Consider the following 108,965-nt stretch of genomic DNA (forward strand, 5'->3'; position numbering starts at 1 on the left):
TATCCACCTCACAATTTTCCTACAAAGAGCTTGAAATACAGAGCTTAAATTGGCCATTTTTCAGATCGGAATATCATATATTTTAAACTCGTGCTTTGCGCTTGCTTTATTGATTTTGATGATAAGAAAGGTATTTAAAATACCCAAATTCTAGGTCGAAACCTGAAACACGCGTTTATTCAGATACGCAGCTTGTTCTCTATTTAAATCATTATTCAGTTTCAGATCACAATATCAAAAATTTTCTGCTCGCGCTTTGCGCTCGCACTATTGTTATAGGAAACTTTCCAATTACTCATCCTTTTCATGATTTACAAAAGATGAATAGAGTTCCGGATTTTTTCCGCTCGCGCTTCGCATCAATTGTTAAGTTATATATTCCGAGGGCATGGTCTGGCCGATGCGGTACCCGCGAGCCGAAAGAAACAACCGTGTCTCGAATATAAATGCAGTCCATATATATTTTATGAACCGAATTAAACTTTAGATCTAGGGCCTAGTCTAGACCTAGATCTTAAACAAGTTAGAATTAAACCAAGCCCTAAGCGTAAGCCCTAGGCTAACGTTAGGCCCTAGCTAGTCTTCTAAGACTTAAATCTTATAGCCGTGCCCCTGACGTTAGGTCTCGAAGTCGAATATCAAAGCATTCCATACCAATTAGAGACTAGGGCCTACTGAGTACTGCCACTAGTCTAGGTCTATAGGCCTAGGTCTAGGTCAACGAGGCTACCACAAGTTACGTCAAGTCTTAACTTTTAAATATCTATTAGAGTCTAGATCTAACGTTAGATGTTACATCTAAGATTAATCGGAACATTGTCATTAGGCCTACGGTAGTTAGATCTAACTTACTCCTGAGCTAACGTTAGATTCATTCTGATTGTGAAGGAATAAAAGTATGGGAGCATGACAATGAGTCCTGCCTCACAATATACTACAGAGGCAATCACACATGCAGGGCAATCAAGAAGGCAATAACAAGAAAGTCCCTTCAAGAGAAGCTTAGGCCAGACCTGGGGTTCCACCATCCAGGATTATTCTCAACAATATGGCTGATTTTATTGCAACAAAAGGCAGTGTCGACTGGAAGCAGGTACAGAGTGTTGCAAACCAGTTTGTAGACAGCAATAACCGTCGTTTCTGGGTGTTGGACTCCGAATAAAGAGATTTCAGACAAGTTCGTAGGTTCAGAGTAGCATGTTATGATTCATGGAAACGTTATAATGACGTGTCGGTATCGATACTTGTGATCGGGATATAGGTATATATCTTCAAGTCCCAAACATCTCCCTTCCTTTTAAAAAATAGAAAAAGGATAGTGAAAACTTTCATTAAAAGATAATTGATTTTGTTTTTTCAACTACCTTCTTTTTTTCTCCCTTCCCGTTTTGTGTGAATCGTTTTGCTGAGCTTCTGCATCCCAGTCACATTACATTCAGTGATACCATTCAAATCAATTAAAAAATAAAAAACATGTGAAAAAAAATATGAGTCTTTTGTCCATTTATCAGCATTTTGGCACAGAGTTCAATGTCCAGTGTGTGAAGTCAAATGAAGAAATGAGTCCCACGTCTTGAAAAATCATATTAAAAACTCATTCCAAGGCTGCATCTGAACTTGAGATCCTTCGTACGCGAAAAAAAAAAACTATCAAAACTATCAAAAAACGCGAAGAAAAAAAAAACTGTTCTGTAACTATATACACTTGCTTCTTTATACAAGTCCAGTCTCTCAGTTATCATCCTTACGGTGTAGGTTATTTGCTAACGAACTGATTATATTTCGCTGGCATCTGGATTCCTGTTCTGGTGCGCGTAGATTTGGTAGGCCAGTTCGATTGGTTCGTTCCGCGACCAGCGCTTGTTGATTGAGTCTGAGAGTTGTTCACGGGTACCTCCTTAGCACGCGATTCGACTGGTTTTGCTGTCACTTCAGCGTAGGATGGTTGTTGACCCACTGGCTGGAATATAGTAGCATCTTCTGGGCTATCACGTGTTGTTGTTGGGCTCTCTGTCTCAGCCATCTGTGTGTCTGGAATGAGAGGTTCAGCGGTTGATCTCAAGAACCTCCGGTTCCTCCTTAACATTCGGCCAGCTTCTGTTTGAACCAAGAATGACCGTGGACCAACTTTCTCCATGCAGATTCCTTTGCCCCACTCCAAACCACGATTCTTAGGCTGGATGCGGACCGGTTGTCCAATCTCTAGCTCAGGGAGTGGTGCTGCTGTTTGGTCATAGTATTTCTTGGCCCTCTGTTTCTTGTGACTGATGTGTTGTGATACACCCCCTATTACTTGTGGTTTAAGGAGTGCTTCTGGTGTTGGTAGTAGAGTGTTGGTTCGTCGAGCCATCATCTTTTGTGCCGGGCTGGCACCACTATCAGCAGGAGTATTCCTCCAGTCCAATAAAGCCAACTGGATGTCTTCTCCTTGTTTTGCTGCTTTCTTTAGGAGAGTTTTGGCAATTTTCACTGCTGATTCTGCTTTTCCATTGCTTTGAGCATGCAATGGCGAAGAGGTTATATGCTCAACCTCCCAGTCGGTAACAAACTGAGCATACTCCTTGGCAACAAACTGGGGTCCATTGTCTGTTATCACCTTGTCTGGACGTCCATATCGTGCGAAATGGCCTTTTGTGCATGCCACAATGACTGCTGCTCTGGTGTCACCTGTTATCTTGTCGATCTCCCAGTAATCACTGTAGTGGTCAACAGTTATCAGATAGTCCTCGTTGTGAAGAGTGAAAAGGTCCTGTGACACGATACTCCAAGGCCTGCTCGGAATATCATACGACAACATAGGCTCCTTTTGTTGTTTTGGCTGAAACGCATTGCAGGTGCTACATTGTGTCACCTTTTCTTTCACCTCTGCCTGCATACCTGGCCAAAAGAGAACATCCCGAGCGCGTCTAACACAGGCGTCGACTCCCAGGTGACTGCTATGCACTCGATTCAGCATTAGGGCTCTCATGGCTGATGGAACAATAACTTTCATGCCCTTGTATAGAACTCCATTCTGTACCGTTATTTCGTCTCGGTAATTGTAGTACTCACGTACTACTACAGGAACATCATCTTTGGTCTCCGGCCATCCGTTCATTACTACCGACGTCAGTGTCTGCAGTGCTGGATCTCGGAGCGTCTCCTTTTGCAGCTGAATAGACGTTGCATCACTGATTCTGACGTATTCAGTCTGATTGATTTGTTCTATCTCCTGATAGATTTTATCTCTGCCTTCAGTGGTTGGTAAGAACGCTCTGCTCAGCCAATCAGCGATATACATTTCTTTGCCTGGACAGTATATCACATCCAGATGGTAGTTCTGGAGTCTTAGCATCATCCTCTGGAGCCGCTTTGGGGCACTATGTATAGCCTTCTTGAAGATTGGTACGAGGGGTTTGTGATCGGTATGCACTGTTACATCTCTTCCCCGTATGAATTGGTCAAACTTCTCGCAGCTGTATACTATAGCCAAGCACTCCTTTTCAATTTGGGCATAGTTTTGTTCACTCCTTGTCAAGGATCTAGATGCAAATGATACTGGCTGCCCATTCTGAAGCAAGGTCGCTCCCAGTCCCTTCTCCGAAGCATCACATTGTATGGTGACCTCCTCTTTGACGTCATAGTACTTGAGCACTGGAGCTTGCGTGAGGAGTTGTTGCACCTCTTTGAGCGTTTCCTCATGTTCCGGTCTCCACTCAAAGTGCACATCCTTGTCAGTCAGACGCCTCAGAGGCTCTGCCACATGTGATAGTCGAGGCAAGAATCTTGCAAGGTAAGTAACACTACCCAATAGCCTCTGGACACCTTTCTTGTCAGTCGGAGTTGGCATCTCCACAACAGCCTGTACCTTCTTTGGATCCGGTTTAAGGCCAGTTGCTGTCAAAAGATGTCCCATGTATGGCACTTCACTCAGTCGTAATCTGAGCTTCTTCTTGTTCAAGGTTAGCCCGACCTTTCTTGCTCTTGCCAAGAACTTGCGGAGATTCTTGTCGTGGTCTGCTAAGGCTTCCTCCAGATTAGCACCACTGCCATATACTAGGAAGTCATCTGCCACAACATCAACACCAGATAAGCCTTCAATGATCTCATGTTGCCTTCTCTGAAACTCTTCCGGTGCTGTACATATGCCAAAGGGCATACGAGTCCATCTATAACGACCGAATGGCGTTGCAAATGTCGTCAGTAAACTGCTCCTTTCTGTCAGCTTCACTTGCCAAAAACCGTCCTTCGCATCTAGCACTGAGAACACCTTGGCCTTGGCAAGCTTTGGTAGGATGTCATCCATCGTGGGCATAAGATAGTGTGGTCTCTTCAGCGCTCTGTTCAGTTCTCTTGGATCCAAGCAGATTCTGAGTTTGCCTGGTTTCTTGACCAAAACCGTGTTGCTGACCCAGTCCGTGGGTGCTGAAACCTTCTTCAAAATGCCTCTCTGCTCTAGCTCATCAAGCTTCTGCTTCAGTTCTCCCTTCAGAGGCACTGCCACCTTTCTAGCTAAGTTCTTGACTGAGGGAATGGATGGATCGATCTCCATGTCGTAGTCACCTGGCAGGCAACCAAGACCCTCAAAGACATCAGCATAGTCATCAATAATACTGTCCCCCATTACGTTGACCTCATCAGTAACATTGACAGTAATCAGTCCCATGTCGATGGATGTCTTGCTGGACAATAGGGGTATGTGTTCGACATCAACTATCTTGAATGTTATATCATGCTGCTTGGTACCATAATGACAAGTGTACGTCTTCTCTCCCAGAACTGGAATTATGCTACGATTCAACAGCCTTATTCTGGATTTGCTTGGATCAATGCAAGGTTGTCCTGAATTCTCCAGCTCACACACTTGTCTGTAGGATAGCACATTGCATGTTGACCCTGTATCTATCAAACATTCCAGTTTTCCTTGTTGATGTTCGTTTATCTTTACATCCAATGGCAAGGTCAGCTTCTTTCCACCATCGTGAATATTCAATGTCCCTACCTCCTCCACTGTCAGTGCATCTTCATCATCACTGCTGTCCAGCTGATAGACAGAGGAGGGTTTCATACCTCTCTGCACTTTAGCTTTACATACGTTTTGGAAATGGTTTTGTTTGCTGCACTTTCGACAGGTTTTTCCATATGCTGGACAGCTTTCACGGCCTTTTCCATGGCTACCACCACAGAATCTGCATCCACTAACCTCGTCTTTTTGTGCAGTGAAATTCTTTCCTGATTTCTTATCCATGTTTCTTGTCTTGGAGTTGAACTGCTGCTGTCGGCTGCTCGCTTTTCCCTTCTTACGCTGGTTCTGCATGTAATTTACAGTCTCTTCTCCCTTTACAATTCTAAGTTGCTGCTGGGATAGCTCACTAACTTCCAGGGCTGCGATTGCCTTTTTCAAGGTGCACACAGTATCCTGTTCTCTGAAAAGGCGTGCCTGTGCCTGCTTGTCCTTGCACCCAAGCACCAACCTGTCCCTGATCATCTCCTCCTCCAGGTCACCAAATTTGCAAGGCTTGATCAGTTGGCGCAGCCGCACAACAAACTGGTCAACACTTTCACTTTGCTGTTGCACGGCACTATGAAAGACATACCGATCGTATAGCACATTCCTTGCTGGAGCAAAATGTTCTGCCAGTTTTTTGACAATGATCTGTGGTTTCAGTCTCTCTGCATCACTCATCGGTAAGGTTGCCAATCTATCCTTACAATCTTGGCCCATCACTGATCTGAGAGTTGCTACTTGCACGCTATCTGGCTTCTTATCTAGCTCTGTCGCTATGCGGTAGTCGTTCCATGACTCCTCAAAGGCCTTCCAATTTGACTCCAAATTGCCCTTGCAGCACATCGGCTGTGGTACCGGGATGCCTATTTGACAAGACGCCATTTTCAATAGCTGGGACTGTAGTAAGAAATGACTGAAATCGGCAAAAGTTACTCACGTTTCGAGGCTCAAAATCAGCATTGCAAAGTGATTTTCCTTCTCCAAGATAGCATTTGAAATGTCCGCACAAGTCTTAATTACGGAAAATTTTCCATGAATCCCACTTCGGACACCATGTTGGACTCCGAATAAAGAGATTTCAGACAAGTTCGTAGGTTCAGAGTAGCATGTTATGATTCATGGAAACGTTATCATGACGTGTCGGTATCGATACTTGTGATCGGGATATAGGTATATATCTTCAAGTCCCAAACACTGGGGATTTATTCAACAATTTCTGACATTTTACTACAATCCCCATTTACCGACGGCAATGTGTCAGTACGAGCCTTCATGTGTAATCTGGTCCGACAATTCGGCGGACGGGTTTTGTCCAGATTTGTTACTTCTTTTAGATTCTAAATGACATTATATTATCTTGGACGAAGGTCCACTATATTCGTTAGACTCTAATCTTTCTATTGATATCATATACAGTTTATAATATTTTGAAAATATACGTTACCGATGAGTTTTTCCCCGGGTTATTCCTTATTTTTTGACCGATCTGCCGGAGAGGAAAATATGGCAGCCGTCAACGAGTTGTGCTTTTATCAAGGCGTTCCGATTAAATTTTCGATATCTTGGCCAATCAATGCGAGCGACAAGTTCCGAACGCACGCACATCAATATGTCCAAGCGCAGCGCAAAGCAGCGGCACAAATCGCGTTAGGTAGCGACTGGTAAATACGTCTGTAATGATGATGACGTCATCCAAGATGGCAACTTACCTTGACCAACGAAAGGATCGAAGATGACGATGTTTCGATCATCATTTCAAAAGAACTAGCGGTAACTGAGGTCTAAGGTACGATATTTCTGAATTTTAAACATTTTTTCGTAAATATGGATGTGATTTTTTTTCGTAATATGACATTTTATGTACAAAAAAACGATCGGAAAATCGGGTTCCCGCTGTTCGATCTAACGTTACTGCTAAAATACGTTGTCTGTACGTCCGGGCCGCGCGTTTCCGTTTTACACCCTGGCGAAGGCATTTTCCGGAAAAGTAGCCAAAAAGCGACTAGTGAAGAGTCTACGTTTGTCTACATTATCAGCCATGTCAGCTGGGCGCGCGATGCAAACGTCCGCACAGAAAATAACAACAGAACATGTTCAAATCATAGAGCTCTATGTTCAAAGGCAGCTGTATTCAGATTCAACACGAATGTTTGCCTTGATTTGCCTTTGCCGAATTGCAGGCAATTTGCACCCGATGGACCTATTACAACGTAGTGGTATAGTTCAGTGGTAATTTGCCCCCTCGCTATCATGGAAGAAGATGATATTCTCCGTTGTATGACACTGCATTCTATGAGTTCGTCTTGTTCTTGTTCTCAGGGGCGTCGATCCATTTTTCAGATTGGGGGGCCCGCAAAATCATGAATCAATTTTCCAAAGGCGCTCGATCACACAAACACACACATATGCCTATATATATGTGTACATATATATATACACACACACACATATATATATATATATGTATATATATATATATATCTCACCAGCAGATTAATGCGAGCGCGAAGCGCGAGCTGAAAATTTTGATATTTCGATCTGAAAAAAAAATTGAGTTTAATGGATGTTTTTAATAAAGAACAAGATATATATATCCAACAAAAGATTATTGCAAATCGAAGTGGGAGTTCTTTTGAGGTTTAGAACTGAAAACGGGACCATGTTCACCTATTTAATCATGGAAAGTATGGGCTTTTGTTACAAAAATGATGCGAGCGCGAAGCGCGAGCTGAAATTTTTTGATATTCCAATCTGAAAAGTGGACATTTTGAGCACGATTTTAGACGAAGAACGAGTTGTGTATCTCAATCTCGCTTGCTGATTTCTGTGTAACATTACAATCTTATTTTATTTTTAGCACATGCGGAATTATTGGGGGGGCAAAATGATATGTTTGCCCCGGCCCCCCAATATTTTCATTGGTGGGGCGATCGCCCCATCTGCCCCCCCATAATCGACGCCTCTGCTTGTTCTAGCTTCTCCTCTGGACAGCCTTCTTCTCAGTCTTTTTTTTCCTTCTTCTTCTTCTCATTCTTCTTCTTCTTTTCTACTTTTTCTTCTGTTTTTTTCTTACCATCATCACTATTATTACGTATTATATTATTTTATTATTATTATTATGTATTATTATTTTTATAATTATCATTATCATAATTCGTAGTAGTAGTGTAGTATCGTTGTTAGAATTAGTCGTAGTAGTAGTAGTACGTAGTAGGAGTAGTAGCAGCAACAGTAGTACTCAGTAGTAGTAATACCGGTGGTAATATTTTAATTCATCGTAACTTAGAATCATCTTGAAACAATTATAGTTCGAAACAACTGGATTCTTTCTACATGCTGTAGATTCTCGTTCGTTTGGTACTATTGTTGCTATTCTTGTCTCATCATTATTCTGCTTACTAAATTAATTTTGGCTATTTGTGGCTATCGCCCGAATTCTAAGTTTCTCACCTCCCTGAGAACACAAACGGCACTGCAAGACATGTTCAGATTTAATTCATATGAAAGCTCTGTGTACATAAATATGAAGTTATATATGTGGCCGTGGGTAGCCACTGAGATATCATGCGGTTGTGTGTGGGGAAACCACTGATCTCTCCCCTGTGGGGGAAACTCGCCAGTGTCGGACTCTCAATAACCAGCGACGGGTGTAGACTCTTCACTAGTCGCTTTTTAGCTATATTTGCGGAAAATGCCTTCGCCAGGGTGTAACGGAAACGCGCGTCCGGGCCTCCAAGCTTTTCAGTCTATGTATTGGTGAGTGAGCCAACGCAGTTCAGCAGAACAACCAAAATACAGAGACTGAAGCTTTTGGTCTAACCAGTTTGTTGATTTGAAAGCGATGCACAATGTAAAGAGTGCCATGCGGGAGCAGCAGTATATTAATGGCCACAGCTTTGATGCTGTATACAAACTTAAGGAGGAGACAGACAAAAAAGACAAATTTTTGGTCTACAAACTAAACAATGCCAATATGAACAATGGGTCTCCTTCATATGTTTTTAAGTCCAGCCGTGCCATGGGAGAAATTGCTATTCAAATCGATAGAGATCAGGTCGGGCCATTGCAATACTCATGTTGATGCAAAACATGACCGCGTAAGGAAAATGAAAACGCTCACAATGTAGGTTGAACACCCTGTGTTTAGCAGGAAAGTTCTGTGTTTGGCAGTGATGGATGCTGAAAGAGAAAATCATGAAAATCTACTCTTGTTTTGGACCACATTAAACCAAATGCTGGCAGAAATAAAGGGTGAAAGAGAATACATATTCAACCCCAATGGCTTTGTAGTTGATGAAAATGCAGCTAACTGGACCAGCATTGAAGCAGTCTTTGGTCAAGAATCAATTAGACACAGAACTGTTTCCTGTGAGTTTCATTTCAAACAGAGCATTGTGAAGCACTCTCACAAGGTGACATACAAAGCCAAATTCAAGGCAATAGCCACATCCATGTTGGAAGCATGTAGTAAAAGGGACTATGAAAACTATCATGAGGAAATGCAGGCTTTTTCAGCTGAACATGATGGATGTGTCGATGACTGGTTGAAATGGTGGCACAAAAGGAGACATCACATCTTCAAAGCTTTTAAAGACCTTGATGCTCCCAATACCAATATTGCTGAAGTCGGCCATGCACAGATGGGAAATACTGCAGACTCACACTTAATTGCTTCTAATCAAAGCTTGCCATCTTGATGTTAGTCATGCCATACGCCAGGAGGCCTTCTTACAAGCAATCTGTGCAGGCACTGCCCCCCTTGGGAGATGTGCAAATATGAAAAAGAGGAAAGATTTGTCATATAAAAGACAGATGAACTTTGCAAAGAGGTGTGTACAAGATATTGATATACCAAATGAGGGAGAACCCCATGTGCAAAGGAAGGGAAAACATAGACCACCTTCTACAGCAGAAAGAAAGAGGAAGGGGGTAGGTAACCAGGCATCCAAAGCTAAGCGACCTCAGTCTTATGTACCTGGTACTCTTATTACACCATTGACTCCTGCTGAAGTACAAATGCAGGACAGGGAGAACTTTGTGGTTGTTTTCAGGTTTGGAAAGGTTTCAAGGTGTTTTGGCTGCAGCCTGCAGTGGTGACATTAAGGCAGGGCATGACCCACCCAATGATCTTGTTTTACGGCGAAGAGACTTCAGAACATTCTACAATCCAAAAACCAAAAAGCACCAACGAACATTTGAATACACTTACTATGACTTTGACATTTGGTGTGCAAGACTTAAATTTGCAGCAACATAAGTGGAAGACATAGTCGTGTATGCAGATACACACTTCCAATCATGCCACATAGACAGGTTGCATACCTTTGGCATCCCTGATAAATTGTGCACACATGACTAGGTCATATGTACATGTAAAGGGTTGACACACAACTATATGAATGCCAATGGCATTAGAGGTGAGCTATAAATGAGTGATATTACAGAATCATGTTTTACATATCTCATTTAAAGCAGAATGTTGTCCTGATCAATATGACATCACTTTTAAGAAAATCGGTTGGAAAACGGGACAGAGTGCCGGCCAAAAGTGATTTTGTGGGGCATGGCCTAAAAGTGCTGAGTCTTGAGAATGGAAAAAATCCTCATTTTCTTATTTGACGGGCTATTGAGATGATTCTGGTGTTTATTTATTTGTTTACCGGAAAACTGTGAAGTACGAGGAGGTGTAGATCGAAGGCGAATGACCACCAACTGGGCCGAGACGCGATATGATGAGTGTCCGCGAAAAGTTCGGGGGCAATGGTAGATGAGCGATGAACGGCGTGAAGCGCTCAGGTCAAAAAGTTTAAATCACCGCGAAAGTGAAGTCCAAGTATATTGCACAAACCCCCGGTAGATGAAATTAAATAAACATGTCGCGTTTCTTTATCGCGAAAATCAGCTCATAAAATAATGCGTAACTAAAGGTCCGACATAAAAGTGAAATGTATCCGAAATGAATATTCCGTGAATAAATTAATATCCAAAATAAGGCAGTAGAAATAGACCGCGTGGGTAGTACAGAAGTTGACTAACTCCTCAAAACGTGGCGAGATGCATAAAGTGTACATGACGAGTTCGCAAGGAGAAGTGAAGAAATTACTTCCATGAAATTTAACCACGAGATCGTTCCAAATGATGATTGGTGAAACCCTACCATGAGAACATAAAATTGGGTATAAAAAATTAACCTGTCTTCATATTTTTGTAAATTATTCTTTTCCAAAAAACAAATTCTGTGTGGACCTAACCCCTTTTGCAACTATACTGAAATGGACCTAACTCCTTTTGGAAAAAAAAGTGATTTTTCTTTGCCATTTTAGATCACGTTTTAATGGGAATTAATTCTTCAAGACAGATGTCTTGAAAAATCAATATTTTTTGTAGTCAAAGCAGAGCATGTCTGTTGTAGACTCAGTCCCCTAGTCACTTTCAATATGGGATAAGTGACATTGTCTGTCTGTCAGCAACAAGTTGCTTAAACCTTTGCACCAAAGGTGTAATTGCCAGACGAAGGCACTGGTTCACTGGTCAAGGTGCTTCGGTATGAGTTTAATAGTTCGAAATGCACGTTCGCATCGGTATGTAGATACAAACATGGTGAGAACAGCGCTGGTCATCTAATAAGAAAGTAGATCGAACAGACAGAAAAGACTACTAAACTTGGAAAAGACTACGAAATTTTGACTTGAAACTCGAAATTTTGACTTGATTCTCGAAACTTTTACTTAAAACTCGAAATTCTGACTTGATACTCGAAATTTTGACTTGATCGATACTCTTTTTACTTAAAACTCGAAATTCTGACTTGATACTCGAAATTCTGACTTGATACTCGAAATTTTGACTTGATACTCGAAATTTTGACTTGATACTCGAAATTTTGACTTGATACTCGAAATTCAGACTTGATACTCGAAATTCAGACTTGATACTCGAAATTTTGACTTGATACTTGAAATCTTGACTTGATACTCGAAGAAAAATAACTCTAATTACTTTCACTGTACATAATTCTTATTAAATAATGTATTAATGGTTTTATATGTTTAATATGGCATTTTGATGTTCATTAACTTGAAGTTGTGAACAAAACAAATCCCTATTTAGATAAATAGCTACGAACATTAACTTGATATCGAATTAAGGAAAAGAAAAGAAAAGAAAGAAAGAGAGAGAGAAAAAAAAACGTGTTCTGTGGAAGCCATTTTTATATACATGGAGGTATATTAGTCCGTGATTGAACCAATACCGTAGCTGGCGCTATAGCAAATTAAATCCTGAAACCACGGACGAAAAATGGCGACGCCCACAAAAGATCTTGGTCTCCTTTCGAAATGCCCAACTGCCGATATGGAAAAGGTAAGGACTGTATTTATCTAACTGATAAACTCGTGGTAATCATGGGAACTCTGTACACCTGTACAAATTATTTCCATCCGCTTAATAAATACTTTGGCCCAGGAAACCTGTGGCTGTTCAACTAACAAGGCAGATTGTCGAGTCGATCGAGGTCGAGGAGCTAGAGCCGGAGCTCGACCGCGCCGTCCCCGCGGTGCCGGCGGAGCTCAAATTATATAGCCTGATAAACCCACTTGTTCACTGCTACCACCCTGCCTGTGAGCTGTGGGGAATCTACAGGTAGGACTGTGGTATGCCAATGTTGTCCAGAGCACAAACTTTAAAAAGTCATTAAAATATCACTTTTGTGACCAAAATTACTAATTTCTCTACAGTTGCAATTTATTTTTCATTAGTGACTTGGGTCTTGGGAATAATTTTTGTATTCACCAGGCCAGGGGCCTGTTGTGTTGCATGACGAGATGAGCGATACGTAGGAACGAACGTCCTAGGACCATTCTTCCGAGATAGGAAGATTGGCGACAAATCAGCGCTTTCCGTTTCACGAAGGCAGTTTTGTCTTCCAAGTCCGCGACATCGTTTTATATCGATAGTATCGGAAAAATATTTAGTCTTCATCGTCACCTGAACCTTTTATTTTGGAATGACGACTTTTCATAAAATCATTTATTTCAATAAAAGGAGATCAAATGATGTTTTAATTATTAATGATCGTTGAATTGATGTATGGAGCTTACTTCATGAGGTAAAAAGAGAAAAAAAATGAAGATTCACAAACATAACTGAATAAAATCGAAATTGTCATTATTTGCCTTATTTATAACACGGTGTCCGTTTAGAGACACCTTTCATTGATATTTCAACGAAAGAGACCCTTGCCCGATATAAAAATTGATTTAACTAAGTAATTTCGACATTTTACTTGTTCAATATTCTGTATTTTTAAAGAATACTTATATATAGTGATAATTTTGCAAATTATGTGTTAATATGTTATTTGTAGAGGTAAAAATAGGGTTTGAATGGGGTAAACAAAATCAACAGTGTCTGATTGTATGAGACTAAAAAGGAAAATATGAGAGGCTGCGTGTGAAAAATCAAATTTATTTATTTTATTTGTTAGATATAACGCAAGAAATACAAATGTGAGTAATGTGAGTGTTTAGAGTATAAACATACCTCAGTTGCATGAAAAGTAACCGAAGACAAGAAACATGAACATTGCTGCAAACATGTTCCAGTGAGTAAAGTCGTGCTTTGCAATAATAATTAAAACATAGAAAAAGTTGTGCAATCCGCAATGGAAAAAATGCTATTAACAGAAATAATGCTAAAAATTACAACGATCATAAACGTTGGTAATATTTAAAGTTGATCACTTAATTTATGGAAGCTTATAATTATAATAATATAAGATTTAAGAATATACAAAATATGTTCAACGTTTCAATTCTTTTAACATGACATAATATATAGGAGCCGAAAGGGGCCTACCCTATGATTTGAAATGTGCCTATTCGCATGGTCTTTCCATAATATTTTATTTGATGAACTTATCTTCATTTGAAATTATTGTGATGGATTCGTAAGCTATAGGTCTAATCTGTATCTTAAATTCAATTAGCTATTTTGTTACTGCATTGTTTGTTTCACTGTATCCCATATCCAAGAATTAATTTTCATTGATTAAAATTAATCTCATAAAAAAATTATAATCATAATGGAAATGAAATAAAAATAAATTTAGCATGTTTAACATCTTAGTTTTGTATTATTCCTTTTTTTAGCTGAACGTTATAAATACTTTTTTTCCTTTTTTCCTTTTTTTCATGTTGTTTAATTGTCTACAATGAGAAAGCATGAGCGGTCAGAGAGATAGTGCAGTGCTGCCCATATAGTTCAAGTTTATTTTCTTTTTTAATGGAATAGGGGTGGGGATAGGACGGAGGGAGAATAAAAGAAAACATATTTAAAATGGGCCTACATTACCCCCGGAGAAGTTAAAATGACATCCGTTTTTGGTCGTCTTGTCGACCTGAAACTGATGACAACTAGCCCCTGCACACAAAGAATAACTTGGCGCCATCCCAGATAAAATGCATCATCAACCCCCTAAACTATGTCAGTGTGGCTTGCCGTAAACGCATTTTCTCTCAATGCCGACGGTGGCGGGCGGTGTGCAAAGAAGATCATGCCTACGTAGGACATGTCTGGAGGTGTCTTTCCAAGGACCATTCTTCGTATCGCCCAAATCGGCTTTGTGAAACAGTTGAGCGATATCTCGTTCTTACGTAGAATGGTTCTACGAAAGACCATTTCATGCAACAGGCCCCAGATCGCTCAAAAACTTGAATTTTGAGCACATTTTTGTGTACGCCCTCTATTGGTGGAAATTAATATGGCAAGAAAATTTTCATTTTTTTATCTCTATTTTTAATTAAGAAAAAATGATTTAAAGTATCAAATTTAAATAAGAGCCAAGTTGTATGAATAAAAGGTGTAATGGAAACTGTCAGTGTAAAAACATCAATCATTTGCCCCAAACAAAAAGAGAAAATTAGCCAAACATTGCCACCCTTATTTTGCCACACATGGAGATATAACTGAGAACAAGGTTATATCTAAGCCTGAGTCATATCGATTATTTTGAAAACCGGTGTTCGACAGCTCTAATTCGATCGAACATCGATGCATCGAATATTGAAGGCGGGGAAAATTTAGTCTTTTGTTTTTGCGTCGATGCGATGCGCTTTGCATATGCACTACGCACTGACGTTATGCGCTGGCATGGCGTTGGCCGGGTGAGCGTTGCACAGATGACAGAGCAAAGTTCGTTTGTATTTTCCATGATCACAAAACATACAAAAAAGGCCGGGGACCAAAGCAGAATTCTTCCCAAAATATCTTCAACAATGATATTTGCAGATGACAACATAAGTTTAAAATGAAACAATAATAAAGACATGAATCACGCAGAGTCGATCCGAATGATTTTCGGTCGACTAGCATTCGCAGTCCATTCACCAGCCCCGTCCGCAGCTCCGTACACTCACTCTCCCGAAACGACAGGCGTGCTTGACGTCAGCGCCAGCAAACAATTGCAATCAACGGAGAGCGCTGTAACTTGCCTGAGATTGTGTAGTTGGATCCAAAATGAGCTCCAAATAAATTTATGGGAATGAATACGTAATTTTCTCTGGATGGTCATTTGAATTGCTATTCAATGCTGATATAACGATTGTGAGGAAAGATTGTGGAATATGAGTTATGACGATGTTCGAGAATTAATCCTGATGACAATCCATTTTTTTAGACGCAATTGAGCATGCGATCAAAATAAATACGAATGTTTCTAATCGAGCCCTAAATTCATCTAAATTATTACGATTTAACAAGATTTTATGGTCATACTAAGAAAATTGACGATGTCAGCAAAGTATGTTATGTTCATATGGAAGAAATAATACTGGGATTATTTCTATTTTATCTCTGGACGTCTCCTCCAAGCTCCGAGAAAATAAGCACAATGCGCATGCGTGTTTGATGACGTATGACATATTTTCCCATTCATGAAATCAGAGCCCAAAGTTGGGCACAAACTAGCTTCAAATTGATGGGAAAAAATATCAAACGCAATTTTCTCTGTTTTGTCATGTAAAATGTTATTATATGGTGATATTACGAACTTGAACAGAGTTTTTGCATGTAGACAATGTTCGAGAATCAATCCTGACGTGATGATTATTTTTTTTAGACAAGTGCACTAGCTCGACTCAAGAAGTCAAGTCGATCGTCATGAGATGTCCGCCATTGAAAATTGAAACGAAATACAAACGTTTCACATCAAGCTCTAAATTCATATTAATGATTATCATATGCAAATTATTGTTAAATATTACGATTAAATAATGTTCTATGGTCATGATTTTAATATTGTCCATGAAAGCAAGATTTATTTTACGTTGATCGCGTCAATTTCCGGCCATTTTCTGGTTTGATTAAAGAACAGTACTGCGCATGCACGATCGATGGCCATGACTTCCATTCATGAATTCATCGTGCATAAATTATCTCGGCACGAGCAGACGAGTAAGACTCGAACTATGATCGAAATAAACTTCAAATTAATGGTGAATAGCATCATAATTACTCATTCGGTTTCATTTTGGGGGCAATAGAAATCAAGTAAGTAGTAGTAAAGTTGGACATTACTGATATTTTGATGATTGATTGTGTAAACCAAACGAATCGGCCGGCCGACGTATTTTTTATTTTTTTTTCGATGCACCGATTTTGCAAAATCTGCACCGGTGTTCGATGACATCGATCGAACACCGATTTTAAAATCGATTCGACTCAGGCTTAGTTATATCATAACCTTGTTCATTGAATGAGTGGATAAACCCAGGTAAGACTTACGGGGGAAACGGGTTCACATTATTTTCATTTTCAATCTCCATATTTTAATAACATTGTTCCGTGAGTGTGACTGCTGTCACGACCCCCTCTGCAGGAGTCTGGATAGACAGCTGGCAGCCATCTGCTTTGCTTTGTGTCTTTGACATATTTGTTTGAGGAGTTTTTTAAAACATTTTTAAAAAAATTTCTCCTCGTACACACTAACAGTAACACAGTCACAGACGGCTCGTTTCGTGATCGTGCAGCCGCCATGACTTACATTAGGAGGTTAAGTGCAAAGCCCTCTGACGGGCTCATCAATTTTTGTTTTTATGTCATAAAAATATATAAAAGAACTGGACCGAAATAAAGATTATTATTCCGTTTTGGACTGAAATGCACCAAAATGGGGGAAAATTAAAAGGGAAAATACAGTGACTTACTTCCGCTGTTGCGCAACTCCCACTTTCCTGGTTTATTCGAACTTGATACATAAACAATGGCATTACGTCCATGTACAGATCGAGTTAGAACTCTGTAATTGGTGAGTGGAGCCAACGGAGTTCAGTGGAACAACATTACAAGCAATAATAGACATGACAGACTGACAGAGACTAAAGCTTTTGATCTAGCTGAAGTGAAGTAAAAATATGAAAAAAAAATTTAAGTCTGAAATATCAGGAACAGTGAAGAAAATTTACCTTTGATCTCCAATCATTGTCCTACCACATCAAACCTGGCAAACTAAGCTAATAGGTCTTTAAAAATTTTAGTCAATTACTTTTTTTTTTGGAAAGCCACTATTGAATGCCACTTGTGCTTAATTTCAATATTTACACTATTATCAATTTACAACTGAATTGAAAATAAAATTACTAGAGCCATCATGGGTGGGATTCGAACCATGGAATGCCAATACATCAGTGCAGCATATTGTCAAGTCCGCCCCAGAAAAATGTTGATTTGAATAAATAGAGCAAAATCAAACAAGCATAAAACTGAAAATTTCTTGATAATCGGATGTAAAATAAGAAAGTTATGACATCTTAAAGTTTCTCTTATTTTTCACAAAACAGTAAGCACAACTCAGTGACATGCAAATGAGGGAGTCGATGATGTCCATCACTCATTATTTCTTTTGTTTTTTATTGTTTTATTTATACAATATTTCAATTTTTACAGATTTTATATTAAGGACCAACTACTGAACCATAAAAATTTGTTAAAACAGTGAAAATACCACATGCTCTGGGAGGAATAAGACTTTGTTTCGCAGAACAATGATGATGAGGAGAAAATTAGAATATTTCTTATTTAACAAAATACAAAATGACATCATCAGTCCCCTCATTTGCCTACCGACCAGGATGTACTGTCTTGTGAAATTAAGCGAAATTTCCAAATGCCATAACTTTTATTTTGAATCCGATTTAAAATGATGAAATTTTCAGTGTTGGACTTGTCTTTTAAAGGCTTAAATCACTCAACCAGAACCAGTTGACAGCAGAAATGAGTGTTCAAAATGAAAAGCTTTATACCTCCACTCTATACCTCTGCATCACCAAATCCAAGTTAGGATTCTTTGATTGCTGGGTATATTTGTTGATAGTTATTAGCCAAACAAACTTTCACAATTTATTTGTCTTCTCTGATGCATCTATGTAGTTTTGTGAAATCTAAATAGAATAGGCCCCAGCAAATATTTAAGAAATGTTCTTATTCTATTATTTATTTTTATACAGCTACTCCATCAAATAGCAGACAGCCTTGCAGGACATCATCGTCCTCGATATCAAGATTATGGCAAGATATGGAGCTTGGATGAATGGTTTCAAGTCACCCAGAGTTGTGAGATGTATCTCAAAATGACTGTCAAGAAGGATTCTACCAAGGATGATGTATGTTTATGATGCATGATCACAACCAAAAAAATCAAATATTTCTCAATTGATTTTGTCTGTGAATATCATAGAAGTGTGAAAAATCCACTCTCAATCTGATATAAATGATAAGAAATGCCTCCTTTCCAGTGAATTTAAATAGTCTGTCGATTTGTGAATGTCATTTTAGTCATTCATCACTTTCTTCTTCATTGTTTAACATTTTCCAGCTTGAGCATAATACCTATACACGAGTCACTATTGAATTCTGTAATTGCCATAGACTGTGTACAGGACTTCATGGTTCCATTAGTGTTTAGCTTTCAGTTGTATGACCTTCATATCATGTTGGTCTTTTCATCAGTATTTTTATATTTCATTTTTACTTTGGATTTCTTTATTTCACAGATGAAATCTGCTCTGAATGGTTTGTCTCAGGACGTTCAGGATCAGTTGATGGAGTGTGTGACGATACGTAGGGATGACCTCAAGAAAGCACTTATTGGGAACACAGCTACTATCTCACAATCACATCTCACAGACTTTGATTGGAAATTAAAAGTAAGTTAAAGCTCTTTTCAGTGATTCTTCCTGCTGAGAGAAGTATATATTATTGCATGAGATTTTTTCTCTCCTTATAGTGTAGATATTTTTAAGGAAAAACAAATCTATATCCCTATTTTGCTCTTAAATTTACATAATGCAAAATCATATTAAAAGCAAACATTAGTAATTTTATTATTATAGCATTGAGGTTACAAAGCAAACAATATGTTATCTGCCACCCCAAACCAAGAATAAGTCTCCCAAAATGAATTTTGAGATTTTTATTGAGCTTGATAAAGCATATCATGATATATTGTCAAACTTGATCAACAAGAATCAACACAAGCACTTGATTGGATGTAGAAGAAATTCAGTGAGAATTACCAAGAATAAGAAGAAAACTATGTTTAACATTCACAGTTCACCCGAGCTTGTGATATGCCCACTGTTCAGTCTCTGTGAAACTTCCAAAGAAAAAATAGTTCAAAAACTTCTTTATCTCATCTTTTATTTATAATTTCAAATACCGTAGTATGAAGTATATAATAAAAAAAAGAGAAGTGTGAAGAAAAAAGAAATCTTTAGTGAGATAAGCTGGTTTACTAATTAGTGTTAATTTGAAGGCCAAATTATTGTTGAAGCTATTTACAGAGAACATTCCCTGGTGACGTATTGTTGGTTTTGGGTTAACAGGCCATGTGACAGTGATGGGACAAACTATAATCATTTCCGAGGCAATTTGGATGGAAGTTGTATTCTAAAGTGAACCTAAGGAATGATAGTGCTTTCTTTCATATCACTAAGAAAATCAGATTATATTCTTTGTGTTCCACATTGGAAATGATCTAATTATACAAAGAAAAGGAAGCAGATTTCTTTTGAAAAAAATGAAATCATCATTCCTTTCCTCAAATTGGAAGTCAATTTTGAATACTTTCTTACAAATCAGTCTTGAATATTTAGATGTCCCTTTGAGATTGGTGTTTGATTTTATATTCCTGAATACAGCTTGCAATGTCCAGTGATAAGATCTCATCGGTCCAGGAACCTCTAGTTAGTCTAGACCTAAGTTTGACAGAAGATGGAACCAATAGACTGGTCTCATTAGAACTTGACAAACAAGAACTCCAGAAATTGGTATCATCTCTGGAAACTGCTAATCGGGTTAGTATTCATTTACTCTCTGAAATAAATATTATTTTTTGATAAGGATGAGGAGGAAAATATCAACATATGTGGTATAATGCTGGTTGGGATTATCATGATATACAATGTAGGTGATAATGACAATGATGAAATATTTGAAAATATGAATTGAATTGAAACACCATGTGATCACTGAAAAACAGGAATATCTTGTTTTCTTATACATTCATGTTATATACATTTCATATGTAAAACATTAAGTTTTAAATATCATTAGGAAAAGAAGATGTATCATATAAAAGAGAAATGAGAACAATTTTTATTCTGTCACTTGGTTTAAGGTATTGCTATATGAATCTATGATTATAAGAGATCATGCTTAAATAAATTTGTAAGAATTACACAAATATTTTGAAAAAAGAAAAGGTGAATCTTCTTCTTTACATTGACTCTTTTGTTGTATCATTCTTTTGATAATGATTTTTAATAGTAATGCTTTATTTTTGTTTCCTTTCTATTGTTTGTTAAAGGCTGTGCTGCAACTAAAGACGTGAGACCTTTTGATTCTTATGAAAGCAATCTGCTCATCACAGTAGCTAGACATTCCATTAGACTCATGGAGAAGTGACATTCTATGCATTTTATCAAGAGAGAGATAAAGAGAGCAAACCTGGATTTAGATGGGTCTTATATGACCAAGAGTTCCTGCTGCAAAGTATATGTAGAATTGGATTTCAGCACAGAGAATTTGAATCATGCTTGGGAAATATTTTTGAATAGATAAGGACCATGTTCCATGAAGCTTATCAATTACAACTGCTAGGATTCTGTGACATGTTTGCTCTCAGCCAATCATATGTCGATATTCCAGTATTTTGTATCTTGTTTGATAAACAGTTTTGTGAAACGGCTCATTTATACAGGATCGTCAGGAAAGGAAATCCATGAATATATGATTTAAAAACAATAACAAAGACACATATACATGTACATATCAATATGTATGTGTATATGTCTTTGTTATTGTTTTATGATATTGAAATTATATCTGTATGTATATGTTTCTTTGCTATTATTTTAATATTATCAAAGAAGTATATTTACTCTTTTGTTTGAAATGTTTGTATGGTAAAAATAGGAAGGTCTATTTAATAACAGTGATGGATAGTAATTGAAATTAGAATACAGTGTCTAATAAATAGAAAGCAAAGCAAGTATGAGAGAGGTACGTTTCCAAATATCAATTTGAAAGTACAAATGTTTCGAAGCAAAGTCAAGAGAGTACTATTGCACTCTTTAATTTTTTATCAAAAATAACCATTTGATTGGATATATGGAAGGAAACTACTCCAATTGGCTTTCAAGTGGATGACGGTAATTCCTATGTCTTTAATTATATATTCAGAATCTAAAAAATGAATATAATACAGGTTATAACAGAAAATGGTTTCATATTTTTGTTTTGGTCATAAGGTTGCAGTTCAAAGGTCACAGAGATTGTTATATATATACCTGAAAATTAGGAATTGACTTCAAAACATAGACCTACTACTTATACCCCTTTCATAAACCCAATTATGCGGCTAATAGCAGCATAATTTGGTCGTAAAAAATCGGAGGAGGACCAGAGTTATCCGCATTATTTTGATGCTGCAATTATCCGCATTATAGCGGCATCGGGACCAGATTTTGACTTTATGAACGCATTTCGAAAGTAATGCGGATAATTACCAAGGAGCGGTCACAAAGTCACCCTTTTCCAACGCAACTGCATCGGAGGGGGTGTGTGTGGTTGCCATGACGATTATCCTCCTTTTTCAGGACGGGCGCTCATAAAAATAATGCAGATTATTTTCGGAGTTTATGAACGCAATTTTCATTGAATTATCTGCATTACTCTTAGGCGGCTAATTGGAGGATAGGTTTATGAAAGGGGTATTAGAGAGTAGTAGGTCCATGTTCAAACTTGTCTCATGGATGCACAAGGGAGAATTGTGATATGATTTAGATTTGGGGGGTCATGATATCAAAGGTCAAGGTCACACATGTGGTCTATTTTAAAAATTTCATATGTTAGAAATGTAATATATTTCTTGTCTTGCAATGGCAGAGGCATGAATTATGACTGCATGCAGTTGAGAATCCTTGTTGTTGAGATTTGAATATATATAGTAATGAAAGTCTCCCATAAAACTCTGACCTGATGTTGATGTATAGAGAATGAATAAGCTAACATAACACTGAAAGTAAAATATTCACAATGTGACAATTGAGAAAGTGTGTTACAGAATTTGAAAGGTTGCACCATTTGTTAGCAAATAAGTGACATTCATAACACTTGTAAGATGCAGATGAGATATCAGATGATGTCACCCATTCACTATTCCTTTTGTATTTCACAATGAAATCTCAATTGCTTTGTTCACATGAAACAGGCTCATCTCTGCCTGGAACATGTAAATAATCATTTTTGTAACTTTCTGTTTGCAGAAATTTTTGCCCAAATTGATTGAAAAGTGATTGTTTGAATTTCATACAATAAAATACATAAAAATTGTGAGAATTTGCCATCATCAGATCTCTCATTTTCAAATATGATACTTTAATTTGCCTAAACTTTTTACTTCTATGAAGCTGATTCTGATGAACTTAAAAACTTACCGGGGGGGGGGGGGGGGGGCAGTTGCATTGACGAGTGGATAACATGCATGACCATGGGGTTTTCGAAAAGCACCTGAAACAAATATTTTCCATGTTCTGAAAATGCATCCCTTAACTTAAAGGTATTGTTTAATTTTGTGAGCAGCCAATTTAAAAAATTCTCAAACCAAGATGAAACATGTGTACAAGTGCATGTATTAGAACTAATAAACCCTGAAAACAACCATTATTGAAAATGAAAAGCTAAAACTACAAGGCAAACCCCGATTATGTAAATAGGCGTCTTATAGACGCCTAAATAGTACACGTAACTGTATTGGATGAAATTAAGATGCTGTTTCCGGTCACTTTATATTTCAATTTTTGAAGCACTAAATAATGATTTTCGACCGCAATTTTTTCAGGGATTCATTTTTGTAACATATCATAGACACAGGTGACAAGTGTGACCTTCTATCAGATTTTTTAAAACTCAAACCAATGTTAAACAATCACTTTAACAAGTATTGGCGTGTGAAACCCTACCCTTAACAAGTATTGGAAACAAAATGGTACCCTTGACAAGTATACCCTGAATTGACCCCCTAAGCAAATCCAACGATATCTTAATTGTTATGTCATGGACATGATCAAAGACGTCAACTTCACCTTTACTTTAATTGTACCACCCCACACACCCTGCTCAAATCGGACCCTAATAACGTAGTGTTGGGTTAAAGTACATCCTTTATAAAGTATTTTTAGTCTTTTTATACCCTTGCAAATTGGACTGTAAACACAGTTTCCTCGCAAAATATATAGGCCTACCCCTTTTTCATGATTTTAGTGTTTTTGACACCCTTATTACGTTACGTACGTAATGTGCACTATCTTGAAAAAGAGATCCTTTTTACATGTTTTTGGGGGTCACACATGGTATCCACTCGTCAATGGAAACGGCCCCTTCCCCTGGGGTGCCGTTTGACTCATTGAACTTTTGGCTGTTTATTCAAATCACCTAAATTATTATTATTTTTTTTTGGGGGGTGACAATTTATTAGCAATTATTATAACAAACATATATGTGATATATTAGGTATGTATAAATACTGATGATATATTTTAGTACACTGATAGTTAAAAGATTTGTCTTGTTTTATTTTCTTCAGTGTCTGAGATTTCAAGTGGAATATTGTGTTTGATTCTGTTGAAAATGATTTTTATTCACATGGTCAGCTAGCATATGGTTTATTCCTAGATCATCTATAATGGTTAAATTATGGTTCTATATAATGGTTATAATGATTAAAACCATTGGTCGACTATCAATTTTGATCCATTTGCTAGTAGTATCACTTGGACTAAATCTATGTCATTTAATTTCATGCCCTGATGGCCTTATTTATCCCATCATATAGACTAAGTTATATTAGACCAAATAGATATTGGATGAAATTGGTATGATCTAACTGGAAATAAGATAAAATGGTCAAAAAAGAGAAAAAAGTAGAAATTACACCCCTCCAAAAGTAGACAAATTAGTTATAGATGGACTAGGATTAGACCATGTGGGATGAGACCAAATAGAACATAGGCAAAGTGGATGTAGATCAAAAGAATGGTGTGTGTGAGAGAGAGGGGGGATCAAGGTGTTGGGAAGAGAGACAGAAAGAGAGAGAGTTATCAAAATGCAGACTTTTTGTAGAAGCATGGTAATTCTGTTATCAAATTGATCAGAAGAGACTATACAAATTAATGACATTGCAATCATACATGTGTTCCAACTAAAGTTCATTTCTTAGTGAATAATTGATATTTAATTGAGGTAGGAATATAATTTTTTTCTTCAAAAATGGCTAGTATTTTATTCTTTTAACATTATAATTGTCTCTTTTCATTAAACTTTCTTTTCATTGCTTGAACTTCTTTCCATTTCCTTTATTTACGAGAGGGGGGGGGGTGGATCAAGAGGTGGGGAAGAGAGACAGAAAGAAAGAGTTATAAAATTGCAGACTTTTTGTAGAAGCATGGGGTAATTCTGTTATCAAATTGATCAGAAGAGACTACAGTATACAAATTAATGAGATCGTAATCATACATGTGCTCCAGCTAAAGTTAATTTCTCAGTTAATATAGTAGGAATATCATTTTTTTTCTTCAAAACTAGTATTTCATTCTTTTTAACATCTCTTTTTCATTAAACTTACTTTTCATTGCTCAATCTTCTTTCCATTTCCTATATATCTTTTTCTGAATTGTCTTCTCTTTCCTCTTCCCCGATATTTCTTCTTTCTTTCTTTCTTTCTTTCATTCATTCTTTCTTTCTTTTTTTCTTTCTTTTTCCATGCGCCTTATTGGAATGTTTGGCCCCTAAATGCATATGCACCCTCTCACTTGTTAGCTATAATAACACAATATCACGCACATTTTTTTCCAAAATAGAACATTACTGTGGTGGAAAGGGGGTGGACTGTGTTCCGGGGGTCTGTTAAAAGAAATTCTTTAAAAAAAGGTGTTCTGCATCGATCATGATCTTTGGAATGATTTTTAAATGTCAATGATTCATTTCTGCCATTGCCATGCATCACGATCGCCAATGTAGTCTATTTTCATTCGGCAATGCTTTGAATGTCATGTTCGTGCATTGGATTGCTATGAACAAGAAATGCGCAATCCCCTTTTCTTTCACAAAAAATCTTCGGATAGAGAATACCGGCTTATAACGTGTCGACGTAAACGTCATTTGCTGTCTTCGCGAAGACTTGGACCGAAGCTAGGGAATTCAACGAAAAATACACCTTTCTACGACAACGTTTTGACACAAAATAATCAAGATGCACGGTGGAAATGCTACAAGGTCCAGCGTTAAAATATTTGCGAATATTTTTATATCCTTCGTGGGAGCTGGCGTGCTTGGATTACCCTATGCATTCAAAGAGGTGAGTTCGCTTTCGCCCATACTTTTAGCGTTTAATATTTATCGAAAATTGCATGACGATGACTGTCAGAGTGTCATCTCGGGCCAGGCCGGGTTACCATCAGGTACGGTGCGGGCGGGCGCCGGCTCAGGCCTAGCCTACATGATCATGTATGCCATGGCGATGCAGATTGCAGAGTTAACAAATCTTTGACAAGGAAGAGAAGATTGCCCGGGGAAGAACAAGAAAAAAAGAAGGGACTTTAAAAATCAAAGGGGGCCTACACTACAGATCAAGAACAATGTTAACATTTCAACAACAAAATAAAATTGGGCATTTGCCATTATCATGAATTGATCATTACCTCGAGCAAAGTTCGTGCAGACTCCACTTCACTACCGCTACACTACACTTGCACTTCACCTACTTGAACTTCGAGATGGTGAACCATTTCGGACATTCTGATTCACAAAGGTGGGATGGAAATCATGTTTATCGTAAAAATCAAAGAAAAAAATTATAATGAGATTTCAAGATAATCAACTTATAATTTTTATAATTCTATCTTACTCTACACCCGTATTTCACTCCATGTCCATCCTCCGGTTTCCGGTTATCCTCAAATTGTGATTTTGGGCCAATATCTTTTTCCTCACATGTATTATTCACGGCCGATTTCAAAACATCGCATGCGATCGGTCGCAGGTCAAACCGATCGCATGTAATGTTTTCAAAGCGACCGATCGCATGCGATGTTTTGAAATCCCGAACATTGAGCCCCAAAACTCGCTCTGATATTTCGAGTGGCAAAGGTGGGGAAATAATGCGTATTTATAGTAAAGATTCTACATCTAAACTAACAAGAATAAGAAGCTTAATTCCTTTCTACACCCTATTCCCACTCCATCCTCCGGTTAGCCTCAAAATTGGTGATTTAGACCAACATGGAGTTCCTCACAAGTATAAATAATTTGCTTCTGATTTCAAAACATGGCATGCATATATGCACGAGGGTCCGAGCTCAGACCGTCGCACATGCGATGTTTTGAAATCAGCAGCAAATTATTTATACTTGTGAGGAACTTCACTCCAAATCCATCCTCCTGTTAGCCTAAAAATTGGTGATTTAGAGCCGACATGGAGTAGGTATGTGACAAAAAAATAAAAATCATGGAATTACATTGTAACCTAGTCCATTGGAAAGGGCTGAAAAAAAAAACATTTAAAATGGTATATTAATCATTACTCTAGGCCAAATATTAAGAGAGTTATGACTTTTTTAATATTAAAATCTGATTTAATTATTGCCATTGTCTACCATTGTGACCATTCAAAATGTGTAAAACTGACCAAAAAATGTTTTTTACCAAATTATACAAATTAATTTTACTGTATAAAACTGAGTAAAAGTTAACATGAAGTAACTTTTACTTTGTACATCTTGTATATAAACATTGTCCTTGTTTGCTGTAATTTTATTTTGATTTGTGGTAAAATATAAATTGTTCTATCATTGTAAATATGATATGATTGAAAGAGAATAAATGAAATGTATTGTTTCCAGGTTGTTTAGACTTTTTTTAAATCTCCATATAGACACACACTCATAATTGTAAAGTAAATAAATAAACTCAGATATATGTACAAAACAATGATTTTTCCTTCCTCTTTGAATACTAAAACCTAGATTATGCAAGCCCCAAATCCAGTTTATTTTTGTTTTCTCTTTTGCAGCATGTTACAGCAGGAGAAAATTACAGAAAAATTAGAACAATCCATAAAAAGGGGAAACAAACAAGAATATTTTTCAAAAAGTATATTACAAAAAAAAACAAAAATAATAAAAGAAATAGACCTCTAATTGAAATAAAACAAAAGAAAGAAAATGAAGAAAGAAAAAAACAAAGAACAAGAAAAAACATGAAAAAAAGAAAAGATTTAGAGAAAAAAAAAGAAACAAAAGAAAATGAAAGAAAAATGAATAAAACAAATTAATATAAATAAGGGGAATGGGGGGAAAAATCAAGCCATTACAAATATTTTTAGCAGCTGTGGCAACAGTCTATTCTGAATGAAATGTTATTAAAAGCGAAGCAAATGATTTTCACTTACCTTTTGGGAATGGCGCATTTCTATTTTATATCCTTTAGTTTGTATTATTATTTTTTTCAGTCGAAATATATTCTTTAATCAGGCAAATTCAATGGGAAGAGGTAGCCTATAAATGGTTTAACCACTAAAAAAAATGAAAGGAAAAAAATAAGAAAATGGCAAAAGTTATATCTGGAAAAAAGTGTGAGAAAAGTACTTCCCTATATTTGCCAAAATGCTGGAAAAATTCACATTTTTGTTTACTTTCTCAAGAGTAGTTTAAGAAGTCATTTATAAACAAGAAAGAAATTGTCTAATAACGGTGGAAAAAAATCTATTCATCTGGATTTACTTTGATTGAAACAGAGTTTCACGTCCGATCCGGGATGCTTCTTCAGCTCTTAAGAAATTGTCTGTTTATGTTTGGCTAGAAAAGACACAGCCTCGAAAGGAACCCAAGCATCAACATACATAAAAATGCACACGTGGGACTGTGTTGTACTTACGTGTACCTATGTACTGTCATGACCATGACTATGCAAACTTTGTGTGTATTTGTGTGTAGATCAACAAGAAGGGCACATGACGAACTGGCTTGCAATTTGAACTGTAGAAAGTTGATAAGTGTGTGCAATATCGGGAGAAAAATTGAGCTACTTTGAAAATTATCGGTCGCCCGATTCGGGCCACCAAAACTTAACATTTTTCAATAATGGTTGCCCGAGGTGAATTTTTGACTTCTCAACAAGGATGGATTTCCCTAGGAAATTCATATTTACAGGGTGAAATCGGTATGTTTCTCTTGATTTTATTTACGATGTATCTACATGTATGAACCTTTATACGCCTAATGCGTATGAAGAGGTTAAAAATACGTTAGTATAAATATGAAAAATGAGAGGTTTCTTACCAGACCGATCTCGTGTAGATCCTTCGATCCATTGGTAAACACCGCAAATACAATAGGCTTGACTCCTGACCCACTTCGTTATGACGTAGCTTCGATGTGCAATGTTACAAAATACAAAATTATTATTTAACAAATAATAAAATTAGAAACTTGAATATGAATAATTATAATAATCAAGTGTCATATTTTTTATTAGGATTAGAATGTGTATGAACATGCAGTGTATAGCATTGATAATTTCGTTAAACCTAGATGAGATTGATTTTTTTCCTGTTTTATTGTGCTAGATTAGAATGGCCATTATGAAAAAAAGTAAAAGTATGAATTATGAAAAATTAGATAGGCTCGATTGGTAAATTATTACAGTAAGAAAAATAGTTTTGGAGATTCATACATTACTGTACATACATGTATATTTTGCACTTCTTAAGTTTTGCAGACTGATTGTAGGTTTTTCATTTCATCATTTTCATGCATTTTTGTATTGGAATTTCTATTTGTTTTATTTTTCATGTAGGCTGGCATCTGGGAGGGGATTCTCATCATGCTGTTTGTTGCAGTTGTCAGGTAAAGAAACAATTTCATTGGGTCAGACCAGTAATCAGTATAGAGTTTGAGCTTTAAAATGATCAGTCAAACCTGTCTATAACAGCCATTTATCTATTGCAACCACATAACCCTATTCTTTTAGAGGTACCTTTCTATAGTAACAGCCTGTCTATAAACATGATATATTGTTAAAGGCCACATTTATTTTTTCCTTTAGTTGGTTGCCATAGACAGGTGAAGAGTGCTCATTGATCTACATGTAATTATAATGATGTTAGAAAACAAGGAAAGATATTTTTAGAGTATATAGCATACATGTAAAGCACACTAGGCAATCAGTTGGAATCCAAATTTCAAAGAAATTGTGATAGTAATTGGTAAAAATCCAACCCTGTATAAACTCATTAACATGCTTTGATAAGTAAAATAAAAATTCCAATTTATAGGCCTGTATAGCCTCCATTCAGAAATATTCAAAACCTTAATGACGTCAATATCAACTGCGACTGTACTTTGACTATAAGGATTTAAATGTTTCCAGTATTATGCAGTTTCATTTAGAATAATTATACTTGGAACATTCATATTTGATGCAAAATATGTTTTGTTAAAACTTGACAGATTATTTTTATTACTGTGAAACAAATTTTTTTCACCCAAATATATTTTGGACCTATTACACAAAAAATCCAGCTGGAACTCATTGATGTTATGGAAGGTCATATGTACATGTGGGCTCATTCAATCGTATTATATGTAAGATCTTCTTCTTCTTCTTCTTCTGTGTAGTCTGCTTCCTTCAATCCTGAAGATTCTTGCAGAACTTGGTGAGGTGTGTGTCACAAGGATAAAGTGCATGTGCCAAATATATACATGGTGCAAGTAAAAACAGATATTGATCTAGCTGTTGTTGCCTTTCGTCAGTTGCAGACGAAAGGCTTCGGTTGATGGTGCTGTCACAACATTTACTGGGAGAGTGTTCCACATCTTGATGGTTCTGGGGAAGAAAGAGCATTGATGTTGTTGGGTCCTTGATTGAGGCATCAGATATCCTTGAGTGTGAACAGCTCTTGTTGATCTGGTACATTTGGTGATGTATGCATCAGAGTTGAATGGGACAAGCTCGTTGTGGATCTTGTAGAACATCACAAGGCGAGAGATTTCCCGTCGTTGTTGAAGGGATGTCCATCCTAGCTCCTGCAGCATCGATGACACACTTGATGTGTTGTGATATCGATTCAGCGTGAATCTAGCTGCTCTGCGTTGGATCATTTCAAGCTTGTAGATGTTCTTGGAGGTTGATGGATCCCAGACAGTAGATGCATATTCCACCAAAGGTCTGACGAGTGATTGGTATGCTGTAGCTTTCAACTTGGGAGAGTTTACTCGCAGGTTTCTTCGTAGGAAGGCAAGGGTGTTGTTAGCCTTTTGACAAACATTGCTGATGTGACTGTTCCACTTCAGGTCTGATGTGATAGTGACACCAAGATACTTTGTTGCTTCTACAGGAGTAAGGATAGCATCTTTGAGTTTATACTGGTGTACAATCCTGTTTCGCTTCCTGGTGACTGTGATGACTTCACACTTATTGGTGTTCAATTCCATCATCCACTTACTGGTCCACTCACATAGTCTGTTGAGGTCTTGTTGTAACTGGTCAGCATCAGCATCTGACTGAACTGTGAGGTAGATGATAGCATCATCAGCAAACAGTCGAACTCTTGACTTGAGTTGATCAGGCAGGTCATTGATGTAGTAGAGAAAGAGACAGGGGCCGAGGACAGAGCCCTGTGGCACGCCTGAAGTTACGTCGACTTGAGATGAACTACGACCATCCAGGAGCACCTGCTGTTTCCTGTTATGAAGAAAGTTAGCAATCCAGCGGTTGTTATGTCCTCTAACTCCATAGAACTCAAGTTTCCGGAGAAGGCGCTGGTGACCGACCTTGTCAAAAGCCAAGATGTCTTGATCTGTTGAATATAAGAATACCATTTGCAGGTACATGTAACAGGGATATTGTCATAGTGAAGTGTGTATTTGATGAGGTCTTTATCTTTTTTACCAAAGCATGAAGGCCATGTTGTTATTAATCGACTGCAAGTACAAGCTAGAAGAGAGGAAAGAAGTCCGGAAGCTTTTCAAAGTATCCCCCATTCCAAGACCTGATGCAGAGAAAGGAGACGGGGGAGGAGGTGGAGGAGGAGACAAGGAAGAGATGGAGAACCTCATAAATGGAAACTCAGAAAATAGTGAAAAAGAAGTGGTAATGTGTGGAGAGTCCAATGGAGAGGTTCATGTCGTCTCAGGAAGCAAGAATTCCAAGACAGAGGTAAAAAAGTCTCGCCGTTTTCAATGCGTAAGTCTTTTTGATATCCATTGCATGCTGCAGTTATCATGCACTCATCATACCCTGGTAATGGCTGCTAATTGGTTAGTACCGGTACACTCATCTTTTCCATCATTTCTTTTTTACACTTAAAGAATATAGAGAGTGTAAGGGCGAAAATATCTTGGAGACTATATTTTGCAAGTGTGAATTTCAAGGTTTGGTACTCTTCCCTTTCAACCCCCCCCCAACCCATGTAACATCCAAGTTGTGATTAGATTTTATAAATATGAATACCATTAAACCACTTTCATGCAGAGGATATAGAATAAAAATTTGTTTTAATGGCCAAATCTTGCGATATTTCATAAAAATTAATTTCTATTGGGGCCCAATCAAAATAAGATATAATTTTCAAGTTTGTTTCAAAATCACTTCACAAGCATGAAATGTGTTTAAACTTTTAGGATATAGTCAGTAGCACCCTGATATCCCAATAAATGCTCAAAGAGCCCTTTTAGATACAAACATTAGATTTCACAAATAATCTTTGAAAAAATATGCACTTTTGTACTTGATTTGTTAGATGATTTATTGATGCTTTATACCTCAGTCAAATTTGCTCTACGGAGAGTCAGAACAGCCATTCATATTTTTTTGGTACCAGCTACGTAAAGGTGGTTTGAATAAAATGAATAAAACGGCTGTTTTTTTACTCTTTGTATGGCCAATGTAGAGCAAATGTAATTGAGGTATTACTATCAAAGGTGTACATAGGCTTTGAGATTACCATTAGATACCCAGTACAGAAATCTCATCCTTTATTGTATATTTCAAGATAATCTCTGTTCGCAACATAGTTATCTTTTCACTAAAGCCTGGCTAGCACCTTTTCATTCTGGGCTTGCGTTCAGCTGTTTATTGCCCGAACCTGGGCAAGGCTACACAATGCACTGAAACAAGCTTTATATTGGAGGTCAATATGCAGACTAAATTTGCAGAAGCCTTGCATCTAGCTCAGTACTTAGTGATTTTTTCAAACACCCAAAACTGAATGCAACCAAAAGTCTTAAAAGCAAAGACAAGTGACAACAAGAAAATGCATGCAATGACGCGCAAGGATGAGCAACAACGAGCAACAGTGAGTATCTTACGTATAGGCCAACGCAGTGTTACTGTTTGATTTACCTAGATTTACCTTGCTTCAGCTCGCATCACTTCGTTTTACTCCACCCAACTCTGTACCAGCTCATGATAATTGAATATTTTGCTGTGTAGTATGCTGCGTTGGCTGTGTAATGCTTATTTCGGCTAACTCGGCAAAATTCAGAGGTGTGGGCCAGGGGGCCGTTTCATAAAGCTGTACGTAAGTTAAGAGCGACTTTAAGAACGACTGGTGATCCTTTCTTACGCGCTAAACCGTCGCCAATGAATATGCCATTTACCACAAGAAAGGATCACCAGTCGATCTTAAAGTCGGTCTTAACTTATGAACAGCTTTATGAAACACCCACCCGGCTTCACCTGTGCTTCCGCATGTAATCAAGCTGTCAAAGTTACAAAAAATGGCTTACAAGTACTTACTAGTCTTACCAGAACAGGAGGATTGATGTGCCTTCTGAATGATCATACTACTTCTTTGATTTTTAAATTCCAACTTTGGTTATTATTCTATCATTACTCACTTTAACATCAGTCTCTTTAAGAATCTTGTCATCTTTTCTCTATCAATCTCACCAATCTTAGCACTTATACTCAAGAAATTGTTGAAGTCTTTTGTTGCATCTAAGTCTCGTCATGGAACATTTTCTTAAATTGTAGCCAAACTTTTACTTGAGGACAAAGCCAAAACAAAAGGTCCTGTCATCGATAAAGGAAAAAAAAATGAAAAAGAATTTCATTACACGTAACTGCACTGCAGTCTTTAACAATTTGTTCTTTCAATCTTCTAATTCTCTATTCGGTATCAAAATAACTGTTGGAAGAGAAAGGGAGTCTGTTTACACTTTTTATCACATTGACACTGTACAATTTATTCTGTATTCGTGCACAGGTATGAATTTATAGTTTGCTTTGTATAATACTTTGTTGTTTTTCTATCTTTTTACCACAAATATTTTATACACATACAGTTTACTTACATGTACATGTAGCTTGTATTTTCACCTTATACACACACATAACTTTTCTGAATTGTAAAGGGTTGAGAAGTTGAAGCTAACATTAGATACCACCTTTAAATATACAACCGTTTAAAACAAAATTCTTTTATAAACACATACATGTAGCTACTTTATAGCCTACCTTGGGAAATACAATGTACATTACATGTACTTCGATAAATGAACTGATGAATTCTAAACACCAGGACTTAGATTCATTGACATACTGGTGAAACATCAGTAAGTACTAAATACAAACGTTGGCCGTTGTGACTATTTCAATGAAGAGTCTCTTCATTACTTGATTATATTTTGTTTTACATTGAAAGGTTATATATATTTTGCTCATTGTTCAAGTATGGTGCGACAGCTCATATCTTTTTGTGTGTGTTTTTTTAATAAAGTGTTGTATAAAAAAAAAACTTTAATGTTTAATTTTACTTGTGTTTTTTTTTCAGGAAAATGAGCATTTGAAGGAGTTAAATTATGGAGATCTTGGTAAGTGTAGATAGAATGAAGTCTTGTGTTCCCATTGTATTGTATGCATGCATGAGACCTATAGATATTGCTATTTCATAGTGAAAAATAAAGTTTCTTGCTGGTACAATTAATCACACAATACATGTGTGTCATTAAATAACTAGGAATTTGTTTTCTTCTTCTTTTTCTTCTGGTACATGTAAACGTGTAAAACAATGCTATTAAATAAGTAGGGGAAGACGGGGTAAGTTGAGCATAGGGGCAAGTTGAGCCACCAGCCCTAGGCCAATAATGAATGAGTCAGACATTGTGGTGGTGTCATGTATTGATGACCCATAGCATAACCCCTAACCCCACCACATTGTTTCCAACTTTGAAACAAAAAGTAGTTTTTTAGAGGGAAACATATGAATTTCAGCCAAAAAAGTAAAAAAGAGTGTGAAATAGATAAGTGCTTTATAAACACACACATCTTTGAATATAATAAAGACATGATAACAATATTATTAGTCCAGGTATGGATCTTCATTCTTGTCATAGTCTTTTATATGATGGATGCATAATAAATTTGTGGATACAAAATTATCGCACTAAGTTCGGACTGGGGTAAGTTGAGCCAAACAGCATGGGGCAAGTTGAGCCATGGTAATTCCTATGGTAATGTATCTTAAAAACAAACAAACCATAAAAATAGATTGAAATGCAGGCTGAAAGGAGCAAATATACATGACTGCTCTTTTCCTTTTACAGGATGTTAGTATTTATAGAGAATTAGCAAGTGAAAAGACTTTAAACAAAAAATTGACATGCTGGTTCTCCCCCATACATTTTGTACTTAGTTTTTGTGGCTCAACTTACCCCAGAAGGTGGCTCAAACTTACCCCATATATGGGGCAAGTTGAGCCATTTGACATCGGTTTTTTCAAAGGTCACGATGACTTTCAGTGTTGGGGTAGAAAGTTATATATAAGTGGAAAATATTTCAGAAGAATGAAATTTCAAGGCAAGGTACTTATTTCGACAAGATTATTAATCATATCAATTCTAACATGCAAAAAGCAAAAACTGTCACAACTTACCCCGCCTTCCCCTACATTGTGAAATGTAGAAAACATTCAGTAACCATTTGTTGCAACTTTTATATTCAAGATGTTACATGTACATGTATTATTGAGTAAACTTCAAGCTCAGTCATTTTTCTGTCATGATTTTTATTTAACATGTTTTCATATTGCTTGCATAATTCATTACAGATTTCTTCTGTCTTGTGATATTTATGAAAATTTTGTACAGTTGATATGAAAGTATGTAAAATGAATATATGTACATTTTCCATGAACTCTTTCATTTTTTTGTACAGCTTATTATGCTATTGGAAGCAAAGGAAGGTTGATTGTTGAGATGTCAATAGTCATTTCTCAAACAGGTATGTACTAAAATGATCCAATGAATGTGCATGATGTCAGTATGTTACTCGCATTTATATAAAATGTCTGTATTTGTGTTTTGTATTAAGAATTAGACCGTAATCATGAAATTAATTTATTTTGATAGAGCAATGGTTGTGAGATTCATTAATAGTTGACATAATTATGAGGTGTTCATACATGTACATGTAATGATAATGTGATGCATGCATTATCACACAGTATCTAAAATTTATTATATAAGTTTTTAAATTGTGTGACATGTGAGCATGGCCATTACTTGTGAATCTAATCACACTTATTACTGTGTGTGAACAAGGCTTATTTGTTATGGCATCCAGTGCATAGAACTAGGACATATGTGTATATCCTTCTCAAAACATATGGTACCAGTATTATTAGAGTCATTTCATTGAAATAGTAGCACACATAGCACACATATTGACTTTGAGACAGGAGTGAAGTGTATTTTAACATGATTTATTCACGTACATGTATATACAGTGCGTCCCAGAAAAACGAAACCGAGATTAGCGATCATTTATCATTACTTAATCATAAATAAAATAGACAAATGACCTACCAATTTAAAGCTTAGAATATCCTCTTTCATCTGATATTACTTAGATTATTTCTCATTCACGCATGAGTGAGCAAAGAGAATTTGAAGAAAGGATATCAAAAACTAATTTGGCGGGGGGTATCTGGGTTCCAAAAAGAAAACCACATTTTTGAAAAGTTCAATATCCCCTCATCAATTTGATACCTAAATTACAGAAAATGGTTGAGGAATAAGAAAGTTCTAGTTATTTGAAATAAGGCATGAATTTCAGTAATTTCGTAAAATGAAGAGGTTTTACAGGCTGGCTTTCAAACTCACTCGACACTCCGTTTTGTTGACAATCAGCCATGCATTAAATCTATTGTTCACCATGCGAAAGCTTCTGTGGGAAACCGGTGAAAACACATTTATCTCATGAAATTATGGAAATACAAGCCTTATTTTAAATGACCAGAGCTTTTTTATTTCTTGACCATTTTCTGTAATTGAGGTACCAAATTAAAGAGCAGATATTGAACTTTTCAAAAATGTGGTTTTCTTTTTGAAACCCAGATACCCCCCTCCAAATGAGTTTTTGGTATCCTTTCTTCAAATTGTTTTTGTTCACTCATGCGTGAATAAGAAATAACCTAAGTAATATCAGATGAAAGAGGAGATTCTAAGCTTTAAATTGGTAGGTCATTTGTCTATTCTATTTATGATTAAGTTATGATAAATAATCGCTAAATCTCTGTTTCGTTTATTCTGGGACGCACTGTACATTGTAATATTTGTGTCTTCTGGTAATGCATTTGGTCATATAAAGTGATATACAGGTACATGTACATGAAACAAGTTATTTTGGTAGTCATTCAGTCATATGTGTAATGAAAGTCTGATGCCAGTGCACAAGGTTAGGGAAATGTTTTTGAATGAAAGAATTTCCTGTTTGTTAGATTATCTACTTCACATCTTTGCCAATGTGTTTAAATTTTTCTTCTTTGTGAAATATGAGAACAGGTGGTAAAATGTGATAATTATATCTGTATTAGAGAGAGAATTATACTCTATGATCAACTCAACTTGATAAATTACATGTAAACATTATGACCTCTGTGTGTAATTTAGTAAAAGTATTGTGAAACATTGTTTGTAATATTGAAAGAGAATTATGCTCTATGATCAACTTGATAAATTACATGTAAACATTATGACCACTCTGTGTAATTAAGTAAAAGTATTGTGAAACATTGTTTGTAATATTGAAAGAGAGAATTATACTCTATGATCAACTTAACTTGATAAAGTACATGTAAATATTATATTATGACCTCTGTGTGTAATGTAGTAAAAGTATTGTGAAACATTGTAATATTGACAAAAAAATCCACCAATTTGTTCATAAATTTTTATAAACCTTATAGAAGGTCATTGAAATGTAGCCAAAGTAATAGTTTATACTCTTACATTTTTGTTTGAATATCATCTACATGTAGGTGCATGTGTAAACAAACAGTGATTCAAGAGGAACTTAGATTCAATTTTGAGAGAACTATCTAATTCATGGTCATCACAAGTATAATTGACGGATTCTGCACAATAATTTTCTAGAAAAACAAAATAAGTTGCAATGTAAAAATAGCACCTCACGTGCATTTGTTTTAAATTTAGTTCAAACCATTTGTTTTGATTATTCAATGTTAATGGCATAACATGACTTGATCTGTCCTTATTAGGGATTTAAGAGTTTCACTCTCCCCCCCCCTTTTTTGGGGGGGGATAAAGATACGACTGTGAATATAGTTCTTTACAGACGGATGCTCAGTGGACAGGGTGAAATATTCTAGGTATACATGTAGCTTAGCTTGTAGATTAAAGTGATTGGTTAACATTGGTTTGACTTTAAAAAAATCTGAGCTAGAAGGTCACACTTGTCACCTGTGTCTGTGTTATGTTACAAAAATGAAGCCCAGAAAAAAATTGCGTTCGAAAATAATTATTTAGTGCTTCAAAAATTGAAATATAAAGTGACCGGAAACACCATCTTAATTTCATCCCATACACTTATGTGTACTATTTAGGTGTCTATAAGACGCCTATTTACAAAATCGGGGTTTGCCTTGTAGTTTTAGCTTTTCATTCTCAATAATGGTTGTTTTCAGGGTTTATTAGTTCTAATACATGCACTTGTGCACATGTTTCATCTTGGTTTGAGAATTTTTTAAATCAGCTGCTCACAAAGTTAAACAATACCTTTAACTTACATTAACTATATAATTTAATACTCGCATGAAGTGCTGTGACATTATTGCCCAGTCGCTCTGTTTTTTCATGTTTCTTTTCTCTTATTTTGTTCATTTTAAACCTTTCAGGTTTTTGTTGCAGTTATTTGATATTCATCTCATCAAATCTGGCAGCTCTCTTTCAGCATCTTACTATGTATCATTATATAGTGTTCATGCTTCCTGGGTGCTGTGCTTTATCTCTTCTAAGACATCTCAATAAATTAGCATTGTTCAGGTAAAAAGACATTTTTCTCAAAAGATGAACTTTATTTAGAAAAAAATAAATTGATTGTACATGTATCTTTACCATAATGCTGATTGAATGTCTCTATGTGGGAGTTATTATTTAATTCTATTGGAAAATTCCACTGGGAACAGAAAATGTATAGAATGGTAATTAAATGCAAGGCTACATGTATTTAGATAATGATATTGTTGGCACTTTGATCAGTCATTGGTACATGTATGCAGAAACCAATATTGTTGTTGCCTGTATTTCTGTGTATGTATATCTCATTTTATGAAAAATAAGATCAAAGAAGTTTTCTTGTTCGAAATTAAAAGATTCCCCTCGTTTTGTAGGGTTTGGATGATATAGTAAACAAAAATCTTTCATTATAATTTTTTGGTTTGTGTGTGAAAATGTTAAATCATTTTAATGTTGCTATTAGAATTTTCCCCCTATAATTACTATCAAACTAATGATCTCTGAAGATTTACTTACACAGTAATGCTGATAGCATAGAAGAAGTTTACCATTTGTGATATCACAAAAGCTGCCTAAAATTGTTTTCTTTTCTTTTCCATTTCTCCATTGTAGCTTGATGGCAGACTTTGCCAATGTTTTTGCATACACAGTTGTGTTTTGGTTTGACTTTGAACACATACACAATGTACCGTAAGTAATCCAGTAAAATCTTATTTAGAAAATCATTTCATTTTGGAGTTTGGAAAAAAAAACTATGAGAAAAATCCAAGAAATGTATATATAGAATAGTTTGTTTACTATTGTGTACAAATTATATTTTTTTTCATTAGTTTGATTTTTCGGGGGGGGGGGGGATGGGGAGTTAGGGATTGGAATTGGTCATTATGTGTCAAATAGTACATTACTAATTGAAACTGAATCATATAACTTGCTTGATATTATGCAAGAAAATGAAACTTAATTGTCCTGTTCAAGCATTAATTTTGTATTACACAGAAAATGTAATAATGTTATCATAAAAACATATGTACTGTGTGTACTGGTATGTCTTTTATTTGTAATAGATATGACTCATAGTCATTGACTGTAATTCCTTTTGCTTTATGTTTCATGCACAGAATTCATCCAAAGACAATGTCATTAGAAGGCTTTCCATTCTTTTTAGTGATAGCATTCTACTGTTATGAGGTATGTATGTTTTTTATATGAATCAGTCGTTTGAAATATTCTGTTATTGTGTCATTGGCACATGATTAAAATCTTAGAATAGTTTTATTTTTCATTCTCTGACTCCGGAGTTGTTGTTTGAAGGATTGCATGGTGATGAGTTAGGAAATCGAGTTCGCCTCCTGCCATGCAACTCCATTTGCCGACTCCAGCCAGCCTTTTCTCATCTACTCAAGCCTCTCACCCTGCTACACTCATTTTTGTTTACAGTCCTTTTAAGGACTATACACTCATTTCCAAAGAAACGTTCTATTTCCCAACCTCCACTTTCCATGTCACTTCTATTTCTATCTTTTATCTCAGTCCTACTCCTTCCAGGACTTTACATATGGTGTACTGTAAACCACTTCTGCGATTCTGGAGTCATTATTTTCTCCATGACCTCTTGCTGAAATTTGCTTTGTGTTTGAATATATCATTCCCACTGTTGCAACCACCCTCTCAAAATCAAAATGAAATAGTAGCTGTGCTACCTTTTGAAAATTCTGTGATTTTCCAGTATATATATATTGATTAATTGTAATGTTAGTTTCTGTAATCGTTTGCTCTTTCCCCATTATTCAATAGGGAGCTGGAATGATTTTAGATCTTGAAAGTTCCGTAGCTATGGAGAAAAGGGAAAAATTTAGATCGTAAGTATCACTTTTATCTAATAATATGCCCTGTGTTGAAGTTCTCTTGATTTGTAGGAAAGCTTTATATTCATAGTGAATTGTAATATGTGGTGATGATAAAAATATTCCACTTTTATATAATGCTTATTACATTTCTATATGTCTTTTTTATGTGATTTCGGTTTCTGGCTTGCCCTCCCACAATGTGTTCATGAACTTTTAGTATTAATTTAATTCTGGAAGATTTCTATGAAATATTTAAAGTTTTTTTTGTATGAAGAAAAAATGTCATTTTATTAGTCTTGTGCATTATAATAATCCTCAATTTAAGAGATTTGTCAGATTTTATTTTGAGAAGTATTTATTAGATAATTCCTTTCTTTGACAGGATATTCAAATTGGCAATTGCTTCAATGACAAGCTTATTTATTGGGTTCGGAGCCTGTGGGTATTTGGTAAGTCCATAAAAATAATCATAAATTATCCAATATTGCCAATAATTTGTATGTTAAGGGACCGTGTTTTGAAAATTGTCAACAATTTCCACTTTGCTTTAACCCTATTAGCATAATGGAAGTATTAACTGACTACACATTGGGAAAATATGTAATTTTTTTATGAAATCATACTGAAATTTGGATCAATGATCCTGAAAGTTAATCTTATCTATATAATTATCACAATCACTTAAAACAGTATTATTTTCATCCAAACAATGTAACAGAAACTTCACTTTATCTCCTGAAATAGTTTATACCTGCTAACAACATTTACTCGGTTAATATTGTAGCATTTTCTCAATTCTGTATTATGCTTTAAATAGATATTCAACAAAGCCTAAGATACATTTAATGGCAGCTTTTTGAAAGAATCACACTCTGTCAATTCCTATTCTTCAATATCTGCATTCCTGGTGATAGCTGCTGATATTTCCTGCATGCATTGAAGTCTCAAACATGATTTTTGTCAACCTGTTGGAGACTGAGCTGGCATTTATAGGGACTGGGAGCACTAGAAAATGTGTATTAAAGCATAATAGTCTTTGACCCCTGTTACATCTGAAAGTTTCCTACCCGAGACCCGACCGAGTCCACTTGCAACCTTGACTGGACTATTGGTGGATTAGCTTCGCGAACGGACCGAGTCCGAAATGTGGTCTGTTTACATCACAGCGTTGATTCCCTCCCCATCAGTATGGTTTCGAGCGGTATCCGATATTGCTGACACCAAAGTGCACTCTCGATCTAGGCTTTGAATAATTTGCGCGCGCTAATTGAAGTTGTTTACATTTCGTTATTCTGGAAGAATGCTGATGATCCCAGCAGTCGTTAAACTTGAAAAGGATACGTTCAAAATGCTTCCTTCTTTCCACTCAAATCAAAAACTTTATCAATCCCAATTCACATGTCGCATGCCGCAGAACATTCGAAGAACGACGGGGCTGGGGAGGGGATAGCGCGCGCTATGACGTAATTTGACAGCTGGCGAACGGACCGAGGTAGGTTTGAAAGCTTGTGTGCGTTTACATCTACGAATCGGTGGACCGGGGCCGGCCCGATACCTAGCCGAGACTACCTCTGGATGTGGTCTCGGGTAGGTTCGCTAAAAGGTGGCCCGAGGTAGGTTTGGGATGTTTACATCTTTTCGACCCGAGGTAGGCCCCGGGCCGGCCCGAGGTAGGGAATCTCTCAGATGTAACAGGGGTCTTTGATGTGGTCTGTTACCTTCTTCCATGTATTGCCAAAATCCCAGGACTTGAATCTTAAAATATCTGAGGATGTGGATGGTTGATCAGTCAAATGATTTCCTTGGCTACTATAGCTATATCTTTCATTGTATTAAACTTTGGAAAAAAATGGGTTTTTTTCTTCAATTATGTAAAAACTTTTATGTGGATAAGCGACATTAGATAATTTTTGTTCATGGCTGCTTTTTAGATTGAAATTGTAATTTATTTTAAACTAGAGGTACCTAGATGAATAATTATCTAAATTCATCCTTATTTTTCTTTAAAAAAATTGAAATGGTGTCTTTTCAAACCGAGCACTTCAGATAAATTAATTTCTTAGTTCACTGTTCTGTTTTCTTTGACATCTTTCATTGACAGTCTTTTGGTCCTGAAACCATGAACATCATTACTCTCAATCTACCAGATGGTGTATTACCCCATGCTGTACAGGCTCTATTATCATTCTCTTTATACTTCACATACCCTGTCATGATGTTCCCTGTTATAAGAATCATGGAGAAGAGATTGATAAATGACCCTAATAATGAGGTTATTAAAGGGGTAAGTCTGAACCTTATTTTCTTGTACTCAGCAATGTTGGTATAAAGGTAACAACCTCATAATTCAAGAGGAGTGTTTCATAAAAAAATTAAGTCGAACTAAATAAGATCTAAAATGAATAACTGGGTCCGGTAACACAAAGGTTAGCAATTGATCGTATGCTTGATTTTCATGATTGATTGTACATTGTAGTCAATGCAATTAATCTTAAAAAAACATTCTACGATCATTGCTAAGCTTTGTGTTATGGGCCCCTGATGGGTTTTTTCATAAAGCTGTTCATAATTTATGAATTACTTTATGAACGATTGGTGAGCCTTTCTCATGCTACATGGTATATCCCTATGTAGCTGTCTTGGCTCCTAAGAACACGTTCCAGTCGCTGGTAAAGTTGTGCGTAACTTAACATATAGCTTTATGAAACACCCACCAGGGGCCCGTTTCATAAAGAGTTTCAACTGTTGTAACTTTGTCATTATGGCAACTACCATGGCAACTTTGATTGGCTTCTGAGCCCTGTTCCCACGGTAGTTGGCATAATGGCACAGTTACAATAGTTGTAACTCTTTATGAAATGGGCCCCCTGGAGAGTGTATCATTAACATTTTCGTCTGACTAACCTGACAACTTTCCTTGATTTTGATTGGCTGAGAAGCACTGTTACTATGGTAACTGTCAGATAAAACAGGAGTTGTCGGATAAAATGTCTGGCAAGTCCTTTCTTGAAATTCTTCCCTGGACCTTTTCACTGTCATCTAGATATGTCTACTTATCCATAATTATGATATTGTATAGTGGATTTTTTGTGAACTAATTTGTTTACTCAAATTTTTTTTTTAGTAGGGTGGCTCAATCAGTAATTGGCATACTGCTGTCCATAAAGTTCTTTCATGAACTTACGTGATATGAAATGATAACAAAATCTGTAGCATGTGTAAAGGTACATACATGGCTATCCATTCAATTTGACAGAGTCTATGAGTTATTGCTGCTCTTTTAATAATTTGGAAGGAATTTTACATATCTATTAAAGTCATGTTTCATTTTATATCTCTTTAGAATTTTCTGCGACTAGGGATGGTTTTATTGACTGCTGTGGTGGTGGTGTTAATACCAAACTTTACTACCCTCATGGCATTAGTGGGGGCGACATGTTGCACCCTCTTAGCATTTATTCTACCGGGGCTTATACATTGGAGGATATTCCAAGAGTAAGTTACTTTTACAATCATTTACATAAATTTTTAAATTGGAACAGATTTCACTTATTATTAGTGTACTATTTTCGACATATTCTTTCAGTATTTAAAATTTTTCATTGATATAAAATTTTGATTTTATATGTCTGTATTCATGAAGAAACCTTGGGAAATTAAATTCAGCCCAAGATACAATACACGTTTATCATTATTCAAGCAATTCTTTGCATGAAGGTGTCATTTAATCAAATTTTAGGGTTCAAAATTGAGAGTTCCTATTTAATTCCTGCATATTGATGAGGTACAAGGTTTATGATAACAAAATTCTGTATGTACATGTATGTTTGATCAAGAGTAATATTATGTTTATTTAGCTGTGTTCAGTTTTTACAATGTTAATATATATTAATACATATTTATCATAACTCAAGTCATTCTTTGCATAAAGTTGTCAACAAATCAAATTTTAGGGTTCAAAATTGAGAGTTCCTATTTAATTCCTGCATATTGATGAGGTACAAGGTTTATGATAACAAAATTCTGTATGTACATGTATGTTTGATCAAGAGTAATATTATGTTTATTTAGCTGTGTTCAGTTTTTACAATGTTAATATATATTAATACATATTTATCATAACTCAAGTCATTCTTTGCATAAAGTTGTCAACAAATCAAATTTTAGGGTTCAAAATTGAGAGTTCCTATTTAATTCCTGCATATTGATGAGGTACAAGGTTTATGATAACAAAATTCTGTATGTACATGTATGTTTGATCAAGAGTAATATTATGTTTATTTAGCTGTGTTCAGTTTTTACAATGTTAATATATATTAATACATATTTATCATAACTCAAGTCATTCTTTGCATAAAGTTGTCAACAAATCAAATTTTAGGGTTCAAAATTGAGAGTTCCTATTTAATTCCTGCATATTGATGAGGTACGAGGTTTATGATAACAAAATTCTGTATGTACATGTATGTTTGATCAAGAGTAATATTATGTTTATTTAGCTGTGTTCAGTTTTTACAATGTTAATATATATTAATACATATTTATCATAACTCAAGTCATTCTTTGCATAAAGTTGTCAACAAATCAAATTTTAGGGTTCAAAATTGAGAGTTCCTATTTAATTCCTGCATATTGATGAGGTACGAGGTTTATGATAAGAAAATTCTGAATGTACATGTATGTTTGATCAAGAGTAATATTATGTTTATTTAGCTGTGTTCAGTTTTTACAATGTTAATAAAAGTAGAATGATATTGATCGTTCATGTTTGTTTTCCTTGCAGGTCTCGTTCATGTTTTGCCAAGATTTTAGATGTACTACTCATATTTATGGGTTGTTTAGCGTAAGTTTTTGATCTTTCAGTATTTTATTGATGCAAGACAAATTTGATATCATTTTATGCTATTAACTTACACACATCATTAATAGTTGCAGAGCATGAATATTTGAGGGTTCACATTATTGTCCTTATTTACATGATATTTGATGCTCCAACTTCAAAGTTCATAATGCACATTTTATAAAAGCTTATTCAGTGTGTACATGCGAGCTTCATGTATTAGTTGTGTATATTGACTAAATTTCTGTGGCTATTTGACAATTTTCAGTCATTTTTTCAAGGGAAAATAGACATGCATATGTGCATGCTTAGTTCTTTATACTGCCACTAAAAATTGTTCTGTGATGACAACTTTCATGACACTCAGAGATTCTGAGAAAATCTTGTAAATTATGAGTTTATGGAGGAGGAGGAAGCGATGATAAGTGTACAATGTAGGTTGTCTGATTTGTGTACTCTAGAATACCCCTCCCCCTTTTCATGTGCAGCTACAATGTATTCAACATTTCTTTACAACCTGTTTTATTTGAGAAACAAAGATTACTTGCACACGTTTTCTTCTCATTGTGCTATATTGAAGTTGTAGGTTTTGGCTTACTTCCGTATTGTAAATTATAATATGCTTTTATTTCTGTTATTCCTTTTGTTTAATTCATCAGAACCGTTCTAGGGACGATAGATGCCCTGAAGAGATTGTTTCCTTCCCTAGATCCCAACCACACAGTTGTAGATACTGGAATATGAAGGCTGTAATCAACATCCCATCCAACAAGCAAAGACCAAATAGAGTTCAAGTTATAGATTAGCTAATGATTGTGTGCTATGTGATGAGAGAGTTTAATGTGGGTTGGGGATGGGGAATCCCTAGTCAGTCACATCTCAGCAATGATAACCTGGGGCCAGTAACACAAAGCATAATCATTGATTTTGGGACTGATTTTCACAATTGATTCCATTGGTTAATATGTGCAATCAGTTGTAAAAATGATAAGTACGATCACATGCTATTAAGGTTTGTGTTCTGTGAGGCTCAGGCATGTCTCTTATTGGCTCCTTTCATTAATAATAAGGTCTGTCTGGACAAGACTAATTACTGCATTCTGCATAATAAATCACTTATAATACTGACAAAATACCATTCCATTTCATTACTGATGAGAAAATGCATGACTTTTTTTTATTTATAAACATTGAATATGTGATGCATAGAATCATTATTATGTTGATCAATTTGACGGAAAGCACAGATACATGCAGGGAGTGATGGAAAATGATTTTCTGTTCTCTGTATTGTTACTGCTATACTTTTGAATGGATCAAATTCAAAACAAATGGATCAAATTCAAAACAGGCATTGTGGAAAATGGATAGTGCAACTGAATTTAATTTGAAGTTAAAATCTAATAAGATGTAATGTTGGTACCTAGACATTTTCACATGACAAATAATGCTGTATATTAATTGAGTATATGTGTACATCTCAACATGATTGGAACTGGTATTCACAAAAGAAAAATGATAGTGAAGATTAAATGTGCTGAATGCTAAACAGCATGAACAGGTCTACGATTGACATATAATTTGGTATTATTGATGTGACTTCGCTATAAATAATTACAGGCGCTGATCCAGAATCAGACTTTTGTGGGGTGCGACTTTGTCAAAAAAAGTTGACAAGCAAATACAAAGAAAAAGGAATAAATGCCATTTTTCAGGATGTGCACTGAAGCCAATCTATAGGATGCACCATTATATTTTCAAATTATACGGGATAGGGTATTTATATTGCGCACATATCCACCTTGTTAGGTGCTCAAGGCGCTCCTATATTACCCGGCTAAGCTAGGCGTTCATAGCGCACACAGCTTTTTAAGGAATTACTTCCTACCGGTACCCATTTACCTCACCTGGGTTGAGTGCAGCACATTGTGGATCAGTTTCTTGCTGAAGGAAATTACGCCATGGCTGGGATTCAAACCCACGACCCTGTTTCAAAGTCCGAAGACTAATCCACCTGCACCTTCCGCCACCCCAATGGATCTGTGCCAGATATAAATCCTTCAATTTCTACAAGATACACATTACAATTCATTTGATGAAAATTTGACATTTAGAGATTATTTTTTAATTCAGTATAAAACTTTTGTCTTTCTTGCACAAATGGTAATACTAAATGATCCTTCAGGAAAATGTTGATTCTACAATAAAAATGGCCCATTCAGGACCAAATGAATTTGGCAATACCCTTCTTGTTTCAAACATAAAATTTATGATTTTGGAGGTATGATAGTATGCTTGATTTTTAAATATTTTCTGATATTTATTAAGAGACCAATTGTGAAGAAACTGGGATAGGATAATCAATATTCGAGAACTTTAATAAAATGACATGCAACTCCTGAACCAGGACTCAGCAGCCAATCAGAATCAAGGTTGCCATGGTAGTTGCCATAATGGCAACGTTACAACAGTTGCAACTCTTTATGAAACGGACCCCAGGAGAGCTAAATTTTGACTTCAGAGTCGCGATGTACTCCATGGAGTAGAAATTTTGCAGACTTAGTATATTAATTTAAGAAGAGGGTTAATGATATCTCTTTATTTTGTGTTATTTTCAAAATCTTTGTAGAAGCCAACTATTAAGAGGCATACACACCTCAATGATGTACTATACTCCTTATGATATTGAATATGGTAATCCATGTCTTCCATAATATTGTGTGGTTTTTTTTAAAGTCCTTAGTTACTCAAGAAGTGTTGAGTATTTTTGGTTTCTTCTGATATTTGCTACATCTCAAAAGTATCATGTTATCATATGAATGTACATATATATATATTTTTGAAGGCTGCCTTGTACAGTACGTAATTGTCACACAGAGAGACAAAGTATTTATAGTATTAATGTATACATGCATACATCCATAGGCATTCGGATACTGCATTTTTAAAAGATTTATGTACAATTGGCATGAATTCGTTTTGGGACAATCAAGGACCACATGTGAATGCTGTTTGCTTTCAGAAGTTGAAGTTTATTCATTGTGCTGTGGAATATAATGTAGTCTAATAAATGTAACAGTTTTGTCCTAATGAGAGCAAGCCAATCTAATACTTAATGTTTGAAGTCTGAATGTTTGTTTTCTGGTAAACAGAAAAAGAAAGGTTAACTTCCAGGCAACCAAATAAATTACAACTTCCATTTTGTTAGCATACATTAGAGTATTGTTTCATTTAACATATTTTCCAAACCTAATTAGTAATGATAATGACATAATATGGCATTCTTTTGGAGAAGTAACAAGATCCTTTCTTTGTACCGGTGTGTTGGCTCAGTTGGTAGAGCGTCCGTCTCACAACCGGGAGGTCGGGGGTTCAAACCCCGGCTGCGTCATACCAAAAGACATTAAAAGATGGGAGTTGCTGCTACAGTGTTTGGTGTTCAATGATTAAAGGGATAGAGCCTCGTCGATCTGGCGCTGCACAGTGGCTGCCGGGCCCACGATCAATTGGGCAAAGCAAATTTTCGGAGTATTTCATGTCATGTCTGTTTCGAACAATAAATTGTGGATTTTTTCATTTTTTTTGTACAAATCCATGCATAATAAGTGCATGACCATTTCTAGTTTCAAATAGATATACTTGTGATATATTAATATTTGCTTTAATAATAAGGGTCGTCAGGTTTTAATGTTAGGCGTATTTCTATGTTAAATTATCAATAAAGATAGTGATGTTAGCTTTCGTTTGGGACTTAAAGGCAGGGTGAATAAGCAAGAAGGCTGCACTACTTAAAATTCAAGATGATCCTGTATATGGATGATCATGATTATGTTGGTGTTACTTGTACAACAGTAAACCACTGTGTAAAATACGTAATTATTCTGATAATAGTTATTGTAAAAATGTTAGACTTTGTGGTGACAGGCTGAAAGTCCAATGTATGATATTATTTAAAAAAAGTTTAAATTAAAACCATGTACATGTATGAATATTTGGGTTTAAACTTTGGCAGACCCCCCCCCAAAAAAAAAGTTTGATGCACATGTATCTGTGTGCTCTAATATTCATTTTATTTGAATTTTGGGATCAATTGCACACTTCAAATGTTGGTCAATGTGCAAATGCAATAGATGATAAAGATTGATCATATTTTGTGATTGATTGCAAACTTAGTGCTGCATTTATTTATGAAAAGTCAAAGAAAATTAAAAAAATATGTGCTGATTCACAGATAGCTCTTCATACTGGAGTTTGTGAGTGCTGTGCTTAACATTTACCTTTGGGTATGTGTCACAATTGGCTGCCCATACAAAAATCTTGACTAACTCTCTCTTTGAATATTGTATTTTGGAGAATGATTTGAATATAGTAATAAAGTTACTATTATTATGTATGAAGTATTTCATAGAGAATGTGCTGGTTGTTTATGTACATGTATTTATGATTCAATATTATCACAAAATGAATTATTTAGCCCTTCCTGTATTGTACAGATTTGTCAATAGTTTATTTATCATGTATAAATTGTAAATTATCTCTGGAATTTACAAATATAATTGTAAGAACATTATTTTTTTAATTGTCACATGTTATCGCACAGTGTATATGTTAATATTTGTATTGACCAATTCATTTTGATTTATCAATTTTATTAACTTAAGATTTGCACAAAAAATGGGCAATCAGGGCATACTAATGTGGAATTTAAAATTTTCTCTTCTGTTGAAAGAAAGAACAAAAAAGATGTTTTGTCACTTGTCTTAGTAAATATGAATAACAGAATGAACAAAATATAATTGACATAATAATCAAAAGAATGATTTGGGAATACAGATTCTGTACAGAATCCATTTTTTTTTCTTCATTTCTTTGTATTATGCATTATCCCAACTAAAATTAATACCAATCATAAGAAATGGTGAAAGCATTATTAGATGAAACTATTCCATGAAAGCTGAGCCTTAGATTTTTGTGTAATGTTCAATTCTGTTTATATTTCAGTAAAGAAGGCATTACCCCAAGAGTCTCACAAAGTGTTCTCTCTATCAAGAGAGGATGTGTGCATGAGCATTTGTTAATTTGAAAAATAATTTGGCCCATTTTATTTTTTCCAAAAATATATTTGCCTTCTCAATTACAAAGTACAGTGTACTTGTTTTCTCTAGTTGAGATCAATTTGAATCAACTGCATATCTTAATGTAGGTTCAAGTTTGGATATTTTTTCATTAATTCTCACCAACAATAGGCAAATGATCATGATTTTTATGATTTTTATTATTCTTTTCCCTCAATGTTTTTTCTCATTTCTGTTGTCAATGCAGGTACTATGTTTACTATCAAAATAGTATTTTTGTCAAGTGCAATATGCTATTATATTTTGTACCATTATTTTAGTTCATCTCCAGTTATCCAATGCTTGTTATATCCATTTATTTCAACTGGTTAGTTTTTCTATTTTATGCTTTTTAGTTTTGTGATTTAAATTTTATTTGACCCGAGTGAATCTAATCAAGAAGTAAATTTATGCAGCAGTTTCTTTGTTTCTCAAGGTTTTATCAAGTACTTTTGAACTGTTTTTATGTCCTGCCCAGTATTGTTAACTCAAATGAAGGGGCATCAAGAAAATCACCTTTGTTATCTTGGTAGTTACTGGTGATATAATCCAACAGGAGGCACAATAAAACTAGTGAAATTCCATTAAGTATGGTACACATTCATTGTGTAATGCATGTGATTTTTGATTTGAAATATGATTCATAGTGACCCATTTGTGGTCATCAGAGCTGTAAATGAAGAAATGTTGCATTTGATAATATTGTACGATCATGGTTAACGTTGAGACAGAGTAGTCTTCATTTTGTTCTTGAAATGTCTGAGAATATGATTATCAATAATGCAATGAACTTGAATGGCATAAATGTATGAGACTGAATTATTAAGTCAATATTTCAGGATTTTATTTAGTAGTTTTTGTGGCAAGATAGATGAAAGTAGCGAGGGAGAAAAAGAGAAAAAGGAAGGGATAAAGAGTGTAGATTAAGAGGGGTAGGAACATAAAAGAGAGGAGAGAAGGGGTGGAGAGCTGGGAAGAATAACAAGTGGAATGCCTCTGGCCGTCTCACATGCATCACGCGGTTCAATATAGCAGCAGTGCTGACTTTGAATACTACTCTAACTCGCACAAGATGTTCAGTGATACATGGTTACCCTTATGTCCACTTTTTATGAACTAGACCAATAAACTTACAGAGATATGATGGTTATTCAACAAAAAACCCCAACATGGCCAAAGTTCAGTGACCTTACATGACCTTTGACCTTGATCATGTGACCTGAAACTCGAACAGGATGTTCAGTGATACTTGATTACTCTTATGTACAAGTTTCATGAATCAGATCCATAAACTTTCAAAGTTATGATGGTAATTCAATAGATACACCCAATTCGGCCAAAGTTCATTGACCTTTGACCTTGGTCATGTGACCTGAAACGCACTCAGGATGTTCAGTGATACTTGATTACTCTAATGTCCAAGTTTAATGAACTAGACCAATAAACTTTCAAAGTTATGATGGCAATTCAACAGATACCCCCGATTCGGCAAAAGTTCATTGACACTAAATGACCTTTGACCTTAATCATGAGACCTGAAACTTGCACAAAATTTTTAGTGATGCTTGATTACTATTATGTCTAAGTTTCATGAATCAGATCCATAAACTTTCAAAGTTATGATGGGAATTCAACAGATATCCCCTATTCGGCCAAAGTTCATTGACCCTAAATGACCTTTGACCTTGGTCATGTGACGTGAAACTCATGCAGGATGTTCAGTGATACTTGATTAACCTTATGTCCAAGTTTCATGAACTAGGTCCATATATTTTCTAAGTTATGATGACATTTCAAAAACTTAACCTTAGGTTAAGATTTCGATGTTGATTCCTCCAACATGGTCTAAGTTCATTGACCCTAAATGACCTTTGACCTTGGTCATGTGACATGAAACTTTAATAGGATGTTCAGTAATACTTGATTAACCTTATGGCCAAGTTTTATTAACTAGGTCCATATACTTTCTAAGTTATGACGTCATTTAAAAAAATTAACCTCAGGTTAAGATTTGATGTTGACGCCGCCGCCGTCGGAAAAGCGGCGCCTATAGTCTCACTTTGCTTCGCAGGTGAGACAATAAAAGAGAGGGTCAGCAGGAAAAAGCAGTTGTGATTTTACATCTATACGAATAAAAGAATGAAAAATAAACTTGGTCCCGTCATACAAAGAGTTATGATTGATCCAATCAACCACAACTAGGGAAAGCCAGCAGTGACAACATCTAAAATGCAAGTTCAAAATACTTTCTAGATATGCTGTATACCGGTATTCATACATCCATTGACTTCTTGAAAATTTAGTGTGCTTCTCTTTGTTTTAAGGACATTGTGCAAATCACCTGTAGAAAAAACTATGACATTGATGGATTTTCATGCAGTTGAGGTTGATCAAATCAATCGTATCTCTTTGTAAGACAGGGTCCTGGCCTATTGGGATTTTTCTTAGGGTTTCAGCTTGGGTAAACTTAAAGGGCAGAAAGCTAAATGTATTTCAAGAAGGGAATTGGAATGATGGTAAGTTTCACCAAGTTATCTCGAAAATACATGTCACTTGGATAACATACAAGACATGTATAACGCCACTAGGAACTCGCATGTTTCAATGAATGATAAATTAATATTCTCAATTTATTCAAAATGTTTGTACAGATCATAGGTAAATAGTCTTTTTTTTATACAGCAATTCAATACAAAAAATGGTTCATTCTAAACTTTATCAAAGTAGATTACATCATAATACAGCATTTACATAATACTTGTACAATTAGTTGCTTAGCTATAAACATATGATGAACGATACAATTTTTTGTTTAATGGTAATAATAATATGCATTTATATAGCGCCATTTATCTAGAAATGTTCTATTCCGAGGTGCACTGTCATTACCACTGCTTTAGCTTGAGCTGCCTTTCAGCACTCATGCATTTAACCCTATCTAGGCCGGGGGGGGGGCCTCCGAGGCCCCCCCAACGAATCCCGCGATATTTTCGCCGCGCGAAATTTTTTGACCGCGCCGCTCACTGACTTTTTACTTTCAAGTCTTGCGCAACTTTTAAGACCAATTTCGCGTCACTCGGGTATGTGGTTCCGAAATTACGCAACATTATGTAAGTGCATGTCAGACCGAAAATTGCTCAAAAACGTGATTTCGTGTACAAAGTCAATGCAAATTGTGTTTTCAACCAAATTCATAAATGTATGATTATTTTTAGTTTTGCTGGTCTAAATGTATGTATTTTATGCTTTTCATGATCATAGAAGAGTCCCCAACAAATTTCATTGAAAAACAAAGAAATACATAATTGCAAAAAACAATATAATACATAAGAAAATGATTCGATATCACAATTTTTTTCATGTACACTTGCTAAGAACACCACAAAGAGTTTCTATACCAAAAATCAGTACATATGGAGCCTTATTTAGGGAGTTACAGGAAAAAGTATGATTTCGCATACTAATTATGCATAAATTAGCATAATCACTTAATAGTGTTTCGCATGAAATAAATTACTATACAATCTTGTAGATTATGTCCCAGGCAACCCCTGTGCCAATTTTCGGCGCGATCGCGCGGTCGACGGCCGAGATCTTAGGGGGGGGCCTGGGAGGCCCCCCCCCCCGGCCATATGAACTCCCAAAATACCCCGGCCTAGATAGGGTTAACAAATTAATCCTGCTGGGTACCCATACACATCACCTTGGTTGAGTGCAGCACAATGTGGATAAATTTCTTGAAGGAAATTACACCATGGCTGGAATTCGAACCCACGACCCCCTGTTTCAAAGTCAAGAGACTAATCTACTGGGCCACAACGCTCCATGTATGGTATATAATTGGGTCTTTTCTAATGGGTTTGAATTAGAAGTGCGACAGTGAAAGTAAGAAGAATAGTACTTAAATTAGACCATTACTAGTAATATAATTTGATGAAAAATCTTGGTGAATGTTGACTTTCAAAAAAGTTTTGAAGAGACCTTAAAATAATTTGTTTGACGATTTCTTTGTTCTAGCTAGTTATAAGCAAGAAAAAGGCAAACAGTTTTTGTGTTGGTCTAAATGAATAATAATAATAAAATAATAATAGTTACATTCATAGTGCTTATTACACTTTGTTTCCAATCAAATAATGAACCAACGGGGGCATAAAAATGCACTTAATTCCTTCGCACACATACACATTTTATGAGATGTCATTGTGTATACGGGTAGCTATTGTCTCCAGTTCAGAGGGATCACACATACTCAATGATCAGGATTAATATCACTAGCATACCTTTTGAAAACTTTTAAGTAATACATTGAAATTCACCCAAGATTGGGAGTAAAATGCGAGGTGATCTTGCACACTGCTATTCAAGGCAGATGATATGACACTATCCAATAAGTTTCAGATCAATATTCTACTTGCAGCCAGCACTGGCCATAAACTTAAATATAGCCCTATTTATAGCTTAGGTGGGTGTTTCATAAAGGTGTTCTTAAAGGACAAGTCCACCCCAACAAAAACTTGATTAGAATAAAAAGAGAAAAATTCAACAAGCATAGCACTGAAAATTTCATCAAAATCGGATGTAAAATAAGAAAGTTATAGCATTTTAAAGTTTCGCTTATTTTCAACAAAATAGTTATATGAACGAGCCAGTTACATCCAAATGAGAGAGTTGATGACATCACTCACTATTTCTTTTGTATTTTATTATATAAAATATGAAATATTTTTATTTTCTCGTCATTGTCATGTGAAATGAAGATTCATTCCTCCCTGAACACGTGGAATTCCATTATTTTAACATTTTGTGCTTCAGGCAAGGAGGTCCTAATCGTCAAATTCATAAAAATTGAAATATTGTATAATTCAAACAATACAAAACAAAAGAAACAGTGAGTGAGTGACATCATCGACTCTCTCATTTGTATGTAACTGGCTCGTTCATATAACTATTTTGTTAAAAATAAGTGAAACTTTGAAATGTCATAACTTTCTTATTTTACATCCGATTTTGATGAAATTTTCAGCATTGTGCTTGTCTGATTTTTCTCTATTGATTCAAATCAAAATTTTTCTGAGGTGGACTTGACCTTTAAGTTACAAGCAACTTTATGAACAACAGGAGACCCATTCTCAGGAACTAAATCAACGCCTGTTAATATCTGGTAAATATCATTTACCACAAGAACAGTCGATCGTAAAGACAATGTATCTTACAAAAAGATTTATGACAACCAACAGATGCAATTATGAGACTAATATTTTTCATATCTCTGTTAAAATCAGTGAGAAAATTGCTCTGGAAATCTCTAGAAACCAGTACTAGTATCCTTAGATCCATTTATCTTCATTTTATCTCATCTAAGGTACACTTGCTTATGAAGCAATATCCAATGATAAAAGCTGTTAAACATCATTCACATCTCATTAAACCAATAAAAATTATTATGACAAGGTGGTGGGGCAAAATGTTTGTCACCCTTGCTTTAATCATGCTGTATAAAGTAGTTGTTAATTTGATGACTACAATCATTCACACATGAAACAAAGAAATAATATGACAGCAGGCTTTTAGTGGGTATGCTAACTACATTCTTCTTGGCATGAAAATAAGCTGTCAAAAGAGAGCAATTCATAATCTAATTCATTTATCCTTCATTTTCAAACTGAATACTGTGTAAGAAAAAAAGATGAAGGAGTAATACAGCAACCTTTTTCAAGATCTATCCCCAAAATCTCGAAAAAAAGAGAGTTCTATCATTGATTTGAGCACTGAAAAAAAAAATCCTGTTTAAAATAGGGAAGAGTTTTCTCTGATAAAATGTTTTTAGCAATGTGGCCCTGGGTCTAATAACGTAGTAGAGATAATGTCATAGTAATCATCTCTGCCTGGTAGAAGAAAAGTAACACCATCCATTTAATTTCATCAATTCAGAAAATCAGCATTTCACCTCCCTAAAACTTAGCAGAGAAAATCTTAGCAATTCTCTTGGCTTGGTCAGCTGTAGGTTGTTTGTAGGAGAACAGCAGCGGAGTACGAGTTGTGGCTTGTGACCTCTGTTGACCTCCCGAACCAAGGCGTTGTGCCATCTCTTGGGCTGCCTCAAACTTTGCTCTGTCTCTGGCATTCAATTCCTGAAATACATATACCAAATTCCATTTACATAATGTATCAAAACAACACGGCACTATCCTGAGTGATGTTATTATTCATGTGTTTCGCAAACCCTGCTGAACAAGATTACCTTTATAAAATGTTACTTATGCAAGGACTAAATGGAACAATGGAGGAATAACTATACAAAATTGTACAACGCCTACTTAGCTTGTTATACGCGATCAAATGGGAGGCTGAATGTCACACATTCGTACCGTTGCACACAAGACGTACCATCCAAAATGTACCATTGCACGGCCTTAGAAGGTGACGTCACAATGCGATTTCATTGAATAAGGTGATAATGCGTGTACAGCCCGCTGGCTAAATGCGCAATGCTGTCCAAGATCATGTGCGCTTGTGGGCCCGGCTTGTGGGATTTTGCTTTTCGCTTTCAATATTTTTGATCCCTTTTTAATAGATTACTGGAGGGAAAAACTCTTGTTTTTTTCATATTTTCGCTAGATTCCGAGGCGTTGTACAACAAAAATAGCAAATATTCTTATTCGTGCAATGGTGCGAGATTTCGCATTCGGTGAAAGAAAGAAAGAAACGCTCTATTCAACTCGGCTAACGCCTCGTTGAATAGAGCATCTTTCTTTCACCTCATGCGAAATCTCGCACCATCGCACTCATGCCTATTCGCTATTTGTATATTGTCGAGTCAAGCTAAACAGGGATCATTTACTGTGAATATTTGATGTGGGATGGTGCTACAGTCACACTCAAAACCAAACGCAATTAAAAATGAAAGATGGCACGTCATTGGAAATGATATGTCGGAGTGGATTCGGTTTTTCCTATGTGACTAGCATGAGACAGTATGATCAGATCATTAGGGAATTCAATGAAAAACCACTTACGTGAGACGTTGGACCAGATACAGTATTATAGAGCGCCCTCATTGATGCTTCAAGGTCAGTGGGTGGCAAGAAGAAATCAGGGAGTGTGTTACTAATGGTGTTCGTAAGGTGTCTGGGAGAAATTCAGGTTAAGGAAAAGAAATATATCATATATAGTGTGTACCGCACCTCCTCTAATGGTTTGTATGAAGAGATGAATAAATTTCTCTTACGAGTCATCTTCTTAAAACCGGAATAAAAAAGTGTGACGTATATGATTTTAAAAAGGATACTCCTTTTGTCTGACTGCTGCTGCTGCTCTTTCAGCATCCTCTAACTCCAGTTGCTGTCTCTGCAGTTCAGCTTCTTGAGCATTCAATGTCAAAACAATGCCATCCTCCACAACATCATCATCATCAAGATCACCATCTCCTACTCTCCCACCAATACTATCACTGTCATGGTTACTGTCTCTCATCCCTCTATCATCAGGGCTACTACCGCTGGTACCGGTAGATGATCTTGTCCTTACCATGTTGGAAGTGACATCTGTATGATCTGATGCACTGGTGGTATGGTCACTTTGTGTTGCCAAATTCTGCAGGTCATTAGTTCTATACCCCTGCAAGACATTATCTTGTTCAGCCTGGCTATCATCAACCATGTCCTTGTCAATCCCATCAGAGCCAGCATGGTGGGTGGGGTCCATGCCTTGATAAGACTGCAAATCTTCATGCTCCTCAACTCCTCCTCTACCATCATGGAATCCATCACTGATTTGGTTGCCATGGTAATTATCTTCCAAGGCATTAAAGTTGTTAGAGTATTCCTCTACATCAGTCCTACCACTAAGTCTATCAGTGTTTGTCAAAAGGTCATCTACATTTCTAGATTTGTGTTGACCATCACTATGGGAATGTACCTCATCCTCAACGGTATTACTCTGAGAGGAAGATGGGAGGAAGGGGCGAAGTCTGGATGATGGTGGGCTTATGACATCATCACTGAAACCATTACTGAAGGCTGGTGATGATATGTCATTCAGTGGTCTCACATAGACCATGCTGTCTTCATAATCTCCACCTGCAGCTCCATCCTCCAAGAATTGATGTGTTCCACCACCACCATCTCCATAATCACCATCATCTCTCCTATTGCTATAATCATACTTTAGGTCCATCATTACTCTACCACTACCCCGATGATTGTCTCTATCTTTATTGGTGTGGCCATGCAACACTTCATCCGAGGGATACCCTTCCGTGCTCCAGTTACTAGTTCTATCATCATCATCTCTTGATTCAGTTCTCTCTACTCCATCATCGAGGACAGTTCTATGACCTTCAAGATGATCTTGATCTCGGTATTGCTGGTGATGTTGATACTGATGATCATACTGCTGTTGATGCAGCTGATGGTGATTATTATTGGCATTCCCATGAGACTCTGTGTGGTCGTCAACCACATTATCCAAAGTTCTAAACTCTCCTCCCTGCTTTGCACCTACACCATCTCCAGAAATCTGCCTCCTCTCTGCATCACTACCGACATTACCATGGTGATGAGTTGCTGGGTTTTGAGATGATGTCTCTCCTCCTGAAAGTTTGGTCTTGAGACGCTGGTGAAGCTCATCTAATTCTTCCATGTTTTTCCTGAAAAATAAAAAACCTCAAAAAATTAAATTCATTCATCAAACATGACATATTCTCATTAAAATATCAACTGTGTTCTACTAAACCCCACTAGCCAGGCTTTAATCAACATCAGTTGGGAGACACTGATAATTTGCAGCAAAATCTTACCATCATTATATTTCACCAGCTTCTCGGCATTCATGCGACACTTACACTTAAATTATTTTTGATACTCAAACCATGCTTTGTGAGGCTTGGATGAATGTACATTGAAAATCATGAGTGTGTTCACTATTCAACAACTACAAGTCTCTATTGGATATCAAAGAGAGGAAACAAACCTGAAGTTTTCCAAGAGGTATGATGATGATGGTGTCCTTTCTGCAAGGTGAGATTGGTAGTCACTCTGTTGTGTTTTTGTCGCTGGATGATCCTGAGTGATTGTGTGTTGGATTCCACCATCTGATGACCCTGTATCTGTCTCCATTCTATGAAGACCTAGGATGAAATGAGATACATATACTATGATGTCTTCTAAAAGACCAATCGAATGGGAAAACTGAAAATGTATAAATAAATAGAATGGGAATAGACAGGGCAATTCCATCAGGAACATATTGGATAGTCTGGAAGAGATTTGTATATGCTTTCTAGTTCATATGAAAGGTCTTAATGCTGTCAAACTATTACTAAAGTAGTTCTTGAAGTAAGAATGGACATAAATGGGAATTGGATGTACAAAAAATGTATCATTTTAAGGACCGAACAGGTCTACATACATAAAATGATGCAACAACAATGTATGCTGAGAACCACAGAACATTAATGAAAAATATTCTTAAAAACTTAGCATGACTGTCACATATTCCCACAAGAATACTAAATTTAACCATGCTTTAAATCTGTAGTCTAACAACAGGAAACTGTAGTAATAATAATAATAATAGGCATTTATATAGCACCATCTATCTAGAAATATTCTATTCCGAGGCGCGTTGTTATTATTATTATTACCCCAGCTTTAGCTCGAGCTGCCTCTCAGCGCTCATGCATTCAAGGAATTAATCCTGCCGGGTACCCATTCACCTCACCTGGGTCGAGTGCAGCACAATGTGGATAAATTTTTTGCTGAAGGAAATTACGCCATGGCTGGGATTCGAACCCACGACCCTCTGTTTCAAAGTCAGAAGACTTATCCACTGGGCCACAACGCTCCCTAGTCTAACGATGGAATGTGAATAATGTGAATGTGAATAATGTGAATGTGAATAATGTGAATGGAATGGAATGTGAATAACAAATCTGCAATAGATTACAAGCATTTTCAGTTCTCAAACTATTGAAAACTGTCTGGGACTGACAAATAGATAAGCATTCTTGACCACCTGACCCTGAAACAAGAAGTCTTGTTACCATTAGAAACATAACATCAAAGACAACTGAAAAATTAACACTTCAAATTCACAACATGAATATTGTAGTTTTAAGCAGTTCAAATATATGATAACAAGCTGAAGTTTAAGAGATTTAGAGATGGTGAGAGTCAATGGTCAGGAGGAAACAAGTCAAAGATATTCTCATATAACTGATCTGAAAGGCAAAGTATATAAATATAATCAATATGAAATAAGCAAATAAACACATAGATAATCATGTTCAGAGCCCCATTACATGAAATATACTACTATGACCACTTTGCCACCAAATAGTAACTTCCTATGAATCCTTAATTTTGATTGGCAGTGAGCTTTGTTACCACAGGAGTTAGCAATGAATGGCATTATAGTCACTTTTGTGTAACAGAGAACTGGGGACCATTTCATGAAGTATATAGTCAGTAATTTTTTTCAAACAACTGTTATAAGCTACCGAAATCCTTGCATCTGATTGGCTCAAAATGAATTTGTTGGTGAAAATCGCTGACAAGATACTTCATGAAACACTTCCCTATCTTGTAACACAAAGATTAGCGATTAAACACCAAATGAAGTACCATACCAATAAACATAATCGCATGTGCATTTTCTCAGTAGGCTCATTAGGAACCAATCAAAATTGCAATTACAGGCTAACCTTCACACTACATGGCCCCAGGGATTGTTTCATCAACATTTTTGTCCCACAAGATGTCAGATCTGACAACTTTCTTTAATGTTGATTGTCTGAGAAGCACTGTTACTATGGTAACTGTCAGATAGAATAGGTCTTGTTGGATTAATCCCTTGAATGCACTGAGCGCTGAAAGGTGGCTCGAGCTAAAGCCGGGGTAATAATAATAATAACAATGCACCTCGCAATAGATTTCTAGATAGATGGTGCAATATAAATGCCTATTATTATCATCATAAAACGTCTGACAAGTCCTTTCATGAAATGCTCCCCAGATCTACTGTAAAGACTTACTTCTGAGTCTCTCTTGTAGTTTACCATGGAACTCCCTGACCCCTTGTAGATGCTGTTGGAAGTGATCTAGACTCCTTGCTGCAGGATGAGAGGATGGTAGACCACTGACAGGATGGTTGGAGGATGATGATGGAAGGAGGTAGTGAGGAGGAGGGAGGGGTGCACGACTGAAGAGATTGGAACTGTTTGGTGATCCCTGAGGTGGAGAGAAAGTACAAATCAATTATTCATTACAACAATGTCTACTGTCGAGTGCACAAAGGGACAAGTGTTAATAAGCTTAAATACATAATATGCAGTACTGGCACTCTAGAAAATGGATTTGGTGAAATATTTAGAACTAAAATTTGGGGGTAAAACAATATTGAGAGTTCTCCATAAAACCAAATATACATGTATGCCTTCAAAGAAATTTGATTTCATTGTGATGAATGGCTTAAACCTTAAGGTTGGGTAGATGCACATGTGTTCTTTGGGCGATCAAAGGTAATTTATGTTTATTCAGCCAGGAAAAAAGTGTGTCACCTACTTTTCCTTTAGACGATTACCAAGAAAATTACCTTTTGGCTAATTGCACAGCAACATAAAAACATGTGTAATATAATAGCACCTATAATGAAATCAACTTGTTTTTCTTAAAAACATACAAAAGACAGAGGTATTGAATGCTTACCAATAATGCTCTTTGTTTTGGAGAATGCCTCAATGGTGATATAGATTCCTTTGGTGTTATTGATATCTGCATATATTACACATATAAACAAGAGGTTACTAAACTCTAAAATGTTAAATTATAAACAATATATAGAATCACGAACAGATTTAATCTTAAAAAATTATTGTCATTCACATCACTATTTTCACCACGTCTAATTATCATCAACTTCACAATCATCATCATCATGATCATCATCATGATCATCATCACCATCACCACCACTACCATCACCATCACCATCATTATCATACCTTGATCTGTCCCAGTGTCTGGCCTGAGAAGTCCATGATATTATACCAGCCATCTAAAGACCTTATACCTGCCAGCAGGGGTCCTAGATCTACCGATGTGAAACCTAATACTCGATCACAAGTTGAATCTAATTAAATGAAGGGAAAAAGAAGGGAGTTTAACAATACCTCTATGCTTACTGTAAATCATTCTATCCAATTCCATCACTTCCCATGCCTATAAAGATTTCTTCCATGGAAACATGACCACAGCTAATTGTTCTTTTGTCACCGTCCTATCAATGAAAGTGACTCTAAACTGATCAACTGTATATCTTTGGGAATAATGAATTATTCATGTCATTAATGTATAGTGATCATGCCTGTCTTGTCTTGTGTTTGGTCAACATATGCAGTCTGGTATTACTTTCATTGTGTGAATGTAACATTATTGTAGAAAAATATAAACTTGCAAGTAAAAACTAGATTGAAACACATTGACCGTAAAGATTTTATATATTAGGAGCAAAATGACATATGAGGTACATGTACATGGGAAAAAGCAAAGCTAAATGAAGACAGATATATTTATTCTAAAGATAATATAGGATACATGTATTTACCTTGCTTGCTTGAGATCTGGTGCCAAATCTTGAAAACCAGACTCTATAGAATAGACAGAATAGCAAAGGATCAATACAGCAATACAATAAATATGTAGCAAACATTAAGGTTGCTGGTGGAAAACTTTGCTTGAATGCTTTGAGCAATATATATGAAATCTAAGGGAAAACTAATGAGTCAATGAGAGGCAATACCATTAAATAGTGACCCTTTTCTACTTCCAACCAGCATCCCCCACCCCCCTTTTCTTGTACTTTAATTCATGAACTGCTCGAACCATTTCTACTTGAGAGCATTGTAAACTTTAATGTGATAATAACATATAGCATAATAGCATAATAAAGTGTTAGTTTTCCTGCAGCCTTTTCAAAGATGCCTTCAATATTACCCTGGCTCCAGCGGTTGTTTCTAGCTATTGGTGCATGAACTAGAAAACAGACAAGAGTCACTTCAGGAAATTCCCTCATATAGGTGGTGGGATGTACATACATGCACTTTACAGAACTGACATGTGATAATATACAGATATTGCCTACCTAGAGTTTGAATATAACATTTCCTCTCCCCGATGGAGTTATATTTTTCCCAAGGGAATATATTTTGCCCGAAGCGCGCAGCGCTGAGGGAAAATATTATCCCGAGGGAAAAATATAGCTTCGGAGGGGAGTTGAAATGTTATTTATTAAAACGATAGACCAGGCAATATCTGTTATATTATATAGTATATGTGGATTCGCCATCAGAAATTGCATTCATAATCTGGTTCAAGAGCGAAATTCTTGCTACAGCTCTGATCCGTCTACGTCATAATAGATTTTTTTTTTGAAAATACATCAAGCGCGTTCTTCATGCAATCGACGCGTTAACACTAGCGCGTACATCAAATAAACTATCTTGTTGCGCAACTTGTATGCAGCGAGTGACGTCACCTTAGTGGATATAACGCCGTAATTGAAAATACTACGCAGTATATTCCCTGAGGTGACGTCAAAACCTAGAATATAACAAATGCGATCCTCGCAGCTATGGTCACGTGATGGCGTATTGACCTATCACTGATTCGAATCTACATAGCCTATGTAATATTAATTTTTCTTTTTCTTCAAGGTGAGAGATATCAAATTTGTAAGGGTAACATAAAACTTTTTTTCCCAACGGATCTTCTCTGCAATCAGGTAGACCTGAAAGAACTGAATATAACTTACATCAAAACAGCAAGAAAGTGAATACAAGAAGAGAAAACAATACACTATGGATACATTGCATGGGGCATACCTGATTATCCAGTAGCTGCGGACTAATAGCCACATCTCTGCTATACTTCCACTGAGGGTTGTTTGAGTTTGGTATGGTAGGAGTAATGGCAGGAGATGGACCAATGGCTGACTGGAAGGTTACATATGAGCTTGGAGGAATGGATTCAGCCCTAGAAATAAAAAAGGTAACCATATTGACATTTACATCAAAACTAAGATTCAATTGTCATTCATGAAACAAATCTAAAAAAACTTTAAAAAAAAAAAAGATTTATGAACAAATCACACAACATTATAAATACAAGAGAATTCAAAACTTATTCAGCATATACAAAAAATTTGTTTGGTTACAATGTCCATATATAAGTGAAGATAGTGGGCTGGTAAAAATCACAGGAAAAAAAAGAATAGAAAGGCATATGATCCTCCAGTAATAGCATTTAAGAACATTTATGGGGATGGGTAGAGTAATTAACCTATAATGGAAACAATTTATACATGAAAAACAGGAATTAATTCAATGGGTCTGTGATAGGAAGGAATCTAATTAATACCTTGATGGATCAGTAAAGTCACTCAGACGCATGGCTCTTTCCACTATCACTGTCATCCAAACTGGTTGATTCTTCTGTCTATCCCCTTCCTCTTCATTCACTTTCTCCTGCACTCCTTCACTCTCTTTGGTGTCTTGATTGGGTTGTGTTTCTTCATCAATGCTTTCATCATCCAGTATTCTCTTACATAGATCCGTCTAAATGAAGAGGTGAAAAATATTACTGGAATATATCATTTTGGATTTACAACAAAAAAAGTTCTGACTTTATACTAAAATTTAAAGGAAGTTGACAATGTAATCTCATAACAACCAGTATGAATTTCCATGAACACCATAAAGTTTCATTAAATTCGTAAATCTAATAAACAGATGATTTTTGCCAAGATTGTAAAAACCGAGTTTGCATTTATTTCAGATAAGAAAAAACAGTTCTGTAATTAAGCATACACAAAATACGATGGGGAAACAAACTGAACAAATCACGATCACGATAAACATATCAAAAAATGAAAAAAATATATTGTTTCATGTATTCAACAGTTTGCTTCCATGAAAGCACGAACATACAGAAGAGACTGCACGATAAAATTTTTTGAAATTTGCAAGAGTAAAATCCTCACAACACTATATTAAGTTTATATAGCATGTACAATTATGACTAACATATTCCATACCTGTAGTATTTATATCTGTTCATCATTAATTAATTGATTAATTGCAATGTATGTAGTAGAAAACTCAAAATGTTCCATATCTCTGAAATCAATGTTCTCCATTACCTGATGAGTTGTTACTGGCTTCTGTTCTGATGTGACTCTCATAGTAACATGAGCTCTGAGACATGCCCCTCCCATATCAGCACACCCTGGCTTGTACATAGGAAACACACCACTGTTGATATCAAGATGAAAAGTAAGAATGACAATTGAAGAATTTGTAGATCATCAGCATCATAAGACAAGACCATCATAAATCTAAATTCTTCAAATATTCCCAGTTCTGGACTATTTCTTAAAATGTAAACACACTCTGAGTTGAACTATACAAAACTTATTTTTATCAAGTATGCAAACCTAAGACCATATCAACTATGTCAAACAACTTTCTCCTTACATCACTTTTAACAAGAGGGCATAAACTTAAAACAAATATCAAGATAAAAAGAAGTGGAAGGATAAGATGTCATCATGTAAGTTACCCTTTGTAAGAGGATAAATGATGGTGATGATGATGATAATGATGGTGGTAGTGGTGTTATTGTTGTTGTTGATGGTGGTGGTGGTGATGGTCATGAGGAGGAAGAGGATGATGATGAGGAGGAGGATGATGATTCTAATTGTTCGAAAGACAGTTTTCTATTCCAGTAGTCAGGATTTCTAGCACATAGGAAAACAATATAGGTGGAAAAATACACATAAGCAACCAATATTGGTGGAATTATACTTGGAAGAAACCAGCATACTCAATATTCTAATATAAAATTCAGATGAAATAATTACTGACCTGACCCGATGCCTCTTGACCCTTTGATGACATAGAGGAGAAAGATCAATGTAAGCACAACCAATCAGTTTGTCTCTATGCCGAGGTCTGGCTTTGCTTTCCTTATGGAGTTCAGTACTGTAGCTCAGCCACAGCTGGACCTCCAATTGTTCCTCACGTAAGTACCTACAAAATAATGGATTTAATCTGGTTACTATCTGACGGTAAGATTAAGCTTTGTTATGAAAGTTCAGATATCACATGTCACTATATTGATTTAAAAAAAAAACAAATCAATTAAAATGGGGATTTTTGCACAGAAAACTTGTATGTCTATTGTCTGCAATCTGTAATTAGGTCAGGAATTCATACTTTTGCAAGTGGCCCTCCTGAGTCAACAGCTGTTTTTTAAATTCAATTTCAATGCTTATCGGTTCACTTTATTTCTGTTATCTGCATCAGAAAAATCAGCAAAAGTCATTTTGAAATGCAGATAGTTGGTCGTCACTTCATATATATCAAAGGAAAAAAGCAGTGGTGAAATGAAATTCCAAGCATACACTGAATAATTAAGAATAGGATTACTTACCAAGCAAATGGTGATGACTGATTGGTATGAAGAACATGACAGTGTTTGAGATCAGCACAGAGTTGCCCATCTCCTGTCTGATCAAGGTAACATAGCTTGGAACATACTGCACCTATATTAGAATGAAAGGGTGAGTCACATTAAAAAAATGAGTGTATATTTTATATTAAGGTCTCATGTCAACAGATCAATGAATTTTTATTCAAAGGCAATTCAGTAAAATAATCAACCTTTTTGTACATCTGACCCCCATTTTTCTCAAGTCTTACTTCACTTCATAAACTGACCAAGTCATGGACCCATGAGAACATTACTGACTGTCAAACGAACAAGAAATCAGAGACAGAAAATTTTCTGAAGGCCCCACATATAGGAGGTGGGACATTTTATATTTTATGAAATATTTTATGGAATTGCCCTTAATCAAAAACACACATGACAATCTTGTGTATGATCCAGGTTACATAGCTTGATATACACTGCTCCTATGCGAACAAACAAAAACAAACAAATATACGACAATGAAGGAGATGTAGATTCTAACATATGCCACAGTATTTATTATAGTCATAGGTCAACAAACTTTCATTAAAAATACCACTAACTACCGTAAGTAACGGTGTATTAACCGCACCTTTTTCTCGGCGGGATAGAAGCAAAAGTCGGGGGTGCGGTTTATACACGGTGACGGGTCTGAGCCAGCCCGCCGTAACCCCTCCCGTACATGTACGATGTCTGCCAGTTCACAACACGTCGAGTGGCCGGGCGTAGCCGCCCAGGCAATGTCGTTTAGAGGGGTATGAGCCGCGGGTAATGGGAAGCGATTATTACGATCTTGATTAAATGTTGTCCATAACAAACGCACCCACCTTCATGACACTAATTTTGACTTTATTCTCGATTAAAAGTAGTGAAGTTCCCTGGCTAATTTAAAAGAGACGCCAAGCATACTCGGTAATATTTTGTCACCGCTGAGCGAGAGTTGAGTGAGCTTAGAGATTGCGTTGTAATGTGGTTATAGTGCGACTTAAGCTGGCGCTATTCAAAGTCCCGTTTCGCGCCAGCTTGTTTTTTTCCTTCCTGTTTGCTTTTCATAAGATACCATGTAAACCACGCACGAGAGAGACGGCACGAAGCCATAAAAAACAACTGGAAAAAATGTCAATTTATTTGTTTCTTGAACCTTCCTGTAATCCCGTATCCAAAATTCATGCTAAGACATCAAATTTCTGAAAGTGATTGTGAGGTTGTGATGCAAGAAATGTGAATGTTTCTTCCTCCTACGCTGGGAAAGACACAGATCATAATTTGATAAGATGTACTGGCATGACTGGTACTCGTAGTTTGCAATGTAATGGCAGTGCTGTGTGTGTGTACACTGTGACTGTGAGGTACAGTGAGTGAGTGTGTAAATTGCCAATATTGTCGGGACCGTTCTTTCTTTCTAACATTTGTAGATGAATTGATCAAGAACAGCAGTTTTCCGCGGTAATCTCTTTGGATACTTTGAAATCTTAAAACCTTAGATTTTGTTTCTTCGTACCTCAAATATGCATGTAAATGTGAGAATTTTTTTTTTTTTTAGTCCAAAGTTGGGGGTGCGGTTAATACACGGGTGCGGTTAATACACCGTTACTTACGGTATACCCAATCTGCTAAAAATCCTGCAGTTACATAGACAAAATAAATAACAATGAAAGTGCAATGTAAAATTCAAACACAAGGCAAATCCATATTTGTGTCACAGGTCAAAGGGTCAATTTCATTTGATACGAAATAAGAATTGAGTTCTGGTATAGCTTCTACAAATTAACATTAATTCCTAATATAACTAGTGGAAAATTGCACAAAGTATGTGACTCACCTTTGTCGTAGAACTTATATCTGATGTAAGCCTTGGTGTGAGGGTCAAGCTGAGACTGACCAGGTCTGAGTGATGACTGGACAGGGAACCAAGCACCATCAACATCAATGGTCACTTCACAGGATAATGAACTAGATGACCCTTGGTCTAGGTGAATGGATTATTGATGATTATAAATGTGTCAGGAAATGTTATCATGGTAGGTAATTATTCTGACAACTTTATATCATTTTCATTAAGAATTGTTTCTTTGAGATTATTCGCAAGATGTGATCAGATTATATCTGATATATAAGTATGTCTAGTGGGGCAAATTGGGAAGACCTTTTTCACCGCAAAGAAAAATTGCTACACCAATACTCGATGAATTGGATTGGATTAGAATCAAATATAGTTGCAATGAAAGACAGTAAAATGCTAATATAAATTAATACATAAGAAAAATGTGTTTCTCAATAAGGCAAGCAAATTATAAGAATTACCAACTTGTGGGAAGACCTGAATTTTCACAGACTAATTTGCTCGAAGCCGATACAAATGCATAGATTCCCAGTAGCCAATAACATCTGTCTGTGAAAATCACTGACAAAAATCATCATGGATTGCTCCCCTGTCCACTACAACTGTTTAATTTAGTATTAGCTAAGAGCAAATTTTCTCACATTTTGTTATTGATAGTAATTTGTAAGGAATAAAACCCTGATGCACTCACCCTGGGGTCCATCATCCCAGATCTCTTGGGCATCCTCTAAGACCAGACTATCAGGACTCCATCCAACCTTACGTCCAGCATCAATGACCCTCTCACGATCAGCTTGATGTCCAAACTTGACCGCTAGCTCCACCCCTCCTGCCACCCTTTCAAGCAGCTTAGGGTGGGGCTGGGGTGTGTCATCTGGTGTGTCACTCAGGGGGTCATGCTGCCTAGGGTGGGGTGTGGTGTCCCAACCGATGGGTGGTAGACTGATGGGAAACCAACCTTCAAGACCTGTATGGAAGAAATATACATATATAATTCTATTTCAAAAAGAAAAATTCACCTCTGCACCTCTGCACCTTTAACTTAAATGAATCTATTCATGTGTAATTTTATCTTTCTTTTTTTCTAAGCTATGAATGAGAACAAACAAATTTTCTTATGCCAATTTTAGGCGGAAACTTCATGAGATAAAGCTCTGTGTATTTACATCAATACATTCTCAATTCTCTATGAATACTTATATGATATGAAAACATCCCTATTATTTACCAGTTCTGTTTGCTAACAGCTTGACAAGTGGGATAGTAGCTGAACCAATCAGTATATCTCCAGTGTCAGCAATGACCCGATGACCTCTCATACCACCTCCACTTCCTCTAAGTAATGCATCTTCAATATGATGTGGTCTCTCACCATCACCTGTAGGTCAATGTTAAAGATAAAGTAATTACATGAAGTACATATGAAATTGAATGATATGAAAAGACACAAAATGAAAAACAAGAAATTACTCATGGTAATAATGATGTCATATTTTACCCAGGGAAGCCACTTCAGCTATGAAAACTGTTCTACCAGCGGGCCCTGCTAACATGACATTATTATTATTAATTTCTTGTTTAAGGAATTAAATGGAAATTACATTATCAAATCAGTCCCCCTTTCTGTTCCTATATCTAATCTTAGTATGTTATCATGCTATCTGTCTCTCATTCAAATTCAGTTTGAGTCTATAGAACTATTTTATCAATCTCTTGGTGACGTTTTGTTTGTGTCTCTACCCTAACCCCTCTCTTCCTCTTTCTCTCTCTCTCTTCATCCATCATCCATCTGCAAGCCTTTCCCACTCTATGTCTGTCTGTTTCTCTTCCCCTAGTGACCCTCTTTTCCAACTCTACAACTTTCTTCCCTCCTCTAAAACTTTCCATTTCTTTTTAAAAAAAATCCACCTTTTATTTTTCTTCCTATCACTCTACCACTATTTACCTGCTCTAAAACCAGGTACTTGATGCCAAACTTGTAAGATGAGATCAGCAGATTCTAATGCCTCAGCTAGACTCATCACCTCATCATCTTCCCCCTCCCTGGGAGCTAGGAGGAGGGGGCATGGAAGCTCTACATGATGGTTGAACTCTGGACAGAAACTCCTGGCTATGGTTCTTGTTACACGCACCTCCTAAGAAAATGAATGAAATGATGAGGAATACAAAATATAACATAGAACATCAATTTTGACAATTGACAATGCTTCAGAATTTGCATCTCTGTACATACATGTCTGATCACTCATTCAATTTTAACATTCAACATTTTCAATTTAATCCATTCTTCTAAGATCAAAGAGGGAAATGTAAATTTGAACTACTGTATATTTTAAAAATAGCTAATCTCAAAATTGATAAGTTGATCACTAGATATAATTTAAATCACTATGCCAATATTCATATTCATACAATGAAGATATTAACACAATACTGCATCACCAATTTTGCAGAGAGAACTTGTTATGAAATGTATACATCCCATAATGATTCATGCGGTTTTATATTTGGAGCAAGAAAATTGCAAGAAAAACTCTAGTCAGCACATCAGACATGTGTTATTATTATTATTTTACCAAATCATGATACAATCGTAGATGACATTATACATGGTAAAAACAAACAATACAGAATGGAGCAGTTCTACATACTGGGCTGGGGTTGATAAAAGCATAATAAATAGCTATTGCTTGGAAGCATATCACCCTTAAATGTAGCAATGCGTACAAATGTCAACATAGAAAACAGACAAATTACAAAAAATATAATCTAGCCCAATGTTTAGCAAAATTTCTATAAAATAATAATGAAATGATGTTGATGTTTTACATATAACTAGAGAATGATTGAAAGTAATAATTACAAAGGTAGTCTACTGGTCATTAATAAATATACTGGTGCAATAACAAAAAAATGATGTGTATTATATTACTATTCTGATCTAATCTGGCAATGTAACAAAGGAAAAAGGGAACAATAAGTCTGAGATGAAAGAGGAAAAAATAGTATGCAGGTAAACAAAAGAATTTTCAACAATTGACATTGATCTTGAATAGAGTGAGTTCTATCAACACAAACATATTCTACCAAAAAAACAAGAAGAAATTGAATGTAAAGAGCAGTAAATAAGAATCTCTTAACTTTAGAGCCTGATAAATAATGACAACTCCTACATATGACCATTTCAAATGGAACATTAGTGTACTTCCATGATACTTACATCCTTAGCCATGAATGATAGTTGTATCTTGATGTATGCATTGACTCCAACCTGACTAGGATACTGCATCCCGTTGTCATGACGAGCTAGAGATGTTGCTGCAGACTGGATAAACAAAAATACATATGTTATATAAGCTTTCAACTCTAAATATGGGATATGCCCCCCCCCCAAAAAAAAAAAGGTTTCAATCATTACATAAAGTACATGTGGACAAATCAAAGTTAGAACCGATTCTAACATAAGGAAGATAATGAGGTTATGACTCTTTTAAGCAAGTATGTTTAATTTTCAAATGAATATCAGTTTTTACCTGAAAACTCATTTGCCATAGACATTGCAACAACTTGCTCTTGTTTCATAAAGCTTTTCATCAATAACTGCTAAATTTCTATAACAAATCTGCTACTAGCCAATGAAATACCATGATTTCAGATTTGATATTTATCAAAATCATGACAAACTCTATTAGAGGGGATCCAGTACATGTAATACAATATCACAACAAAGGTTTGTATGACCAATACTCTGTCATACTTTGATAAAAGGTAATAAGTAACATATTAACCAAAATTGAGAATTTTATGTGTTTACATTCTATAACTTGATGTCTTCATTCCAGTTCAAATTTCAAAGGAAAATGCTGCGTGTGCTATGAGATACGGCTGATTAACCGTCATGCTTATCCATTGAGGTCTATGTAAATGACAGACACATTTTGTAATTATACAGGAAATAGTGCTCATATTACTTGCTTCCTTTTGTCAAAATAGGGCAGTACAGTATACTGAATGAAATATGATAATCTAATGACAAACCTTGAGACCACAAGCTCTGTGAATAGTGAGTGCTAAGGATACATGAGGACCCCCAGTAGTAGCACCTATCGCCCTTGATGGATTGGTTCTGTGTTGGATCACAGTCTGTCTGTAGCTTACTGTTACATCTAATAGTCCACTGTCATGAAGCTATGGTGATAACAAATGAAAAAAAAATATTATTGCAAGTTATTGTGATACATTGGTATTCATTTTTAAAATTCAAATTTATGTACAAAATGTCATTTTTATTTTCATGAGGAATAGGCATGATTTGGATACTCATTTGCTAAGTTAACAATTTTTATTTTATATTTCTATTAGTAGAAATCAGCAATTGCCCCCACTTTTCATATGTTACATTTGATTGTGATTGATATTTTCAATGTCTGTTTTTTTTATGTTTATTAATACCAACTTTCTTCTTCGCTAGTCTTGGCCTGTACTCTTGTTTTTCAGATAAATCATATGGAGGAACACAATGTTTTTTTTATACATGTACATCCTAAAAAAATCAAACATATTCATACAATACAAGTCTGCAATATGAATTCAAAGTTCAAATTCATAGTAATTGATTTCCAATAGTAAAATAATACAGAATCACCACATAGTTGTTTTTAAAAAAATCTGAGATATTTACCATTCCACCTGTTTCATCTGCTGCCCTCTGTTGGTCATCTTGATGAGTACGAAGGGGCAATGAGAATGTCTGGACACTGGGCTCACCTCTCCTCTGCATGGTAACCATGGCACATAGCTTGGCTAATGGAAGGGTAGCCTGAAAAGACAAATATAGGGAAATATTGATAAGAGTCTCTTGCTTACAACATACTTAAAGACCCTGACCAGTGTAAAAACAATCATATAACAAAATAAAGGTAATGATTCATACAATACAAATATACCAAAAATATTACATATATCTCCTTCCAATAGTTAAAAATATTAAATAAAAATCAAAGAAACTGCTCCTCCAAAGTACGCTTCGATTGAGCACCCCCACGTCGCCTGGAAATGATGACGTCACTTTGTGTCTGGAGGGTTGTGATTCCATGGGTTTGTGTACAAAAGCATTGGGTATTTTCTTCTATTTCCATGTGATGAATCCATTTTTTTTTTTTCAGATGAAAATTGCACTCACAATTATTCACTGTTCAAATGGATGGAAACCTACAACTATTCACTACCTTATTTGTGATTTCTTTGTTTGGCTCTTATTGGGCCTAAATTGCTATGTCAGGGAAAGTTGTTATACATAATCTAAATGCAGATAGAATTGAAATCTGTGCCAAATAAGCAGGAAATAAAATATGGCAAAAACTACTTCAAAACTGTAGATTTCATAAATTCAAGCTTGTGGGAAAAAATATATGTGATATCCCTCTGTGATAGAAGTGAAGAGAATGAAATGCGTTATCTGGAAAGCAAAAAAATCACCCAGTTTTTCTGTGTACAAACCTATGGAATCACGATGCTTCTTACACAACGTGACGTCACGGTCTCGAGGCAGGTGAAAAGCACAATAAAGCCTATTTTCTAAGCGGGGTTCGAAGCTCGATAATTGGAATATTCTTGAGCAAAATACTCCACTAGGAAGCGGTGAAAATGCATAAGGCATACATTGCTGTATATAGTAGCTTATAAGCTTTCGATTGGTATATAATTTGTCAATTTCATTTTCGGGTCCGGTCTAGATCTTTAAGCATGAGTTACATTGCAGAAGTCCATCATTCAAGCTTTGAAGAGTTGTTTCTTTTTTTTTTAGAAGCAAAATTTATCATACAACAATGAAATAGAGTAGGAAAAGAGGAGTAAACAATCTGTCATTACCACTCATGGTAGGGATTAATCAAGAACAAATATTTTGATAAAATACATAACAGTTGACATGCTGTGAAGAGAATAGACTGGTTTTACCATAAAAAGCTCTGGAAGATTAGCATAAAACAGCCAATGACTCTGACACATTAAACGACTCTTGTAAAAAATAACTTCAGTTTTCTTCATTGAAAGGTTTTATGCAACAGGGCCTTAGGATTCTTTTCTGTAATGATAATCCTATCTGTTCATCCCCATGAACAACACATTTTTCAGATAAATCTCACAAACCTTAGCAATGACTTGATCCCTAACGTTAGGGTAGTAGAATCGACACCAAACCTCAAATGGTATACCTCCAGCATGGCCTCCTACTCCTGCACAGGCTGTAGGAAAAGATTTATAAAAACAATAAAAACATTATTCAGGGTATGGGAACATTAATTGATAATTCATTACGTGTGGTAGAAATTCAAATGAAAAAGGGATGGTAATTTTTTTTATGTTTTCATTAACAAATCAAATCAAAGTTTAAAAAAAATCAATCTGGGATTCAAAAGGATTGACAGTTATGATATATTTGCTATAATTATGGCAAATATTATAGAAACCTTTATTTGATTGGCTGTTCAGCCCTTTTACCACAGAAGGATGGCAAGGTTATTGTAACTATGAGTCCTTAATGAAACAGATTCCAGATAATGTATACAGAGACATACAAACTTGAACTGCAGAGCTATTTTTGATTGGCTTAGCAGAGTATCTCATAGAGTAAGAATGCTAAAAGCAGTATCACTCTTTGGTTGGGTTGAAATGTTATTAACAGTATTACCTGTGAGAAGTTCCCTTTGTACTGGAGTGCCTTGAACCAAGACTATCCTATGTCTGCATACATCATTGAATACAGGATCAGGAACACATAGAGTAGTTGGAGTACGATGAGGTCTGAGAGTTAGACTATCTACAGGACACAAAAAGAAAAGTTATTGTGAAAGCAATGAATAAACCAAATTTTACCGACAAATTTACACATTAAGTCATATTTATGTAACATATTGAATGATTGAAATTGGAAATGTAATTGATCATTTAGGATACCTGGTACTGTGTATGTGTGGATATGATTATTTGAATCTATAATCCTCTTTTGAGAGTTCTGTAATAAAAACACTAGTGTACAACTTGGTTACTTGGTCCCATGGAAAGAAATAGCCTACTCTTTGCTAAGTTCCAAAACATTTATTTTCAAAAGTCTAATACTGATAAATCAAGTGAGTATAAAGACATCAGCCATGTTACAAAAAATTCATTCTACCCTCAAAATTACAAATTAATTGGAAGCAATACCAAGTAGATTTAAAATGACAACTTACTGTCTTGGAGTAGACCTCCGAACTCTTGCTGTTGCTGTAATTGATGTTGTTGATGAGGAAAGTGATATTGAATGAAACAATCCGCCTCTCCCCATACTGAGTCTTCAAGCTGAGGCAAACCCTGGATGCTTTCAATGACTACCTCAAAAACATGTTCAACTAAAACAGAGAGAGAACGAATTAATGGAATATGAAAGTCAATATTAATTGACAAATAATGTAAATCATGTAGAAAATAGGAGACAAACAGAAATAGTGGAAGAGTGAGGATACAGAGTGAGAAGACAGAGGGAGGGAAGAAGAGAGAGAGAGATAAAAAGGGAATTAGAAATGAAATAGAAGGTAACAGACAGATATAGAGGATAAGCACAGTATCAGAGGTAGAAACTTGAGAGAGGAGAGAGACAGACAGACGTGATAATCACATAGACAAATTTGGAAGATAAAGAGATTCTTAAAAATCTTATCAAATATATACCATATCTATAAAAAAAAAAGGCATGATCAATTTATATCAAATTCTGATAATACAATATTCTTACCTGCACCTGTGTCTTCTACTTCTTGATCAGCAGTGTGAACATTAGCTCTAATATAATAATAATGAAAAAAAAATGTTATATTAATATACAAATATTCTTAGAACTTTTCTCAATCTGAACAAAAATTCAAATAAAAAACAATAAGAATCTAGATTTGTCACATAGGTATTAATAGTTTAAGATGTTGAAATAAATCATTGTACACAGTACACATGAATAGTGCAGAGATGTACGCCCAACAGATAAATTCGCATGAATTACTATAGAAATGACCTGTTGTAACACCAGATTATCCTGTCTCACTGCTTGTTTATTACACATTCCTCCTTGTTTACAAATTTTGCCAATTAAAATAGTTCATAGTACATTTCTTAAAGGTATCTTGTAGATGTCTTGTAAATTACTAGTAGATTGCAATTTACACATTACTCAGTGAGTGAATTACAGGAACTGCATTGTAAATTACACTCAGAGAATTTCCTGTAATGTACAACCTGTCAATCAAACACACCTGTGAAGTTGACTGACCTACTTCTCCTCAAAACCAGTCGAAACCGGTTTACAGATGAAGAAGTGAAGTACTATTTCATCCATATTCAAATGCTGTGATGATTTTCCATGGACTTGCAATGACTTATATTTTATCTTTGACATAATGAATAAATGAAATTAAAAGAAACAGCTGAATATATCAGATAAGAAGTGTAAGCATATTTTGCAAGTAAAAGATCTTTATTCAATAATCAAAGAATAATGGTGTTCACCTCTCTCCATAGTGCACTGGTCTCTCAGGTACATCAGTAGCATCTCGTCTAATAGATTTCAACCTCTGTAAAGCAGATACCTGAAAAAAGAGAAAATCATTAACCAAATCAAGATTGATAATTTGTTTTAGTTGAATGTAGGGCAGGGGCACAACAAAACTCCTAAAAATAAAGCAATAATAATAATAATGATACTAATTAATAACAATAATAATAATAAAAATAATAATAGCAATCTTAAATCTAATAGCTTTTATATAGGACATATATATCATCAACCATATCAACCATAATACATCAAGACGTCTCTATGCTCTTTACAGATATATTATAATCCCGGTCATCTGGTCCTGGCATGCCCACATACAATGATAATTTCCTATGTGTATTAATTACAAATTTGGGGCACTGCTGTTAATTATTTATGGGACTTTTATGTATTGAATGCATAGTAAATATTTGATTTGATTTTATTTGATTTGACTTTATTTTACATATTTCACAAGTACAAACAAAATTTGAAAACAACATCAGAAAACTCATGAGAATACAAATCAGACAAGGCATAACAATGAATTCAAATTAAAGAGAATAGCAATTTGGAATTAAAGACAAATAAATGTATTGAATGCATAGTAAATAGGCAAGAATGCTCCAATGGAAATTTATTATGCATATACATTATAACATACATCCTTACCTGTTGCTGTGATCCTAGAGCTAGGAGTATGGTCAGCTGTCCACAGCGCTGACCAGTGAAGGGGTCATTTATTGGTATTTCATTGTCTACAGCTACAACAGGATACTGAAATGGAATAAGGGTTATAATATGAATAAAGGTAAAATCGTCAAAAAGATTAAATACTGGAATTCAAATAATGTTTTTAACATGAATTAGTAATTGTCATTAACTCTTAACCCTAAAAAGACTGGGGGGGCTGATTCAGCCCCCACTCGACATTTTTTTGCGATAAATCCGCCGCTCGAATTTTTTTGACCACGTCGCTCGCTGACTTTTCACTTTCAAGTCTTGCGCAACTTTTGAGACCAAAATTGTGACCCCGGGTACGCGGTTCCGAAATTACGCAACATTTCGTAAGTGCATGCAGACCCAAAATTACTCAAAAACGTGAATTTGTGTACAAATCCAATGCAAATAGTGTTTTTAGCCAAAATTCATAAATGTATTATTTTTCCTTTCACTGCTTAAAATCAATTAATTTTATCTTGTTTATGGTCAAAATAAAGTGCCCGACATTTTCCATGAAAAACAATAAAAAACAAAAGTTGAAAAACAAAGAAATTCATAAGAAATTTAGAAAACAATAGGATACATAAGAAAATAAATGTTTTTTTTTTTTAACTTTTTGAAAAATAAATTTGATCAGATGCCTATCTAGAGGTATGTGAAACAAAAATTAGCATTTTAGGGGCATTATTTTATTAATTAGAGCAAACTTATGTTTTTACGCATAAATTAGCATGATTAATGAGCAATGAGATTTTTCGCAGAATTTGATATTATAGTATTGTAGATAATGCCATGGGTAATGCGCATGTCAAAGTTCTTCGCGATCACGCGATCGACGGCCGAGATCATAATAATAATAATAGTGTATATTTGTAGAGCGCACACACCGTCAGCAGACGCTCATGGCGCTAGCCGAGCAACAGTTCTCTTTTACAATGTAAAAATTATATTTTATGGAAATTTATATAAATACTACACAAGAACAATTAACAGGTACGATGTAATAATAATAATAATAATAATAATTTCACATCTGGTTCATTCACCCCAACCCATCCATCAGCCAATCATCATGCGGAACCCAGTGCCCTCTAGCTGCCCCGTTCACTGACAATTTAAGGGGTAAACCCAGTCAGTACATAACTCACAGGAGCTCTAGCAATCTGAGGACACCGGGTCCCACATGAACAGCCAGCGAACGGGAAGGGATGAATTATCTTTCTTTTAATCATAAATGGAATACAACAAAATACAATATACATTTAAAAATCAATTACAATTGAAATAGGTATGTCTTAAGGTGATCTTTGAAAGTAGTATATGTCTCGATGGAGCGAAGTGAGAGAGGAAGCATATTCCATAACCTGGCTGCTGCATTCGAGAAAGCATGGTCTCCCCAGGAATGATAGGTACGGGGAGTTTGAAGCAGCTTACAATCATTGCGGTGACAATCCATTGAGGGCTCGATATACAAATAATAAAAGTTTAAACTGAACTCGTTTGTGGACAGGAAGCCAATGTAGAGAATGTAAAACTGGTGTGATTGGAGCCATTCTCGGTGTAAAGGTGAGGAGTCTGGCACTTGAATTTTGAAGAGATTGCAGTCTATTAAGTTGTTGTTTTGTGAGTCCATAGAAAAGAGAATTACAAAAATCAAGCCGAGATGTGATTAAAGCATGAATTAATTGTTCACATGCTTGTTTGTTTAAGAATTTGAATCAGCCCCCCCCCCCCCCCCCCCGTCTTCTTAGGCATCGAAATAGCCCAGTCTATTTAGGGTTAATACCCCATTCATATATGCCTACTATATATTTAGCTGCGATATTACTGCTATAGTGTGTATTTCATCCTTTGTGTAAAGATTGTTGCAATGAGAGTGTACAAAATGAGAAAATGAATTTTTAGTTTTACTAGGAAAACCCTTTCCAATAATATAATTCATGTTCCTTGCTGACATCAAACATAGTCCAATTAAAGGTGAACTATTTGTCTTTCTGCCCCCCCCCCACACACACATACTCAAGATGCAGGCACTGTACGTGGCAGCTCAAGTTATATTGTGTGCATCCCTCACTGATGAGCCTAGTCTGCTATCTGCAAAGCTAGCTATCATATATCCAAACAATTATAAATCACATTAACAGCTTTCATACAGACACAGTTCATGGTTTGCTTATTGCAATTTTTTAGTAACATTGTTGTATTTTGTATAAATTTGGATATAACAGCATAATCCTATATTTTTTTTTCCAAAGGGACAGTGTATACATTTCCATGATGGAAAATTATGACATTGATGGATTTACTACACGTTTCAGTGAAATGAACACTATTGCAACTGTTTGTAATATAGGACCTGGCAACTAATAAAAATATTTTAGGTTATAAACAGTTTTTTGCTCAGGCAAATGAACAAAATCTTATATTTTGCTATAACAGATCCCTGATTCAGAAATAAGTCCTACCTGTGACTTGAGCAATGTCTTGCCAATTCTTTGGTCTCTATACGACATGTAAAGCTGATGTAAAGGGAGCTTGGCAATACCTAGTAACTGTGGAAAAGAATTCCAAGATTTCATTGAATATGGTGGTATTAAACATAAGCATTTAAAACATGGATGAAATAAAGTTTGGAATGATTAGCAAATGTGAAAGAATAATAATCAGTCTTTGTTTCCATCAACAATCTCCTGTTGCTGAGATTATTAACTTGACATGCAATTTATAAACATATAGAGATTCAGTCAAAATGCATCTGCAAGTTTTAGGCCACTTTAGAATTAATCAGAAATAACAGGCGGAAACAAATTGCATACTGTGTTGAAATACAAAAAGCGAAGGAAAAGAAATAAAAATAAAGAAAATGAATGGTACTGACAGCACTTGGCAAAATTGTATGAAGAGCTAGATACATGGAGCTATTGCATATTGATTTCATCTCACTTTAAATTGATTTAAATTCTTATTTAACCACTTTTATTTACTACATAATACCTGGTCATGTTGAGCAGATGTCTTTTTATCCCAGACTTCAATCACAGTGAAATTATTCCTCATTCTCTCCAGGAGTGACTGGGTCAGAAGCACCGGAGATACCTAAAAGAGCAAAGAAAAAAAATAAATGTTGCAAATACATCAAGTTCTTCTTATTCATCTGTCTCTGAGCTCCTGTCCCTTTATGATTGATTACTTCATTACCTTAAACAATTATTTTGCCATTTACTTATAGAACGTTTCACTTGATTCACACTCATCCCTACTGTGTAGTTAAAGAATTTGTATTTCATAAATTGAAACTTGATTAGTTCAAATTTATAATTGATTTGAGCCAATTGCTATATATTTTACAGAAACAATACCTCCAAATTCCACATTCCCTTTTCTTTGTATTGTTCTTCATTTTCATTGACTTTAGATACACATGTTTTATTACTGAATCAGTTAAACAATTTCTCCTCTTATTATGATCTTCAACAGGCTGCGATGTTTTAGTGTTTATTCTCTTTCCTACATTTGAAAATAAACATGAATCAATGAACTTTCGCCCCCACATAGAAACAAATAGGGAAGAGCAATGAATTACCTGCACATAGTCAAAGTTTGGTTGAGTGGTTCCCCAACACACATCAGACCTAGCTGCATCATCCAACCAGAACATACGACCAACCAAGTAGGTATTATGCACCAGTCTGTCTCTTCCTCCTGTGATGTATACATGAGATAGGAAGAGCATGTCTGGTTATACTATATCTTTATCAATCACAATTTTCTTGTTTAAATGATATCAATAAAGAATCAAATATTTTTTTTAGACATAACTGAATACATGTACAAAAAATATGAATGTTTGTTGCATCTATCATTATCATTGAAATCTTTCACCAAATATGAAGTCAGTTATTTATGTGTATCACCTTTTTACAGAAATGTACCCTAAATAAATATTTTATACATCTTTCTACAAATTATTTTATGCGACCATTTTCGAATTACATCTTTGGTAAGCTCAGAATATAACAAAATTTTCCTAAAATCATAAGGAGAAACTTGGGGCATACCATTTAGCACTTCATACTCAAGTTATTTTGGGGCCCTGCAAAAGAAAGCTCATTGGTTAATTATAGGACTGATTTTCATGATTTATTGCAATGACCTAAATGTACATGTGTAATAAAAAAATACTCTTTGTTGGAAATAAATCTTCACTGACTAAGTACAAATTTCCCCTATACATCCCAATCACACAATGTGCACGTACCTGAAGTATACTGTAAAGTAGGATGAGGATGAGGTCTTGGCATACTATGTCCTGGTATGATAGGGGAATTCAGATGACCATCTTTTACATACAGCAATGAATGAAGAGTTAGGGCCTGTGGTGGAGAATAATGACATAAGAATTTAAATGATTTTGAATACCCGAGGTAAAAAAAGGCCATAAAACAATATATGTATAGGGGCAAAGGGCAATTTGCCTTTCAAAATCTTTGAAATTGCCTATGAACCCAATCATATTACAATATGTAGGCCTACATGGAAATCAACATTAATTAGGTTGGGAAAAGAGAGTCCACCATATAAATTCAGGAGAATATGTCACCATGTTTGATATTTGTGTTCGTTTATGAAGGCCTCAAGAAAACCAGCTTGTTGCTGATTGGGCTACCCTTCTTTTAAATATTTGAAATGAAAAAAATAAATTCTTAGACTATCACAACTACAGTCATTATGAGTCCACACCCGAAATATGAATAGCCCACATAAACCGCAATTATCAAATTTTCTGAAAATATGAAGGAAAAAAGTTAGTAATAAATGTCACAAGCGGATATATGTATAATACGTGTATACTGCATAACTTAATCTCAAGTAACTTCATGCATAAGAGCCTAAAATGGGTAAAAAAGAATGGCACAAATAAACAAAAAAAATTCTATAACACACCTCAAAGCCTTGTTGCTGTTTTGGAGATGTCTTCCTATTGTTCATCTTGGTAGATTGGATAGTTTGATCATCAGCATATTCTCCTACTAAATTGTCAATATCTGGTCCTGGAAAAGGAGAGAGAGAGAGGGTGTAATAAATAGTACATTTTAAGGGCATAATAGATGCATACTGTACTACTATCATACTCATCTACTTTGGTTATTTTACTTTAACTTTTTACATTTGGTTCAATTTGAACTGTTTCTTCTGAGATAAGAATTTATCAACCTTTATCGACCCCAGATTGGGTGTATGGGAGTCTTGACATGAATATATTCACATAATGAATATGTGCATAAAAGTGAACAGATTTATGATATACCATTGTTTGCATTGTGACAGAATATACTAAATAGGTTCATTATTGCGGATTGAAATAATCGCTAGAGGGTATTCATTTGTCTCGCAATCTACTATGGTCAACTAGGAAATTCGTGATCACTCTCGCAAAAAGTGTTCACTGGCTTTCTAGGAAATTCGTGATCACTCTCGCAAAAAGTGTTCACTAGCTTACAAGTTCACGAGCTTTCGAGTGCCGCTGCAACTCTTTATCAAGTGACGAAAATTGCATATACGCCGTGGGTCGGCAATATGCAAATAAGACCAAAATTGGCGGGCTCGCTAGTTTCCCGTTGTAGACAGAGGTGGAAAGTTTCCCGCCCTCGTGTCTTTGGACCAGCGTTGGTCTTATTTGCATATTGCCGACCCACGGCGTATTTGCATATACCCCCGGCTTATTTGCATAACTCCTGACCAATCACACAACGGATCAGTGCCCACCTATTGTTCTCGCGTTTGTGCGTACGGTCTTGGAGATTAGTATAAATAGAGTACGATATTGGACAATTTTCGTCACTTGATAAAGAGTTGCAGCAGCACTCGAAAGCTCGTGAACTTGTAAGCTAGTGAACACTTTTTGCGAGAGTGATCACGAATTTCCTAGAAAGCCAGTGAACACTTTTTGCGAGAGTGATCACGAATTTCCTTGTTGACCATAGTAGATTGCGAGACAAATGAATACCCTCTAGTGACAGAATATGTTGCCAAAAATCTGAATAACAATTAATAACAAGAACAACAAATTCTACTGTAATCTAACTGTTGTGTTTAGAACAATAATATTGCAAAAACATACTGGTTGCTTCTTTTCACTTTTTAATATCTTAATACAAAATGCTACAGAAATGTGACTGCATTATTCATATAAAATTACATAAGTAACAGAAGTGCATATTCTAGCAAACATTTTATTACATTTCCAAAGGAAATACTGAAATAATATGATATCACAAGGAAACGAACCTGGATGACCAAATGGAACAGCAGCCGATGACTTCCCAGTTGTTCTATACCGACTTCCATCTTTGGCCTGGTGACTTTTAGGTGAAGTATGCCTGGATGATGGCTGTGATGGTGGTGATGCATGCCCTGTGAGATGTGTTAACCCCATCCTACGGTCAGATGAGGGGAGAGGTACTATCTTAGCACCCTGCATCTCGGCAACTCTGGTCTTAGTGAGAGCAGAGGCAAAGTCCTTACTGTCTGATGCAAGCTCCATACTTATCTATGACAAATTGAATGAAGAAAAATTGATAATATACCCAAATTTGATGCATATCACGCAACTGAAATAAGGAATTTCTACTCAGTAGAAGAAATATAAAAACATATACAAAACAAATTATCACTGTGATTCATTCAAGATGATAAGGCAATCTACAAGTCTGTTATCAGGGGAATAAGGGACTCTAATACCCTTTTCATAAACCTATCCTCCAATTAGCCGCCTAAGAGTAATGCGGATAATTCAATAAAAATTGCGTTCACAAACTCCGAAAATAAGCCGCATTATTTTTACGAGCACCCATCCTGAAAAAGGCGGATAATCGTCATGACAACTGGACACGCCCCCTCCGATGTGGTTGTGTTGGAAAAGGGTGACCTTGTGACCGCACCATGGCAATTATCCGCATTATTTGGAAATGCGTTCATAAACTCAAAATCTTGTCCCGATGCTGCTATTATGCGGATAATAGCAGCATCAGAGTAATGCGGATAACTCTTGTCCTCCTCCAATTTTACGACCAAATTATGCTGCTATTAGCCGCATAATTGGGTTTATGAAAGGGGCATAAAGGACTCTCTGGGACACCAGACATTGAGTGTGTATATATACATGCACACTGCCATGCAAAGTTAAATGGCAATAGATGTTAAATCCCATGTGCAATGTGCAATGTGTATATATTCACTTACTGAAATAACACCAATCATGTTTCCTTTTGGACTGGTATCCTGGTCACTGGTCCTAGATGGAGAGGTCTTATCCTTGACCGGTAGATCTGAGATGGTCACTAGGTCTGGACTTTGGATGAGTGACCTCAGAGGAATACTGGCTACTCCCAATATTGTTGGCTAAAATGAAATGAGAGTAATGAGAAGTAGATTTACAAGCTGTCTCTTAGTATGGGTTGATCTCAATTTTGGTTATGATTAATGAAAATAAGATAAATTTGTATAGTGCAGCCACTACATCCTACAGCGCTTTGAAATAAAACTATTTTATTTATACTACAAAAACTGAAACAATCTACTAAACACTTCCCTGCACAGGTGAGTCTTCAATAGTCATTTGAAAGCAAGATTGGAATGGGACTTCTACTGTAATGGAAATTTGTTTCATAGTTAGGAACTGCAATGTTGAATGGCAATCGCCAAGAGTTGCTTTTGATTAGGTATATAAGGTAATTTGGTTGGAACTTTGTATGTTATGTGAGGTTGGTTGTATTTAAAGGGAAATAAATTCTAGCAGGTAATTAGGAACTTTGACATTCAGTGCCGACCGCACAGAAATGTTGTTAGCCAAACAGAGCGCTAACAGTAAGCTCAGTCACATCTTTCGGATTGATTCGTCAAAACATTTATTTCAATGTTAAGCAATGCATTGTTGTAACATTAGGCATCACCACATTACTGGTTGTAACAGGGCCTCTGTTAGTGCACTGTTAGCGCTAACAATGTTTCTGTGCGGTCAGTACAGGTGATTTATGATCTTCACTTACATGTTTATCTCCTGCAATCTTGGAGAAGACCTTAAATACAAGGAGTTGCTTCCACCATCGGTCAACTGCTTGACCATCAAACTGGACAGGAAACACTGACCGATGTCCAAAGATTACTTCCTTGCCAGACACCTTCTTAGAGACCACTCGCATCAGTTCTGTTGCCATGGCGCCAGTTGCTGTTCCATTCCTTCCATTTGATGCCTCACTGACTGGGAACTGGTACTCCACAAAATAAGTTCTAAAATAAAGTGCATATAAGGACCAAACATGATAAATCCCAATCAACAGTATAATTTCCAATTCCCTTTCACATGGCATATATATTTCTTGTTAATTTTAATCAAGAACATCTAAGATATTACTTAGAATCATCAATACATGTATCTTAACTAGAGTAGAAGTAAAATATCATGAACACATGGAAGGGCCATCTCTGTACATTGCTGGTCCTAAATCGTAGGCCTACTGTCATCAGTACGTTAGTATGGTAAACATTGCCCTTTGGTCCATTGTAATATAGCATTGGTCAAATGTCTGCAAGGGATAAGATCATCATGTATCAAGGATATGTACTTACATCTTTTTCTGTGTTAATGGTCTTGGAGGTTTGCCCTTGATCCCTTTAGATTCTCCCTTCCCTGTCCGAACAGGGATCCGGCTGGTTGGTTCTGATCGGAGAGTAAGCTTATCAAGGGTTACCCTAGCAACATGGACACGTCCAAGAAGTGTCAGTCTCTCTACACTCAGACCAGTGGCAGGATCAGTCTCACTATGACCTTCAAAACAAACCAAGGTATGATATTCAAAGTAGAGCTAATTCCTTTATCTTAATGATTATTTTTAGTTGACTTAACTAATACAGGCTACTGAAATCCTGACTATGATTGAATAAAAGCAAATTCGTTATAAAGCATCTCCTTCAATTAGTCCTGGATGACTCTACAGAGCAGAGGTATACACAAACTCTATATTCGCAATAAACTAAATCTGGGGCCAACTTCAAGCAAAAAATGAAAAAAAAAAATCTCATGTCATTTTAAGGACAAAGTAATGTGGGTTTTACTAAATGAAAACAAGATATTAACTTATTTCTATATATCAACATAAAATCAAGAAAAGATTAAATCACCTGGCTCTATACTTTTTTACACACTGCCAGAGTAAAATTTATGATAACAAATACTGGAGGATATACAAAAATAACTAAAGTAATAAATAATGACCAAAAAAAATAAAGAGGAATAATCTCACACAAAATGGAAACAATATTACCTTTATGATGATGACTAGCATCACGAGATGAAGCAAAGGATAAGGACCCTGTTGTTCTTGATTCACTCAATGATTGGCTGGTATCACCTCTCTCCTCCTCATCCTCTATCTCAATTCTTTGTCTCCTTGAGTTATCATCATCTTCTTTATTAGGGTCTAAGTAACCATTACTGCTGGCATCTTCCTGTGGCAGTCTTGGTGATGCAGTATCCACGGTCTTCACTTGTTTGGTTCTCTTTGCCTGTTGTTAAAAAAAATCATTATTCCTCTCTTAAATCAGTAACTAATTACCATTTACTACCCAAAATTACACTTAATAATACATAATTTCAAACAAGCACAGGTAATAAAAATAATTATAGTTGTCAAACATTAGTGTTTTCAATTGATGTATAGGGCAAGCTAGGTTTTTACGAACCTTGCAATAAATCATTAAATAACATAAAGATATTCAAGAAGAATGTAGTAGCTCCTTGATTTTGAACTTTGATGATTCAATAACTATGTAAATCATTCACAATCTGATATGCTTGTTCTGCTTGAATTAATCTATGAATAGCAAATTAAATAGCTTTACTATATTTTTCTCCTTACACTTATGTTTTTCAGGATCCATGGGGGATGCAGGATTATGATGTTTGCTTGACATTGAGTAATAAAAAGGATGAAAAGATCATTTTACCTTGTAAGGCTCACTGTCATCACTTGAATCTGAGTCTAATAGATCAGCCAGACTCTCATTACTACTGCTTGCCTACATAGAAATGAATTGCATACAGAAATTACAAATTAAGTTACTTCTTGTAATAGTGAATATGCCGGATAGAATTAAACAGAATTTACAAGGGCATGAAAATTATCTTGAGTATTATTGCAAATAAATAATATCTGAAATAAAGAATGAAAAAGAAAATCAGTTATTTTTCATTTTTGTAACCTATTGCCCACTGGAACCAGCTGATCCCGGTACAAAGTCCTTGGGAATCTCAGAATGTGGTAGCAAAAATGGGTAAAGGAGTTTGAGGTGGGTTGCTTTGAGAGGGGACGACCAAAAAACATGGAAGATGCAACCAACTGAGTGGACGAAGGGGTATGAGCAATTGATGCAGGTATGAGGTAACTCTTGCCATCCATGTTCAAAGAAACAAAAACCTATTTCAAACTTTGGTTATTTCTACTACTTCTTTCACTGTTTCTTTTTCTCCTATTCTCCTACTTTCTTTCACCATCAAATTTTCTGATAAGCAACATGTTCATTCTTACGGCTCCTTTGTAGAAGAGTTCTTCCAGGATGCTGTTGTCATGAAGAGGATCCTCCTCCTCACTATAGACATCATCACTGTGAGATGATACACTCCCTGGAGGAGAAACACCCGGCTGATATGGGATAGATAATGATAACAATAATGCATCTTATAAAATGCCCATATCCACAATGGTACTAATTGTCATTATAACCCTGGCCATAGCTGGCTTCTTTCAACATGCCTTGGTGTTTCAAGTACTGAATGTTCCCTCTAGGTACACATTTACTTCACCTGGGTAAAGTGCAGCACTATATGGATATATTTCTTGCTGAAGGAAATAACACAATGACTGGGATTTGAGCTTTTGACCCTCTGAATGAAAGGTGAGAGTAAGAACCACTAGACCACAACACTCCTACAATATTGACTGTTTTATTCACATCCTTTTTATCAAGACATTAATATCAGTTGGTATGACATTGATTTACATGTGCTTCACTCAAAATCCAGGGGAAAAGTGATCCAAGTAGGAATTTATTCCTTGAAATGATTGCAGTATACTGGCACCTTCATGCTTTAATGGGCATGTGGTCCCCTTCGAAAGGGTAAATGATGGTACAAATTGCAAATTGAGTAGATTGTTTATATTTCAGTTACCTCCTATAATCAGTGCAATCATGCATGAAGAACTGTTCATGAGATTTGTGTAGGGTACTAAACAGTCTGAAATCCAATTAAAAGTAAAAGAATTTAAATTCCTGGCATGATCACAAGATGATTATTGGAAAATAGATACAAACAGGTAGAGTTAATGCAATATTAATCAATGCCAAACTGTTAACAAGAAATTAGTTGCCTACAAATCCCACTTGTGTACATTAAATAGTGAATGTATATATCCTACTACAACTTACATGTAGAGCTTTTAGGTTTTTAAGATCCTTAACATTTAGCACATCTCCCACAAGAAGTTCTACTGCTCTGTTCTCTGTATCAGCATCTTCTTCATCATCCTCTTCATCCACTAGGTTTCCAAGGGCAACAATAGGGTCACCATCCCTGACCGGAACTTCATCTTGCTCTCCGTGAAGGAGCTCACGAAAGAGTTCACCAGTTGAACCTCTCCTAGGATAAGACAGATGAAAAGAATTTTATCATAAGTAATAGGCAAAAGCTACTTCAATAATAATAACAAAGTTCTTGTATAGCACATCCCTATGCACTTCCAGTGGACTTGGGTCGTATTACCCTGGCTTGAGACCCGCAGCCTTTAATACAGCACAGAGCTATTTCAAGGAATAAATTGCTGCAGGTACCCATTCACCTTACCTGGGTTGAGTGCAGCACAAGGTGGATGAATACCTTGCTAAAGGAAATTACACAATGGCTGGGATTCGAACCCACGATCCTTTTTCAAAGTCAGAAGACTAATCCACTGGGCCACAACGCTCGACAATATAGATTAGTGCTGCAAGTCAGGCGGCATGTTCGGGTTCGGTTCGGTAATTTTTTTCCGAACTTTGGTTCGGTTCGGGGTTCGGCAATAAATGCCAAATTAAATTTAACATATAATAAATAAAGATCGCCGACCCACAATCAAGTTATCTCCAGGATGATCTGTCATATATTTATAATAAATTTTGTTTCTAAAAAGAATAGTTATGAAAATTGTTGAATTTTCTTTTGTTTTAATCTTTAAAAAAAAAATAAGAAGTCATTTCTACTTTCATTTTTAAGATGAAAATTAAAAAAAATCGAAAGAACAAAATATTGATATCGAGAGAGTCAGGACAGAAACAGAATTACAAAGATCAGAATATTTTTTTTTCATGATTATTTCATGTAGCTATGATCATGATCGATTACAATGCCATTGCCAACGCAGCTTCTCAAATTGGAAAGTGTTAATTGGGAATGTCGAAACAGTAGACAAACAACCTCCACTCAACTGTTATTATACCGGTAAAATTCACATTCCAAAGAATACGAGTGTTTTAGAAAGTCCCTATTTTCTGAAAAGTGGTAAAATCTGGTCAATGAATTACTTTAAAAAGATAAAATATCAGTCCATTCTTGGTCCAGAAAGATCAACGCTACGTGACTTCAAACATATTTCCAACACGAAAATGAGTACATGGGACTGTACTGTGTATTTTAGTGTTGTGAAATCACTCGGCGTTGATCGTCAGAACTAAGACGGAACTGATAATTTATCATTTCATTTTCAGTAATTGACCAGATTAAACCACTTTTAAGAAAATATTGACAACGGAAAAACGTTTCAAGTTCGGAATACGAATTTTACCTGTATAATAGCAACCGAGAGCAGGTTGTTTGGACTTCCTGTTTCAACTTTCCTTACCAACCATTTCCGGAACATCGATCAGGGAACATGCGTTGATTTGGTTTGAATTTTTATCTTTTCTGTTTTTTCACCCTCATTCCTTCATCTCTTATTTATTTATCTTTTATATCAATATGGAAATTTCAGAAGGTGGATATACTTTACCATTACTTTGTCAGTCACAAGGAATTAATTTATGTCTTGTCTTTTTCTTTTTTAAATACAAAACAATTAAATGTACGTCCGATTACAGCAATACGTAATTCAACTACACTTTTTAACTGAGTTAAGCTTAAAATGTCCCCACATTTTATAAGGAAAAAAATATATTCATGTTTATAAAAAAAAATTGAAAATGATAAAAATTTAATCAAACACATGTTTGTGAATTCGGGCCATTTTGTCTTCTTTCCATTTAGTCTCATCCCACATTGTCTAATCCTATCTAACAATTATGACAAATTACCTCTTGGCAAATTAAACATTTTGCCTACTTTTCATTTAAGCTTTACCCATTCTGTCCACTTGAGCTAACACCACTTATATGGTTTGATGAATTTTTTATTAAGAAAATGTTAATTTGACAAAGTGCAAAATAACTTACATGGCATGGAAATCAGACCATCTCGGCATTAGATGAAATGATTTTTAGAATTTATACCAAGTGAGTATTAGGTCAATTGATGATTTGACCAAAAAGTAATTATACCAAATTGATAAAAGACCAAGTGGGTTTGATCATGATGGTGTCTGACAATCTGATAAATAGATCTGCTAGTAGACATAGTGGACACAAAGCAAATCACTTACCTTCTGTATTTCCTCTGCCCCTCAGCAACTCCGCTCCCGTCATTATCCTGTGTCCTCTGGCCTACAGACGCTTGCCTTCTTGTCGAGTGGTGACCTAACTCTTCTTTGATCATAGCATCTCTCAGCTTCTTGCCTCTATCAAGCAAGGCTGATATGAGATCTGGATTCAATTTGTCTGGGACAGTGTTGCCCATTTGATGAGTGGGTAGTGATCTAGTGTTGTTTGTGATTGGTAAGGTTGATAGTGGTTTCCTAGATAGGTCTGTGGAAGAAAAAAATAATAATCTTGGTGGATGTTTCATGTAGCTGTTGAGAAAAATACACATAACTTTCTAAACAGTTGAATTTACTGGATTGTTGCTTTCCTAATTATTTTTTTATGATGTAAACTAAGGCTGCTAGAAAAAAACATGATACTGATAACAATATGACTGCAAGAATAGAAAAAAAAAATACTTTTACATAGCACAAGTATTTACTATCCCCCTCCCCCCCCAAAAAAAAAAGTAAGAAAAACCTTGAAATCATCTATTCTTTCAACCTACTTGAAGTCATCAGAGGCATTTTATAAGGATATTTGTGAGTTAAGAATAATTTTACACACAACTAGAATATATTTCTTGTAGATAAATCAGATTCACTAAACTAAAGTTAAATTATGATTTTTGTAGATTAAAATTTATTTCATTTATCAAAAAGCATTTGAAGGCAAACGTTACTATTTATGAAAATTTGATGAGGGGCAATATGGAGTTTAAGCCAGGATGATATAGAATATGATATTTGCCACAAGAACATGACCCCCACTCCTGTACGGTAATTTACCTTGTTTGGCATCCAATGGCATCATGTGACTTCTCTGAGATAATGGTTTTGATAAATGACCAATACCAGGGCTGTAATCAGACTCAAGATCCCTAGATGCTGCATCAGAGTGAACCTAAAAAACAAATCAGAGTTATCAGGAAAAAATAAATTGCACCATGCATGATGGTAGATGACAAGTACAACAGTTATTTGCAAGCTTAACTTTTTGATGAGCAGGTATTGATATTTGATGCTCAACATCTGGAGATAATATCAATGCCATCAATCAGTATCAATAATTTTTGTATAGTAGGTGGACCAAATTACAAGAGGATTATTTTCACACCAACTAAAAAAGTCAAAGAGAAACAACTAACCTTAGAATTGCCTGATGTGAATGGGCCCTCTGTAGAGCTTGAACCAGGAAATATCTTCTTCTTCATACCTGATCTAGAGGAAGCATGGGATGAGGTGGAACGATGAGATGTCTTAGATCGGACACTGTCCTGATCGGTAGGCCTAGAGGGGGCCATCATACTAGCATCAGTTGTTGGGAGCGAACTGGAACTATCATAAGATGCTATCATCGTGGATGAAGAATTGATAAATGAATAAAATTAGTTACTGCAGGGAATAACATTGCTTCTGAACTTTGATTAGCAATACAGAACACAAAATCTACAACATAAAATATATTTTGTGTAGCAGTCTTTAAAAAAAAAAATGTGGAGCAAATTGCAAAACCATACCAGGAATATTATGTTTTGTATTTTGTATTAAGACAATTTTATGTCTTTCAGTCTTCGGTGTGGTTCCACTTATGTAAAAATATTGTTAAATTTCAGATAGATCTTTTTTTTTCACCACTTTCTATGCTTATTTATCACATGATTTATTGCTGGCCCTCTATCAGTCAAATATCATCTAATTTCTATTAAAAATCAAACTTTTTTCTGCAATTGTCAAGGTTTCCCAAAATCTTACAAACACTCAGGTAGTAATACACCATTATTGACACACTCCTGAATAAAAATTCTTACAATACAAACAATACATAGATATCTACAAATTTTGAGAACGTTTTGTTATTAACCACACAAATACTTATAATACACCTTATATCTTTTCATGCAAGACTCACTAGTTAAGTAGAGCAGTTTTCAAACTGGAGGGCTACTTTAGGTAATTTGACAAATATTATTATTAATGTTATTACTTCCAATGGTACTCACTTATAAGAGGTTCAAACATCATAGCAATCTGTACCTCTGCAATTTTCTGGGAATCTTTCACTGAAAATACTGGATATGTCCTAAAAGGTGAGGATAATTCATTTATATAGGTAATCAGGTGCTGACTTTCATACATGTTGTATTATTCACATTGTCGGTTACTACTTTGGTCTTGAAGTGTGTAGCAGGGTGTAAATGAGACAGTGGGTGATTTCAAGTTCAGTGTTGACCTTTTGGTGTTCAATTTTTACACGATTATAACACCAAACATAAAATGAAGATAGTCCCCAAAAGTCACTCACTAGTTGTTGAGATGTCAATAATGTGATCTGAATCAGTTTTAGAAACTCTAAGTTTTGGAGCTAGGGGAAGCAATCTAAAATTTCAACACCAACACCAAGGACAACATCGGACTTGAAATCACCCAATGAGATAGAAAGCGTCATAATTAAGAACAAACAGAAGCAGCATGATGCTTTATCCTTTAATAGAATCATTGTGAAAATATTATTTTTCATATCATGCTGTAAATCAATGTTAAAAAGTATTTGTCTTGTTTTGGCTTGTTTCTCCATTAAAAATTAGAGTAATCACAAAACTTCTCTATTCCTTGCTGCTAAAAAATGCTTACTACTGTAAATGGCTATTGCTGTAAAGAAAACAAACAATAATAATCACGATATTGCTGAAGATGTTGGAATATCTCTTACGCCAGAAAAGTGGCTACTAGTTCATGGCTTGGGATTGCTTTTGATACATACCCACTGATTGGTTTTTGTGGTGACATGACACTGATCTCATTGACCTGAGCTCTACCTGCAACAACCATAGAAGAACCTCGAAGGACATCTACACTCACACTACCCATATGTACATACACGTCAGTTAAGGATTACAAATATGGTGGTGTTTTAAGGCCACCGCGCATTATATGATCAGTCTGCAACCCAACTTTGGTGCTAATATTGAGACATGGAATATCTTACGATTGAATGTTATAATTTCGTACTTTGTACAAATACCTATATATCTGTGACTATGTTATCATCCTTTTTAGAATAAAAGTGAATTTAATATCTAGTCGTAATGACATCATAGCAATCATACTATTGGGTACAAATTTAATCCAATTTGGACTTTACTCAAAAATAAAGGCTTGCAATCATTCAAAACTGTTCAAGTATTCTTTCAGATAATGTGAATCTCAAATAAGAAGATACTACATGTAATAATTCTTATTTTCAGAAAATGAGTGAAATGCGAAAATCAAATCGTGAACCAGTCGTAAGGTGTGCAGTTGCCTTTACAAAGAATAAAATGTGACTGAAGTTGTAATGAAATTGTGAGTTGTGAGTGGTATGTAATGCATCACTGCATTGGTCATTGGTCAGACACAAGTTTTTTAACTTGCCCTGTTAATAACAAGTTTAATGTCCATGTTGGACCGGCTATGTTGGAAATTTCTGGAAAGTCATTGTCAGACTTGCATCAGTTCAAGCAGTGCACCTATTGTTCAAGGGGGAGGGGTAGTCTATTGTATCACACCCCCAACTTGAGTGTTGAATAGTGTAATGTCAAGTATCTACACACCCGTGAAATCATTCGCTACACATGTAAATACTGAAATACTGATAAAAGTTATTAGAATTTTGGTGAGATACTGAATATTTCTTAAATCTTAAGGATATCGCTGAGATAAGCTGTAAATTGCTTTGGTCCACATCTTATTGGAAATCGAGCAACAGTCTGACTCTCAGCTTTCCCTTGGTTCTTGCCATCTACAGGCCTGAAAAGATGAGATGCAGAAATAAATTAATAGTAATAAAATAAAAAGATCTTGATGGACTCCTGAAATAAAATGTTTACTTGAAAATTGTACATGAAAATGATATACCAAATAGATGTAAGCAATATTTTTTTAGAACTTGCATACCATGAGCCAGGGTTGGGCTAAATTGCCTTCTTTAATTACAATTACATAATTGAAGAAATGTTAAATTACAATTACGTTTCAATTAAATTACATTTTTCAACTAGAATGACCAATTACTTTTGTCAATAACAACTTCAATTGCTACCAAAAAAAGTAAAAAAAAAATGAAACCAAGTTTGATTTTGTACATAGTACCACCTATTTCAACATAATTTTAAGTTACAAGGAAACTGACAAGATGAAGATTTAATAAAGAACACTTATTCTGCCTGTTACTCTCTTTGATGCTGAAGCAGCTGACATGAAGAAGGTCATGCAATCAAATCATAACTTAAATTCATTGTTAAGTAATTGAATTTAATAAAAAGTAACTGACAGTAATTGAAATCAATTACATTTTTCCAATTACAATTACTTTTCCTTTCAAAACTTAAATTACAATTACTAAAAAAAGTGTAACTACGTCACTGTTAATTTATTTTGTAATTGAGCAAATATATATGATCGACGCGCACAGGCCTCAGTTCCTCCAAAAAATGAAGAAAAAAAATGGTGGCAGCTAAATAACACTAAAAGTAGTTTGTAAATACTTATTGGAAACTGGGCCAAAAGGTAAATTCAATAGTGCCCAGTGATACAAGAAAAAAAAAAAACGTAAAAAGTCCTAATAGAATTAGTCAAGAAATTCAGTTACCACATATTTTTTTATCCTCATTTGTTGAAATTTCCCTAATTAGGAAAAGTTGGATTGTGGCATACAATATGTATATCATTATTTATGCATATGATCCTATGATCCGTTAAAGATGTAAATAAGCAAGCATACCTGAAAATTGTTCCACTGGATGTTTCTCCCCACCATCTCAACCTGACATGGGTAGATTCAGGAAGCTTGGGCGTGGTCCATGTTACCTTGGTGATGGCTACCCTAAGAAAACATCGGAGTGGACCTTCCACTGCAGGAGGGAGACTGGTTGAGGATTTCACATCTTCCTTAGGACCTACAAAAAAATGTCAATATTAAACAAAAAAACTTTTAATGACCACCTTCCTTGCATTCCTACATGTAGAATATCATGAGCTAAAAATCTAACAGTGCATCGACCTCACAGGTTGATGAACTGGTATATCAAAGGAACACTGATGGAAATTCCGAAAGAGGGGTGGTGCCTAAACCTATATCTGAATGCACAGATGCTTTTGAGAACACAGCAGAGTCAAGGCAGTTTTATGTACGATGTAGCAGTGTACTAAATGTACTGTATGTTTCCGTTGATATACTGTAAATGGTAACACAAACATGACTGGCTGGCGTGTTCATACTCTCAGCTGTGTTACATGACAGTGAGCGATAAAAGAAGAACCTGATCCTGAATGTTTGTCAGAAAAATTAAGTATTTCCCTGCATATATTTCAGAAAGGTGGTAAGCTGATTATTTTCACTATTCTTTTCTCTTTATGATTGCGACCTCTTTTGCCCATCAAACGGAGGAATTATGGAGTAATCAAGGAGGGTGCGGTAGCGCACAGTTAAGCAGTGCAGTAAAGCGTTGGTTGAACCTCCACCATTACAAGCCCAATGGCAGACATCCGTCTGTGCAGGTGGAGGACTTAAACAATGCAATGTCTATTAGCCACGGCCCCTCCCCCACTCACACAATTAAAATAATATTCCAACATACTGACAGATCAACTTTTAATTTCGTACGAATTTTCTTCTTCATTACCGTAGGTGATCTGTCAACAGATCCGCCATCAATTAATTCCAGATGTCACTAGTCTCCCAAAATAGGCCCAGTTATGTATAGATTCAAAATATAATAACAAAATTGTAATTTTGAGGTTTTGAGAGGTACTGGTACTTCAAATGAAAAATATTTTGCAAAATATTTCTAAAAACGTGGGCGGTGCCACAAGTGGGGTTTGGGACATGGTGTGGATAATGGACAATTTTTTCAATAAGTAAAAGGCACCACATGTGTGTCTATCTCAAAGAATACTTCATGAATGAGTTGTTTACAGAGACGTAAATTGGACCCAAGACTGTAGGCTGATTTAGTCATATGCAGGGGTGTTGCACTTGGAGGGATGCATTATACAAGCATTGATTTTGGAAAGACTTTTCATTGGAACAATTAAGTGAAAGTTTTAATCTCATTTCATACTAGCATGATTAGTTTCTTTTGAATTAGATATCAAAGAGAAGGGGGAATAAGGCTTACTCTCATACATGTATGAGGAAGAGACAATACTCTACCTGGATCTTTGTTCAATAATAGAAAACCCTATTTGGGAAATCTTCAAAGTAGGCCAACTATTGGCTTAGAAGACATGATTCGCAATGAACAATCAAATGATTCGATTGTTTTTTTCAGGAAATCGAATGGTAAAATTGACATTCGTCCCAGGCCTGTTGTTAATGTTATGAAACCTGATACATTTACACTGACTTGCGCAATTGATTGATGTCGGCACTTGCCAGGTGAATGAACTTTCCTAGATTTCTTGTGTGGATAAATCTTTGAAAACTGAGACGGTCCCTGTACGTAATCTGGGACGATCCCAATTTGCTGACCAGCATCTCGCTTAGACCAAACTTCGGTCTCTGTTATGTTGGTTGTTCCACTGAACTACATTGGCTCCACCTACCAAATACAGAGACCGAAGTTCCAGCGCGATCTGTACAGGGGACTCAATGGCCATTTCAGGCCCAAACGGAATAATAATCCCTGTATTTTGGCTCAATAATTCCTTTTCAATATTTTTATGAAATAAAGACAAAAATCGATGTGCCCCGTAGGGGGATTTTGCTTTATTAACCCCCTAATGGTGGCTGCACAATAGGGAGCTGTCTGCGTATGAGAAATTAAAAAAATAAAAAAAGTTTAAAAACTCCTCGAAACAGATGGCTGCCAGCTGTCTACGCCTCGCTCTACTGTCTAACGTTAGCCATAAAATTTGCTACAAATTTGTCAGCATGATAATATTGTCAATATTATGCTAACACTACAGATTTAGTGGCCTTATCGTGAAATAAGTCACCTCTCTTCTCGTGCGTGTCAGTGAGTATGCACTCGTTCGTTGACGTTGACCGTTGTTTATATTCAATGCAGACTTGCACTTGCAGGTTGCAGTTGAAAATGAAGTCAGTCACCAGCGGTGCTGACGAACACTCCTAGTACCAATGAGGTCCAAACATTACATGTATGGACCTCATAGGCGACATCAGTGCTAAAATTGGGTTAGAGATTTATGTGGATCTAAATTTATTGTAATTTCAACAAAAGTACTAGCTAAATTTGAGGCTTTTGTTGAAATTTTGCTTTAATGATACATTTATGCTTCAATAAGTAAAAAAAATTGAAAGAAATGAAGGGGAACTTACATTTTGACGACTTTTTCCTGATTTTCTTGGCAGTTGTCCTTCACTTCTGACTCTCGATCGGACCTGATATGCAGATCACGTATACACGTTCTCGTCAGGTGATCGGTCGGTTATTCTTTTCGCCAGATGTTGATAATTATATATTTCATAACGCAGCGTTCATCGCAAATTTAGCTGAAAGAGATTGAAGTTGAACAGCGCAAGCTTTAATTTATTCAGAAATAACGTTTGATTGCACAAGTTTCGCCTCGGACATTTAGGATCATTTGGTCCCATATTGGCGTAACTACGGAGGGGGGGGGGGTGTCCCTACCACCGTCCACACCGGGCGTCCACAAGCCAGCAATTATCTTTTTTCTCTCTTTTTTTAACCAAAATGCTTCCCCCCAGAAAAAAAGAACCAGGGTTAAAGAGAAAGACAATTATGATAGAGGAACACAAAATACTTTATTTTTTCAGCTTTTAATGCATCGACTTATAATCAAATATTAAATGGAGCTTAGAACATTTTTTTAAAAAGTCAATTAATAAAAATATTCCGCTCTTCGGGATTTGAGCTTTCATGAAATATTAATCTTTTTCATGATTACCGAAAATACCTCAAATGTCCAAAAAAAATTATCGGTGTATTAGCTGATACCTTGCGCCCGCCTTAATTATTTTAATGTTGAGATACTTTGCTTTAATTTAATGAATTCCTAAAAGCATTAATTCTCAGATCATTTGTCGCAATCGAATGATTCGATTGGTAAGCTGGTTGTATAATTATTATGATTCATGAATTGTTTAAAATGTGTCTCTCTATCAGTTTTGAATATTTAAAAAAATGTCAGCTCGTGCTTTTTGCTCGCAATATTTTGATTAGTAAGAAATTCTTGTGTATGCGAGTTTGATACATAAATAACTAGAGAGAGAGGGGGGGGGGGGTGTCCCTCAGCTACTTGTCCTTGCTTATTCCATATTTTTTTATTATGCTCGTGTTGTGAGTATTTCAAAGTCTTTTCTTTTTCTCACCCTTTTTATTGTCTCGGAGCTTCCCTCTATTTCTTTGCTACGATGTATAGCCCATCTTACTTGTTTCATTTTTTTATGTTCTCATTTCAATGAAAACATTATTAAACTGACGTAGAAGACTTTATTACGAAATTTTGACATTGTTTTGTTTCATTTGTTTGGCTTTCTTTTTTTCTTCTCCTCATCTTCTTTTTCTTCTTACTTTTTCCCTTTCCTTATTTTCTCTTCAGTATTTCATTCAGGTATCCGCCAATTTATACAACACCAAGCATATAGAGGCGGATAATCAGTGAGGGAGCATGACGGTGTGCCGCTCTAAAAAAAAGGAGGAATATTGGAAGAAAAAAAAAGAAGGGATGGGGAAAAAATAAAGAAAAAAAAAAGATGATGATGGCAATGACGATGATGAAAATTATCTTGGTGATGATGATGGTTGTGGTGATGATGATGGTGATGCTAATGATAGTGGTGATGATGATGATGACGAGATGTAATTTTGTTATGTTGTCTTTGAAAAAATTAAGTAGTGCAAAGTTGAATTCATTTAAAGTTTATTATGAAAATAGCAGAAAAAAAATTGGTATGCGTTCGAGGAAAATCCATCCCCCACCAATCTTTTTCAAAGGTAAGATTTTTTTTTTGCCCGGGGGGGGACATTTCCATTCAGGAGTGGATACCATGCGCGACCATGGGGTCTCAAAAAGCACCCTAAACACGTAATTTCCATATTCTGAAAATGCACCCCTTAACAAGTATTGGCGTGTGAAACCCTACCCTTAACAAGTATTGGAAACAAAACGATACTCTTGGCAAATATTCCCTGAAATGAACCCCTAAACAAGTACAGGAATGTTTTATTGTTACGGGTCCTTCGATCGGTCGTCGGCTTTACCTTATTTGGTTTAGTACGACCCCACCTTCTACACCTCGCGCAAATCGGACTCTAAACACGAAGTGTTGGAGCAAAAAGGACATCCTTTATAAAACATTTTGATTTTGTTTTATCATCCCCGCAAATTAGACCCTAAACACGACGGTTTTCCTAGCGAATTAATAGATACCCTTTTTTCGTTATTTTTGTGTTTTTGACACCCTTATCACGTTACGTAGGTAACGTGCCCTATCCTTTTTACGTTTTTTTTTTGGTCGCGCATGGTATCCACTCGTCAATGTAAGTGCCCCCCCCCCCGGGTTTTTTTGTGACGGCGTAGGCCTTTGCAAGCAGCTATTATTATGGTAAAAAAGTAAATGAAATGTCAAGAAATACATGATAATGATTTTTATGGTACATTTTAGTAGGCCTATATCAATTCATACTTGTTATCAAAAAGAAAAAAGTGGGTCGTTACGGACCATTAAAAATGGGAAATTTGGGCATTTTATATTTAGGATAGAGCAACTGCTCGTTATAGACGTCACAATAAATCAAGCATTCTAAATTCTATCAACTCCATTTTTTGTCAAATAACACCTTCATCGATATTTTGAAATGATTTTTCTCATATTTTCATCATCTTTTTATCAGGGTGAAATTCCCCTTTAATTTACAAAACAGATTCGCAAACAATATCAAGAGTAGTGGGAGGCAAGGGTGGAAATCTAAGGTAGGGGACCAGGGGCTGGAAAACAGGCAAAAAAAAACAAAAACAAACTAAAAAAAAAAAACAAAAAGGAAGGTTTATCACCCCCAAAAGAAGGTCGTCTCGTCCAAAATACATGTTTTACTTCGATTTAAATGATGTAGGCCTATTTCTTTCCATCATATAGTAGGGGGACATTTGATAATGTGCCCCTACTATTTTGGGTTAGGGGGAAGTGTCCCCCTGGGATTTGCGCCCATGTGGGTGGGGGGTGCTGCACCTCCTTTCGGAATCATTATGGAACAGTGTGAATAGTCGCTGTGATTTCGATCTCATACCTATAAAAAAATAGAACAAAAGAACGCCTTGACCACAGGCCAAAATGCCTAACAATTTTTCCGCGGCATTAACAACTCTCGTAAGGGGCGCTCCATTTATAAATAGAGTTGCATGTGTAGCTGTCTATGGCAACAGAATCCATCGCAGAATTGAAGCCAGAAGCGTGGGAATTTGGCAGAAAATTCAAGAAAAGAACCGGTGAGTACCGATTTAAGAGTAATTATATATTTATTAACATTTATTGAATCATACGAATAAAGATTTTTTACGGAAAGAAAGCTTAGTTCTAAGCTAGAGCTGCCCAAATGCGCGTGAGTGGAGTCTCAGTTTCTTAACACGGGTAAGTATTGCGGTGTCGCCTAGAGTGCTGACGAATGAAACTGAAGAACTGGTGACTTAAACCAGGATAATGCCGATTTAGTCATGGACTTCACCACATATTAAAGTTTAAAAATCTGTCCATTCAATAACTGGTCATTTCAAAACAAAAATCAAAATGCATAATTTGGATTCCCCATCATTCTACCGGTACACAACGCAAAATTAATGGGATGGGACTGAGTATAGTATAGAATCTTTGTTGCTTTCCTATTCACTTTATGGGATCAAGGAAGTGAGATTATTGGGACTTTGAAAGATAACATAAAATAAATTGTCATTACCTCTCTTTTTAGATCTCTTTGCCGACCTTGCAACTTTTCCTTTCTTTTTCGTACTTGGCATTGCGCATTATTTTGTATTTTTAACAGTTGCTGACAAGTGCGAGACCAAACAATCGATGGAAAACAAAATTTAAGCTCCGCGCGAATATTGTTGGCGCCCTCTTGAGTTTCAGACCAAGGAGGCGCGTGGAGAAGAAGGGTGCAGGCTGGGTTTATTTTACAGACTTTTTACCCAAATATTTGAAGATTTTTCATGCATATTTTTTGTCATTGGAATCTATTTCCTTCAACATATCATACAGATTGTAAAGAGGGTAATGATGGTATTAAAAATCATGTAAAATAAAATATGCACGCCTACCAAAAAAAAATCCCATTATTGTGGTAATCAGGGATGCTTATTTTTCACAAAACAGTGATATGCACATTTCAGTGTTTGAATCATACAATATTTACTTTCTTACACATTTCACAATAAGGACCAACTTGGCTGAACCATATAGTATTAAAGAATGTTAATTCAAACGTTCAGGGAAGAAATAATCGTTATTTTACTACAATGAAGAAAAAACTAGGTTAGAGGTTATTTCATGTTTCCTATAATAAAATACAAAGAAATAGTGAGTGGATGACGTCATTTGTCTCTTCATTTGCATACCAACAGAAATTTAGAAATTAAGCAAAACTTTAAAATGTCACAACTTTTTTATTTTACATTCGATTTTGATGAAGTTTTTATTGTTTTGCTCGTTAAAATTTTCTCCTCTTTATTCAGGTAAGCTTTTGTGTTGGGGTAGCCTTGTCCTTTAAAATCACCAGTGGCGTAACTAAGAGGGGGCACGTACCCCCCCCCATCGGCTGGAAAAAAAATCTGGGGGAAAAGGAGAAGCCAGAAGAGGGAGAAAGAAAGAGACACGTAGTTGAGGACAGAAGCAATCATTTATTTTATGTTTTATATTATGTTTATAATTATGTTATACTGTGGGGGTAGAAAAATAACTTAACATCTCATAAATCCCCAATTTAAGAAAAAAATGTCATCAACGCTTAATCGTTATATATGGCTGGAAAGAGTATCTTCCCCCACATAATTTAATACCATAATTTTATGAGGTATGTGTTAACCCTTGGCTGATCAGGAGGCATTCGTTGAAGTGATGTAAATTTTGATTTGCGCCAAACTAAGGCATGACTGCAATGAATGAATACAGATGCCAATGATGTCATAATCTATGAAATAGTATAATATTTGCAAATCCATTTTCAATGAAGAATTGATACTAAAAATTAACATTATGAATGTAAATTACTGGGAAAATGTTTTGAAATAGATTTTAATGCAACTCTTCTCGGATTATGACATAATTGACATCGGAATTCATTCATTGCAGTCATAGTTTACTTTGGCGCGAATCGAAATTCACATCACTGCAAATGATGCCTCGTGATCATCCAAGTGTTAACACATACTACATAAATATTGTATCAAATTATTTGAGAGACCTTACTCTTTCAAGCTATATAATTATGTGTTTATGACATATTTTTTCTTTATTTTGGATATTTATGAGGTGTCTTTTTTTTTTTACTCATATGGGAAATATTTTTTTCATAATCGTTTCTGGTGCTCGCATTGTGTGTTTAATGAGATATATATAATCCTGTTGTATTAAAATATCGGCGTTTTTAAGTCGATACACGTCAATTCATAACAAATCTTTAAAGGTCAAGTTCACCCCAGCAAAATGTTGATTTGAATAAATAGAGAAAAATCAAACTAGCATAACGCTAAAAATTTCATCAAAATCGGATGTAAAATAAGAAAGTTTTGACATTTCAAAGTTCTGCTTATTTCTAACATAATATTTATATGAACGAGCCAGTTACATCCAAATGAGAGAGTCGATGATGTCACTCACTCAATATTTCTTTTGTTTTTTATTGTTTGAATTATACAATATTTCAATTTTTACGAATTTGACGATTAGGACCTCCTTGCCTGAAGCACAAAATATTAGAATTATATGGAATTCCACGTGTTCAGGGAAGAATGAAACTTCATTTCACATGACAATGACGAGAAAATCAAAATATTTCATATTTCATATAATAAAATACAAGATAAATAGTGAGTGAGTGAGTGATGTCATCAGTTCCCTCATTTGCATACCGACCGACATGTGCATGTAACTGATTTGTGAAATGAAGCGAAACTTTAAAGCGTCATAACTTTCTTATTTTACATCCGATTTTGATGAAATTTTCAGTGTTATGCTTGTTGAATTTTTCTCTTTTCATTCAAATCAAGTTTTTGTTTGGGTGGACTTGTCCTTTAAACTCTCCTAATTTGGGGTCAATATATACACAATTTCAGCAAGGGCTTCGCGCTCGAATTGTTTGATCGGTAAGACACACATCCGTCTAATGGCACAGTCCTTAAAATGTCTCTATTAGGTCAGTACACCTGGCTATTGAGCGCGCCTGCCCACTTACCTAAGTGAATCAACATTTTGCTGGTCCCCCCCCCGCCATAACCCGTGGTACTCCACTGCCACACACACAAAAATATTAGAATCGATGATCTTCAATTTCTGATTCCCATCGCAAATAGCGCCATCTTCGGGTTCTATTTTCAAAAAGCCGCGGCAAAGAAATCCCAGATTGGTGATCGAATGCAATTTCTAATGGCCTATAGAATTAATGAATTCTTTTAACGTATTTTTAGGATGAAAAATACTACTTCTACTACGTGAACAAGAACGATTATTATTTGCATATGGGGATCTCGGGGGGGAGGGGTTGCGGCGGTCCGTCCCAGGTCCCCTTGATGAAATTTGTTTTTGAAAAAAAAAGACATTTGAAAACTCTGTGAAATTTTGGGGTCCCCAGAGACGTAAAGGGGGTGCTCGTTTTGAATCCTTTTTTTTTTTGCTGGTTAAAAGAAACTTCGACCGTAAAGTCGAAAATATGATGGTCTTCGACCATTTTTTGCTTGCTTGCAAGAAAGAAATCCTTGATCTGCCACTTTCGAGGGTAGTGGCATAAACATGATAGCATAAGGCGAAATGATTTTGGATAGCAAGGCAATGTGGGTGATCAAATCCTCTGTACCTTGCTATGTGCTGTTTGACAGACAACCATCTATGTATTGAAGGCTTTGGAGACTCTCTTTGTATAGTTCCAATATGATTTATGCTTTCTTCCCTTTCTGTATTTTGCTCTGAAGCGCCTTGAGCATTTTAATAAGAAGGAAAAGGGTGCTATAGGAATGACATGTATTATTATTTTTTTTTATTATATCTTATATAGCCTCATGCGTTGATTTAGGGTCAACCATATATGAAGCCTATTGTGTTAAAGTTATAATTCAAAATAGTCAAATGAGTCAACAAATTCAGAGGACTAAAGTATTTGTACACCTTTTTAAGACTTTATGGCTCGCAAACCCCCCTTAGATATTAGCAAAAAATATTAATTCTTTCAGAACTTTTAATTTATTTTAATTTAATTCACCAACTCTAAAAGAAAATGAGAGTACACTCGAAAAAAACCCCAAAAGATTCAATGGGCATGATTATGATATTAAAACATTGATTCGGGTTTGGTGTTGAAATATAAAATAAATTTAATTTTTTATAGTTGATTTAAATATTTATCAATTAATTTCATAGTATAACTATCATGATTATTATTATCGTCATTATGATCATCATCATCATATATTTTTTATTCTATGATTTTTTTTTTCTTGGGAGGGAGGGGGGGGGCTCCAGCAAGGGAATTCCCATCAGCACTCTATTGAAATGTGTTACTTCTGTTTCATGAATAGACATAATAATAATAAGTGTATACAAACATAACATCAACTTCTCCAATCAACATATTATAGTTGACCAAACGAAAAGATCATAATCCACGGGGTTTTATGGGACATTGCTGAAAATAGCAAAGTTACAGAAAACAACAAAAAGGAGAAAAAATCAATGCTGCTCCGCAGTTCAAGATAAGGAGAGGGAGAGAGACAGAGAGAGAGAGAGAGCCCGCAAGAAAGGCCGCGAAAATAAACAAGGGACAAATTGATTGCAAGTGTGTAGGTGTGTGTGTGGGTGTGCTCGCGTGTGTGTGAGGGTGTGTGTGGGTGGGGGTGCGCGTGTGCATTCGTGAAGATAGTTATGGGGTGTTGGGTGTGTGCAGGTGTGAGCGTGAGGTGCATAAGGGTGGTTGCGAGGGGTATGTATATAAAACATAGACACACACTCCCTTACCCTCCCACACACACACACACCAACAGTAACTCGCAACCACAAGGGTGTCGCTTATATTTTTTTTCTAAAATCAAAGATACATTATATTACATGATTTATATCTCGAAAAATTTAGAGGGTTCCTTCCCGAAAGCTGGTACATCAAATTTTGTTCCTCTGATGATCTCAGACATTTTCAATCACATTAGTTGATATTAAATTTAGGGATACAATAGCATTAACACATTTATAAGAAGTGACATATTTCTTAGCTGACACAAATAAACTATCAAAATAGGTTTTACTCTGAAACTTTCCTGTATAAAAGGTGTATATTATAAGTGTTCTCCTTTTGAGAGGTGCCAAATTGCACCTTTAATGTTGGAAAGGTTGAACCTAGTTTTCTTATAGTGTAAGATTAATGTAAATACAAAATAATACCCTCAATTTTTTTAACATCAAGACAAAGGGTAAAATTTTTACCACCTCAGGGGCAATTATGTGTCCAAGCATATTGTCCAGTATAAGGCTAAACAAAGCAGCAATTACTTTAGAATGGGCAAAATTTTCATCACACTGGATACATAATGCTCCAAAAGAAATGCCCGATGTTAGTTGGACACATAATTGCCCTCATGGAGCACTTTTACCCAATATTTTTTTAGAGTGTATTTATTACAAAGATAAATTAAAGGATCCCGTTCGCTTTTTACATTTGTCCATTCTAAAATGTTTATCTAGAACAATGCTAGTCTAGCAAAAGTAAATGAATTTGTTTTAGTTTGCATTAGATGCACTGGACTGAGAATCTCACCACTTGTTAAATGACGTAAGCACAACAATGTCAACGTCAAAAATGCCTGCACTCACACTCATAACAAGAAGCATCTTCTTAAAATTGACATTGTTTGAATTCTTTCTCAATAGACCTATCATATTCATTGATCTCTTCCTCATGCCTTGCGTTTCCCCTAGCTTAGTTATTTCTTTTATTATACAGTATATACCTTTTCTTGATGAAAGTGAAGCAACTTGCTCCTTGCTCCTAAATAATCAATAGAACAATAAAAAGTAGTAATTTCTAGAGCGTGTTATATCAACGTTTGGTAAAAATGGTCATATTCATATCAAATTATCAATACGTTCTTCATCTACCCATCAGTCTCTTTTAATATTAATGATAAAGAACACCTCATATAATTTCTTAAGCTATTTTTTTTCTTAAATAACAAAAAAGGGCTGGTGTTCTTTAGAAATGAAAATATAGGTATTGTAAGAATAGTGATACATGTTGGTTTATTAACAGGCTCTGTTAAAAACAATCAAACAATAACAACAAATAGTATAAGGAATGGACAGGAGTTTCATGCATTTGATGTAAAAGATAAAATGCTTTGCTGTATAGTGTCATGTCAGGAGTCGAACCCCGGTCGCATACGTACATACCTACGCACTCACACACAGACTTGTCATGTTTTATATGCTTTTTGGCAGCGTATGTTGATTATTTGTTTTTCTGAATTTGCCATACGCCCGTTCCCATGTTTTTATATCTTTTCTAATTTTGTTACACGTACATAAATTTCCAATACGGTCGAAGTTGATAATTCAATTCATTTATCTGTACTTTTTTTCATTGAACATGTTGAATATATATTTTGGACTGAATCTTGTTTATTTGATTCTTTTACACCTTAGCATAATCATATTCCTATACTGTTTCTCTA

General features: G+C 35.7%; 4 protein-coding genes across 5 annotated transcripts; 2 read left to right on the forward strand and 2 right to left on the reverse strand.

Annotated features, from left to right (window-relative positions):
- Positions 1-1,756: 1,756 nt before the first annotated feature.
- On the reverse strand, positions 1,757-5,869 carry LOC121407207 (uncharacterized protein K02A2.6-like). The gene has a single exon (XM_041598205.1). The coding sequence runs from the start codon at positions 5,867-5,869 to the stop codon at positions 1,757-1,759; it is 4,113 nt and encodes a 1,370-aa protein (XP_041454139.1).
- A 6,383-nt stretch (positions 5,870-12,252) lies between these two features.
- LOC121407282 (COMM domain-containing protein 8-like) lies at positions 12,253-21,268 on the forward strand. Its single transcript, XM_041598266.1, has 5 exons — positions 12,253-12,349; positions 18,490-18,645; positions 19,036-19,188; positions 20,182-20,337; positions 20,850-21,268. Exons 1-5 carry the CDS (start codon positions 12,287-12,289, stop codon positions 20,871-20,873), a joined length of 552 nt encoding a protein of 183 aa, XP_041454200.1. The 5' UTR covers positions 12,253-12,286; the 3' UTR covers positions 20,874-21,268.
- A 4,374-nt stretch (positions 21,269-25,642) lies between these two features.
- LOC121407289 (amino acid transporter AVT3B-like) lies at positions 25,643-47,367 on the forward strand. 2 transcript variants are annotated; one of them, XM_041598278.1, is made up of 14 exons: positions 25,643-25,898; positions 29,396-29,445; positions 31,495-31,783; positions 34,374-34,413; positions 35,756-35,821; positions 38,736-38,883; positions 39,469-39,546; positions 39,975-40,044; positions 40,651-40,715; positions 41,086-41,152; positions 42,805-42,987; positions 44,047-44,198; positions 45,487-45,546; positions 46,203-47,367. In XM_041598278.1, the coding sequence occupies exons 1-14, from the start codon at positions 25,794-25,796 to the stop codon at positions 46,285-46,287; spliced, it is 1,458 nt and encodes a 485-aa protein (XP_041454212.1). In that variant the 5' UTR covers positions 25,643-25,793; the 3' UTR covers positions 46,288-47,367. The 2 variants fall into 2 exon arrangements, with proteins under 2 accessions (XP_041454212.1, XP_041454221.1); XM_041598287.1 differs by having other exon boundaries at positions 25,644-25,898; positions 31,495-31,756.
- Positions 47,368-55,685: 8,318 nt separating this feature from the next.
- Positions 55,686-103,128, reverse strand: LOC121407306 (C2 domain-containing protein 3-like). The gene is made up of 47 exons (XM_041598298.1): positions 102,995-103,128; positions 96,841-97,015; positions 95,770-95,867; positions 94,843-94,951; positions 94,082-94,161; positions 93,227-93,429; positions 92,868-92,982; positions 92,043-92,304; positions 89,803-90,013; positions 88,905-89,018; positions 88,324-88,395; positions 87,642-87,882; positions 86,947-87,145; positions 86,367-86,607; positions 85,561-85,719; positions 84,607-84,868; positions 83,263-83,369; positions 82,577-82,691; positions 81,902-82,020; positions 81,313-81,414; positions 80,784-80,870; positions 78,268-78,372; positions 77,568-77,647; positions 76,804-76,850; positions 76,262-76,420; positions 75,721-75,849; positions 75,180-75,274; positions 73,711-73,848; positions 73,068-73,217; positions 72,250-72,354; positions 70,975-71,164; positions 70,258-70,407; positions 69,721-69,996; positions 69,009-69,155; positions 67,145-67,256; positions 66,577-66,741; positions 65,853-65,964; positions 65,072-65,268; positions 64,537-64,687; positions 63,261-63,303; positions 62,659-62,786; positions 62,363-62,428; positions 61,690-61,885; positions 59,628-59,784; positions 57,946-59,304; positions 57,674-57,785; positions 55,686-56,788 (listed from the first exon to the last, which is right to left on the reverse strand). Exons 1-47 carry the CDS (start codon positions 103,053-103,055, stop codon positions 56,609-56,611), a joined length of 7,881 nt encoding a protein of 2,626 aa, XP_041454232.1. The 5' UTR covers positions 103,056-103,128; the 3' UTR covers positions 55,686-56,608.
- Positions 103,129-108,965: the final 5,837 nt, after the last annotated feature.

This window comes from Lytechinus variegatus, chromosome 1 (genome assembly GCF_018143015.1).
Source record: "Lytechinus variegatus isolate NC3 chromosome 1, Lvar_3.0, whole genome shotgun sequence".
Taxonomy (NCBI): Eukaryota; Metazoa; Echinodermata; class Echinoidea; order Temnopleuroida; family Toxopneustidae; genus Lytechinus; species Lytechinus variegatus.

Coding starts and splice junctions, on each gene's coding strand:
- LOC121407207 (XM_041598205.1), bottom strand. CDS start 5,869: ATGGCGTCTTGTCAAATAGGCATCCCGGTACCACAGCCGATGTGCTGC.
- LOC121407282 (XM_041598266.1), top strand. CDS start 12,287: ATGGCGACGCCCACAAAAGATCTTGGTCTCCTTTCGAAATGCCCAACT. Junction 12,350..18,489: donor CAACTGCCGATATGGAAAAG/GTAAGGACTGTA, acceptor ATTTTTATACAG/CTACTCCATCAAATAGCAGA. Junction 20,338..20,849: donor CTCTGGAAACTGCTAATCGG/GTTAGTATTCAT, acceptor TGTTTGTTAAAG/GCTGTGCTGCAACTAAAGAC.
- LOC121407289 (XM_041598278.1), top strand. CDS start 25,794: ATGCACGGTGGAAATGCTACAAGGTCCAGCGTTAAAATATTTGCGAAT. Junction 31,784..34,373: donor AGTCTCGCCGTTTTCAATGC/GTAAGTCTTTTT, acceptor TTTTTTTTTCAG/GAAAATGAGCATTTGAAGGA. Junction 35,822..38,735: donor AATAGTCATTTCTCAAACAG/GTATGTACTAAA, acceptor TAAACCTTTCAG/GTTTTTGTTGCAGTTATTTG.
- LOC121407306 (XM_041598298.1), bottom strand. CDS start 103,055: ATGCCAAGTACGAAAAAGAAAGGAAAAGTTGCAAGGTCGGCAAAGAGA. Junction 84,869..85,560: donor ACATGATTGGTGTTATTTCA/GTAAGTGAATAT, acceptor AATTTGTCATAG/ATAAGTATGGAGCTTGCATC. Junction 57,786..57,945: donor GCAGCAGTCAGACAAAAGGA/GTATCCTTTTTA, acceptor AATTTCTCCCAG/ACACCTTACGAACACCATTA.